Consider the following 130,512-nt stretch of genomic DNA (forward strand, 5'->3'; position numbering starts at 1 on the left):
CCAAAGGGCTTTATTCTCTGGTTCTTATTCAGCCCCAATTGTAATTGTTTTGAAAATAAATAATTAAAAAAATTTTTTCTTCCTAGAAAGTGCAAGTATGGCATCATATAAAAGGGCCCTCTATTTTAAATCTTGCATGAAGCAAACCAGACTGCTGAGAATAATGCTGGGTCATCACTTCTAACGCAGACAAGTTGGGTAGTTTCTCTTGCGCGTGTCCATTCCCAGAGTATGTTTGGTTTCCTACTTACGCTGTCTATACAATGTGAAGGACTTTGAAAGCAGCCACAGCCTGCTTTTCTCTTTCGTGTCTGCTCTGCAGCATTTCCAACAGCGGGATTTCAGGTAAACTTTCTTCCTTTCTAGTATAAGCCGGATTTTTTGTTTCCTTTGATGCTTGATCCGTCAGATTGGATGGCTTGGGTTTTGGGATGGTCTTAGCATATTCCAAAGCCTAAAACATAAAGATAAAATTTTAGTTGAAGGAAGAAGTGAGCCCGAGATTTCTTAAATCTAGTCTTTGGAAATGCTTACTTATAATATAAATGGAGATTACTGCTACAGCCACTTCCCTTAGACATAGATGGAAATAGAGATCAAATGGAAAATGCACATAAGGTAATACCACACACAGTTTAAACAAAATGAATTAGCCACAAACCAATATGCTGTGGGAAAAAAAAGTCTAATACGTACGATTGTGTCCCTGGGATGTTTTTTTCAAGTGTTTGGAAATAGATTGTCTAATGTGTTTTTCTATTTAGTTTTTGGCAGCCTTATTAAAACCAAACTTCTATTAAAGAGATAGCAAGAGATCTTTCCATCCAAAGAGCTTGCAGCCAAAGACATTGCTGTAGTTGATATAAAATTGAGCCTCCACTACATCAATTATTCTTGATCCTAGGCTCTTAGAACTCTAGAAATTAGTAGAGGTTGAAAATTACTTTTCCTTTTCTTTAGTACATCTAGAGAAACCTAGATGCTGACAAAAGGCAGTCCTTTTTTTTTTTTTTTTAATGATATCAATTCTGAAAGGCACTTCCATGGAAATGAGATGACGAAATACGATTTTGAAATCTGCCTGATGGTTTTATTATTGAATAAGAATTTCTTGATAGCCGAAATGGGAATAGACAGCATAGTTAGATCCTGGAAGGGGGAAAACCTCCACAACATAGAAAAGCCCTAGACTTCTAGTGTACGTTGGTGATTTATGTAGGAATTTCTGATTATAGATTTGTTGCCTTGAATCTTCTCATGAAAAAATTGTGGATTGGAGGAAACAAAGTGGCACTATGAAACCTCAATCAAGTGAACTGAGGTCTTCAAGGTCTGAGGAAGAAGGGCAATAAATAGAAAATATGATGGTCTATGAAAGAGCACATAAGTACAAATTCCTAAAAGTACCAAAGGATCACTTGTTCCTCATGCAAAGGGTCCCACATCCTCCCTGGGATTGGATAGATTGATTGAGGCAGAGGCTGATACTGCAAAGCTCTGTGTCTCCATAATACATATTTCATTAACATCACAACTTGTAGTCAGATGCCATCTGAGAGAACATTCTGTACTTTTCTGAAATCACTTTTCTTAGATAGAAACCAGTTGCCATCGAGTTGATCCCAACTCGCGGTGACCCCATGTGTGTCAGAGTAGAGCTATGCTCTCTAGGGGTTTCACTGGCTGATATTTTGGAAGTAGGTCACCTGGCCTTTCTTCTGAGACATCTCTGGGGGGACTTGAATCTCCAACCTTTTGGTTAGCAGCCGAGTGTGTTACCCATTTGTACTACCCAGGAATTCCTCCTCGGAAAAATGTAGGAGAATGAACTTGTAAAGAACTTTTCTTTGACATAGGAGCCAATACACAGCAAGAAGACACTGATCTCTTCAGAACTTATTTAATGGTAGAACACGAAATTGGTAGTGAATCAGGATTGCTAATTTCTTCTAAGAAATCAGTTTATTATTCAGTGTTCGTGGGTGACAAACTTACAATACTATCTTTGGAAGGAAACGTGGAGGATTAAAGACAATGAACTTCACAACAAAATGGCTACTCTTACAGTGTGTCTATGCCACTGTGACGTCAGTATCTCTGAGTGAGGAGAAACTGCAGGGATGGCAGTAGCTATAACATCTCTTCGTGTTCAAAAAAAAAAAAAAAAAAGTGGGGAATTTATTATGCCACGAGGGAACACAAGTTTCCTTTTGAGTTAATTCTGATGGAAAAGAGAAATGATCCCTTTATGGGAATTTCTTACCTTCTGCCGAGGGATGGCAGATTTATTCTCAGTTTTTGTCATTTGTGGTTTTGGCAGGATGGAGAGCGTCTTCATGTTGTGCTCCTTCACTTGTTTTGCGTATTCCTTTTGCTGTATTAATTTGTGCATCTGTTCAGAGGAGCAAAGGAGTGAGGAATCACAGGTCCTGCTAGATCTCTTTGCTCTCTATTTAAAGTGACACCGCTTGAGCCCTGTGTTGGCGTCAGCAGCACAGCAGAAGGGGGGCTGCCATGTGCAAGGTGACTGCGGCGAAATGGCAAAGTGGACGCTTCTCCTGCGAACAGTCTCTCTCTGAGGAAGGGCATCCCTGAGTAGCACACTCGGCACTCCCTCGACAGTGGCTAGACCATATCCAGCCCCTTCTTTGTTGCATTTACCCAATTTATGTTCATTTTTGGTTCCAACTTTGAACTCTACTTTCTTTTTATGCCTTGAGTGGAACTGCAGTTAAAACGTATTAAATGAAGATCTCTTTTCACTAGAGGAAAGAGGATAAAGTGATGCACTTTTCAGGGGTTGGGAAACGCTTACCCGGAGTGTCTTCTCTGTAGCCACTCTTCAAAATTATCAAGATAACTCTATCGGGAAAGACCAACCACCACATAATACTCACATCTCTTTTCACGTACATGCGTCCCACTTTTCTGCTGGGGCCTTCAAAACTAAGAGGTGGATGCATAAAATGACATTGGCCAAGTATTTTTATTTTACAGAAAAATGAGTGTCTAGCTCTCTATTACCAACGCTACTTCAGAGGTGACTCTACTCTGAGCGAGACATTTGAATCAAGACTTGGCTTGGGGGCCGTCTTTATATAGACTTGCTAAAAGGCAGATGGCTGGAGTCCAAGCCTGACAATGCAGCCTGTACATCACACTCACTTTGTCTCTGATGGACTCAGTGTCAGGTCCGAGGCCTCCAAGCTTCACATCTCTTTTCTGGTAACCTTTCAGCCTGGAACTCTGCAAAGACAATCCCAGACAGTTTCGTTTTAGTGCTTGTATGTTCTCCCAGCTCGCTGTGGCCACATCAGAAAGGGAAAAAGAAAGTGAAGAACGCGAGGACTGTGTGGGCCTGGGCTGGAGTGTGGGTGCATCTCCTGAAAATTCTTCCATTTCAACGGTCGTTATTGGTGATAGTCTCTTTGGTGATTTGTAGCTGGTTGGCTGACATGTTTCAACTTTTCTACTTCTGCAATAAAAAAAATCAACTGAACTTCTGAAAATTATCAATAAAGAATTTCGAGCTGGTGAAGTGTTGTTTTGTTATTAACGCTTGTTAATGGAACATGTACATTACCACTTGGCCGCTGCTCTATCACTACTGGAAACCCTGGTGGCGTAGTGGTTAAGAGCTTTGGCTGCTAACCAAAGGGTCGGCGGTTCAAATCCACCAGGCGCTCCTTGGAAACTCTACGGGGCAGTTCTACTCTGTCCTACAGGGTTGCTATGAGTTGGAATTGACTCGACGGCAGTGGGTGGTTTGGTGTAGTTCCGTAAACCAAGTGTTTCCTCTGCAAAAGGCAATCTACATGAAAAAGCACGTTACTTCAAAAAGAGTCAGCCTCACCTTATGCTGCCATAGAGAGTCAGCCTCACCTTATGCTGCCATAGAGAGTCAGCCTCACCTTATGCTGCCATAGAGAGTCAGCCTCACCTTATGCTGCCATAGCTTTGCCGGTTGGCGACACTATTGGATGGAAGTGAAGAAGGTAGGACCTTTTGAAATTTTGTTGTTAATAGTTGGAAAAAAAATGATAATTTAAAAAGAAAAAATAACTTTATAATCCATGTACAATTAAAAAAACAAAGTAAACACTTAACGGTCTTTAAAAACTACTGAGAAGCACATTAAATTGATAGCACTCGTTCGTGTTACACATTTCAAAGGACAAAGTAACAGCGTGGGACAATTTAATTGTTAGATTGTGGCACTTGAGCACAATTTAAAAAAAAAAAAACAAAAAAAACCCAAACCTGTTGCCTTTGAGTCGATTCCAACTCCTAGCAACCAAAAATACTAATCCTCTCCTGACCTTAGGGCAGATGAAGAAGTCCCCAAACTGCCACTTTGAACATAAAAATTGCAGTTCAGACTTGCTGCTTGCAGTAGGTCCTCTTGCGGGGAAACCAAATCCTTTTTTTTCTTTCAGTTTGTGAATTAATTTGATTTCCTTCTATGGGAAGGATAGGAATGACAATGCCAAAGAGCCAGCTTGGACGGCAGTGATTAGGTCCTGGTAGGGGAGAAAGAAAAGGCTGCTAAAGAGGCAGCTGCTGGGTGCTCGCTGTGATGATACTACTTTGTCTACATGGTAATGATGCGGTATAGTATTTTCATACATTTTGAAAGCTCCTTTTAATTACTAAGTCCTAAGATATTTTTAAGATATACAATATATCTTATATCTTTTCTAAGAATTTGGCCAAGATACTGGACAAACTTAAACAAAATGAGCATTTATCATATTAGATAAATTAATGATTATAACTCCCCGACCTTAAAAATGAATTCATGTATACGTATTGTATTAACAATTACAAGAATGGGTTCTACTCACAGTGGACTGTTTATGAGCGGCCTCCCAGAGGTCATCATCAATTAGCTTCTCCATTGCCACTTCCCACTATAGGGCTCTAAAGACAAATCCTCTTTCCCTAGACTCCCAGCACTGAGCCCTACCCCAAGAGGTGTAAGTGGGAGTTTGCTGGAAGTTCTTATTCAAGCTGATGTGACCCCCTCCCCTTCCCTCTTTCTTGCTTCAAATGTGGACGTGATGGCTGGAGCTGCAGCAGCAGTCTTGTAGCCAAGAGAAGAAAAGCATAAGATAATCACACAAATATTGGTTCTGATGTTTTGGGATGTGGAATCACCAGAGCTAGCGACCGCCTACTGAGGATTAAATGCATGTAAGAAGAAAAAACCCTATATTTTTGAAGTCATTCTAAATGGCAATTCTGTTACCTGTAGCTGAAGGCAATCTTTCCAACATCTCAGTGTTTCAGTGTCATAATGCAAAAGGTCCCAAATCATGTGACATTTAGGTAACACTTCTACACTACAAGGATTAAATGTTCTGTCAATAGACTTCGCCCAGTTAGAATGTTAAACTCTTAGAGTTAAAACGCTTTTAGTGTGTCTAATTCTAAAAAGGAGAGAAAATCCTTTTTTAAGGAAGGTCGTTATGAGTTGGAATCGACTCGACAGCAACAGGCTTTGGTTGTGGACTAAAATCGGTGAAAAAACTGATAGCCTTAAACTATACAGAAGAAATGTTGTTCACTGAAGGGTATCTCAAAATCATAAATCTTTAATAAAACCAAAATCATTAGCTAGCAAAATCACTATTAATACCTGCTTCCAGCCCTTTTATTCTCTTTGCTCAGAGTTTTACAAAATTGCTCATACACTATAAACTATTTGCCATATTTTTCATGAAGCATTTTAACATTATACTTTATTTCCCAGTCACTAAAGTTTTTTTTTTTTTAATTGTGGTTTTTGTGCATAACATTCAACCGTCTAGTTACAATTGAATTATTTAACATTTAAGATGTCCCAGGAATGACCAAGCCTTCTTTGTGGGCGACTTGAGTATTTCTTTGAGAGAAATTCACAGAAGCGGAAGTACTGAGACAAAATGATGAACGTGGGGAAGGCCATCAGTTAACACTTCCGTCAGCCATGTGTAAGAAGGAATGCTCTTTTGTCCAGACTTTGATTACACAGGGTGTTAGGACATTTTAAAACCTTTGCTAATTTTAAATAGGTGAATGAACTTGGATATCTTACCCTTTGCAATTGTAAATTTGAGCTTTCTCTCATGTATGCCATCTGTACCATTGTTTTGCAATCACTGAATCACTATTTGCCAAAGTGAAACAATAATGAAAAAGAAGGAAAAAACCCACTTGTATCCAAATCACAAATCCAATTTGTCTGAAACTGATGGGGAAGAAGAAGTCGGTGCCCAGAAATCACATCCTTAGTGTGAAGCAGCTTAACTTCTTAACTTTTAATCATTCCACTGACTCACCAAAGACACGCTGTGAAGCATGAATAATTGCTCACTGCCCTCCAGTCACAGTTCTTATTATCACTGCAAATAGATGCCTTGGCTGTCATGGAAAAAGAGAGCCCAAGGTCTGGCCTTACGTACTGGTGGGAAGGGAAACAGTGAGGCCACCTCCAGATGCTGCTGACCTCTTTACAGGATGAGCTGCTTATGGTCAAGAGACATTTCTCAAGCGATAGTGATAGCTCCTAACAGAGTTTGTACTGGCTGACTGGCAACGAACAATCCTGGGTAGACTTAAGCTTGGCTCACATGAGCTTGATTGGGTCTCAGTGCTCCAATTTTGTTTGCTCTTTCTCTTCATCAGAATTCTTCTCTTTTTTTTTTCGTGACAGCTTTTTTTGAGATATAATTCACATACCATAAAATTCACCCATTTGAAGTGTACAAAGGTTTTTAGGGTGTCCACTGAGTTGTGTCACCATCACCACAATCCAAGTTTAGGACACTTTCATCACCCCAAAAAGAAACCCTGTACCCGTTAGCAGTCACTCCCCATGTCCCCCTCCTGCCCCAGCCCTAGGCAACCACTAATCTACTTTCCGTCTCTCCCAAAGTCTTTTAGAGTAAAATAATTCCTCAAATTTACTTGGATTTACTACTCCTTGGCTGTTGTTATTACAAGACCAAATGGTAACAAACAGCTCAATGCTGAAAGAAAAAAAAAAAAAAATTTAAATCAGCAATGATAGTCCCAAACACCCTGGGAACAAACGGGGAAATTTGGTGAGGCAAGCTCTCACTAAATCCCTACCGGGATTTGCAGCTGGAGTCTTCGCGTAGGATGCACACGGGCTGACGTCAGCCGACCCTGTTACAGCCTGAGGATTGGTATCACCAGCCCTGCCCCTCAGAACTGGAGTTTATCAGTTGTTCACTTCAGCAGAGGACGGCATAGGACTTCCCTGGTGGGAGGTTTCTGCTGGTAATTAATCACAATTCCTCTCAAGCCAGAGGAGCTATTTTTAATGTAAACTGGGGACAAAGTGTGCCTGAATCGGAAATGCCATTGGCTGTTCCAAGAGGGCTTATTTCAACTCTGAGAAGTTGTACCCTGCTGTGGGGGATACTGCAGGGCTATTCTCCAGAAAATTCCTCAGATGTGTAAGTGTGAGAAAGTCACTGAAAAACAGGACAAAAAAACAATGCCTCAAATACGGGGGAACAGCAAGGGAAGGAAATTTGCTCTGCAGTTGCTAAACTTAATCCAAATAAAGGTCTTCTCAGAGGCAGTCAGGCAGCAATGCCCAGATTGCTGGTGACAACAAACACATGAGTTAATTACTTCAGCTCAGCACAAGCTGCTGTCAGAGAACTCCTTAGGTGGTTATTTTGTTGGGGGTTACAGTAGACATTTTTATACAGCCCACCAACCCTTGCACTGTGTTCATCTTTACTGTCTGACATCTGGATTTAATGGTACAGACAATGCCTTGTATTCATTATAAATCAGTCACAACACAACAGCCAGGAGAAGAGGAATGCTGCCTGAACCTATTATCTTTACAAATCCTCAAATGTTCCACGTGAGTCACTTTGATTCCCTTGGAAACCACCAGATTTGAGGTGACTAACAAATGGGCATGACCTGGATAATGATTCGCTCTGTCTGGTGCGCCGGCTACCTGCTGTCCTATACAAATAGCTCCGTTATAAATCATTTTAGCTTCTGGAATAGCTTAAAACACAAAGGGTGCTTCTGTGTGTGTCAGATGTGGGCTGAGGAGGTTGGACTGAGAAGGTGGATACATACGGATTGAAACATTCCTGAGTGAAAGCAGAAAGGGAGGGATTTTCCAAGTTAGAAAAGAGGGCTTGGGAGGCAGTAGCTGAAAGTTCTCCTTCCATTTCCATCCTCTCCCATGCTCTTAGATTCCTGGTGACACACAAGGTAACCAGAGTACTCTTTTTCTGTCCCTTTTCTCAGCAAAACATGATTTGAAAGGGTTTTTACTAACGGGGAAGATGGAAAAGGGAACTAGTACTTATTTGATGTATATTCTTTGCTTGAGACTAAACTTAGGTTTTATTATATTATTTAATTTAATTATTGCAACAAATGTACAACCTTCCCCACCCCCGCCCAACCCAAAACAGTTCTGACTGGACGTATAAGGAAACAGGGGCTTAGGTAAATTAATAAACTTGCCCACGGCACGGAGATGTTAGGTGATAAAACCCAAAACAGTTGCTATCCAGTCAGTTCTGACTCATGGTGACCCCATGTGTTTCAGTTTTCATTGGTTGTGACCTTTCGGAAGCAGATCGCCAGGTCTTTCTTCCGAGACACCTCTGGGTGGATTTGAATCTGCAACTTTTCGGTTAGCAGCCAAGCTCTCAACTGTTTGTGATTTCTCGGGACTCCTTCTTAGGTAATAGAGCTAAGAACTTGGGAATGACTGAGCCCATGACTTCCACTAAACCCTGGTGACTAAGAATTTAGTTCAAAAGCTTGCATTTCCAACAACGATCCATGGTGGGTAAGAACCCTAACCTATAAAGTTCCCTTCTGAGGTAGCGTTTGAGCTGTTTTTTAGGCCTTGGGAATCCATGAGCTCTGACATGAATGGGCTGCCCTCACCTTGAGTATGTGTCAGTTCCAAAGCTCTGAATACATTTTCTTATAGAAATATTAACATGTAAGGTGGCTGGCCTCTAGTCTAGTCCACAAAACCTCTTTTATTTATGAGGTACTTGAAAACAGTACTAATAGCACCTTAGAACCTAACAACCATATAATGATGTTTCTGTGCAAAAAGAAGTTACCTGTGAGTCCAGAAATTTCTTTCTCCTTATTTACAGGAAAAACAATAACAAGAAAACACACCAAACCTCTTGGCATTGAGTCAATTCCAACTCATAGCAACCCTATAGGATAGAGTAGAACTGCCTCACAGGGTTTCCAAGGAGCAGCTGGTGGATTCCAACTGCTGACCTTTTGGTTTAGCAGCCGAGCTCTTAACCACTGTGTCACCAGGGCTCCTTATTTAGGGTAAAACTGGGGATTCTCCCAGCTCCTAACCTAATTGTGGTTTCCATGGCCTGGGCAGGGATTAGGGACTGCAGTGGAATGAAGAACATAGGGAGTGGGGCCAGAATGAGGAGTTCCAAGAGCCCTCAGATGGGGATATGTGGAGGAGTTGGGTAAGGATTCCAGGGTTTGAGTGAGTGAATGGGGACATTCAAAATGGGGGTGCTCTGAGGAGTGGGCCGGGATGGCTTGTACCCATCAGCTTTTCAGGTCACATTACAGCCCCCAGCCAGCCTCCTTTTCTCTCTTTAACGTGACCCACTGTCTATTCTAGACTAGCTTCCCCTTTTTCTCTTTAAGACCACCCTTTTCTTTTTCTCCAAGCGCTTCACTGGCATCCTAATCCCCTAACTTCCTTGAATGTCTTACATCTGCACTGAACACTGTAGTCAGAGCAGTCTTGTGAAAATACAAACTGAATGTGTTCAAAATTCTTCTTTGGTTCTCCCTGGCATATAGCATAAAGCCCTTCTCAGAATGGTAAGCCCAGCCCTCTAAGACCTGGCCCTCACTGCCTCTTCCCCTGCAGGCCCACCACTCCCCACCTCCCAGTTTCATTACAGCAACCCTGAGATGCAAGATGCATGTAAGTCCCCAGCATGCACCATGGTGTCTCAAGCTCCAGAGCATTTGCTCATGCTGGTCACTCTGTCTGCAGAGCCCTTTCATCTTTCTACCACTAACTCTTGATCTTCTTCCAAGATTCAGGCAACTCAAATTTTATCCCCAGAAGTTTGCTTGAACCCGCAGGTTGTGTTAAGGGTTTTCCTTTGTGCTCTTCTACACTTCCCATGTATCCTCTCCTTTTTTTGTTTTGTTTTTTACTTACAACATCATACTGAAGCCATTTACCTGTCCTGTCCCCCAGTTCCATTTAGGTATAAGCTTTTCCTGGGGGAAAGATCATGGTTCATGCATCTTTGCATCCCAGCACCTACCACATTCCTAGTAGCAATTCAACAAATACATGTTGAATTGAACTAAGAGAAAAATGAGCTGCTTAATTCCCGATAGCTGCCTCATGGGGGATGCTCTTCTGGACTGGGGCATTCATTTCCCCAGCTACCGGGAGTGTTATCTGCTGATGGCTCACAGTTGAGTCCCCTTTCCCTTCCAGAACTGTCCTAAACCAGATGGAGCTGCTTTGCCCAAGCTCTCCCTGGAGGCAGCAGGTATCCAATGGCTGGTGAAGAAAAGCCCAGGTCCCTTGCCTTTGAAGGGCCATCCCAGCTTCAGAACCCCCATGGGATTGGCTGAGGCTTCAGCTGCAGCTGCATCACAGCTCAACTTCTGCCCAGTGTTTCCTACCTCATGCCCTCACAGGGGTTGTTCCTGAGCATGCTCCTTAATCACCCTCCTCCATTAAACTCTCCATTTCAGAATCTGTTCCTGGGTAACCCCGTTCATCACAGGATTCCCAACCGGGTCCTTCCCGGCAGCACTGTAAGGCAGAATGCAGCTTCCAGCTTTGTCCTCACACTTTGACACGAGAAGCAAGCAAGAGGCTTTTTTTGCTTATAACAATGGAAAAATACACAATACGTAAAAAGACTTCTTCCTATGCTCCTTTATTTCTTCCTTGAAAATCTTCTACTTCAGGCCCTCCAGTTTACTTATTTACCCACATAGGCCCTATGGGGAAAAACTGAAGTGAACATAGGTGCTAGTAATGGTGAATCTTATTGTAGACAAAGAACTCGGTGAAGATTAGCTAACATTTCAGAGGAAAATTGAGTCATTGGCTCTCCTGGTTATTTTATTGCAGAAGCTGAAGTGATATTAGGACCAAGAAGGGTTCTAGGGAGTCCCCGGGTAGGGCAAATAGTTAACACACTTAGCAGCTAACCAAAAGGTTGGAAGTTCAAGTCCACCCAGAGTCACTTAGGAAGAAAGGCCTGGAGCGCTCCTTCTGAAAAATCAGCCATTGAAAACCCTATGGGGAACAGTTCTACTCTGATACACGTGGGGTCACTGACTCAAGGCAGCTGGAAGAAAAGGGGGGAGGGACAGTGGTAGGTGGTGGGGGACATGAAGCGGCAACAGGGGCCTTCACTCACTCAACGCTACTTCCTCTTCCTTTCAGATATGAGAATCTACCGAGGGAGACTCAGCCTAGACTACGGGTTGGGACGGAGGGTGTGCAGGGCTTCTCTGAGGAAGTGATGGTTAAGTTGGGGCTGGAAAGAAGACTACTGCATATCTGCAAATGGAGACCCTCCCCTGAGATGAAGCAAAAAAGGAAGTGGGAGGAAACGGGCATCTCAGGCTGCTCCCAGAAAGAGGGGAAAAAAAAAATTTTTTTTTTTTTTTTTTAAGGGGAGGAAAATTCCAAGGAGTAGCGGGTGCTAGAGTAATGAATCTCCTCAAGACTCTAGGCCACCCAGCTGTGGAAGCAACTCAGAAATGACCATCCCTATTCTAGGGCTGTTGGAAACCCTGGTGGTGTAGTAGTTAAGTGCTATGGCTGCTAACCAAAGGGTCAGCAGTTCGAATCTGCCAGACGCTCTCTGGAAGCTCTATGGGGCAGTTCTACTCTGTCCTAAAGGGTCGCTATGGGTCAGAATCGACTCGATAGCACGGGGTTTGGTTTGGCTATGTTTTATTCCAGGGCTGTAAACAAGGGCTGTGAATATCCAAGTCCATCTGTATTATCAAAATTAAAAGGTTATTTGGTAAGAGGATTTTATCAACAAAGTGAAGAGACAACCTACAGAAGGGGAGAAAATCTGGGGACCCATATATCAGATAGGAAACCTTGGTAGCATAGTGGGTAAGAGCTACGACTGTTAACCAAAAGGTTGGCAGTTCAAATCCACCAGGCACTCCTTGGAAACCCTATGGGGCAGTTCTAATCTGTCCTATAGGGTTGCTACGAGTCAGAATCGATTTGATGGCAATGGGTTTGGTTTTTTTTTTTTTTAAGTTTTGGTTTTCATATATCAGATAAGGTTCTAATATCCAGAATATATAAAGAACACCTATAATTTAACAATAACAACAAAAAAGACAACCCAACTGTAAAATGGGCGATGGACCTAAAAGACATTTCACCAAATAGGATATACAAATGGCCAAAAAGCACATGAAAAGGTGCTCAACGTCAATAGCCATTCCAAACTAAAAAAAAAAAAAAATTTGATATGGAGTTGATTCTGACTCTTAGTGACCCTATTGGACAGAGTAGAACTGCCCCAAAGGGTTTCCAAGGAGTGGTTGGTGGATTAGAACTGCCAACCTTTTGGTTAGCACCTGAGCTTTTAACCACTGAGCCACAGGGCTCCCACTAGCCATTAAAAAAAATACAAATCAAAATCACCATGAGATACCGCTTGACTCCCACTAGCCAAGATTTAAAAATGTAAAATAACAAGTATGAGTGAGGATGTGGAGAGGACCCTCATCCACTGCTGGCAAGAATGCAAAATGGTGTAGCCACTCTGGAAAACGGTAGGGAAGTTCCTAAAAAAGTTAAATATGTACTTTCACTTAAAGCACACACACACACAAAAAGTTAAATATGAAGCTACCATAAGATCCAGCAATTTTTCTCTAGAGACTTGAAAGCAACGACACAAACAGTCACTTAAACACCAACGTTCATTGCAGCACTATTCACAATAGCCAAAAGATGGAAACAACTGAGATGCCTATCAACAAATGAATGGATAAACAAAACACGGTACATACATACATTAAAATATTACTCAGTCATAAAGAGGAATTAAGTTCTGATGCATGTCACTGTGGATGAGCCTTGAAAAGGTTATACTGAGTGAAATTAGTCAATCACAAAAGAACAAATATTGTGCGAAGTCACTAACATGAAGTATCTAGAATAGACAAAGGTATAGAGACTAGAGTTTAATAGTGGTTACCAGGGATGGGAGGGATGGGGGAAGGACAGTATCGTTGTTTCGGTAGCATTGCATCTTTGTTTACGAGGATAGAAAATTTGGCAATGGATATTGGTGATGGTTACACAACATGATTTATATAATTGATTTCATTGAATTGTACACATGAAAGATGTTGAATTGGCAAATGTGTTTTTTATATTTTTGCAACAGTAATTTTTTTTGAAGGTTACTTGGTAACAGGGTGCTTATGTTACCTTAATGCTGCTTCTTTTCTTGTGTCTCTTTCCTTTTTCCAGTTGAAACAGATAGCCTTCAGAATTGCTACGATTAATTTTCGCTTGGTTTCTTTGGCTTCTTTCTGAACTGAGTCGGGATTCACTTTCTACCCTTGACATTATGGGTGGAAATGTGATGCTGGAGAAGGCCTCCTCACTGGGCTGCACCTCTGTCAGCAGCACTAAGGCTCGCTGATGCTGACCCATTATCTCAGTGAGCCGAGTATCTGGAGAAGCTCTAACAGGTGGGCTGTCAGAGGAAGAATGGAATTTCCTTGTTGGAAAGAAAAGCACAAACTGGTTAGCAAAACCTGGATACATAAGAGATCTAAAATAAAAAGCCATTATGAACCATTAATTTGATGTATTTATCACTCCTCAAATGCAATTAATAACCTCCAGCTTAATCTTTTCATGAATGCATTAATTTCTTATCTTAAAATCCTCCTCATTTTTATTTTTTAGGCTGTTCTATTTATTCTTTAGAACTTTCAGTGAGTGCATTCAGAATAGAAGAAATATTTTGAAAAGACAAAGAACTTTCCATAACAAAATACCTAGAAATGTTGGATTAAATGATTAAACACCTAGTTGAATTTGTAAGAGAGGCAAGGAATCTCCAAAGACCAAAAGCAAAAAAGAAAGTAACACCAAAGCAGAAACTGGGTCAGCTGAAGCTGTGGCTTTCTTTGTGGGGATGTTGGGCCTCAGTAATCTAAGGGTGGGAGTTTTAACATTTAACATGGCACAGGAGATACGAGACTTTGGTCCCATGTGAGGCAGGAAATCAGAACTGAGATGACTGCATTAAGGTGGGAACCCTTGAAGGGCTACATCCTCAGGAAAAACGTGGGTTAGGTAAAAAAAAAAAAATTGCCAGCTTTGGGAAACAACAAACAAAGCCTATCTGTCCTGGTTTGGGCTCCACATAAAAACAAACAAACAACAACAACAACAACAAAAACCTCCCTGTGAATTTCTATGGAGCAATATTTAGAGCTCAATTTACCTTGTCCATATAATCATGGAAATTCAACACCAAGAAATTCATGTAACAATGGTTCTGGATTAAGGATATCTCTGTGGTTCCTGGGAGAAACAAATATAAAACTTCTCTGGTGGGATACAGTCCCAAACAAGCCTGCCTAAGTTGCCACAGATAAGGTGGTTGAGCATAATTTCACAATCTAAAAAATTCACAAAACATGTGAGGAAATAATCTACCAAGTGTGAGAATCTGCAGACACACACACACACACACACACACACACACACACACACACACACACACACCCCAGCAGCAGTAGTAGACTTCCAAGAACTTCAGATAAGAATATTAGGTATCATTTATAAAATAAGTTTTAAATGATTAAAGACAAAAAAGAAGAACCAAAACTCTGAGAAGTATATTGTGAAGATATATGTTTTGAAAAAAATATATTTTGAAAAAAGGCACAGGGAGGTTTTAATCAGAAACAAGGAGAACATCCAGATATGGAAAAATAATACCACTGGAATGTAAAACTCCACAGACATATTAAAGAGCATCTTGGACACTGCTGAAGGATGTTATTGTACTGGAAATCATGTGTGAGAAATTTTCTCAGGAAGAAGTACAGCAAGATAAAAGATGGAAAATAAGAAACAGAGTTAAAGGGACATGAAGTCTCGAATAAGAAAATCTAAATTCTATTTGGAGTTCCTGAAGAAGAAAACAGAGCAAATTTGGGAGATATACTACACAAAGGAAAATAAGTGCTTATTTCCAAGAATTTATGAAAGAGATAAATCCTCAGATTTAGAAATCACTGAAGAGTCTGAAACAGGATGAAAAATTTCATACCTAGAACAGTAAAACTGCAGAACATAGAAAAGCAAAGACCGTAAGACCAACAGAAGAAAAATGTTAAAAACAAAAAGAATGGCAACTATAGTGACAAAACACTTTTCAAAACAATGCAGAAGCCAGGAGACAGAAAAACAATGGTTTCAAAAAATTGAATTCTTTGTCAGGTTAAAGTATAATTCAAGATAGATAATAAAATAATTTTTTGATAAAAATTCAAGTCACACTTGCTGAAAGAACTTTTGAAGGATATACTTCAGGACGAACAAGAAAGATGGAAGAAAAAATGTGGGACACAGACATTAATAAATAATTGTTGTTGTTGCTGTTAGGTGCTGTCCAGCTGGTTCCGACTCATAGCTACCCTATGTACAACAGAACGAAACACTGCCTGGTCCTGTGCCATCCTCGCAATCATTGCTATATTTGAGCTCATTGTTGAAGCCATTGTGTCAATCCATTTCATTGAGGGTCTTCCTCTTTTTCACTGATTCTCTACTTTACCAAGCATAATGTCCTTCTGCAGGTACTGGTCTCTCCTGATAACATGACCAAACTGTGGGGGACGAAGTCTCGCCATCTTTGCTTCCAAGGAGCATTCTGGCTGTACTTCTTTTAAGAGAGATTTGTTCCTTCTTCTGGCAGTCCATGGTATATTTGATATTCTTCACCAACACCACAATTCAAAGATATCAACTCTTCTGAAGCTTTCCTTATTCATTGCCTAGCTTTGGCATGCATGTGAGGTGATTGAAAATATCCTGGCTTGGATCAGGTGCACCTTAGTCCTCAAAGTGATATCGTTGCTTTTTAACACTTTAAAGAGGTCTTTTTTTTTTTGCATCAGATTTGCCTAATGCAATATGCGGTTTGATTTCTTGACTGCTACTTCCATGGGCAATAATTGTGGATCCAAGTAAAATGAAATCCTTGACAACTTCAATATTTTCTCCACCCATCATGATGTTGCCTATTGGTCCAGTTGTGAGGATTTTCGTTCTCTTTATGTTGAGGTGTAATCCATACTGAAGGCTGTGGTCTTTGATCTTCATCAGTAAGCACTTCAAGTCCTCTTTACTTTCAGCAAGCAAGGTTGTGTCATCTGCCTATCACAGGTTTTTAATGAGTGTTCCTCCAATCCTGATGCCATATTCTTCTTCATATAGTGCTGCTTCTCAGATTATTTGTTTAGCATAAAAACCCAGTACACGTTTAGCATACAGATTGAATAAGTATGGTGAAAGGATACAACCCTCAGGCACACCTTTCCTGATTTTAAATCACACAGTATCCCCTTGTTCTGTTTAAACAACTGCCTCTTAGTCTATGTACAGGTTTTGTATGGGCACAATTAAGTGTTCTGGAATTCCCACTCTTCACAATTGTCATGGATTTAACTGTGTCCCCCAAAATATGTGTATCAAATTGGCTAGGCCATGATTCCTAGTATTGCATGATTGTCCACCATTTTGTCATCTGATGTGATTTTCCTATGTGTTGTAAATCCTATCTCTATGATGTTAATGAGATGGGATTAGTGGCAGTTATGTTAATAAGGCAGGACCCAGTCTACAAGATTAGATTGTTTTAAGCCAATCTCTTTTGAGATATAAAAGAGAGAAGCGAGCAGAGGGACATGGGGACATCATGCCACCAAGAAACAAGAGCCAGGAAAATAGTGTGTCCTTTGGACCCAGGGTCCCTGTTCCTGAGAAGCTCCTTAACCAGGGGAAGATTGATGACAAGGACCTTCCTCCAGAACTGACAGAGAGAGAGCCTTCCCCTGGAGCTGATGCCATGAATTTGGACTTGTAGCCTACTGAAATGTGAGAGAATAAATTTCTCTTTGTTAAAGCCATCCACTTGTGGTATTTCTGTTATAGCAGCACTAGGTAACTAAGACAACAATGTTATCTGTAATTTGTTATGATCCATACAGTTGAATGCGTTTGCACAGTCAATAAAACACAGGTAAACATCTTTCTGGTATTCTCTGCCAAGATCCATCCTACATCAGTAATGATATCCCTTTGTTCCACATCTTCTTTTGAATCTGGCTTGAATCTCTGGCAGTTCCTTGATGTACTGCTGCAACCATTTTTTAATGATCTTCAGCAAAATTTCACTTGCTTGTGAGATTAATGATATTGTTTGATAATTTCTGCACTCTGTTGGATCACCTTTCTTTGGGATGGGAATAAACATGGATCTCTTCCAGTCAGCTGGCCAGGTAGCTGTCTTCCAAATAACTTAGCACAGATGAGTGAGCACTTCCAGAGTTACATGCATTTGTTGAAATATCTCAATTGGTATTCCATCAATTTCTGGAGCCTTGTTTTTCACCAATGCCTTCAGTGCAGCTTGAACTTCTTCCTTCAATATGATTGGTTCTTGATCATATGCTACCTCCTGAAATGGTAGAATGTGGAATAGTTCTTTTTGGTACCGTGACTCTGTGTATTCCTTCCACCTTCATTCTACGCTTCCTGTGTCTTTCAATATTTTGCCCATAGAATCCTTCAATATTGCAATTCGAGGCTTGAATTTTTTCTTCTGTTCTTTCAGCCCTAGAAATGCCAAACTTGTTCTTTCCTTTTGGTTTTCTAACTCTAGGTCTTTGCACATGTCATTATAATACTTTGTCTTCTCAAGCTACCCTTTGAAATCTTCTATTCAACTCTTTTACTTCATCATTTCTTCCATTCATTTTTGCTATTCTGCATTCAAGAGCAAGTTTCAAGAATCTCTTCTGACATCCATTTTGGTTTTTTCTGTCTTTTAAATGAACTTTTGCTTTCTTCATGTATGATAAAAACAAAAACAACAACAACAACAAAAAAAACCAATGCCGTCATCCTTGATGTTATTCAATGACTTGTCTTCGGTCATTAGTGTTCAGTGTGTGAAATCTATTCTTGAGATGGTCTCTAAATTCAGGTGGGATATACTCAAGGTCATACTTGGTTCTCATGGACTTGCTTTAATTTTCTTCAGCTTCAACTTGAACTTGCATATGAACAATTGATCGTCTGTTCTGTAGTTGGCCACTGGCCTTGTTCTGGCTGATGATATTGAGCTTTTCCATCATCTATTTCCACAGATGTAGTAGATTTGATTCCTATGTATTCTATCCAGCAAGGTCCATGTGTATAGTTGCTATTTATGTCATTGAAAAAAGGTATTTGCTATGAATAAGTCATTGGTTTTGCAAAATTCCACCACAGAATGCAGCATCATTTTTATCACCAAGGCCGTATTTTCCAACTACTGATCTTTCTTTATTTCCAACTTTCCCATTCCAATCACCAGTAATTATCAGTCCATGTTGATTGCATGTTTGATCAATTTCAGACTGCAGAAGTTGGTAAAAATCTTCAATTTCTTCATCTTTAGCCTTAGTGGTTAGTGTGTAAATTTGAGTAGTATTCATATTAACTGGTCTTCTTTGTAGGCATATGGATATCATCCTATCATTGACAGTGTTGTATTTCAGAATAGAGCTTGAAATTTTCTTTTTGACGATGAATGCGACACCATTCCTCTTCAATTTGTCATTCCCAGCATAGCAGACCACATGATTGTCCAATTCATAATGGCCAATACCAGTCCATTTCAGCTCACTAATGCCTAGAATATTGATCTTTATATGTTCCATTTCATTTTTGATGACTTACAATTTTCCTAGATTCATACTTTGTTACATTCCAAGTTCTGATTATTAATGGATGTTTGCAGCTATTACTTCTCCTTTTGAGTTGTGCTACATCAGTATATGAAGGTCCCAAAAGCTTTACTCCAGCCACATTATTAAGGTTGACTCTACTTGAGGAGGCAGATCTTTTCCAGTTGTATTTTGAGTGCCTTCCAAATGGAGGAGTTCATCTTCTGGCTCTATATCAGACAACGTTCTGCTGCTATCTGTAAGGTTTTCATTGGCCAGTTTTTCCAGAAGTAGACTGCCAGGTCCTTCTTCCTAGTTTATCTTAGTCTGGAAGCTCTGCTGAAACCTGTCCACAATAGGGGACCCTGCTGGTATTTGAAATACTGGTAGCATAGCTTCTAGCATCACAGCAACACACAAGCCACCACAGTACAACAAACTGACAGATGAGTGGTGGGTAAATTGGGTAAATCAAAAACAGCGTTGACTCTATACAGTAATAATAAAGCAAACCATTGAATTGGTGTGTTTTCTGCTGTGTATATTCTCAATAACTACAACAAAAATAAAATGAATTATTTTTTAAAAAAGCGAGTGAGGGCAGAATAAAGACAATTTCAGTCATGCAAGGTCTCAGAACATTTACCTCCTATGCAATGGAGAATGTTCTACATCAAAATGAGGTGGGAAACTAAGAAAGAGGAAGTGAGGGGACTGAGAAAACAGGAGATTCAATGAAGTAAAAAACCAAAGGGAACCTCCATGATGAAATGACCACTAGTATGGGGAAATATAGTCTAGAATGGAAGTGAGGCATAAGACACAGACATGTTGAGAACTTTCCATCGTCCTACTCTCTGCCAATAGATCATGTTTTTAATGTAGAGAAAGTACTGGAAGATGTGCTCAAGCAAAATAAGGAAAACATGAGATCCTGAAATGGGAAATCAAATCAGAAGAAAGATTACAGGAATTCTCAGGAGAACAGCTGTGTTGCCGGTCTAGAAAGCACAGCAGGTTTAGAGAGAGGAAGAAAGTACAGGTCTCTAGAAAGGATGTCTCCAAGAAAGCAAAAGGAACTGATAGATTACCTGATGCATTTGTCCGTGTGGAAACTTGTGCTGAGAGGAAACTTGTATTGGAAAGTGTGGCAAGAATTAGCAGTACGTACAAAGAAATTCATGCAAAAGAAAAAATTAAGGGAATTATTGGCTTCTGGAAAAAATAAAAAAGGAAGTGTAGTTATACTCTACAATGCTAGACTATGAATAATAGGTACATTAGCATAATAATGAAAATATTGAATACCGGTTTAACCAAAAGTTGTAATGTAACTACGTTTGGAGTATGGGTGAGGGGAAACAGATGTGATGGTGATATAAAAGAGCTAAATCCTCATCTACCAAAATAGGAAGTCGATTAAAAAAAAACGTTGCTGTTGAGTAGATTCTGACTCATAGCAGCCCTGTAGGACAGAGTACAACTGCCCCATAGGGTTTCCAAGGAGCAGCTGGTGTATTCAAAGTGTCGATCTTTTGGTCAGCAGGTGAGATCTTAAACAGTGCACCACCACAGCTCCAGGAAGTCAAAAGAAATATTTAAAAATTGGTGAATACAGAATAAAGTATTATAATGAAATGGGCAAAGACCTAGAGTTACATACGCGAGTAAAATTTTGCTGAAGATCATTAAAAAGTGGTTGCAGCAGTACATCGACAAGGAACTGCCAGAGATTCAAGCCAGATTCAGAAGATGTGGAATGAGAAACATCATTACTGATGGATCTTGGCAGAGAATACCAGAAGGATGATTACCTGTGTTTTATTGACTATGCAAAGGCATTCAAGTGTCTGGATCATAACAAATTATGGATAACATTGTGAAGAATGGCAACTCCGGAACGCTTAATTGTGCTCATGTGGAACCTGTACGTAGACCAAGAGGCAGTTGTTCAAACCAAACAAGGGGACACTGCGTGGTTTAAAATCAGGAAAGGTGTGCCTCACAGTTGTATCCTTTCACCATACTTATTCAATCTGTATGCTGATGCTATACTCTGAGAAGCTGAACTATATGAAGAAGAATGTGGCATCAGAATTGGAAGAAGAGTCATTAACAACGTGCAATATGCAGATGGCACAACCCACCTTGCTGAAAGCGAAGAGGACTTGAAGCACTTACTGAGGAAGATCAGTGACTACAGCCTTCAGTATGGATTACACCTCAACATAAAGAGAACAAAAATCCTCACAACTGGACCAATAAGCAATATCATGATGAAAAAAAAAAAAACGCAGTGCCATAGATGGAAAAAATATTGAAGTTGTCAAGGATTTCATTTTACTTGGATCCACAATTAACATCCATGGAAGCAGAAGCAGCAGTCAAGAAATCAAACAACGTATTGCATAAGGTAAATCTGCTGCAAAAGATCTCTTTAAAGTGTTAAAAAGCAATGATGTCACTTAGAGGACTAAGATGTGCCTGACCCAAGCCATGGTATTTTTCAATCATCTTATATACTTTACATGCATGTGAAAGCTGGACAATGAATAAGAAAGTCTGAAGAAGAATTGATGCTTTTGAATTATAGTACTGGTGAAGAATGTTGAATATACCATGGACTGCTGGAAGAAGGAACAAATCTGTCTTGGAAGAAGTACAGCCAGAATGCTCCTTAGGAGTGACCATGGTGACACTTTGTTCCATGTACTTTGGACATGTTATCAGGAGGAACCAGGCCCTGGAGAAGACCCTCAATGAGATGGACTGACAAAGCGGCCGTGACAATGGGCTCAAATATAGAAATGATTGTGAAGATGGCACAGGACCAGGCAGTGTTTCATTCTGTTATATATGGGGTCACTATGAATCAGAATCGACAGCACCTAACAACAACAAAGTTGGTGAAGCAAAGCATAGCAGTAAATAAGTATAACTGAGACTTATACATATGTGTAAACGTCAGAGGAAAACAGGTAAGAGTCTATGGGGTTGCAGATACTCAGTATTTTCATTATTATACCAATGCAATTGTTATTCACAGCTAAGTATTGTACCGTGGACTGGGCAGAATGAGGAGGTGTAGGCAGGACATTATACTGTTACGTGCCTTTAAGTACTATTTGACTTTTTAATCCATGTGCATTCATTATCTTAATAAAAGAAAAAGTAATTAAAAAATAAGAGAAAAAACAATATTAGAACTGAAAAGAACATAACTACAGATATAGTAGAGGTTAAGTAATAAATATACTATGAAAAGTTTATGACAATATATTAAAAATCTTAGTAAACATGAACAATTTTTTTTCCTAGAAAAATATAATTTATCAAAATGACAGGAAAGGAAATAGAAAGTTTGTAAAGACACATAACCATTATAGTAACTGGATCAGTAGTTAAAAATCTACCCAGAAACAACAATAAAAACAAAACGAAAGAAAAAACATGACCCAAGGTTTTACGGGAAAATTCTATCAGACCTTCAAGTAACAGATAATTTCAATTGTATATGAAGTATTCCAAAGGCTATAAAAAGAGGTAAGAGTCCTCAACTCATTTTACAAGGCTGTATAATCTTCCTAACACATCCAGACAAGGCCATTTGTAGGTAGGACAATTATGGGCTAATCTCACTTTTGCAGTAAACTCCTAAACAAAGTGTTAACAAATCAAATCAAGCAATTTATTCAAAATACAGTATGGCAAGCAAGGTTAAGCCTAGGAATAAACAGATGTTGTGTATAATATTAGAAAATCTGTTAACATATTTTGTCACATTAAAGGACTAAAGGAGATTTTTTCAGTTGATGCAAAAAAGTATTTGATAAAATTCAATCCCCATTTATGATAAAAAACCAAAAAACCTCTTTGCCAAAAGAAATAGGAGGGAATTTCCTTTCTCCCTATCTACCAAAAACCGAGTATGATTTTTAATGGTAAAAATGTTAAGAGGCCATGTGTCTAAAATCAGGAAAAAAGACAAGGACACCTGCTATCTAGCACTATCTTTTCTAGAAGCTAACTCTAGATCTTATAAAATGTACATTCCATATCACCAAATCTAGCACTTTTGATCAATTCCTATGTGTGAAATTGCCCCCCCACCATGAAAGTAAGCTCCTTGAAGGTTCCCATGCAGCAAGCTTTTGTTTTTTCTTCTATAGCATTTTAGCACTACATTTTAGCACATTTTAGGTGTGTAATTATTTGATTGAATGACATCAATAAATGTCTCCTGAACTGATTTTTAAAACAATTTTTCTTTTTTTCTGATTAGAGTAGTAAATCTACTACGTACTACTATACTGTGTAGGAATCTTGAACAATACATAGAAAAACATAAAAAAAATAAAAAATAATACCAATTACTCTTGCCAGAGATAACCACCATTGATTTTTTGGTTACTTATCTTCCTTCGTGTGCATTTTAACATAGTAGAGGCCTTCAGTGTAATTTTTGTACTCTACTATTTTCTTTTTATAGAAGTATTTCCTCATACCATAATTTTTAATGTCTATATGATACTAAATATCATAATTTATCTAAATATTTTCCTATTGTTGGGATTTTAGATGTCTGTACTTTAGATTATTTCTATAGGATAGGCCATTATAGTGTTGGAGATAATTTGTTTCCTTTAAAAATTACTTGCAGTCTTCAAAATACACTGATCTGTTTTGACTGGGTCTTTCTGACCTCCCCTCCCTCCAACTTCTAGCTTAACTATGGTGGAAAAAAAAAAAAAAAGAGAGGATATGGAGAAGGGAAAAGGCATAAATCCAAAGGGGACTGTTTTAGGCAGGAATCAGGGCCAAGGGAGGTGTTACGTGGGTTTTTCCTCCAGACCACCCCCAAGCACTCCCCTTCCCATTCTCCTCCTGCCTTTGCCAGCGCCTACCATTTCTCCTCTAGAAAACCACTTGTGCTAGCCCACAGAGGAAGAGGAATTCTTACCATAACATTTCTAAGTTCTTATATTTGGTCTCCGCATAAATCTGTTTGGGTTGCTTCTTGTTTTCAGTTGTTCCGTTAACATTGATGCTATATACAGGCTGAGAACCTTTCTGGCTCAGGGGCACTTGTGTCTTAGAAAGTTCATTAACGTAGTTCAAGTCCATATTGGAAACAGCATTGACGTGTAGCTGCTGATATGAAAATCCTTTCTCTTCTTGGTCTTTGTGCCCCCTGTCTTTATTAATATTCATCACTGAGGGAAAGCCAGTAGAGTTTTTATATGGTACCTTGTCAAAAGCCTGTTTTGGTGGAGCCAATTTATTGGGGGTTCCTTTGGGATTCCAGCTCCTGAGTGCACTTGAGTCTTGTAAATCCTTGTTAGGGGCATTCATAATCACAACTGATTCACATTTTATTGAAGTGTCAATAGGCTTATTTTGGCTTTGCTGCTGTCTGGGTGTGGTATCCTGGTTTCCTTGACTGGCAACTAGGTCTTTAGTCATTAAAGCTTTCAGGCCATTCTGGCGTTTATGCTGCTTTCGAATCTTGTGCTTGGCTGGTCTGGAAGGTTGCTGGTTGTCTGTTGATTCAGAAGATTGACGTCTGGGCACATTGCTTGATTTTGTGTTTTCATGTTGAGACCACTGCTCCTGGTAATTCTGAAAAGATGTTTTTGATTAATGTCAAAATAAAAGATTGACACTTTTCATGAATTTTAAATGAGTGTTTCTCATACTGGGGGTTGAGACTTCTGGGACAGTGACCAGGGAACTGAAAGAAGAGTACAGAGGGTCATTTTCCGGTTTTAGGCAACAGAAAGCGATTAGCTCCTGGCAACAGAGACTATGGGCCTGGACAGAAACAGAGAGCTTAGAATGGGCTTTATCTTAAGGATAAGACGTTGACTTAGAAAGTTGTGAAGTGTTCTGTTATAGAGGCGAGGGGAGCGCTAGCTTTATCTTCAAGGAGCTGCAGGCAAAGAAAAAGGAAAGCTACCTAAGCTATGCAAGCTTATTTTAACTAAGATAAATATTTTTTCAAAAATCTTAACTTTGAAAAGAACATCAACGGTTTCCTTTCCCAACCAAGTACACGTTTAGTATGAGATACAATTCAGATGATCAGGTCTTCTTAGACCTTTAAGTCGGAAGCTAGAAATGACCTCTTCACTAAATGAAACGAATGCAATTTTATTCAGAGGACCATAAAAGGACATCTGTGAAACCACAAGGGTTGTTTTGCTTCTGTTCCTTAATATAGCCTGTGCTTAGTCAATCAAACATCTGGGGGAAATATTTCAATTTCAGAACAGTCTTTATGCTTTTCAAAGTCTTATAACAACAAAATGTACTGCGGGCATAATAGATACACTGTGTAACTATATTGTACTATATAGCCATTCAGAAATATTTCCCAAGGCATAAAGCACTCATTAATTTGTGAAAAACGAGCTGAGTGAAGAGGCCTTTGGAAAGAATGATTAAATGCTTATTGAAAACAGTAAGATGACCGTGTGCATCAGCATGTTATACAACTACAATATATTTCTCCCTTTCTGAACACACACACAAAAAATCTCCATGGTCGGTATCTATGTACCGTTCATCGAAAAACACCAGTTATCTGGATCATTTAGGAAAAAAAATTCTTGAAGCAAATAAGTCATGTTTTTACTCAAATTGTTTGTTTTTGCTCACTCTGAAGGGTGATCAGATTAACGCAATGAGTTCCGTATTTATTCAATATTTATCCAATTGCGAAGACTCGTTCTAGTCCTGGATAATATTGACAAGGATTCTATTTCAAATAAAATCTTACAATGATAAGGCTGAGATGGTTAAATTCAAATCAGTAATAGTGTACAATATTCTTATGTCAAATTTTCAAGTAAGGATAATTTCTAATTTGAAATTTGGCATATGTTCTCCTTCGAGTTTGAGCTTACTTGGTGATTGGCCAGGTTCTGATGTGCTCCTATAAATTTTTTCCCGCGGTGTTCCAAAAAATGGACAGAAACTTCTTTTTCTGTATTCTAGTTAAGAAAACGTCCTTTCCTCCATGAAGTGTATTGAGTCACATGGGGAAAAAGTGGCAAGAAAGCTCTGCAAGGACCTAGCCCCCCGGGCACCCCTCTTGCTAGCGGATCCAGAGGAAACTTGCTAGTTTTCAGTCCTTTAGTGTGTTCATGAACCACTCTTTTCATGGCTGTCATCATTGTTCATGAAGGCCAGCGAAGCCCTCCTTGGCTATATCTATTAGTATTAATTGATGCTGATAACGTTATTCTTTGTAATATTTGTTCAGCCTTTAACTGCACTAGAGTTGGTGGTGGTGCCAATGGTTAAGTACTTGATCACTCACCCAAAGGTTGGTGCTTAGAACCCACTCAGGGGCACCTCAAAAGAAAGGCTTGGTGATCTGCTTCCAAAAGGTCAAAGCCTTGAAAACCCTATGGAGCACAAGTCTATGGTGGCACACATGGGGTCACCATGAATGGGAGTTGACTTGACAGCTACTGGTTTTATTTTACTTTTTTATTGCTCAGCCTTTTATACACTTGAGAAACAAGTGACCAGGAACTCTTTTTCTGCTGCCATCTGATTGTACTTTTCCTAGTTCTAGCCTCACTCCCACCAAAATAAAAGAGAAAAACTATCAGATACTTCTTTTCTAGGGTACCAGGCCTGAAATCTTGGGTTACCACTTGATTTTAATCATGTTATTATGACAGTTCAGACCACAGTAGTTCTCTTCATAGGGTGCTTTGTCAACAAGGCCAAGGGATTCATCACTTTATGAAACTTCAATTGTCTCAAGTGTTAAATCTGCTATTCACGCAAATGGAAGTACCCAGAGATGGCATTTCAGTCCCCAGAAAGAAAGACATTTATGGGCTTGATGGGATTTCGCTCACCTTCCAAGTAGCCTACTTGAGAGCTGGGGTTTACTGAAGGTTTATTTCCCTACAATGGAGGCATCAGGTGTCACGCTTTAGGTGGCAAGACCTGAGTTCCCTGAAGTTAATATACAAAGCCATTTTTTTTTATTCTCAGGCTATTTAATCTCCATCGGCGCTGAAATCCTCTACTTCATCCTGCTCTCACTGGGGTTCTTTTGTTACCAATGCTCGCAATCAGGACTAGCTACATGCACTCAGAGTAACTGCTTAATGGCAGTCAGTCTTCATGTCACACACAGAGCAGGGGCCAGTGACTGGAGTTTAAAAAACATGGGCAATTCCTGATGCCTAACGCTGGGATGATAATTTCTTAGTAAGACCCGTCCTTAGATATTAACGCTCATTCACACTAGGAAGACTGAGGGAAGGCTGCCCATACCCCGTGAAAGGTAGTGTCTGGCTGTTTCTCTCTTACTCTTTCCTGCTCACATGGCCTAAAGGGGGGTGGGGCGCGGAGAATACGTGTTCTGATCTCAACCAGAAGTTTCATCTGCTGTAAAATCAAGGCTGCACTTACTCTTAGTTACCCTAACTTACCCCGGGAGGCCTGAGAATTGTGCCTGAGGGCCAAGGTCAGCTCTGACATGGAGAAGTTTCTGTTGTGTTTATTAACAATAAATGTAAAGTACTTTAAGCTTGGGTTAGAAATTCCATCTGGTAATGTTAAGAAAGCTTAGAATACAAATATTAACGGACTGTAATTTTCAGTGTCAGGGCTCGGTGTTCAGATGAATAAAAGAAGCACAGGAGATGCAGTGATGATGTTGGATTAATAGCTTTTTGGAAAAGTGGGAAGATGCCTCAGGATGTAACAGTCATTAAGGAAGGTCCTATATTGAGACTATCGTACCTTTTCTTGCCTGCAAAAATCAAGAATTATTTTAGAGACAAGAAAAAAAAAAATCCTGCTTTACCCTTTGAAGCCTTACTTAATTGAGGAAGTGTCTTCTTTTTTTTTTTTTTTCATTGACATGCTCCTTGCCTGGGAAGAGTCCTTTGTTCTGCTAGAGTCACTGCCCAGCAAGGACCCAGTTCTGAGATGTGGAAAACCCGTGAAGACTCACAGGAGCATGAAGTGATTCAGGACAAAAAGCCCTGTGTGGCAAGGTTAAGTGAACACGGATGACTTGACTTGGGGTAAAGATCTGAGGTACCCATAAAGGACTCTTCCATAGAACACGATGGCGGTGGCCGCCAACTCTCAGGGTTTTAGAGTGAAAGTCCCCAGGCTCCAACTGCCTCAGGCCAGTTTGGTCCTCTCAGCTGCTGAGGCACAATGTCTCAGGCACATTTTCTCTCTTTCCTTGCCCTCTATCTATTTTCTTACTCTCTCCAGCATGCAGATGTGTTTAAGCCTTTCTGATTAAAATTAAAAAAACAAGATGAAAGAAAGCCTCCCCAGGTTCCCTTCTTGGGTGACACTCTCCCTCTCAGCTCAGAGCTGGAGTGCGGACTGCACTGCTCCCATTTCCCCAGGTCCCCTCTAACCTCCACACCCCTCAGGAAGGCCTTTTTCTCACCGCCCACGGAATCTGCTCCACCAGGCCACCAGTGACCTCTCAGATGCCAATCCTATGGACCTTTTTCACTTTAACTTTTCATTTTGAAATTATTTCTAACTTTTTTTTTTTTTACAGAAAGATTGCAAAAATAGTACAGAGATCTTTCATATATCCTTACCCAGATTCACCAATTTTTACCAGTTTTTGACATTTGCTCCATCATTCGTTCATTCTCTCTCTGCCCACCTTTAAAGTCCTACCATTCTCTCAAGGGCCCTGTTCTTGATGCTCTCTTCTTCTCCCACTACCTACAACTCCTGGGTCATCTCAGCAATAATCCCTACAGCTTCATTCCACCACTGAGTGTTTATGATACAAATGCATATCACTAACTCAGATGTCTCTCCTGTGTCCTAACTCCAGATGTCCTCCTTCCCACAGGCACCTCTACACTCAATGCCAGGCCCACCCATCCTCATGCCTGCACCCCTTTCAGCCCCAGCACCAAAAACCCTCCATCAGTGGTACTGGTACCACTAATCAGACATTTAGAGATGGCTCTTTTTCACTTCCCACCCTAATCCCCATATTCACTTCCTAGCCATCTTTAGGGAGAGAATGTGGGGGCATAGGTACTGTCCTGAAGGAGTCCTGGTGGCACAATGGTTAAGCACTCAGCTGCTAACCCAAAGGTTGGCAGTTTGAACCCACCAGCTGCTCTGTGGAAGAAAAGACCTGGTGATCTGCTCCAGTAAAGATTACCAAACTCCAAAACTAAACCCGTTGCCATTGAGTCAATTCCGAGTCATACCAATTCTATAGGACAGGGTAGAACTGCCCTATAGGGTTTTCAAGACTGTAATCTTATGGAAGCAGATTGCCACATCTTTTTCTGGCAAAGCAGCTGGTGGGTTCGATCCACTTGATCTTTCAGTTAGCAGCCAAGGGCTCCTTCTGGTAAAGATTAAAAAAAAAAAAAAAGATTACAGCCTAGGAAACCCTATGAGGGAGTTCTACTATGAGTCAAAATCAACTCAATGGTACCTAACAACAACAACAGGTGCTGTGTTGACCTATAAGAAGTTTAATCCAGTTGGTGGAATAAGATATACCCACCACACAGAAAATTTAACTAAATGGTACGTGGAGGTTATGACAAACACAGAGTGAGTGCTGCCCCCTTCTCGTTCTCTTGCCACTTCTTGCAGAAACCATGGCAAAAGTCCCCTTACTAGCTGGATTGTCTCTCCGGGTGTCTTAGGCTGGGATCTCTAGAGAAGTAAAACCAGTGAAGTGTGTATTCATATATATAAAACCAAAAACCCATTGCCATAGAGTCAATTCCAACTCACAGAGACCCCATAACAACCCTATAGGACAGAGTAGAACTGCCCCATAGGGTTTCCAAGGAGCAACTGGTAGATTCAAACTGCTGGCCTTTTGGTTAGCAGCTGGGCTCTTTAACCACTGTGCCACCAGGACTCCAAATATATATGTAGAGAGATTTATTTCAAGGAAATGGCTCACACAGTTCTGAAGGCTGGCAAGTCCCAAATCCATGGGTCAGGCATCAGGTTGGGGGCTTCTCCTGACTCACATGGTTGCAGAGGCTGGCGAATCCAAAAACAGCAGGTCAGATGGTAGGCTGCTTGGCTTGTGTCCCCAGAGCCAGAGGATAGAGGATGATGAGTCAGATGCAGGATCGAGAAAGCTCGAGCTTGGCCGGAACATCCATATATATTGGATGCAGGTCACAGCCCCAAGGAAACTCCCCTCTCAACTGGTTGGCTGCTTATACCAGATCACAAAATGGAGGATGATTACATAATATCTGCCAAACCACAGAAAATCATGGCCTAGCCAAGTTGATGCATAACCTTAACCATCATGGTCCACCCCTTGTCCATTTGGCACCTGTACCCATCTCCTTAAACCATGCATAATCTCTAAGTACAGACAATTATAAAGTCATACTTGCACCTAACAAGATACAACTAACGTGCATAAAACTGAAAATGTACTAGCCCTGTTTATATCTTATATTTTATAATAAGTAATGGAGTAAGGGTAAGAAGAAAACAAAGATATTTGCTATACAGTCATGAGTCATTTAACATCCACAATGTATTCTGTGAAATAGGACATTATGTAATTTGAACGTTGTGTGAACAGTACATAATGGATGAAGATCCTTTCAAGCATTTGTTTCCAGAATAAGGAGTTTTCGTACATATTAAAAATTTGCTGACGCAAATAACTTCCCTCTACAATTAGTATATCTAAGGTTTCAACAAATTCTTCTGCTGCCTTCACATCAGCACTCACAAACTCACCATTTATTTTCACAATGCAGTAAAAAACATCGTTCGAAGCACGTAAACCACCCAGGGCTAGCGCTAAACTTAATATCGTAGCCTGGTCCTACTTTTTCTTTAAGCATCTTGAACAAGCTTCTTGGCTTGGCAGTTATCTTCAACATGCTGAGAGGGATTCACTTTTGTGTTTGGTCTTCAATCCGTGTCATTAGCAATTTCTCCATATCTGAGGTATGTCCGTCCCTCTGGTATCCTTAGCCTTGTAGCTTTCAGTGGGGCCAATCCTTTAACAGCTGGGAGCGTTTTTTTCTTTGTTCTTAAAGATTGTCGTGATTGTCTAGTGTGACATGCCTCAATCTGCTACATCCCGTTCTCCAATCGGGATTTCTGAGCTTTTTTTTTTTTTTTTAATAACCTTATGGGACCACAGATCTATATGTGGATGTATATGGCCATGTTGTGACACACATGTATATTGCTCTATTGGCTGGTGTGATTGACCCTAACTACCAAGGGGAAATCAGATTGGTGTTGTATAATGGAGGTAAAGAGGAGTATGTCTGGAATACAAGAGATCCCTTAGGACATCTCTTATTAATGTCAAGCCCTGTGATTAAAGTCAATGGAAAACTACAGCAACCCAATTCAGACGTGTCCCTTCAGGAAGGTTTGGGTCCTTCCACCAGGCATAGAACCATGACGAGCTGAGGTGCTTGCTGAGGGTGAAGGGAATACAGAATGCGTGGTGGAAGAAGGTAGTTCTAAACATGGCTTCAAACTCTTTTGCTCTGGTTCGAATCCCTGCTGAGAATTTGCATTTCCACCCCAGATATATGGAGTCAGAATCTACATTTTAGAAAGTTCCCCAGGTGATTCTTACATACAATAAATTTTGAGAACCACTGCTCTACAAATGGTTTTCAGAATTGGTCCCTAACCAGCAGCATTAGCATCACCCTGCTGAGAATTGTTTTTAGTATTTCTGCAACTGGTCACGTGGTCATAGCTGGTACTTAGAACCAGGGCTTCAAACCGGTTTGTTCTGGGTGAACCCCTGCAGAGAATTTGCATTTCTAACAACTTCACAGGGTGATGCTAATGCTGCTGGTTAGGGACCAATTCTGAAAACCATTTGTAGAGCAGTGGTTCTCAAAATTTATTGTATGTAAGAATCACCTGGGGAACTTTCTAAAATGTAGATTCTGACTCCATATATCTGGGGTGGAAATGCAAATTCTCAGCAGGGATTCGAACCAGAGCAAAAGAGTTTGAAGCCATGTTTAGAACTACCTTCTTCCACCACGCATTCTGTATTCCCTTCGCCTTCAGCAAGCGCCTCAGCTCATCATGGTTCTCTGCCTGGTGGAAGGACCCAAACCTTCCTGAAGGGTCACGTCTGAATTGGGTTGCTGTAGTTTTCCATTGACTTTAATCACAGGGCTTGACATTAATAAGAGATGTCCTAAGGGATCTCTTGTATTCCAGACATACTCCTCTTTACCTCCATTATACAACACCAATCTGATTTCCCCTTGGTAGTTAGGGTCAATCACACCAGCCAATACAGCAACTCCCTTCTTTGCCTGTTGATCCAGAGGCATGAAGAGTCCGAAGTGGCCTGGTGGCATTCTTAACTTCCAGTTCAATGGAATCAGTGATGTGTCTGACATGGGAGCATTCCTCCCTTTGGAACCAAGACCTGTATATACACAGAGCATAGGGTCACAGGGACAGGAAGCAAAACTTTTGTGAGTAGGTCACTAGGGGTAACAGTGAATGCTGACACTCTCATTTCAAATCCTTGATTCCTGGACCCATGAATCCTGGCTATGGGAGAAAAAGCATCATGTGTTGGACACTGGTTTAGAGCATATACATATGCAGGCTCCTGGAATTAATGTCAGTTCACAGCCAGTGTCCAGTAATCCCCCAAAAGTCTGATTATTTCCTTTTCCCCAATGAACAATCCCTCTCATAAAAGGCCATAGATCTCTTTGGGGAAGACTCTAAGAAAGATTAACGGTACAAATTTTTGACAATGTAGTGGGGTCCTTCCTCAAAGAGACCTGGCCTCCCCTTCATTCAAGGGGTTGTGGGTTTGTCAACTGGTTCAAATTTGGGAGTTGACTGAGGGGCTATGATTCTCTATTCTGGAAATTCAAGTTAGACTGGCGTTCACTTAACCTAGAATTCTTCCGCTTGTATAAATCAAGTAAATATTTAGTAGATTTCTCATCTATTTCACTCCTAGGGACACCATATATATATATAAAGAGATTTATTTCAAGGAAATGGTTCATGCAGCTGTGGAGGCTGGTTAAGTCCCAAATCTGCAGCTCAGGCATCAGGCTGGAGGCTTCTCCTGATTCACATGGTTGTAGGGGCCGACAAACCCCAAATCGGCAGGTCAGACGGTGGGCTGCTGGCACACGGGGCTGCAGGAGCTGGCGAATCCCAAAGTCTGCAGGTCAGATGGCAGGCTGCTGGCTCACGTCCCAAGAACCAGAGTTGGATACAGGACCCACAGAAGGTGAGCTTTGCCAGAGCATCCATATATAGTGGATGCAGGCCACACCCCCAAGGAGACTTCCCTTTCAACTGACTGGCTGCTCACATCAGATCACAAAATGGAGGATTATATAACATCTGTGAAACCAGTGAGAATCATGGCCTTGTCAAGCTGAAACATAACCTCACCCATAACACCAGTCTTATTCCCTTGGAATCTCTTCTTCAGACCCTGGGCAGAGTTATTTTTCTAATATGCAAGCCTGATTAACCTGCTCCGAATTTGCCAATGGCTTCCTATTGTCCACAGGATAAAACCAAATTCTTTTGATGGCTATACAAAGCCTTTCATGTCCTAGTTCCTACCTAGCCTGCCCAGCCCCATCCTGCCCCACTCCTCTCCTTTAGTCACCGATCTCTAAGTAACACGCAGGACACGGTGTGTTCTCTTGCACTGTTGTTACCTTTGCCCTCATTTGTCTGCTGGCATATTTTGACTTACTCTTCTACGGTCAGCTCAAATGCAGGGGGAAGCTTTTCCTACCTTTTTTAGGGCAGAATTAGGAGCTTTTTTAGTTCCGTTGCATTTTGTACCTACTCCCAAATGGTTCCACAATTATATTTATGATTATATAACTGTATTCCCACTGAAGTTTTGAGCTCTGGGGGGTTGGGACCATGTTTGTTTATCTGTTTATCTTTCCTCAGGCCTTACTATTATTTTGGCCAGGTCCTTTGCAACCAGGCACCTAATCTCCAGTGCCTAGAGTAAAATGAGTACTCAATAAATATTTCCTGTGTGAATTATTTTGATTTTACATGAAGATACTTCTTATTAGTGAGAGTTAACAGTTAACTAGGTTTACCAAGGGACAGAGCATAATCTTTCAAGAAGAAATTTTTAAATGAGTCCCGTTTTCACTTGGAGGTGTACGAAATCACCTCCAAAGGTTTCGTAAATAACTAGTTAATGATTACTGAGCATCAGCCTTGTGGAAAGCATTGTGCTGTGAGATATAACCCCTTACCGTCGTCAAGTCGATTCTGACTCATAGCCACCCTACAGGACAGGGTAGAACTGCCCCACAGGGTTCCCAAGGAGTGGCTAGTGAATTCAAACTGCCAACCTTTTGGTTAGCAGCCGATCTCTTAACCACTGTGCCACCAGCTGCTGCAAATGTATCTGCTCAGTCTGTACCTACGTATGAGTTGAATAAAGTCACTGGCCCTAACATGCGCGTTCCGGTCACTGTGAGATATAGAGAAAAAAAAAAACAACTGTCTTCATGAACTTACAGGGTAGTTGGTGCAAAAGAAACACAGGCAGCAGCTAATGACACATGACAAATGTGAGTGGTCCAGACAACAAGCATGAAAGGGGCAGAGGAGAGGGATGGAAGAGGTGGGAAAATTTTCACTTAGGAAGTGGGGCTTGAAGGGCGAACAGAAAGAATGCATCGAATTTGGGTAGTTGAAGAGGAGAAAGAAGGGCAGCCTGGAGTGCTTGTGTGCGAGTGTCCAGCCAGTGTCGAGAGTGCAGTGGGTAGTTGACAAATCCTTTCTGAATAAAGAAAGGGAAACCTCCGCTAGGCCACTCTGTGTTGCTGTCCTTTTAGGTCTCATCATCATTAGATATTTTGTTCCTCTTTGCATTCATTTAGGAATGGGCTATAAACAAATTCCAGTATACGCAGAGAAGAAAAAGCATTCTCTTAGCTTTCTTCCGATTTTCTTCCCTGCATTTTGTTTAATTGCCTCCACCTAGGGCTATGCCATGACTCAGTGCTATAATTTCACCTTAATTATTTTATTGACTGAGGAGTCTATCATTGTCCTAAGTGAAAAATTACGAAAGCCATAGGTTGTGATAATCTCACATGCATGAAATGTTTTCTGTAGTAATTTAAGTAATCAGAAATAAAGGGTCATAACATGACAGCATTTTGGAGCTGGGATGGACCTTGAAGTTCATTTAGACCAACCCTTCATTTAATAAAGAAGGAATTAAGGCCTGAGGGAATGGAGATTTGCCCGAAGTCGTGCATACATGGCAGGTCGAGGCCCAGGAGCCTACGTTTACTGACCCAGTCCATTACCCATAATGCACAACAAAGGTGCTTCCTTTGTCCTCTCCCTCCCTTGGCCAAGCTCCCTGGGCTCTTCCTTCAGGTCTGGTGGTGAAGCCTGCCCTCTGCGTTCCACTGCCACGAGGCATTTCAATCCCCAACTGCTCAACTACTGGGTTCGACTTCCCTGGCATTAGCTTCCTGGAAGCTCTGGAGAAACTGTTGTTTTTACGTCTTTATTCGTGACTTTAAATGGTGCCTGGAGATCATTGCCGAGGGAAAGAGGTGGTTTAGACTCTTCCTCTTTTCTAACTTCTCTGAAGCTGGGATGAACTTTATTATTTTTATTGTTACTTTTATCACTGTACATAGTTTAACTGATGATGCTGACAGGCTCTGTAGGCTGGGTGATTTCAAAGGGCTCATCCCTTCTAAAGCAGCGATAAAACCTACTCAAAGAGTGACTGCTCCTCATAACTCCATACACTGGTTCAACACGACATCAGCTGCTAGTGCTCTTTCTGCTTCCCCTAGACAAACAGCCAGTGGGGACGGTTCACAGCCATCTTCCCTGAAATTGCATTGTGGTTTCAAATGAGTAAACCCATGGCTAAAAAGGATGTCATCATACTAAATTCTCAGTTGGTAGGTTCCACATTCTGAAAAAGGGTTTGGTGAGGCTCGAGGGGTTCCTACCTATCTTTAGGGATACTGTCCCCCCATCACCTAGGGATTCTGTGTAATTGCCAACTCCTAAAAGAAACAGGCTCAAGAGCAGCAAAGAATTAGGTATTATTTTGGAAAGGTGATTTTTCCTGGGTTTTCCCCATGGCTTCTTTCTGTGAGGGGTTTTAACTTCGTAGGTTTAAAGAGCGATGCGATTGTTTTCCTCTAGGAAATAGTCCCTTTGGAAAAATGGGTGGATAGCTGGCTGACCAAGCAATGACCCATCTGGGCAGAAGCTAGTCTTACCCACCAGAAGGTAGATAACTATTCTCAGGCATAAGAATAAACCCTGAAGTGTAAGAAGGCAGTCACTATTACTTATATTCACCAGTATCCCCTTGAAACACACTTAAAATTCAATCTAGCAGGTAACCTTTAGCTGTTGGGCTCTTTGATGCCATTTGTCTTCAGGATCGATGGCAGCATTTTCAATTTCTTTGGCATTCTGAATAGGCGTCTTGTCAGTTACTCTGATGGGGTAGGAGATCTAAGAGGGTAAAACATATACAGCATGTTAACTGGGTTTATTTTAGTCTTAAGAGCCATGAGGTTTGAGTCTATGTACTCTGGAAGTACGCCCTGCAGGGCTAGGCTTTATTTTCAGTTAATTTCAAGGATTCAGCTCTTCGGTCCTCAGGGACCCAGACTGTTCCCAAGGAAAATGGGAATAAACAGTGTTTTCTCTTGCAGGCATGATGTGAGAGTTGGCGCTTGGAGGTTAGACTACTACTTACTTTAAATACTAAGGGGACCCAAGCTGAGAACCGTTATCTGAACTGGATGCTGTGACTAACGTTTGAGGGTGCCAACAGGAACATGATGGAACAACACTTTACTCCAGGGTTATGACAACAACAACGGCAGCAATGGCAATATTTTACATAAACTGAATGTTGATAGTGTGCCGGTAGCTGTCTTAAGCAATTAACAAATAACACATCAGTTAGTCTCCACAACAACCTTATGAGGTATGTACTATTATTGCCCCTTGTTTGCAAATAAGAAAACTGAGGAACAGAGAGGTTAAGTGACTTACCCAGGATCAACAGCTGGCAAGCAGAGCAGACATGCAGTCTGACTGCAGAGCCTGAATACTGAGCAGTTTTGCTAAGCTAACTCCCTCGTTAGAAATACTCTTATCCTTGAATTGCTGGATTTGTAGTTTTGGTGTTCAGTAAGTTTGAACTATGTAGATCAGAGGCTCTCAATTTTAATTACACATTAGAATAATCTGGGAAGATTAAAAAAAATACTAATGCCTGGCTGCCACCCCAGATACCAGTATACTTTAACAACAACAACAAAACCAAACCTGTTGCCATCGAGTCTAATTCTGACTCATAGCGACCTTTTTTTTCAGTATACTTTAGACCTCCTGTACCACAAACAAACAAACAAACACCCCAAACTCATTGTCGTCAAGTTAATTCAGCACTGAAAATCTGCAGCCAGGTTTGGGAACCGCCGACGAAGGCAGCTACGTGGGATTTAGGCTCCCAGATTATTCAAGAGCCCTCATTTCTGTGGTATGTGGAATTCTAGCCCTCAGGTTCCATTTCCGAAAGCAAACCTAAAGTTACAGAATTTTAACGTTGGAAAAGATTCAGGATGTCGTCCAGTTCAACCTCCAGCACTTCTATACCATCTCTGGTAGATGTTCATCTGCTCTCTGCCTGCATACATGCCCCTTCTCCTGGTGGAGTTACCTGTTTGTCAGTCTCAGTATGTGTTTAGAGATCTTCTATGGGTTGTGGGGGAAAAAGGATAAGGCTGTGAATATTCCCTTTCTGTGGGACACCTGGTCCTTTCAACCATCCCATGAAGTAAAATATTAGGTCTTTTAATCTCTGTTTCATGGCTGAAGATTCCCCATCACTAAAAAAAAAAAAAAAACTCTTTTTGTAAGCAACCTGAATATTAAGAAGTTCTTACAAGAGCAGAAATACAACTTCCTGCAACTTCTAGCCCTCTGGAATAACACAGAGTAAGTCCATCCCTCTTCTAGACAACGGTGCTAAGCATTTGAAGCTGACTAAGATTTCTCTCCTAAGCCTTCTCTTATTTAGAGGAACCATCTCAAATTTCTCTGATGTTCCTCCTGTGTGTGAAATGTTACTAAGGTTTGGCTCCTCTGGGCACTCTCTGGTTCATTACCGTAAATGGTGTCATGTCTAAACTGATGTAATTAACTTTTAAATTTAGATTCAAGATTTTACACTTGTTTTGCTACACGTCCTTTGGTGGGCTGTGTAGTATGAGAAGCTGCAAGTTGTAACAATGGAGAGAATGTGGGATTTAGAGTCTGTCATGTTTGTGTTCAAATTCTTTCTGCGGTTTACTTTTACTTCATACTTACATAGACTAATATTCAATACAGAAAGAGGCAAAAGTATTTTTTAAATAATAAGTGATAAGTAAATATGTGACAAGGATTTGACTTCATGTCTTTCCCTATCTCTCACTGTCATGTTTGTGATCGTATATACAGATGAGGCAAATAGATGGTGTGGAAGTTTAAAATATTTAAAGGTTGTTCTGAAAATGGGAAAGAATGAAAAGAAAACTTAAATTTTGTGCTTGAATTTTCACTGCTTATACGAGGAAGAAAATGCACTATTTGATCATGGAGTTTTTCTGATTACAAATGAAAGGAATCAACCCGGTTCGGATGATGAGTGTGCCAACAGAAAACTTCACAATACCATAAGGCCATTAAACTTGCAGTTGAACTACAAATGCTGCTGCTCCAGGGCAGGAACCAATTCCCAAGTTGCCATTTCCCAGTCCCTCACACAGTGCAGGTTCAAGAAACTAGATGACTACGGAAGTACAGCATTTATCACCGTTTTTGCAAAGGTTTCCATCTCTTATTACCATGATGTTAAAAAGAAAACAACTCTTGTGTCCCAGAGGAGAAATGCAAGGTCAAGAGAGTAGAAATCGACATAAACCTCAAAGAGGGGACGGCCCTAAGGAATTGGAGTCTAGGGAAAAGCAAAGTGGAGCTATTTCACAGGCCTGCCATTAGGATGTTGGATTCTCTGACTAGGATGTTGGATTCTCTGAGTGAAGTAAAGGGGGCTTGGTTCAGTTAATTCAGTTTTTCACTGGTGATATTAATTATTTGATTGACGATGATGGAATCCCATAAACTCTGCTAAAAAGCTTATAAATTGAAATATATGCTGTCCTTTATAAAGTAACAACAAAATGTTTACACACAGGGAGAAACGAAACAAAACTCTTTGATGGTTACCAGGGATGAGCGGGGGTGGGGGTGGGAATTACCAAAGAGATAGTAGATGTGTTAATATTGGTGAAGCGAAAGGCAGCACACAATATGGGAGAAGTCAGAACAACACAACCAAGGCAAGAGAGGACACCGAGAGGAATAAAGGACAACTATGGTTAACTACTGGAGCCCTGGTGACACAGTGGTTAAGAGCTTGGCTGCTAACCAAAAGGCTGGCAGTTTGAATACACCAGCTGTTCCTTGGAAACCCTATGGGGCAGTTCTACTCTGTCCTATAGGGCCACTATAGGGTTTCTATGAGTCAAAATTGATTCGACGGCAACAGATTTGGAAAATGGGTTTATGGTTAACTATTATTGCATACACAATCCTGCAACAACAGAATCAACAAACAATAATATCTACAGACAGACAGATAGATATGCCAAGAGGTGAGGAAGGGTGTAAGGGAACATACCCACCGGCAGATACAGGTTCAGTGGCGGAAATTTCTAAATACATGACTGTAGGTGCTCCTCATATATTAATATAGACAGGAGAGCACACAAGTGGCACAGTCAGGGAAACCTCTTAGACATAACTAAACACCTCACAGGATGAAGTTTCCAGGCTTGAAGGCAAAGGACCATAGACTCGGGACATCTACATCAATTGGTACAACATAGCTCTTAAAGACAATAGTCTACATCCTACTTTGGTGAGTAGCGTCTGGGGTCTTAAAAGCTTGTGAGTGGCCATCTAAGATACAACTATCAGTCTCTTCTAGTCCAGAGCAAAAAAAAAGAGCAAAGGAAGAGTGAAAAATACTACAGACTCAAGGGAGCAATTAGTCCAAAGGATTAATGGACCACATGAACCACAGCCTATACAATGCTGAGACCAGAAGAACTAGATGGTGCCTGGGTACCACTATCTACCACTCTAACTAGGATTACAACAGAGGGTCCCAGACAGAATGGGAGAAAGATGTAGAACAAAAGCTCAAATTCACAAAAAGACCAGAATTACTGGTCTGACAGAGACTGGAGGAACCTCTGAGACTATGGCCCCTGGACACCCTTCTAACTTGAAGAATTGAAGAATCGAACCTGCTCCTGAAGTTCGCCATATAGCCAAAGATTAGGCAGGCCTATAAAACAAACAATAACACGTGAGGAATGTGCTTCTCAGACCAATCAAGAATAGGAGATCAAATGGGCAACATCTGTTCAGAAACAAAGACAAGAAGGTGAGAAAGAAAACTGGAGGAACGGACAAGGGGAACCCAGGGGTGGAAAGTGAAAGCAAGAGAGCGCTGACACAATGCAGGACTGCAACCAGTGTCACGAAAACAATTTCTTTATAAATTTTTGAATGAGAACTACTTCGTTCTGTGAACTTTCACTTAAGGCACAATTAACAACAAAACAAAACAAAAGGTCCCTAAGTGGTGCAAAGGGTTTGGACTTGACTAACCTAAAGGTTTGCGGTTTGAACTTGCCCAGCAATGCCATAGTAGAAAGGCCTGGCGATCTGCTTCCTTAAAGATTACAGCCAAGAAAGGCCTATGGAGCACAGTTCTACTGTGTCACACATGGGGTCTCCAGGAGTCGGGGGCTGACTGGGCGGAGGCTAACAACAACAACAGGGCTTCCTTTGCCCAGAGAAGTAGGATACACAGTATTTCCATGCACAGGCTGTTTTGGTGGAACTCAGTGACTGAATCAGCCCAGCGAGAGTCTCCGAGCAAGTAAAGCATACTTCTACATTATCTCTTTGAAAGTGGAATGGGACACAACCTCTGCCAGCTATTTTTTTTTTTTTATTTTTTGTGAACCATTCTATTAATACCAATCAAATTGAGAAAATGATCAAATGAAATTGCATTTTGAGCAACATAAGCTGTGTAATGTCTATTCTGTTAAATTGGGACCTATAATTGCTTCTCTGCTGAAAAGATACAACAAAGACAGCAATCATGGCATGTCATTATCCCGGACTGGAAAACCGGCCCTTGCAGGGAGGACTTCAAAGGCTTGTGGTTCTCGAATTGCATTTGGCGGCTATTGTTGAAGCGCAGGCCATCTTGATGAGGTGTTTACACTGAGGTAAGGCGCAGAGCAGAGAGCCTGAGTGCCTGGGTCTAGAGCCATTAAAAAATTGTACATTATGTTCCTTGCTTTGAAGTGAGGGTTTGTAGGTAGGAAAGCAACTCAGATTGAGTACAGCTGAGCTAGATTGAGCTGCTGCTTTTCTCTCAAAGAAACTCATCAAGTTCTCAGAGAATCAGGCAGCGCCACACAAACAAGTTGACGTTTTACCAAAAGCTCTGTGTGAATTAGGGTAGCTACGGAGACCAACACAGTGAAACCTGTTTAAACAGCATTCTACCATGAATCCAGCAACCACAGAGGTTTTGCCCCCTTTTTTCCTTTATATTTTGTTTTTATCACTGACTTTATGTTTAGGTGTTGTGGGAAGCAACATTAATTTATTAGTTTGTTATTCTCCTTCCTTGATGACATTGACAACTGCACTTATCTGAATTAAACAAGCCCAAAACGCTGACTTTTTAATGTAGTTTTTGCTTACTATCATTCCAACACGTGGGTTGTTTTAATCCCTCTCTTCCAGGCACAATCCCTGGATTCAGTGAGCTTTTCTTTATTAACTTGACTAATGAGTGAGGACCCCTTTAAAGTGTTGAAGAGCAAAGATGTCACCTTGAAAACTAAGGTGTGCCTGACTGAAGCCATGGTATTTTCAATCGCATCATATGCATGTGAAAGCTGGACAATGAATAAGGAAGACAGAAGAAGAATTGATGCCTTTGAATTGTGGCGTTGGCGAAGAATATTAAATATACCATGGACTGCCAAAAGAATGAATAAATCTGTCTTAGAAGAAGTACAACCAGACTGCTCCTTAGAGGCAAGGATGGTGAGACTGTGTCTTACATACTTTGGACATGTTGTCAGGAGGGATCAGTCCCTGGAGAAGGACATCATGCTTGGCACAGTACAGGGTGAGCGGAGAAGAGAAAGACCCTCAACGAGGTGGATTGACACGGTGGCTGCAACAATGAGCTCAAGCATAACGACGACTGTAAGGATGGCTCAGGACCAGGCAGTGTTTCGTTCTGTTGTGCATAGGGTCGCTATGGGTCAGAACTGACTTGACAGCACATAACAACAATGAGTGAGCTGGAGTTATTTATTTTGCTGTCCTGTTTCTAATACATTTTGCCACATGCTGGTTTTTTCCTGCTGACCTCAGCACTGCTGCTGCCTGTATTTATACACGGCCAGCAAAAGAGGCTGAGATTCCACAATACAAGTAGCCCACCACTGTCAGTCTTCCGCACTGATATTGAGCACAGTCATTTCAATTATCAGGGATTTGTATTAATTATCCAGATATTTAGAGATGAAACACATGAAATATTTTGGCTCCACTCTTGGCCGCTATCTTAGTCATCTAGTGCTGCTATAGCAGAAATACCACACGTGAATGATTTTAACACAGAGAAGTTTATTTTCTCACAGTAAAGTAGGCTAAAGGTTCAAATTCAGAGTGTCAGCTCCAGGGGAAGGTTTTCTCTCTCTGCCGGCCTTCTCATCAATCTTCCCCCAGACTTGGAGCTTCTCTGCGCAGATGCCCCAGGTGAAAGGATGCACTCTGCTCCCGGCACCGCTTTCTTGGCGGTATGAGGTCCCCCAGTCTTTCTGCTCACTTTTCTCTTCTATATCTCAAGACATTGCCTCTAGACACAATCCAGTCTTGTAGGTTGAGTCCTGCCTCACTAACACAACTGCCGTCTGTCCTCCCTCATTAACATCATAGAGGCAGGATTTACAAAATGTAGGAAAATCACGATACTGGGAATCATGGCCCAGGCCAACTGATACACACATTTTGCGGGGCGACATAATTCAATCCATGACAGCCGCTTTCTCCATTCTTGTAGAATACTTCATAACGTATTTTCAGTAGAGGATCCTCGAGTTTTTAAAACCCCCAAACTAATTATGTCAGCCCCCCTACTCAAAAACGCATCAGTGCTTTTCCACTGCCCTTAATCTTTAAAGGTTTAAAAGGCCCTATAATGAGTCGATGATGGTTCAGTGGTAGAATTCTCATCTTCCATGCAGGAGACCTGGGCTCAATTCCCAGCCAGTGCAGCCACCACCGGTCTGTCAGTGGAGGCTTGCGTGTTGCCATGGTGGTACACAGGTCTCAGCAGAGCTTCCAGACTAAGATGGACTAGGCAGATAGGTCTGTCTACTTCTGAAACTCAGCCACGGAAAACCCTATGCATTACAACAGTTCGACCCCAACCCCATCGTGGGAATGACACACTACTGGGCAGCATTTCATTCTGTTGCATGTGGGGTTGCCATGAGTCGGGGGCCAACGCAGGGCAGCTAACAACAAGGCCCTGTATGCTCAGGCTCCAGTCTACTTCTTCAGCCTCAGCTTCTTGCTCTGTTGCAACTAGACTCTTTCAGTTCTGCTGATGGGCTTTGCACTCATTTATCTCCAGGTGTATAGACATATACCATTCTTTGCCTGGAAATTCTCCTTCAGCTGGCTTCATCTAACCAATTCCATTCACTGTTGCAGGCTTGGCTGAAATACACTTTCCTCTGGGAGACCTTCCTGACACCCCAAGGTTGTACAACAGAAGCACCTGAGCACTCTGCCTTCGTTCTTTACGCTTTCACTTTTGTAACAAGTATCCCCTGGCAATTGTGCTTGTTTTCCCCTCTAGACTGTAAGTCCCATGAAGACAGGAAACAGGAGGGACAATAGGTGGGGCTGCCCGGTTGTACAGCCCCAGGCGCTAGTCACAGGTGCAGTGCGAACATAGGTGACTGAGCCCACATACAGGTGTTCAGTAAATATGACCAAAATAAAAAGATCAAACCACCTCGTTCCCTGAACGTCACAGTTTCCCTGTACATCAGAATACATATCATCGACTTGTTTACCTCGTTGTATTTCTGGTTTATATCAAAGACAAGTGGCTGATTATCAACAAAATAAGGTAGAAACTAGGACCTCATCTCCTATTCCTCTCCCCCGTGCTCACCCTGCCCCTGGTTCACTAGCCCTCCAGTCCCAGGCCTTTACACCTGCTGTTCCTTCTTTCAAGAATGTTCTTTCCCCAAATATTTGTCTGGCAAGCTCTTTTATCTCCCTCATATCCTTGTCAGGGAGGCCTTACCTCATGACTTATTTAAAGTTGTAATTTCCCACCCAGCACTCTGCACCGCTCTGCGCTGCTTAATTTCTCTCTATAGCACTTACCACCTACTAATACACTATTTGGAGTCTCTGGGTGGTGCAAATGGTTAATATACTCAGTTGCTAACTGGAAGGTTGGAGGTTTGAGTTCACTTGGCGGCACCTCAGAAGAAAGGACTGGTGATCTACTTCTGAAAAATCACCATCAAAAATCCTGTGGAACACAGTCCTACTCTGACACGTATGGAGTTTTCACAGGTGGGAATCGACTGGACAGCAACTGGTAATACACTACTCAATTTACTATTTTGCCTATTGTCCATCACCTCCTAATAGAAAGTAAGCCCTAAGAGGGCTGGGATTTTTGCTGTTTTGTTCAATGATACATTTCAAGCAGGGCTTCAAACCAGTTCTGCCCAGTTCAGTCACAGCCGATGAAGCAAAACCCGAACAGACCCAAATTTTTAAAATGTGAGTGAAGTGAGCGGGAAAAATTACAGGTTGCAGCCCTGCTAGAAACTTCCTCTCCCTCTTAGAAAGGGCAGCATGCGTGTTGCATAGCAACAGATCTTTTGACCAGCAGAGTCGGAAACAGTGGTGCTCCGCTCAAAGATGGCAGCCGTCCACACCCCTTTGAATGTGTGTTGCTCTCCATAGTCCTGGCAATAATCAAATCTCCCGCATCAAGCTCCTGAAAGGGCTCACTATGCCTCTTCCGAGTCTCCCGTACCAGGGCTTTGACCCATAATTTCTCCTGTTCCACTTATCATTCCACTTCAGCCTAAACTTTAAAAATTTAGATCTGTGCCAATTTCGTGTCATCAGCCATGACTGAACCAGTTCAGAGCCCTGATTTCAAGCACCTAGGACAATGTCTGACACGTGTTGCTGTTACTGCCATCAAGTCAGCTCTGAGTGATGGCAACCTCACGTACAGAATGAAACCCTGCCTGGTCCTGTACCACACGATCATTGGCGTGTTCAAGTCCATTGCTGTGGCCACTGTGTAGTCTGAGTGCCTTCCAGCTTAGCAGGCTCACCTTCTAGCACTACATCAGACAATATTCTGTTGTGATCCATAAGGTTCTCATAGGCTAGTTTTCTGAAGTAGGCTGCCAGACCTTTCTTTCTAGTCTTAGTCTGGAGGCTCTGCTGAAACCCGTCCATCATGGGTGACCCTGATGGTATTTGAAATACCAGTGGCATAGTTTCCAGCATTATAGCAACACACAAGCCAGCACAGTATGACAAACTGACAGATCAGTGTTGGTCCTGACATACAACGTACTCTTAATAAATATATGTTGAATGAATGAAATTGGCCATTTTTCAAGAATGTGAAAGAGATTTTTACAGGAATACCTCATATGTAATATAATACCTCATAAATTTTTTTTTTTTTATGTAACCTTATACAAAGCTTATTTATCCAGCAACCTACTCTCCACCACGCAACTCAGAACATGTAGGTATTCTGACTCTGAATGTCACAGTAGAAATACAAAAATCATTCGCTGCAAAGCTCATATACTGTACTCAAATTGCTCCACTGATCAAATCCTTCAATGATTCCATAGCAGCGAAAGGAAAGCTCCAATTCTTCAGGGCAGTGGTTCTTAAACTTTACTAGGCATCAGCATCACCTGGAAGGCTGGTTAGAACACAGTTTGCTGGGCCCTATCCGGGGGTTCCTGACTCAGTAAGTCTGGAATGGGGCCCAAGAATTGGCATTTCCAACAAGCTCTAGGTGATGTCAAAGCTGCTAATCCAGGGCCACACTATGAGAATCACTGCTGTACACGACACACAAGGGCCCACATGAAAGACACCTGCTCTTCTCTAGCCTAATTACTCACAGGCCCTTCCTTGTAACTGAGTCACATCCAACACAGCAGTATCCAACTTCTGCTTAACGAAGTCACTGGTTAAGTGACACCTATCACTCCTTCTTTAAGCTATCCTAATGGCGCAGTGGTAAAATTGCTAAACAAAGGTCAGCAGTTGGAATTCACCAGCTGTTTCTTGGAAACCTTACGGGGCAGCTCTACTCTGTCCTATAGTGTCACTATGCGTTGTATGTCTCTGGTACAGCAGTTAGCCCTTGGTATTGCCTGCTCACATGTCTGTTTCCCATGCCATAAGCTCCTTACGAGCAGGTACCACAGACTCGGCAGACTGCATCATCTACCAGAGGCAAAGAGTCTTCCACATCTCCATAGGTCCTGACTTCATTACGGAAGAGTGCAGTAGCCAGTGTTCGTCAGTCTGCTCTGCGTGAGACAGCACAGAACGGTTAGGTACGCTAGGCATATTTTTGAAAGCTATCCTTAAACACGATAAGCTACGTTAAATTTCTAGTTTTCGAAAGGGCATGCTTTAGTTACATGGTGAGTTTTCTCTTCATGGATCCCTCCTTAATAATGCCGAATTAATGAAGGGTCACTCTATCACACAAATTGGCAGCTAAGTAACTAAATGGTGAATACTGCATACAAGAAAGCTGCCTTAAGAAATGCCCAGCATTGATAAAACAATAAAGTTCAATTTAAAATACACTATTATAAATAAGTGCTCTTGCAGTGGTTACACAGGGCAAAAAAAATCTATCAATCAATGAACACACAGAGTGTCTGCTGTGTAGAAGAATAATTTTTACAAGCCTAACCGGTGAGTTGAGGTAACGACTCAAAGGCACCATCAAACTGGAAGAATTCTAAAAAAAGAATTCTATGTTTCTAACTAAAGTTTGAAAAGATTATCATAATTTCAGTGAACACAAACTTTAATTTTATAGACAACAAAAAGTTTTTCTAAATTCAAAACTGTGGAAAATAAGTGCAGTATAAGACTTAGATATTAACCGTATCTGGTTCCAGTTGCCTTTGAGTTGGTTCCAACTCCTGGAGACTCCATGATGTCAGAGTAGAACTGTGCTTCAAAGGTTTTCAATTTTTGATTTTTTGGAAGTAGATTGCCAGGCCTTTCTTCTGAGGCACTTCCGGGTGAACTCAAACCTCTAAACTTTTGGTTAACGGCTGAGAATGTTAACCTTTTGCACCACCCAGGGACCAACCTTACCTGGTTAAAGAAAATTACCTGGTTAGGAGACTGTAAATTGATTCCATGTAATAGATGAGGAAGTTAAGGCTTAAAGAGTCACTTGCTCAAATATATAGTAAGTGCTACCAACTGTTGTTCTAGAGTCAGGATTTTATCCATGATCGTCTGACTCCTAAACCAGTGTTTTGTTGTGGTTTTATTTTTCTCCCACAATATCCTGTTGTTCCCAAGAATGCTGCCCCTAAAGCTGAGGCAACCGAAAGCTCTTCCTCCAGATTTTGCATAGTCTTCTGTTTCTCGTCATTCACATCTCAACTAGAATGACAGCGCCTCAGAGAGACTTTCTGCAAGCACCTGGACACCCCATTCACACCGCCATTACTTACTGAATAAAGCGTTCAGTCTCCTTCACAGTGTTTATCAGTACCTGAAACTATTTTGTCATGTGTTTCTTATCTCCACCACATGATGAGTGGAATGGAAGATACGGACTCTGCATGTTTGTTTTCTGTTATGTCCTTAGCATTGAGAAGAGTATAATTCGTGCTCAATAAATAGCTGTTGGCCAACTGACCTGCTGTCTCAGCAACGACAATCCATTGACCCTCAGAATGGATAAAAAAAAAAAAAAAAAAACCCGACCTATTGCTGTTGAAACGATTCAGACTCACAACGACCCCACAGGGCAGAGCAGAACTGCCCCGTGGGGTTTCCTACCTTGGAATCGACTCGATGCCAACGGGTAATTTTTATGGAAGCAGACTGCCACATCTCTCTCCTGAAGAGTGGCTGGTGGGTTCCGACTATGGGCCCTTCTGTTATCAGCTGAGCGCTTAACCACTGCACCACAAGGGCTCCTTTCAGAATGGATAACGGATTCTATTGAAGGCTTTATATTGTTTTGATGACTGTAGGTAATTGAATAACCTTTCTATATTCACGTTTGTAAGATTTCTTTCTACGAAATTACAAAGAAAGAGTAGAATAACATGTATAAAGCACGTATAGCTCTCTTCTCAACCCGTACTAAATTCCAACTTCATCAGTCTTCAAAATCATACTAGAAGCAAGATATAAAGGTAGCTCATTTTTCAAGACACGTTTTTCTTTAATGGTAGACCACGAATGGACTCAAACTCTAATGAGTTTCAGACACACAGATCCTTTTGACTACTGAACAAATCATGAATGAAGGAAGCACTGAATATTTACCAGAGAAGTTATTTGTTGACTGTGATACTTAGGTGCCCTCTAGTGTGTGTTGGTTTTCACATCGGTTTCTTGCTTCACACATCATAGGATTAAGATGGTATGTACTCACAAATTGCTTTTCTAGTGTATTTTAACGTAAAATCAACGGATCTATGAAAAATGGCAAAAAGATTGTGGCGCAGTTGAATATAAAATTCCTCGTAATTCATGGTTCTACTCTGAACCATGATTTATAAGCAAAAAATGCAAAATTTTTTTGAGCAACCTGGATGGGGGGGATGTGAGGATGGGAGGATGAAGAGGTACAGTAGGGTAGGAAGTTGGAAGAGCTAACGCAAAATGTTGTGTGTTGTAAATGTTTTGCCCCTATTTTTTCATTGCTATTTTTCAATTTGATTTTTGTTTAAAAGGTAGTAAACAGGAATGGTTGAAAAATAAAAGACGTGGAGAGGGATAACATGAAAACTTGTGCTCCTATTCCTGTGTCCCTCCAACTCCCACAATTAACCACCTCTGTATCCTGCAACAGTTTTTTTATGCAAACCAAGCAAAGAGAAATATATGCTTTTATCCCCCCTGCCCCACACACTTTTTTACATTGTAAACACTGTTCTACAACTTGGATGTTTCTTCTAACAGTAAATCTTGATAAGCTGTCCATGCGGCATTTAATGTCCTCATTTACTTTTTAACAGCTGCGGTGTACTCTACTGCGTGGATGCGCCATACTTATTTAATTACTCCCTAAATGATTGACATTGGGGTGGTTTCCAATCTTTACTGTCACAAATAAGGCTGAAACAAATATGCATGTATAAACAAGGCTGAAATGAAAAAGCTTATACAGAGGTTATTTCCAAACTGTACACATATAATGAGGACAAATTCCTAGGAGTGGAATGTGTGGGGGCAAATAAAAACAATAATTGCTAACACTTATATAGTGCTCGCTGTGTGCCAGGCATGGATCTAAACTTTCTACATATACTAGCCCATTTATGTAATCTTCTTAATTATCCTAATGAGGAAGGTGCTATGATTATCCCCATTTCACAAATGCGGAAACCAGGGCACAAGGAGGTTAAGTAACTTGCCCAAGACTAGAAGGCTAGCAGGTGGCCGTGCCAATATTCAAACCCAACCAACCTGAATCCAGAGTCTATGCTGCTGACCATTATGTTTTTCTTTCTCAGGGAGTGCACAGCTATTAAGAGATTGTCCCCACAGGGGTTATACCCATTTATTCTCTCACCAGCTTGACTGTACTTTTTCCTCACAGGTTTATCAAACTTTTGGCTCTTAATAGCCTAAGTATAGGTCAAAAATGGAATGCCAATATAGTATTAGCTTGCATTTCTCTTTTGACTGAGAGTGGGTATCTCTTCATATGTTTAAGAGTCATATGTATTAACTTCTGTGATTTGCCTATTCATATCTTTTGTGAATTTTCCTATTAGGTTTTTAAAAATAGATTTCTAGGAACTGTTTATATATTAAAGATAATAGTGTTTTGTTTGTGATATGAATTATTTTTCCTAGTTCTTTATATCTGGGCTTTGCTTATGTTTTTTCCTGCAGAAGTTTTCTCGATAGCTATGCAGTCTAATTTATCAGTCTTCTGTAGATTCTGAAAGGGTATAACACAATTTTCCTATTTTTACAGTATTTTTTACAGGTTAGTTTTTAAAAAGTAATATTTTTTTAGAACAAAGAATGCAGCCACATTTATTTTTAGAGATCCCTCCCACTGTAAGCAAAAGAAAAGGCGAAAGGCACAGAAATTATGTATTTCAATAAGGATCAGGTAAGTCATTCCTAGACCATAATAAATCACCTTCCCATACGCAAGCCATATATAATTTCTTAACATAAGATGATTTAAGTGAATCTGCAGCCAGGGCTGGCAAATCACTGCTACAGCCTTCCTTGTATCTTAAAATAATGCACACAAAAAAGTTAATTGCTTTTTTTCTTAGAAATTTAACCAATTATGTAAAATTTAGAAGTAGAGTCAAAAGGGATAAAATTAAAGTATTAATAGTATAAACACCTAGACAGGCACGGTTAACATTTCGCAGCTGTCCCTTGATTTCTCTTCTATGCTGCTTTCTATGTTTGTATGTATTTCTTGTACAGAGTAGAATTATATTTTATGTTCTGTTTGGAAACCAGCCTTTTCACTTTACAATACATCATTAACATGTTTCTACGATGTTAACCATTGGGCAGTATTTAATGGTGACACAGTATGTATGGGTTTCCTATGATTTTTTAAAATTTTATTGTGTTTCAGGTGAAAGTTTACAGTGCAAATTAGTTTCTCATTCAAAAACTTACACAAATTGTTTTGTGACCCTGGTTGCAATCCCCACAATGTGTCAGCACTCTCCCCTGTTCCCTTTGCACTCCGGGTTCCTCGTGTCCATTCATCCAAGTTTCCTGTCCCTTCCTGCCTTCTTGTCGTTGCTTTTGGGGAGGTGTTAGCCGTTTGGTGTCATACGCTTGATTGAACTAAGACTCATGATCCTCACATGTGTTACTGTTTACTTTATAGGCCTGTCTAATCTTTCACTGAAAGGTAGGCTTCAGGAGTGGCTTCAGTTCTGAGTCAGCAGGGTGTCCAGGAGCCATAGTCTTGGGGGTTCCTCTAGTCTCTGTCAGTGAGTTTGATCTTTTTTATGAATTTGAATTTTGTTCTATATTTTTCTCCTGCTCTGACTGGGACCCTGTATTGTGATCTCTGTCACAGCAGTTGGTAGTGGTAGCCAGGCACCATCTAGTTTTTCTGGGCTCGGGCTGCTCTAGGCTGTGGTTCCTGTGGTCCATTAGTCCTCCGGACTAATATTTTCCTTGTGTCTGGTATTCTTCATTCTCTTCTGCTCTGAATGTGCTAGGACCAATAGTTGTGTCTTAGACGGCCACTCACAACCTTTTAAGACCCCAGATTATACTCACCAAAGTAGGATGTAGAACCATTTTATGAACTATTTTATGCCAATTGACCTAGATGTCCCCCAAGACCATAGTCCCCAGCCCTCAGCCCCAGTAACTTGGTCCCTTAAGGTGTTTACATGTGTCTAGGAAGCTTCTATGACTTTGCCTTTGTCAAGCTGTGCTGCCTTCCCCTATACTGTGTGTTGTCTTTCCCTTCACCAAAGTTAACTTGTCTACTATTTAGTTAGTGATTTCCTAGATCTTAAAAGAGCATAATGCTCACAGCAGGCATTTTATTTTTTACTGTGCCTGATGTGAAAGCTAATAATTCAAGTCAGTTTCTCATAGAAAAACTTATATAAACATTGTTATGTGATCCTAGTTGCTCTCCCTACAATGTGACAGCGCACTCCTCCTCTCTACCATGTATTTCCTATGTCCATTCAACCAGCTCCTGTCCCCTTCTGCCTTCTCATCTTGCCTCCAGACAGGAGCTGCCCATTTAGTTTCATGTGTCTACTTGAGCCAAGAAGCATACTCTTCACCAGTATCGTTTTATGTCTTATAGTCCAGACTAATCTTTGTTTGAAGAGTTGGCTTCAGGAATGGTTTTAGTTTTGGGCTAACAGAAAGTCTGAGGCCATGTCTTCTGGCATCCCTCCAGTCTCAATCAGTCCATCAAGTCTGGTCTTTTTACTAGAATTTGAGTTCTGCACCCCACTTTTCTCCCACTCCATCAGGGACTCTCTGTTGTGTTCTCTGTCAGGGGGGTCACTGGTGGTAGCTGGGGACCATCTAGTTCTTCTGGTCTCAGGGTGATGGAGTCTCTGGTTTATGTGGCCCTTTCTGTCTCTTGGGCTCATGTTTTTCTTGTGTCTTTGGTGTTCTCCATTCTCCTCTGCTCCAGCTGGGCTGGGACCAATTGAAGCATCTTAGATGGCTGCTTGCTAGCTTTCAAGACCCCAGAAGCCTCTCACCAAAGTGGGATGTAGAACATTTTCTTAATAAACCTTGTTATGCCAATCAACCTAGATGTCCCCTGAAGCCATGGTCCCCAAGCCCCCACACCTGCTACTCTCTCCCTCGAAGTGTTTGGTTGTATTCGGCAAGCTTCTTAGCTTTTGGTTTAGTCCAGCTGTCACAGCAGGAATTTTTTTTTTTTTTTACTAGTTAAGCTAAACTATTGTTTGGTTTTAAGAAGACTTCAGGGGATATTTTTCGTTTAAGGTTTAAAGATTATTTTAAGGCTAGTTTCAGGGGTTCGTCCAGACTCCATAGCTCCAGAAATTCTGAAGTCCATGAAAATTTGAGATTTTGTTCTACATTTTCCCCTTTTACATCAGGGTTCTTCTATAGATTTCTTTGATCAAAGTGTTCAGTAATGGTAGCTGGGTACCATCTAGTTCTGGTCTCATGGCAAAGGATGCAGTTGTTCATGAAGGCAATTAACCACACATTCCATTTCCTCCTCTATTTCTGATTCTCCTTTTTTCTCTGTTTCTCCAGGTAAATAGAGACAAATTGTTGTAACTTGGATGGCCGCTTGCAAGTTTTTAAAATCCCAGGCACATGTAGTAATATTGGTGGTGAAGGGAAAGGCAATACACTACATGGGAGACATCAGCACAGCATGACAAAGGCAAAGACACTGAAAGGAACACAGAAACAAGGGGCAACTATGGCAATTACTATAACATAGACAATCCTGCAACAACAGTATTAACAAACAATAATTTACAAAAGAACACATAGGTAGATAGGTATGCTCAAGAGGCATGGGAGGGTGTAAGGGAGCATACCCACCTGCAGATGTAGGTTAGGTAGGTGGTAACCTCTACATACATATTTGTAGATGTTGCACGTATACTAATATAGACAACAGAACACACAAGGGGCACAATCATGGAAACTTCTTATGCACAATCAAACACCTCCTAGGACAAAGATACCAGACTTGAAGGCTAGGGACCATAGACTCGGGGGACTTCTACATCAACTGGCATAACTTTAGTGCATAAAAACAATATTCTACATCCTATTTTGGTGAGTAGCATCTAGGCTCTTAAAAACTTACAAGTGGCCATCTAAGATACAACTAGTGGTCTCTTCCCATTCAGAGTAAAGGAGAATGAAGAAAACCAAAGGCTCAAGGGAATAATCAGTCCAAAAGACTAATGGACCACATGTACCACAGCCTACATGACCCCAAGACCAGAACTAGATGGTGCCTGGCTATCACTATTGACCTCTCTGGCTGGAATCACAACAGAGGGTCTTGAAGAGAGTGGGAGAAAAATGTAGAACAAAAAATCAAATTCATAAAAATAAGACCAGCTTACTGGCCTAAAAGAGACTGTAGTAACCCCCAAGACTGTGGCCCTAAGACACACCTCTGACTTGGAACTGCAGCCATTCCCAGAAACCACCTTCCAGTCAAGCAATAGATGAAGCAAACAAACAAAAAAACCAAACCCATTGCCATCAAGTTGATTCTGACTCATAGCAACCCTATAGGACAGAGCAGAACTGCCCATAGAGTTTCCAAGGAGCACCTGGTGGACTCAAACTGCTGACCTTTTGGTCGCTATGAGTTGGAATGGACTTCATGGCAACGGGTTAAGCATTAGACGGGCCTATAAAATAAACAGTAACACATGAAAAGAACGTGCTCTGTAGAACAAACAATTACATGAGACCAAGAGGTAAACATTTACCCAAAAGTAAAGATAAGAAGGTAGGAAGGGATAGGAAAACCAGATGAAAGGAAACAGGGAGCCCAGGGTGGAAATTGGGAGAGTGCTGCCCAGTGTGAGGATTGCAACCAATGTCATGGAACACTTTGTGTACAATTTGTTGAATGAGAAACTAATTTGCTCTGTAAACTTTCACCTAAAACAAAATAAAATATTAAAAAAAAAAAAAGACCCTAGGCATTATGCAATGAAAAGGAGGTAGAACAGAAGTACTAAACACGATATTAAGCCAATTAACTGGGATGTCCCATCTCTCATTACTCTTCGTTTCCAGAGCTTGTTTTATTATTGTTGCCTATTTTCATATGAACTTGAATAATCAGCTTCTTAATTAAAAAAAGAAAAAACAAACTTGTTGACGGTTTTATTGAGATGTTGTAAACTTCTTAGATTTATTTTCAGATCTTCCAAAATATAACACACTACTTAAGACCCTGTCTGATTCAGCTTGGCACCGATGTTTGGAGCAAAATGCTGCATTAAAAAGATGGGTTTCCCTGGCTTTGTAATGCAGTTGACATTTATTTATTCACTCAACAATATTTCCCTAGTTATAAGACATATATCACCTCTTTCAAAGAAATTACGAAGGAAAAACAGATACTTCAAATATCTAAATCTTCCAGAGGGATGCTGCTCAATCCAAAACAGTAGCCTCCACTTGGGGTCTTGGTTTTGTGGGACATTCTAGTCAACTGGCCTAGTGTTGATTTTGGCACTTCTGTTCTGCCTCCTACTTCACTGTGTAATGCCTGGAGTCTTGGGACCTTTCGAACAGCCATCCAAGGTACAACATCGGTGTCTATTCACTGGGAGCACCAGAGGAAGAAGGAAGGTCAGGAATCAGTGGAGGAAATGGAATAATATATGTTCAGTTGCCCACATGAAGAACTGCCTTCTTTGCTGTGAGGCCAGGGGAACTGGATGGTGCCCAGCTACCAATACTGAATATTTGGATCAAGGATTCTGTGGAAGAATTCTGATCAAAAGGGGGAAAATGCAGAACAGAACTTTGAGTTCTCATGGAATCCAGACTTTCTGGAGCCATTGAGGCCAGATGACCCCCTGAATCTGTTACCCTGAGGAAATATTTAAACCTTGAATGGAAACTATCCCTGGAAGTCATCTTTGAACCAAATAATAGTTTAGGCTAATTAGAAAAGAACATCTACATTAAGCATTATTACACTGTCATGGACTGAAGTATGTTCCCCCAAAAATGTGTATATCAACTTGGTTAGGCCATGTGTGGCTGTCTTCCACTTTGTGATTGTAATTTTATATTGAAAGGATTAGGGTGGGATTGTAACACCACCTTTACTCAGGTTACCTCCTTGATCCAAGGTGAATGGAGTTTCTGTGGGATGTGACCCATACCACCTTTTATCTCTCAAGAAATATAAGGAAAGGGAAGCAAGCAGAGAGATGGGGACCTCATATCACTAAGAATGCAGCACTGGGAGCAGAGCATGTCCTTTGGGCCTGAGGTCCCTGCGCCTGAGATGCTCCCAGACCAACGGAAGACTGATGACAAGGACCTTCCTCCAGAGCCGACAGAGAGAGAAAGCCTTCCCCTGGAGCCAGCACCCTGAATTTGGACTTGTAGCCTACTTGACTATGAGGGAGTAAATTTCTGTTTGTTAAAGCCATCCACTTGTGGTATTGCTGTTATGGCAGCACTAGGTGACTAAGACATATACTCTTTTGAAGAATTATCTACATGTGATCAGGGTGAAAGCAGCAATGAGAAAGGATGGGGGAGAAGCTTGGGTAGGGTCAGTGAGTTTGTACTGATGATGAAATAGTTTGGAGAAGGTTGTTGAGAAGGGTGGCACAACTTGAAGAATGTGGCCAATGTTACTGAGTTGTACATGTGGAAATTGTTGAAGTATATGTTTTGTTGTATATATTTTCACACACACACACACACAAATTAGTACTGACTTTCAAGTAACTGGAAATGTTTCCATGAAACTTTGGAAGAGGTTCTAAGAGCTAAATACCTGACATTTAATTTAGATAAGAATTAGAAGACTACATACCAGGAATTAAAAAAAAAAAAAATCAATCCAAACGACTAACAGACCACAACTACCACAGCCTCCACCAGGCTGAGTCCAGCACAACTAGATGGTGCCCGGCTACCACCACTGACTGCTCTGGCGGGGATCACAATAGAGGGTCCTGGACAGAGCTGGAGAAAAATGTAGAACAAAATTCTAACTCACAAAAAGACCAGACTTACTGGCCTGACAGAGACTGGAGAAACCCTGAGAACATGGCCTCCGGACACCCTTTTAGCTCAGTAATGAAGTAACTCGTGAAGTTTATTCTTCAGCCAAAGGTTAGACAGGCCCATAAACCTAAATGAGACTAAAGGGGCACACCAGCCCAGAGGGAAGGACTAGAAGGCAGGAGGAGACAAGAAAGCTGGCAATAGGGAACCCAAGGTCAAGACAGGGAGAGTGCTGACATGTCATGGGGCTGGTAGCCAATGTCACAAAACAATATGTACACTAATTGTTTAACGAGAAGCTAATTCTGTAAACCTTCATCGAAAGTACAATTAAAAAAAAAAATCAAGGTCCAAAACAATAGCTTCCCAACCTGTCACCCCACCTTCTCACCTTCTACGCCCAAACCAAAAGAATAATCCTATCAGCCACTGAAAACATCAATTCTGTATGGGTATTGGGTTATATAGCTTTGGCTTTCAGGTTCTGATAAAACCCTTTATGTTTTTTACTCTAGTCCCTTGCTACTCAAAGTGTGGTCCGTGGACCAGCACCACTGGCATCACCTGGGAGATTTTTAGAATTCCAGACTCTTGAGTCTCACCACAAATTTACTGAACCAGAATCTGTATTTTAACAAGATCTTGAGGTAGTTCGTAAGCACTTAAAGTCGAGAACCAAAAGATCAGTGGTGGACCCGAGAGCAGCAGAAGTATCACCTGGAACCTTGCAGAAAATTCACATCCTCGGGGCTCCCCCTATACCTACGAATCAGGAATTCTTGAGGTTAGGTTCAGAAATCTGTTTTAACAAGCCATTCTGATGATTCTGGTGTATACTATGTTTGAAAACCACTGCTCTAGATCAGTGATGGTCAATCTTGGCTAAACATTAGAATCACCTGAGAGCTCTGAAAATGCCCTGTGCTTGGACTATAACTTAAATCAGAATTTCAGGGGCCAAGGAATCAGTATTTTTTAAATTCTCTGTGTGATTCCAATTTGAAGCTAAGGCTGAGAATCATTGCTCTGGTCTAGAACAATGGTTCTCAAACCTGAAGAGCTAAAAAAAAAAAAATACTGATGGTCAGGACCTCTCTTAGTTAATTAGTGCTGCTACAACAGAAATACCACAAGCGGATGGCTTTAACAAAGAAAAATGTATTCTCTCACAGTCTAGTAGGCCAGAAGTCCAAATGCAGGGTGCCAGCTCCAGGGGAAGGCTTTCTTTATCTGTTGGCTCTGGAGGAAGGTCCTTGATCTAGGAGTTTCCCAGCATAGGGACCCTGGGTCCAAAGGACACACCCTGCTCCTGGCACTATTTTCTTGGTGGTGGAAGGTCCCCATGCTTCTCTGCTAGCTTCTCTCCTTTATATCTCAAAAGAGATTGGCTTAAAACACAACCCAATCTTGTAGATTGTGTCCTGCCTCATTAACATAACTGCCTTTAATCTCACTTTATTACATCACAGAGGTAGGATTTACAACACATGGGAAAATCACATCAGATGACAAAATGGTGGGCAATCACACAAAACTAGGAACCATGGCCTAGCCAAGCTGACACACATTTTTGGGGAACACAATTCAAGCCATAACAGGACCTCACCCAAAGATTTAATTGGTCTGGGTGGAGTTCAGGAATCACTTTTCATTATTAGCTTCTTAGGTGACTCTAATATCCAGCCAGGATTGTGAAGTGCTGCTCTGGAAATGTCATTTCCCCTACATAAACTTCAAGTCATACAAAAGAGAATAAAGTTTGGAGGTGTCATGGATTAAATTATGTCCCCCCAAAAATGTGTGTATCAACTTGGTTAGGCCATGATTCCCAGTATTCTGTGGTTGTACTCCATTTTGTGATTGTAATTTTACGTTAAAGAGGATTAGGGTGGGATTGTAACACCCTTACCAGGTCATATCCCTGATTCAAGGTAAAAGGCGCTTCCCTGGGGTGTGGCCTGCACCAACTTTTATCTCTCAAGAGATAAAAGGAAAGGGAAGCAAGCAGAGAGTTGGGGACCTCATACCACCAAGAAAGCAGCACCAGGAGCAGAGCGCATCCTTTGGACCTGAGGTTCCCGTGCTGAGGTGCTCCCAGACCAAGGGAAGACCGATGACAAGGACCATCCTTCAGAGCCAACAGAGACAGCCTTCCCCTGGAGCTGGCACCCTGTATTTGGACTTCTAGCCTACTGGACTGTGAGAGAATAAACTTTGTTAAAGCCACCCACTTCTGGTATTTCTGTTATAGCAGCACTATATGACTACAACAGGAGGTAATAGAAAAGATTTATTTTTCACTTCCGTTATGTTTATTGAGCTCTTGCAGTATATTAGACTAGTTACTGTGAAGATTAATAACAAGTACAAACCATAGTTCCTGCTCATAGGGAACATGTTATCTATATTGGCAGAAAAGACCTGCACGTGTTTCATATATAGATGATACAAAAACAACGTTTATCAGTCTATGCTACTGACATATCATTATGTCACTGATAAGTCAAACTAACTCCTAAAAGAATAGAAGAGGAAGGAAATGTATGTTGGAAGAAACAATTTTAAATACAATTAGCAATCAGCCCTGAGGCATCTGAATGTGGAGGGAGTGGTAGGAAAGTTCAGTGGCCATTTCCAAGAATAATTCAAGAGCTTAAAGACTGAGCAAACCTAGAATTTTTAAAAATTTCCTCTGTGGCATAATTAAAATTTTGCTATGGAGTCACTGACAATCTACTCATTTCAATATTGTTTAATAAATCAAGCTATAACTATCAAGAAATATTAGCAGCAATTAAGAAAATCCATAAAAAATTATAATAAATTTTCAAAAATTTTTCCCCTTTTATTATTGGACATAAACTATTTTTTTTTTGGATCTCACTATTTGCCCCTCCTCTTAGATTGGCTTCTTTTAAGAACACATGTAAAATGTAATGAAAAATATGAGAGAAACTACTAGCTATAAACATTTTCTACAGATGCTGGATTGTTGGATTTATTCATATTTTTAAATGAGCAATCAAGCAAAATTCAAAACATCACAAGTTTTATGGAACAAAAAAGTATATTAACATCTGAATTGGGCCAATAACCTTGAAAACTCTGAATTCAGCTATGTTTCTGTTTTGGTAATTCAACTAAATATACCACACCCATTCCTTTGTTTTGTTGTTAGTTACGCAGGCAAAGATGCGACATAATCCTTTAACACTATAAAGGGATTTTCTGAATCAAGGAGAATCATGAATGTTCAGCCACCTCATCCTTCTCCTTCCATCAGAAGACACTTAGAGGTTAGAGCACTTTAAAAGACACCAAGCTGGATTTGGAATAGGTCTGTGAGCATTCATATTTACTACAACAACCTCTCTTTCGTATCTGAAGATGACCCCACATTAGTGGGTGATGAACTTCAAGCTGCTTCCCAGTAGGGTGATGGATTGTACTAACACAGCCACACTCTTTGCTTGTGTCCATGGACTGGTATGATCTTTATTTAAGTCCATGAAATAGAGCGAAGTTTACTGGCTCCAAAAGATTTTGGATCCATCATCTCGGATAGAAGTTACCCTCAAAACGATTGGATAAAGAGGAGAAGGCATTAGTATACAGAGAAATACTAAGGTTTAGTCATACAACATCATTTGCATCAGACAATAAAGGAAAAACAAAACCCCCTGCTGTCGAGTCCATTCCAACTCATAGCGACCCGATAGGACAGAGTAGAACTGCCCCCTAGAGTTTCCAAGGAGCGCCTGGTGGATTTGAACTGCTGACCTTTTGCTTAGCAACTGTAGCACCTAACCACTATACCACTAGGGTTTCCACAATAAAGGATAGGTAGTGATTATTAATGGGTATTGGGAGGGTAATAGAATTGCCTGGAGAACTTTAAAAAAGACACCATATTATACCCTACCCCTCCCACTCCCAACAGAATTCTGAGGTTCTCATCTCACAACAGGAGTTGAGAATCACTTCTGTGTGTGAGTTGCTATTATTGATATGAGTGTCATGTCACCTCCAATGTGTTGAAAAACCCACTGCCGTCGAGTTGATTCCGACTCATAGTGACCCTATAGGACAGACTAGAACTGCCCCATAGAGTTTCCAAGGAGCACCCGGAAGATTCGAACTGCCAACCTCTTGGTTAACAGCTGTAGCACTTAACCACTACGCCACCAGGGTTTTCCCCATGTGTTGGGGCATTAAAAAAGGTTGAGAACCAGCACTATGTTGGAAACAAAGGCAATAAACACAGAGAATCAAAGGCTCAATCCTGTATTTTCTGTATTGGAATACATAGTTTTAAAAAATTCTATACTTCCTTGAATGGAGGAATTTTGGATATAATAGCTGAATTACAATAATTACAGCATTTATGCCACTGATGGCTTTTCTTTTGCTCTTAAGAATTCATGGAATAATTCCACTTACTCTACAAAGAGGACAACGTGTAGTGTATCTCATGGAGGCATTTGTTTTACTCAGCCAGGTGGTTATGATGACATCATCCTCCCAAGGGAAGTGATACCCAATCATTTCAGACAAACACAAATTCCACTTTAGGGGTTCAGAAGAGATCTTTAAGTAGCAGCTACATACCTGTTCTAGGTGAGTTTCCCCCCTTTTTTTGTTATGAAGTTGAAGATAAGAGTCCGTTTTAGGAGTAGGTAATCCTAAAGTCAGCTTATTTTTTTCCACAAAATATTGTTTGGGCTTCCTTCGCCGAGGGCCACGTGATGCCGGCAGGAAAACCTCATTATGTGAACTTGAACTCTTCAAGTACTGAGAAAGGCTGCTCGACTTCTCCTCCTGGTCACTATCGCTCGGCTCGGAAAACGATTGGCCTAGAAGGGCATGACGTTCATAGTTTGAGCTTAAAAATTCACTACCAAGTAAGGAGGCTTCGCTCTGTGGGCTCGTCTTGTGTTCATCGTTTCCACCTGAGGGCTCCACTGAGGTCTCCTTGGAAGGGTAGAGTGGATCCAAAGTCAAATTTTCTGAAGAGCTGGTTAGAGACTCCGGCAATGCTTCCATGGTCAACAACTGCCCTTCCTCTTTCTTATTTTTCCAGTTTGGATCATATCGGAGGTCGGAATATTTATCCTCTACTGGTTGTTGGCTGCCCAAAGCAGAAAAGAAATGGTAAGCCCTTAATTAGAATAAATTCATTCATTATATTCAGTTTGATCATTTTATTTGAAATCAATCTCAATCTTTATCCTATAATTTTCCTTTTATTATCTGTGTGCTAGGAGTTCCTGGGTAATGCAAAGGTTAATATGCCTGGCTGCTAACCGATTCAGGTTCACCAGAGGTGCCCTGAAAGAAAGGCCTGGCAATATACTTCTGAAAAATCAGCCACTGAAAACTGTGTGAAGCACAGTTTTACTCTTACACATATGGGGTCTCCATGAACTGGGTCGACTTAAGGGCAACTGGCTGGTTTATCTCTGTGTCAAAGACATATCCTAGGCTTAAATTAAGCCTACATACTACACATGAGTGCAAAGAAGTTTTACTTATCCAAGTTCCTTAAAATATGGAATAAAAATGGGGGAAAGTTAATTTCTAACTGCCAGAAGACAACTGAAAGACAAACTTCTATAATGTTAAACCAGGGAATCACTGTGGTTTGAGGAATGCCATTAGTTATGCACACCAACAACGGTTAAGTATTTCAGCTGGAGAAGATTAAATTGGATCCCCCCCACCCCCCAACCTGGTAATATACACACTTTGGCTACTTATATTGGAAGGGAAATACAGGCAGGTGAGATTATCACCTAGACAACATTTGCCTCCATTTGCTCCTTTTGGGAGGAAAGCAAGATCTTATCCCAACTGAATACCTACATAGGTTCATCCTTTTCTAAGATTTTACTTCCCACTACCTCTGTCTTTGGAAACTCTAGTGGCATAGTGGTTAAGTGCTACGGCTGCAAACCAAAAGGTTGGCAGTTCGAATCTACCAGGCACTCCTTGGAAACTCTATGGGGCAGTTCTACTCCATCCTATAGGGTAGCTATGAGTCGGAATCGACTCCACAGCAATGCGTTTGGTGTTTTGGTTGGTCTTTGTAGATTTATCAAATGTACTGCAGAAATATCCCCGAGGCTTAGAATCAGACCCTGGCTCACTGAAAGCCTCTTGGTTCCTATTCTCTTGCTTGTCACATTTATGCACACAAGCTCAGGAGACAAGTTAGCAGGCAGCTTATGCTCTGGGACAGCCCAATCTGAACAAATGGCTAAGTATATGGTCTTGCCCGAGGGAAGCGAACTAGTACATGATCTATGTATGACTCCAAATAAAGTCTTCCCTTTTCCCCAAGACAATCTCAATTTGTAAAGTACCCCCTAGCCTTAACCAAAAAGAAAAAAAAGCTGGTAATATGGCATATTTAATGGCCTCTTTGATCTTCAAAAGCTAAATGGGAGAGATTTTCCTTCCTTGAGTACAGTAGATGCAATCCTCTAATCAAAAAGAAAATGTAAATCACCTAGGCTTTTTATGCTATTTGATATTCCCGTTTACAGAGGATATAATTTTATGCTGGGTAAACAAACTAATGGTCCCCCTGATGCTAATTTATTCTTCTTCCTGTGGACCTAGGCTTCTTTGATTTGATGGAAAGCAAAAAGTAGAGCAAAAAGCCAGAACTCCCGTGTCTTGCTAAATTGTCATTTTGAGTTTGTTAGTTCCCATATTAAGATGGAAAACTTCTTGAAATAGGCTGCTCTTCCTTTTCTACCAAGAGAATAAAATGATATTCTCCTCCAGCGAACTGCCTGGATGGTGACGGTCCACATTCGTCAGGATATCTCACCTCCCCCTAAACCCTGTAGAGCTGGCCCTGCCTCTGGGCAATGGCCCATCATATGAACTCAGTATTTCTTAATTTCGAAGATTACCTGTGTTCAGGCAAATGTCTTCAGCAGAACCTAAAAAAATACTCGGGTTTTGAAACTTGTTTCACTTGGCTCTAAAGAGTCATTGGTCCTTGCACATGGGCACAACCTGGACTTGAAACTGGACAGATCCGGACTCAAGTTCTGTGTCCATCACTACCTGCCCTTGCATCAGTTGGCCAATCGTTTCATCTCTGAGCCAGTTTCTGTCATCTGTAAATGGGAATAAATTATATTTGTTTTGTTTATTTCTCAGGACTGCTTACGGATTCAAATGTGACCAGGTATCTTAAAGTGTTCTGCATTTATGCCTATTTGACTTTTCACTATGGTAATCTTGTCTCCTCATCTAGACTCTCAGGCCCTGGGCAGCAGGGACTGCGGGTTATCCTTCCTTCCCCATCCCTGGCCTAGCACTGTGGACTGTGCTCTGGACATAAAGATAATAAATGCTTCTTGAATAAATAACTGAGCCTTTAAAAATACTTTAGTCAACACAAATGTAGCATTAGATGTCTATTTTAAAACACCAGTGGTAGTCAATTAGAACATAAACATGCAGAAGCTTCACGCATCGGACCAAATTAGCGAATGAGTTTAGCTTATCTTGTTCTGAGTTAAACATAAGGTTCAACAGTGGTTGTTTAGGTGGGGGAAGAAAAGATTAAGGGGTATCTCAATGATTATGTTCAAGTAAATAAAGATTTTTGAAAGAAGATTCAGTTTTCCTATATCCACGATATACTGAAAAGAAAAAAATGAATTTAACTTTCCTCATCCATTTGTTCACTTCTGTTTTGACAAAATTTAACTTTCCTCATTCATCTGCTGACTCATTGATTCAATGGATATTTATTGAGCACTTACTAAGCGGGGCGGGGGTGTAGTGATGAACAACTCGGAGGCTGACTCAGCCTCATGGAGGATACAGACAAGGAAATAAGCAATTCATGATACAAAGTGATGAGTGCCTTGATGAAGGGCACCGTGCCTTCGGGACTCAAAGGAGTGACATCTAACCCCGTCATGGGAGGCTGGGGAAAGCTTTCTGGAGGAAGTGATGGCTTAGTTGAGACCTTTGGCGAAGAAGGGCAGGCGTGTGAGCCAGGCAGGGGAAGAGCATGTAAAAAGGACGTGAAAGAGAACGTAACACTTTCAAAGAACAAATTCGGATAGCTGGTTGGAGGAGGAAAGATGGAAGAATACAGCTCAGGATTAAGCAGAGGTGACATCTTGAAGGGCTTTGCAAACTATACGAAGGAGTGTGGGCTTAACTAAACTTGAGGGTTTGGACATTTTGCAAAAAATAGACAGCAAAGATTTTAGTAAGACATAAATACTTCTAGATAGCCAAAGTGATGGCGTTTTGGAAAGGACTACCTTCAGAAGGCTCTAAAGTCTTTTTTGGAAAGCTTTAGAACAGGTAGTCCTCTACTTTAGAGCATTGTTTAGAGCAGAGGCTGGCAACCTTTCACAGGTGACATAGCACATTGGTGATTACTCTTCTACTACATAGTCGGGGGAGGGATGTGCAGTGGTGACTTTGGGGACAGTACATATTATTGTATGCTGATCTAGGGGATGCTAATAGTGACTCCCTAGTTTTTTCCTGAGAACAGTCTGTAAGAGAGGTACTATTATTACCCTCACTTAACAGATGAGGAACCTAAAGCTAAAGAACTTATGTAACTTGCCCGAGGTCACAGAGTTAAGAAGTGGTGGAGTCAGGCTATGGACCGTGGAAGTTGAGCTCTGGGTCCTGGCTCTGTCCGTCAGGTTGCACTGCATCTTGCAACTATTCCTATAGGTGGTAGTGAAACAAGCATTTTTGCAATGTCTGCCTTATATGAGTAAGTCGGTCCAGCCTGCCAGCTCGTCACCAAATCTTGCCTGTGTTCAGGCAGAATACCAGGCATATGAAGATGTGTCGTCGTTAGTTGCTATCAAGTCCGGCCCCCTGACTCATGTCAACCCCAAGCATAAAAGAGCTGCCTGGTCCTACACCATCCCCAGGATTACAGATCAAACTGTAGTGAGCCACAGGCTTTTCACTGGCTGATTTTCAGAAGCAGGTCTCCAGGCCTTTCTTTCCAATCCATCTTAGTCTAGTAGCTCTGCTGAAACCTGTTTGGCACTATAGCAACACACAAACTTCCACTGATATAGAGGCGATGGCTGCATATGACATACATTGGCCAGGTATCAAACCTGGGTCTCCTGAGTGGAAGGCGACAATTCTGCCACCGAACCACCAATGCCCCACTAAATATACAGTGGTATACAAGACAGAAGCAGCCTCTGTCCTGATGGGACTTACCTTCTAGTGAGGAAGACAGGCTTTACGCATCAACTGTAAGTAATTAAGTAAACAGTTAGTGTATATAAAGTGTTGCAAAGAAAACAGGCTTACGTGAAAAAAAAAAAAAGGCTGTTATGGGCATTTAAAATAGGAAGACATAACCCAGTTTATCTCTGAAAATGTTACCCAGTTATTTCCAGATTCAACTGCTAGGTGATATCTCACAGTCAATTCCAACTCTACTGTTCTATGATCCTGTGATAAACTCACAAAAGAATAAAAGAGTAACACCCACTATTTTTTTTTTTTTTTTAGGTAGTCTTTAATGATTAAAGGATATGGATCCCCTGGTTTTCATCTCTGATGGACTCCCTGGCTTCCATCACTGAAGTTATACTAAGATTCAGCGGAAAGCTGGTGGCACTCAGATGGTCCTCGTCTTTGACCAGCACCAGCTTATAATGACATAAAGCCCACAGTGGTGACTATAGGCCTTCCTCAGTCCTATGTCATATCTGGGGTGTTTTGCTTCTCTGAATGATGATAGGGAATATTTTTGGTTTGTGGTATAGCAGTGTGTCTCAGGACAAAGGCCCTAGAATCAGACTGCCTGCACGCAATTCCCAGTGCCCTAGTTACCATGTAAGTGTGGGCAAGTTATTTACTTTGTCTGTGCCTCAGCTTCCTCATCAGGAAAATGGGGATAATAATTGTGCCTACCTCATAAGTTGTTGAGAGGACTAAGTGAACTAACATGTAAAGTGTCCATGTTGGCTGTAAAAACCTGTACCAGTGAGCTCAGTCCCTGCTCGAGGCTTGCTGTGTGTTACACTCAGTAGCCATGGCATAAAACTGTTGTTGCAAATTTGTCCTTTCTGCTGTTGGATCTCAAGAGGTTCGTCTCTCCCCGGGGCTTAAGTTATTTTCAGGGCACGAAGTTGTCTTGTGATGTACTAAGTGGTACCCTGGTGGCCTGAAAGAATTAATACCCAACTTTAAAAATCCAGTTTCTTATCACGAAGAGACTTAGGCACTGTGGAGAATCTATTTAAAATGTAATTTAGGAAATGGGATTAAGAAATGCCAGGGTTTTCACATGATGAAATATTTTAACAACTGCTGAAAGATGATAAGGAAGGTAAAACTGAGAGAATTAAATTATTATAGGACTTTGGAAAAAGCTGCAATCTCTAGCCTTAACAAATTTCCTTTCTTAAATGGAGGTAAAAGCAGTATCGCTCACTGCAGAAAAAGACTGGTGTTTTCAGCAGAACCTACAAAATACTCGGGTTTTGAAACAAATCAACACAATAAATGGTTTTGGCTGAGAAAACTGTTTTTGAGCCAATTCTTTGAAGAGAAATTCTAAGAGTATACATATACCGGATCAGAATCCAAAAGTGTGGTTCCTACGAGAACTTTAATCACACTGCATCATTTATTCCTGCTGAGTTGCATAAACTACCTTAAAACACTCCCTTCCTCCCCTTTCTGGATGGAAAGCATCTGTTGAAACAAATAGTGGTGAGGTTTTGCAATATCACAAGCATGGAAAGCTGTAATACTTCACAGAAACAAATCTAATGGTTGAAACAGAACATGATACTAAAGAAACCCATTGTACCGGGCTTGTGTGCAAAGAAGCTCAATTGTGTTTTGTGGTCCAGGTCACCACATTGGAACAAAATGAGTGTGAAGTGGCCCTTCATCAGCCATCATCTGCACACAAAGCATGCACCTCTTTTCCTCCCCATTTGATGGAGAGGTTACACAGACAATGAGTACACAACTCTTTTGTTACTGTTCAGACAACAGATGCCGACTGGCCTCTTCAGATGCCTTGGTCAGAAATGGAGGCCGAGAGGAAGGGGGAGGAGGGCAGTCTCGCGTGCATACACCAGGATATTTGCTGGCTTTAATGGACCGTATTTGAGTACTTACTCTGCTAACTTCAAACAAAATAAAATCAAATCTCCATTTAATGAAGAGCTTCATAGTCAGCACAGCATTCAATCAAAAAATTACTAAGATTAGAGCGTGTTTCTAGTACAATTAACATGCTTTGCAGTGACAATAAAATATTCAATAACTGGCCATTTTGCCTGTTGAGGGGGTGAATAAAAGCATTGCTGTTAATTATTTAGCTGTTATTTATTTGCCGCTTTATTTTAAGTAGGCAGTTAAATTGAAACTGCACATGTTATTATTGATTTAGGTTTAATTTAATCCTGTTTAACAGACAATTATTCCCAATTTGTATGCCATTAAATCTTTTATGCATATGAACAGCAAATTCAATTTTTCTTTAAGTGTAAAGTTTTTCATGCTTCCTCAAGGAACTATAAAATTGACAATTGTTTCCAAGGATTTCTGAAGCCTATGCTCGTTTTAATCCTCTTATCGATGGCTTTTAAGTAAATAAAATGAAATAAATCCAAAAGATTAAAAAAATCACTTTGGCAAGAATGAAATAAAATGGTCCCACAAATACACTGAAATTGCCTCCTGGAGGTTATTTGCAGTCCAGAAAATGTCATGTACTGCACTTTATTTTTCTAAAAAAACAAAATAAACATTTTAATAGGAAAAGGTGGTTTAACAAACTCAAGGCCAAAGACTGTCTACAGACGCACAGTAAAGTGAAGGGCTGGATTGTTTTCTAGTGAATTTTATTGACAGCAATTATATAATGTAGACAATTCTAACCAAAGTCCCTTCTTTCACTCCAACAAAAGATCTGTGGATGAAAAATAACCAGATATTTGCCTTGAGTTCTTACTAGTCCCAGTCTTGATCCAAGGACAATCTGTGACTTAAATGAATACAAATTACCTAAGGAGGGAATGTTAGTAATTGCAACATAAAATTCTAATACCTCGCTTCTATTAAGGTTACGTTACATGAAACAAAGGCTGCATCTTCACAGGGAAATGCTGTGTGGTGCAATATTTACAAAAACAACTCCTCTTATTCAGTGAGACCTTACAAGGCTAATGACCGACTTTTTTCACAGAAGGCTAGGATGTTCTGTTCATTCTCCATAAATACTGCCTAGAGGAAGAGACTGCTCTGTTGTAATTTATAATGCTTGCATTAACAGCATTCGAATTGCAAGGTAGCTGTGATGTCATCAAAAAAGCAATGGACAGGTCTTGAGATTTTGCCATTGACCAACTGTGTGAATTTGTGCCAGTCTCTTAATGGGTCTAGGGCTTGCGATTTCCCCTTTGTACACTAAGGGGAATAGGCTGACCCCTTCAGAAACCTAACACTAAGAGATCTCTAACAATCCATTCTTTTTCTAGTTGAACTGAGTATATTGTGCAAAACTCAGTAATGTATATAAATGTTGGGAAAATAATTTATTTTAAATTCACTACATTAAAAAACTATAGTCACCAAAAGTTTTCTATACTTACAGACTTGTCAGGGAGTGGAAATAAATAGACACAGTAAAGGTCATGTATTAAGCTATACTCCTTTAGTAACTTGGTTACAATCTTCTTAATTCTCTTGATAAACTCACAGTATTGTAGGTGATATATATTTAAATTATACTTTGTAAGGCTTCAAACCCATTGTTTATTTACTTATTTTAATACGCTAATGCATTCCAGTTTTGAAATTAGCTGGAAAGGAACTAGTGGTCATCTCTAGCCAATACAAGCCAGAAGTCACTGTCACTTTAGCATTTCTGGCGGGGACTCTGCCTTTAATAGGCACGATTCATGCCCCCACACACTTTGTACTGTTCTGATGGCACCATGCCTGCTCCCAAGAGTACCTCAGGGTGAAAGCAAAGCACAGGGTGTGAGTAAATGAATGAACAGAAAACAAATGACTAATACTGACACAAAAAGTCACTTCTTTCATATAACTATTTCTGGGTGATCAGAAATAAATAACTAAATCGCTAGCAGCTATCCCTAAAACACTGTATGAAACCTGGAGAACAAGGTATGTAATATAATATGTCTGAGGAGATTGGCCAACCAATCACCTTAAATGGAACATCTGTCTAATAAACACAATGGAAATCAACGTGGATGAATGTTACTAGAAACTGTTGTCGTCGTTAGGTGCCATCGAGTCGGTTCCAACTCGTAGTGACCCTATGCACAACAGAACAAAACACTGCCCAGTCCTGCGCCAGCCTCACAATCATTGTTATGCTTGAGCTTACTGTTGCAGCCACTGGGTTAATCCACTTCTTTTAGGGTCTTCCTCTTTTCTGCTGACCCTGTACTTTGCCAAGCATGACATCCTTCTCCAGAGACGGATCCCTCCTGACAACACATCCAAAGTATGCAGTCTCGCCATCCTTCCTTCCAAGGAGCATTCTGGGTGTACTTCTTCCAAGACAGATTTGTTGGTTCTGTCAGTTTGCCGTACTGTGGGGGCTTGCATGTTGCTGTGATGCTGAAAGCTATGCCACCAATATTCAGATACCAGCAGGGTCACCCATTGAGGGCAGGTTTCAGCTGAGCTTCCAGACTAACACAGACTAGGAAGAAGGACCCAGCAGTTTACTTCTGAGAGCAATAGCCAGTGAAAACCTTACTAGAAACTAGAAGGAATGAAAGTCAACTGCTGGAAGCTCCCAGAATGTTAATAATTCTATTAGAACTAGCCTCAAATGTCTTCTTTACTCTCCTGAGGACACAGTATCCTTTGAAAAATGTTTATTACTTTACTACAGTTTATAATTTTACATAACTATTTACTCTGGCTCAGTTCAGTCCATCTTGAAATTGTTATATCTTTACTTCAACTAGATAGTAAAATTAAATCCCTTATCGGATTAGTCCTTGGTCACATACTTAGAATCTGCAGTGCAGGCTTTGGAGTTGGGAGAGAATTCAGCTCCATCCTTGTTCCGTCACTTAGTAACTAACCGTATGCCCTGACACAAGTCTCAGAGCCTCTGTTCCTTATCTGCAAAATGGGGATAATGATGCTCAACTAGGAGACTCTTGGAAGGATGAATGAGATCCTATACAGAAAGCAAATAGTTCTACAAATGGTAGCTAATTATATTTAAGTATTCTGGTAAACAAGACCTTATTAAACACATACACTATGTACTGTAGTACTGCTTTCTGATTTTTAAATTTAATGTACAGGGTTTCAGCAGACTCCTGGACTGAAGAGGTTATTTCTAATGCTCTAGGAATTACATTGATCTCTTTCTTCGTGAGTGCCGAGTGTCGTAAGGGTAGTTCTGGAGTGGGTTTAAGGATTATCACATGAAGATTCTCTCTCCACTCTGAATTCATTCACTACAGTCAATGCTGCTCCAATTTCCATTAAGTAAAAGGTTTTCTCTAATCCATATACATTGAACTGTGGTTTGACTATGGTGAGATACAAGGGAGTAATTGCTTTGAGAAGGTTCTAGTGACATCAAAACACAAGAGTAGGGCTCAAGTGATTTGTCAGGCAGCTTTTAAAATTGTTGCTTATAAAAGCAAGAAGAAAGAGGTTTTCCTTTGCTTTAAGGCAAGGCTTTGACTAATTTTTTTGAACTACAATTCCCAGAATGCCGTTTACGTTACAGAAGTGAAAACCTACTCTAATGCCATATTGAGAGTCTGAGATCAATTTTTTTTTTTTTTTGAGTGGAAATTATAGTCTATCATTCAAATTTCAAAGGGAAATAAATCTAAGTAGAGGGAAAACAGCATCGTTTTAGGACCTCTAAATCAGGATTCTAACCATAATGTTGATTTTTGTAAACATTATTCTTTACTTTGAAATATATTGAGCGGTTTTTAAATTGTCCCTGGCTAAAGAGCAAGGGTTAAAGTCAGATCCCTGAGCACCCGACTCAAAGAGAGAAACTTAACATTGGTGAAAATGAGGTCATTTAATGGATCCTTGTTTTTTTGCCTTGGTTTTTCATCTTGAAAGTACAGACAAGAATGCCTATCCATCGCAAAAGGTCTTTTCTTTCCAGTGCCTCCATTTCTGTAAATAAAACTACTAGCATTTATTACCTAGGAGACTATGAATCTTTCAGATTAGAGCTAGAATGAAAACGTGGGTTAGAGCATGAAGCCAGACTGCCTGTATCTTCGGCTCCACCTCTCACTGTGTGCAATAGGTATAATATTCACACACAGACTTATAACATCTCTAAGATACATAATGTCTCTCAGTCTCATTTTGCCACCTTTAAAACAGGATCATTATCATATCTACCTATCAGGGTTGCCATGAGGATTAAATGAGATAATACATGCGCAGTGGTTAGCACAGTGACGGGCTCACAATAAGCACTCTATACATTTTGCTAGTGTTATTAAACCCACTGCCATCGAGTGGATCCCAATTTATAGTGACCCTATGGGATGCAGTAGAATTGTCACATAGGGTTTCTAAGGAGTGGCTGGTGGATTCAAACTGCCGACCTTTTGGTTAGCAGCCAAGCTCTTAACCACTACATCACCAGGGCTCACCTAAATACACATACCTAAACATATATATGGAAACCCTGGTGGCATAGTGGTTAAGTGCTATGGCTGCTAACCAAAGGGCTGGCAGTTCGAATCCGCCAGATGCTCCTTGGAAACTCTATGGGGCAGTTCTACTCTGTCCTATAGGGTCGCTATGAGTCAGAATTGACTCGACGGCACTGGGTTTGGTTTGAACCCTGGTGGCATAGTGGTTAAGTGCTACGGCTGCTAACCAAAACGTTAGCAGTTCAAATCCACCAGGTGCTCCCTGGAAACCCTATGGGGCAGTTCTACTCAGTCCTATAGGGTCAGTATGAGTTGCAATCGACTCGATGGCAAAGGGTTTTTTTTTTTTTTTTTTTAACATTTATATATATATACCTGGAAACCCCGGTGGCATAGTAGTTAAGTGCTACAACTGCTAACCAAGAGGTTACAAAAACTAGTTTTTTTTTTTTTAGAGGTTAGCAGTTCAAATTCTCCAGGTGCTTCTTGGAAACTCTATAGGGCAGTTCTACTCTGTCCCATAGGGTCGCTAGGAGTCTATATATATATATAGATCTATATATAGATATTTGTTTTCAATTAGAGCATTGTAAAATATTAGACACATCCCAAATGCCCAACAGGTGACTGGATAAATACATTATGGTACCTCTATATATGGAATACTAGAATACTGCGTAGCGTGAATTATATCTATAAACACAAATATATAAAGATAACCAACATACTCAAGATATTTTGTTAAACAAAAACAACGAGTTGCCAATCCTCAGTTCAGGTGGATGGAGGGTCATCACTAGCGTCAAGCTGCCAAGAGGAGCCGGTATGGGGGAAGCCAGTGACTTCCGGTTTGAACAGGATCCTTATTTATCTGTGGGGCATCTAGTGGATACTGGACAGGAAGTTATAGGCACACTCAGGAGGTTTGGATATGGACTGTTGTCTCTGGGTTCCAGTTTTCTAATTTATTAAATGATGATGATATTATCTAACTCATAATGTTGTTACCTGGATTGGATGTGATAAAATATAAAGCGGTTCACAGAGTGTTAAAAAGGGGCAAATGTTGTTCTCACGTGCTACAGTCTAATTATTATTGTTAATGATGCATTTCCTTTACTTACTCAGCTTTTCAACCAAGAGCCTGATATGTTTAAAAAGATTATTACAGCTAAAAAACCAAACAAACCTAGTTGCCAAAGAGTATCACCCTAGGGAGCAGTTCTACTCTGTAACACACGGGGCCGCCATGAGTTGGAATCAAGTCAATGGCACCTAACAACAACGAATGTCTAAATTGATCTTTCACTAACAAACATAAAAAGATAAACTCCCAAGTAATCAGGGAAAGGTAATGAAAATTTATAAAAAGATAGCATTTCATAATCTGTCAGAATGGCTGAAGTTAAAGAGACCATGTGATTATGAAGACTGGGGAGTCTCAGGCATCTCTGGGTGAAGCTGAAGACATTCATTCTGGTATGAGCCAGCAATGCCACTCCTGGGCACATATACCCGCTAAAGGAACTCTTGTACACGTACCCAGGGGCAGATATAGAGATGTGTACACAGCATAGTTGGAAATAATGACAAATGGAAACAACCTAAATGCTCATCAACAGGAAGATGGATAAATTGTATGTTCATATAACTGAACTTAGTAGATAAAAATAATGATCTAATACCACGTCTTAAATAAAAAATATGTCAAAATTTCAATAATGTAATGCTGAATGAACAAAAGAGGGCAGAGTAGAACAGATACAGAAATATATATTTATACACTAGTTTTAGACGAACTATGAAGTAAATAAATGAAAACATGGATTAGAAGGATACACACCCATGTAAGAGTATGTATTGGTTACCTCTGAGGACAAAGATAGGAGAATGGGTTTGAGAAAGGGTACAAGGAAACTTTAGCTACAGCTTTAATACATTATTTCTTCAAAATATAGATTTGAACTAAATATGCCAATAAGGTTTATTTTGTATTTTCCTTTGGACTTCTCTGTAGGTTAGAATTTTTTTTATGATTTAAAAAGCCAACATCAATAACAAAACAACAAACATCCCTCTTAGCACTGTGACCTTGGACCAGTTATTTCACCTCTCTTAGCTTCATTTTTCTTATCTGTAAAATGGGAATAGCAGCACATTCCCTGCAGGATGATGAAGAAATTACATGAAATTGCAGGTAGGCCTTTAAAAAGTGATATTATTGCTATTCTTCTTGTAATTATTTCCATCCAGTTCATCTCTTTGAACATTATGTGTTTACCTTCTAATTCAAAATGCACCACCTTGCAGAATAATCTTCCTTAACACTGCTGTCGCTACATCCCTGTCACTGTCCTCTCCAAGAACCTTTTTTCTCTCCTTGTGGCCTACCCAGTCCAGTCTAATCAAGTGTGACTGACTCTCTGAAGCCTTCCTAAGACCCTCTTCTGCCCCCTACCCAGCACCATAGCTGTTCCTCGGGCACAGCACTGACCACTTTTCCTGGACTTCGAGATCCCCTTAGGATTGTATATGCACTTGATTCAACTCAATATTCCCAGTGAAAGAAAGAAGGATGGAAAGCAGAAAGGATCAAAAAGACTCAGCACTCCACTCGAGGTCTGGGCTCGGATTCTGGATCCCACATGAGGCCTTGCTGTGACTGTACCTTTGGGACAAGTCATTTGAGTCCTGTGGGACTGTAATGTGGGGTGGTTGGACTCAGTGACCTGTAACTTCATCATTCCATCCTAACTTCATCATCCCACCCTAACGGCCCCCATAATCAGGCCCTGCTCAATGCACTTTCCCTCCACTCATAACAAGTTCTCTGTGACCAAGCTGGGTTCCCTAACATGCCACATACATGTCACTCTAATTATACTCTTTTATCCACCTCTTTATCTTCAAAACCTTGCTCAAATTCTAGGCCTTTCAATAAGCCTTCTTTAATATACTTGACCCCCCAAATAAAAAAAAAAATTAAAGATTTGTTGGCAGGAAACTTCCCTGATATCATGAAGATGAGACCACATCTATCCAAGATGTTCATCGAACCCCACACAAAGGTAGATCCCAAAAGAAAGTCACCAAGACATACTATAATCTAACTTGCCAAAACCAAAGCTAAAGAGAGAATTTTAGGGGTAAACAAAAAGTCATCTACAAACGAGAGTCAATAAGACTAAACTCGGACTACTCAGCAGAAAACATCTAGGCGAGAAGGCAATGGGATGACATATTTAAAGTCTTGAAGGAAAAAAATTGCCAGCCAAGAATTATATAGCCAGCAACACTGTCTCTCAAATATGATGGTGAAATTAGGCCATTTCCAGATAAACAGAAGTTTAGGGAATTTGCAAAAACCAAACCAAAATTGCAAGCAATACTAAAGGGATTCCCCTGGTTAGAAAATCAATAACATCAGATAGCAACCCAAGACTAGAATACAGGACAGAGTAACCCAATATCAACCCAGATAGGGAAGTCGCAAAAATAAATCAAAGCTAAAACACTGAAAATAGGGAAATAGAGATGTCAGTATGTAAAATATGACAACATTAAAACAAACAAAAAAATCTAATACATATATAACAATTAGTCACTGTTCTTAGCAGTATATATATATTGAGGTACTTTAGTCTCAAAATAACGCTGTAACTATTATTATTTTCACCATTTTAATGGAGGAGGAAACTGAGGCACAGAGAGGTTAAGTGGAATTGTCCAAGGTTACATGGCTAGTAAATGGCAGAATCAGTATTTGAACCCAGTTAGTCTACTTCAAAGGAGCCCTGGTGGCACAGTGGTTAAGGGCTTGCCTGCTAACTGAAAGGTCAGCAGTTCGAATTCACCAGCCACTCCACAGGAGAAAGATGTGGCAGTCTGCTTTCATAAAGATTACAGCCTTGAAAACCTATGGGGCACTTTTATTGTGTCCTGTAGGGTCACTATGAGTCAACATCAACTGGATGGCAACATGTTTGATTTTCTTGGTTTGTTCTGCTCCAGACCCTATGCCTTAACTACCACACTAAAACCTCTTTCTAATCAATAGCTTTTAACTTCTGTACTCTATCATCGAGGTCCCTGGGTGATTCAAAGGTCTGCGCTTGACTAGACTGAAGGTCTGTGGAACAGTTCTCCTCTGTAACACACGGGGTCATCGTGAGTCAATCTACTTGATGGCATAGGCTTTGGTTTTTGGTTTTATACTCCATCATATCATTTAGTGCTCTATTAAAGCTGAGTAATATTGCATTATTTTATATTCTCTTGTATTTTTCCTGTAGCTCATAAAGTTAATGCCCCATAAATACTGTTTATCTGACCTGTATTAATTAATCAGAGTCCCTGGGTGGTGCAAATGGCTAATGTGCCTGGCTGCTCTCCTAAAGATTTCAGCCTGGGAAACCCTATAGAGCAGTTCTACTCTGCCCTGTAGGGTGGCTATGAGTCGGAACTGACTCGACGGCACACAACAACAATAGATATTTGATATTACTGGGATCATACACTATTTGTCCTTTTGTGACAGACTGATTTCACTCAGCATAATGTTTTCCAGATTCATCCATGTTGTAGTGTGTATCAGGACTTCATTTTTCTTTACGGCTGAGTAATATGCTTGCACTACATTTTGTTTGCCTATTCATCTGTTTTTCCATAAAAGAAAGTACTACGGCAAAAAGGATGGCACCAAGCTGTCCTTCGCTGCTTGGAGACCTGTCCCATACCCATTACCAGGTCCTCATTGTCAAGCCTGTCCTTGTTCTCATTTAGAATATTACTAAATGAGGGTAAGGACAGGCTAAATGTTACAGTAATTATCTAACAATCTACTTCAGAAGTCTTTATTTCCTTACACAAGCCAATTCCTTACCTGTGACTGTTGCCATTGGCCTGGGAATGGTGGTTTTCCTCTCTGGCCATCTGAGCTACTTTTCTGCTCGCCTCCTCTTCTGTCTCACTCAGGCTCTCCTCTTGAGGGCTTTCTTCCTCTAAGCTATCGGGTTCCATATTGTTGTCCTGGATTCGGCCCTCAAGTTCAGACTGGGACTTGATCTCTTGAGGGACACCTTCTGAATCAGATTCCAAAGAGTCTTTTGAAATCAGATGTAAATCTTCTTTCTTAGAAGACTGGACTGTGGACCGGGCTTTTAATTTGGTGTGATGGACGGGAGACCGAATAGAGAGTTTAGGGATTACCTTACTACGGCTCATGTTGAAAACTTCAAAAATTAACAAGGGATCCTCTTATTGACGGGAGGAGTTGACTGAATATATAAAGCTGTGGCTCACAAAACATTACCTACAAAAAAAAATCACATTTATATAACTCTGTGACTAATAAAGGAAACCCTGGTGGTACAGCGGTTAAGAGCTACAGCTGCTAGCCAAAAGGTCGGCAGTTCAAATCCACCGGGTGCTCCTTGGAAACCCTATGAGGCAGTTCTACTCTGTTCTGTAGGGTCACTATGAGTCAGAATCGACTCGATAGCAACAGGTATTTTGATTTGGTGACTAATAAGGAGCCCCTGGGTGCTGGTTTGAACCCACCCAGAGGCACTTCGGAAGACAAGACTGGTGATCTACTTCCACAAAGGTCACAGCCTTGAAAACCCTATGGAGCAGTTCTACACTGCAGTGCATCAGAATTGACTCTAGGGCAACTGTGTGTGTGTGTGTGTGTGTGAGAGAGAGAGAGAGAGAGAGACACTAAAAGAAATCTCTGAATGCAAATGTTAATCAAAAATTTAAATGAATAAGGGAACCTTGTTATATTGTCTGTAGGCTTTTGTGTGCAGCCTTTTGTGTGTGTGAGGAAGGCCCATTTGAAAAACAGTTGTATTTTTCTCTATAGAAACTCATCGTGAGCAGTTCATAAACAATCAGAGTAATTGAATGTAGTTTTACTGAGGGATCAAATGGCTGCTTGGAAGCAGATTCCTATTTCTGGCTTCTAAGGTCCTACTACAGACAAGCCTGGGCAAAGCCAAATGGTTACTCATGGACAGTATTTCAATGGCCTCTTTCACATACCTGAGGCAGGCAACCTCAGAGCCCAACCCTTCTAAGAGACACCTGCTCTGGCTTATCCTCCTACACTGAGCAGAATAGGCCACACATTGTTCTGAAATTGTCCTTGACAAGGTAACTACAGAATGGGCCATAGATGGCCTCAACCAGTTTTAGGTTTTCTAGATGGCCTCAACTGGTTTTAGCAGGTTTTCAATGCCACCTTGGCATTTTAAGTGATTTTTTTTTTTTTTAATAGCTCTTCAAGTGAAAATATATATAAGCTCTCTGCCTCTGGGGGAGACTTAACATGCTAATGAAGGAAAAGCAACCTCTTACTCCATCTAAAGAAAATGCCTCATCATCCCAAGCTCTGACCACCTCTGTGAAGGTCAGTCCTGAATATTCACGATGAATTTGCATTTTCTTGTCTGCTCTCTGTAAAAGCTCACCTCCCCAAGCTGCCTGTGAGCAGTTCTGGAAGCACAGCCCTGATAGCTCCTTTGCTTGCGCAAAGAAATAAAGGTGCCTTTCTTCTCTCCCACCTCGGCCTCTTGTTTATTTATGGTAACAAGTCACACCAAGCAGAACCTGGGGTTTCCACTCGGCAACATACTCAGGGAAACAATACAAATATGCCAGGTACCGCGGTATTCAGGGATACAGTAAAACAGGTTCAGGGCCTGCCTCTTGAGAGAGGAGAACAGTGTGGTTTCCTCAGCTGGAATAGTTAACAGAGAAGCTGTTTTGTTCCTAGACCTACTTTGGCTGGCTGCATGGTTTCGAAAAGACTTTTTGATAACCAGCTTGCTTGCTTCTGGGTAGGAAAATATAATTTAGGTGGATATTACATGGGGATCAACCTTGTTATTGTTAGCTGCCATCAAGTCAAGTCAGCCCCTGACGCATGGCAACTGCTCACTCATGGTGAACCCTGTACAACAAGATTGGACAGCTGTGATCCACAGGCTTTTCCTTGGCTGAGTTCTCTGATTTTTGGAAGTAGATTGCCAGGCTTTTCTTCCAAGTTAGTCGAAACTCCCACTGAAACCTGTTCAGTATCTGAGCAACATGCAAACCTCCACTGACAGACAGGTGATAACTGCATTGGTGGCTGTACTTGAAGTACATTGACCGGGAATTGAACCTGGATCTTCTGCATGGAAGGCAAGAATTCTACACAACTGGCTCCGTCCTCTCCCATATAGCTCAGTATAACAGAGAACATAGTAATTATAAAAACATCCAGCAACTATTTGGTGGCTGTGTAAGTTCTGCCACTGAGACATTTAAGCAGAGGCTGAATGTCCACCCACTGAAAAGGATGCTGTCCTGGGGGGTGGGGGTGGGAGAGTGGCCTGAATAACAGCGAGGGGCTCTTACAACTTGCTTAAGAGTATGATTCCAAGTGAACCCTCAGCGTCTCAAAAGGCTGTTATGAAGACTGATGAGACGGTTTATGGAAAGGCAGCTTTGAGCTCATAGAGAATTGAAAGGAATGTGTTTTTGGATTGTGCTTCCTTTCATCTCTGTCTAGCATTTCTCTTTTGGTCTGTCTTCTATCTCAAGGCCTTTATACCATTTTTTCTATAGGTCAGATAACAGAAACCTTTACCATCAGAGATTACTGTAAAATTTGTTTTAATAGCTGACTGTTGTTCTTTTGGCAAATCCTAACTTTAATTAAATCACATACCTTATTCCTACTCCTAGGATTACTTAGGAGGTTTAACGTTAACCTCGTTGCCAATGCTTCTAAGGCGTATCCTCAACTCCTTAGAGGAAAGGCCTTCACAAACACAACAGTCAAAACGTAACATTCATATTTAAAGACACATGAAGTGACTTTTCTTTTTAATTCAAAGTTCACCCTGTTGTTAGACTGACATTATTACTGTCTAATTTCACAGACCAGTTGTATTAAGTGCTTGTTTTAAAAAATACATATTACATCTTACAGTATCATTTTAATCCTGATAAGCTGATTAACTGTTGCTTTTTAGGGTGTTTTTGAAAAGCAACAACAAATCCATCAACTACTAACTAACACATTTTAACTAAAAAGGTTTGTATAAACACCTGCTGTATTGAAGAGTTAAGGGCACTGTATTTGGGATCTTAAAGCACAAGTTAAAATAAACATCATAGTTCAATTTAGAATTGCTCCTTCATAAAATAATTCAGTCCAGAAAATGAGCATTTTACGTTTAACTAATGTGCTCCATAGTACAGCCCAGTGGACAACTGTGGTGCCACTGAAATGTCTAACAGGGAAAGGCTGTCAACTCTCTAAGTAAACAGGGACAGACAAGGATATATATCCCGACCAGCTCCACAGGGATCCGTTTGTGGCCTTGGGTCTTGTCCACTAGTATTGGAAAAAAACCCAAACCGAACCCGTCGCCATCCAGTCGATGTCGACTCACATCCAGCCAGTAGGCCAGAAGAGAGCTGCCCCAGAGAGTCTCTAAGGAGCAGCTGGTGGACTCGAACTGCCAACCTTTTGGTTAGCAGCCAAGCTCTTAACCACTGTGTCACCAGGGCCCCACTAGTACTGGGGGAAACGAATTTCCTTATGTAGGTGAAAAGGGATTCTGCTTGATTATCGCCAAGATGAAGGATACAGAAAAAAGTTGCTCTGTTTTGGAACATACCGGAAGCTGCCCATAAAGAGCAGTCGGTTGTTTTCTCCTTGTCTTTTTCTGAGGGTCAAGACCCGGCAGCACAGGGCGACTTTAAGGCCCAGGAAGTGACGACGGGGCTGGCGGGTCTGCTGTGCTGCACCGCTCTGCATTAACGGAGAAACAGGGCAGCTCTAGTGGTCGGCCTGCCAAAGCCACCGGCCCGGGACCCTTCTGTCCCTGCGGCGGCCACCGCCTGTCCTCCCCGCCCCGTCCCAAATGCGCTCTCGCGCAGGCTCCGTCAAGTCCTCCCGGTCCTGATCTTTTCCGCCGTGGCTTCGGTCCCTGCCCCCAGTCCCGGCCCTTCCCGTCTCCCTCCCGGGCGCACCGCCCACCCCCGTTCCGGGAGGCAACCGCCCGTCACCTGCCGGCGCTCCTGGCGGCCGCGACCGTCGCCCGCATCCTTCTGCGCCGCGGCCGCCCCGGCTCCCGCGTCGCCCCGCTGCCCTGGCGACCGCGGGCAACAGAGCGGCTTGGCGGCGACTCGGGCCTGGCCGGCGGGCGGGGCGGCGCGCGGGTCGGGGGGGCAGAGAGGCCAGTCCTCGCCAAGGTGGCCGGCGAGGGTTGAGGCCACCGCGTCCCGAATGGCGCCCCTGCCCTGGAAGAAAGGGTGGAAACAGTTGTGACAATGGCGTCGGGACCAGAACCCCAGAGGACCCAGAGAGCTCTTGGGGAGGCTGCTGTCGGGCGACCTGGACTTACCGAAGTAAACCAATACAAAGCAAAGGAAAGACAGGCCGCCGAGTGGGAGAAGGCATCTGCAACGAATAAAACTGATTGGATGTCTTGATTTCTACAGACCGAGAAGAAGAAGAATTCAATTAAAGAATAGGTAAATGATTTGAGTCCCTGGGTGGTTCAAACGGTTAACACCTTAGGCTGCTAACCCTTAGGCTGCTAACCATTAGGCTGCTAACGAGTTTGAGCTCACCCAGAGGCACCTCAGAAGAAAGGCCTGGCGATCTACTTCTGAAAAATGAGCCACTGTAATCTCTATGGAGCACAGCTCTACGCTGACACACATGGGGTCACCATGAATCAGAGATGACCCCACGACAACTTGTAAATGATTTGAACAGATTTTCACAAAGGAAAAAATTCAAATGGCCAGTAAACATTTGCTGTTGATTGAAAAGATGCTTAATTATTAGTAATAAGAAGACAAATTAAAATCTCAGTGAATACCAACCTACATTCACCAGATGGGCATAAACTTAAAAATCTGACAGTGCCAAGTGTTGGGGAAGGTGCAGAACAAAAAGCCCTCTTGTATAGTATGTGGAAGTGTAAACAGGTGCAACCACTATGGGAAATAGTTTGACATTACCTAGTAATGTCTGATGATCCCACAATTTTCAGTGCTAGGTATGAACCCTAAAGAAGTGTGTACTTATGTGCCTCCAAACTGGCAATAACCAAAATGTCTATCAATAATAATAATAAAAAAACAACCAAACCCAATGCTGTTGAGTCTCACTAAATGGCAACCCCATGTGGTATAGAGTAGAACTGAGCTCCATAATGTTTTCTTGGCTGTAATCGTTATGAAAGCAGATTGCTAGGCCATTCTTCTGAGGTACAACTGGGTGGGCTCAAATCGACAACCTGATTGATAACCAAGTGCAAACAATTTGTGCCCCCCGGGGACCTTCATCAAAAATAGTTAATTAAGTTGCAGTATTCCACACATTAACAAGCTGTATAATAGTGAAAAGGAGTGAAATACAGCTACATGTAACAACATGGAGATACCTTAAAAACACTGTTGAGGGGGAAAAAGCCAGCCTGAGAGAGGGGGGATAAAAAAACAAAACAGACTATGAGTTTGTATATAAAAACTAAAAACAGCAAAATTAAACTATACTGTGTTAACAGATATGGAAACTCTGGTGGCGTAGTGGTTAAGAGCTACGGCTGCTAACCAAAAGGTTGGCAGTTCAAATCCACCAGGTGCTCCTTGGAAACTCTTTGGGACACTTCTACTCAGTCCTATAGGGTCACTATGGGTTGGAATGTTAAGGGATGCATACTCAGTGGAGAAATCTATAGAAAAAAAACAAAATCAAAATATCCATAAAGGTTAGGATCCTGGTCAGCTCTAGCAGGCAGAGTGGGGAGAGTACTTTTCAGATTATATTTCCTGGCCTTAGTTGTGGCTATATAGATATGTACTTTGTAACAATTTCTTAAACTGTGCATTTATATATGTGTAGTATATTTTCTGTAAAGTAGTTTTCAAACAAGAGTGAAGAAAGGAAGAACTGGGAATTATGTTAACATTAAAATATCGTTAAAACCACCAGTAGATTTGATTCATTAAAGAGGAAAAAATGTTTTAATACCAGTTGGATCATTAATGATAGGGAACATAGAGAATTGGAAAATGCCCTTGTGTAAGGGAATTTTAAAATTTGAAGTAACTGAGAAAATCTGAAATGGCTGGCTTGAGGTTTGAGTATGACTACTCTGCGGCTTCTTCTGTTTCCAACCTAGCCACAGCCATTTTCCGTGCAGACATAATCATGAAACTGAGAAATGTCTGGCAATGATGATGTAAATACCCTGCGATTTCTACTACGTCCCTTCACAAGGTCACATACTCTTATGATTACCACCTTGTAACCAATCTAAGAAAGACACATAAATCCAATTGCCTTACTAACTTCCAGTACAGGAAGTCCTGCTTTAAAATGATCTGCTACCAATCGAGTAATGTCTTTTGATGATCTAAGCCTGTAATTACCAATCAAGTAATATCTTTCAGTGATCTAAGTTTGTAAATACTCACCTAGTACTGCACTTCGTGTTCTTTGTTTCCCCCTTATAAACACCACTGCTGAGTTGCTATATTGGATTACTGTATTTCCAGTGGGTGGAGTTCAGTCTATCTCCAGTTTAAGCTGTCCTTTTACTTTCAATAAACTCTCAATTTTATATTAATCAGAGTACAGAGTTACTCTATGACATTCAATGGTGTAGTTGCAAGGATTCAGAAGGAATATTTATCTAGGTGTTCCCAAGAAGTTGTGGAGCCAGCTTGCCCTGGTATCAGCAAGGGGCATTTATGTCCAGAACTGTCTCCTCGAATTCTCGGAGCTCGCTGGAGTTAAGTCTCTCAGACAGGAGCCTCTGCTTATTGTGAAGATGGCTCTATGAGAGGTTTATTGTGTATCTTTTCTCTATTCCTTCATTTTCTGCTAACTGGATTCGTTATTGAACTCTCTTTCTTTCTGGTGCACCACAAGTTTTTTTTGCAAGCATTTAGGTCTTTGATACTTGTAAGTTTCTCAGTAATATTGGGAATGCCATGTCCAAGATTAGGGCAGCACCCCCAATAGAACTCCTGCAGCTCCTTCTGTCCCCAGCTCCGTCTTGTTTTTAGGCTAGTAGCATGCACTTGGCTGAGGGAAATTTGAAGACCAGTGGCTATTGTAGGGGTGGTTTAATTTAACTAAATTAATCTGTGCAGTAGCTAAAAAAAACCAAAAGGTTAGCTAAGGGCTCCTGTATCAAACAAAACTAACGAGGGGCATTTTTTTTTAAGTACTTGGAAACTTCCAAAAGAAATCAAAATTTTCAATTTGCCTCCTTACAGGAGACCATTTTGAAACAAGTTAAACAAATTAAAAGGTAACCTCACCAGCTCTCTATTGAGCAATAGTTTCTATACCCTCTCTTTATCAAAATGGCGGAGTCCCTGCCACCTATAATCCACCTCTAGCCTAGCCTTAGATGCCTGGCTTCATTCCCCTCCCCCTGCCCCTCTGGCAGCCACCCCTTTTTACCAACATTTGCCATCCTAAAAAAAAAAACTACCACCCCTAAATACTTTCTCCAAACTCCCATACTACCCTAAAGAATCTTTAGAAGAGGAAAAATCTGTTTTGGAAATGCCTTTTAAAATTAAATGTCCAAAAGAGGCTGAGAAACCTTCTCATGTCGCATATACCCCATGGTCTAAAGGGGAACTTCATGCCATAGGAAAGAAGTTTCCCAATTAAACTAAGGAGCATGCCCGGAGAAAACATGCCCTAGCAACTCATATGTGCTCCAGGTGGAAAGTGCTGCCATGAGCGATGACTTTCTACAGGCAGAAGGGAAGGAGGCAGTAGGAAGGCTGTTCACTGACTGCTTCTCTCTTCCCCCCTGCCTTGGCTGTAGAGGGGTTCTATAGGTAAGTTAAGTGTGATGGCACAGACCTCAGTGGTGGCAGTGGCACCAGTGGTGGTAAGCAGCCACAGCCCCAATAAAACTGTTTGCAGGTTGGCTGTGCCTGAGCCTGGCATCTGTGTGCTGGCTCAGAGGCTGTGGATACTGCAGCAGCATCCACTCACCTGTTCCCTGTATGTAAACAAAGCAAGAGGCCCAGGCAGGTTGGAAGCAGCCACAGATGGCCTGGATAAAAAACAAAAAAAAATCCACCAGATATGGGGCCCAGGCCAGGGTAGGGATCAGGGCAGAGTCATGGTATCCTGCTCTTCCCACACTTGGCCAAGCTATTGTGCCAAGTGGCATGGCAAGAGGGCAGTCAGTTTTCCCTGAAACCCCCAGGTGCCCGGCTCTATCCCATGGTGCCTTTTGTTGCCCAGCATGGGCTGAGAACAGCTTCTCTTCCCACCTCCTGGGCTGGATCATAAGCACCTGGGAGCCCTGCATTGTTCTTGGGTCCCCAGCAGTAATAGCAGATACTTGGCCCTTTCAGAGTCTGCTCCTAATTGCAGAACACAAGGAACTTTAAGGCTGGTGCATGGTGAAAGACGCTCATCTAACACTGAGGCCTGGGAGTTAAAGGAGTAGACCCAAACCACTATCCCAGACAGCCTTTACAACTTGAGCAACAAAATGAAAAACTGATCCCTCTTTTTGTCTAATTAAATCTCTGAACATACAAAGGGTCTACATTACTGCAATAACTTAATCATTTCCTAGGCTGTTCTAACTCTCAACAATTATGTCCTACCAATAGTGTCCTGTTGTTACCACATTTGGACAGAGAGGGTCACAAGACCTCCAAAGAAAAATTACAGTTAGCCCAATCTTCTGCAGGGTACCTGAGACATTTAATAATCTCAACAAAGGGAATCACTGTGAACTCCAAAAGAAAAAAGGAACCATCTAAGATTATCCTGTCCCTACTACAAAAAATATTTAAAAGAATTTTTAGAACTCTGCGGTTACTACAGAACTTGGATATCAATTTTTTTCTCCCGCTGGCTCAACCTTTTTACCATTATCTTAACAGTTCAAAGCCTGATCCCTTTCAACTATCCTAGTATGGCCAAAAGACCCTCACTCAGTTAACACTGAGTGAAGCATCAGTTAACACCCTGCAATAGGTTTTCCTAATAATAATTCAGACTCTTCATGTTTCGTCCACCAAACCAAAAAACCAAACCTGTTGCTCCTGAGTTGATTCTGACTCATAGCAACCCCATAGGACAGAGTAGAGCTGCCCTATTTGGTTTCCAAGGAGCGTTCAAACTGCTGGTGAGTTCAAACTGCTGACATTTTGGTTAGCTGCCGTAGCTCTTAACCACTTACTATGCCACCAGGGTATCCTTTGTCCACAGGACTTCTAAAATACTCAAGGAGTCTTCATTCAAAAACACGAAGGACAACAGAAACTTATTGGTTATTATAGTATCCAGCTGAAATCCAGAGAAAGGGGCTACCCTTCTTGCCCTACAGCAGTTGCTACAACTGCTAGACTAATTAATACCACAGCAGATATAGTTTTCAGTAATTTTACTAATGTTTATGCTCCTCAGATGGTGTCAGCCATTCTAGATTCAACATTAACTCAACACTTTCCAGCCAGCAGGCTGACTTATGAAGTTCTCCTTTTGGCAGCTTCTAATATTTGGTCACATACTGTAACCTCTCTGACTCCAGTTACGTGGTTACCTTTACTTAATGATAATAACCACCCACCTCATGATTGTTTAAATCTTACTAAAACAGATTTTGTGTCCTAGGCATTTATTTACAAGAAATCCCATTATCAAATACTGATTTAATCCTTTTTGTTGGTGGGTCATGTTTAAAGCCTTAACCTATAAGCTCTCATTACCAAGGAGGATATACTGTGGCCACTTCCACTGAGGTGTTCAAAAGTGACAGTCTTTCTGATGTCACTTCAGCTCAGCAAACTGAACTTACCACACCCACGAGAGCTTGAAAACTGGCTTCTGGATGGTCAGTAACTATTTATACACATTCAAGGTATATATATATATATATATGTATGTATGTATGTATGTATGTATGTATGTATATATGTATATATATACCAAATCCCCCACATGTCTGTCAGTTTGTTGTACTGTGGGGGCTTGCATGTTGCTGCGATGCTGGAAGCTATGCCACCGGTATTCAGATACCAGCAGGGTCACCCATAGGGGACAGGTTTCAGCTGAGCTTCCAGACTAAGACAGACTAGGAAGAAGGACCCAGCAGTCTACTTCTGAAAAGCATTAGCCAGTGAAAACCTTATGAATAGCAGCAGAACATTGATACAGTGCTGGAAGGTGAGCCCCCCAGGTTGGAAGGCACTCAAAAGATGACTGGGGAAGAGCTGCCTCCTCAAAGTAGAGTCGACCTTAATGACGTAGATGGAGTAGAGTTTTCGGGACCTTCCTTTGCTGATGTGGCACAACTCAAAATGAGAAGAAACAGTTGCAAACATCCATTAATAATCGGAACCTGGAATGTAAGAAGTATGAATCTTGGAAAATTAGAAATCATCAAAAATGAAATGGAACACATAAACATCGATATCCTAGGCATTAGTGAGCTGAAATGGACTGGTATTGGCCATTTTGAATCAGACAATCATATAGTCTATTATGCTGGGAATGACAACTTGAAGAGGAATGGTGTTGCATTCATCATCAAAAAGAACATTTCAAGATCTATCCTGAAGTACAATGCTGTCAGTGATAGGATAATGTCCATACGCATATAAGGAAGACCAGTTAATATGACTATTATTCAGATTTATGCACCAACCACCAGGGCCAAAGATGAAGAAATAGAAGATTTTTATCAGCTGCTTCAGTCTGAAATTGATAGAACATGCAATCAAGATGCATTGATAATTACTGCCGATTGGAATGTGAAAGCTAGAAACAAAGAAGAAGGATCAGTAGTTGGAAAATATGGCTTTGGTGATAGAAACAATGCTGGAGATCGAATGATAGAATTTTGCAAGACCAACTAAATCTTCATTGCAAATACCTTCTTTCACCAACATAAACGGCGACTATACACATGGACCTCGCCAGATGGAACACACAGAAATCAAATGGACTACATCTGTGGAAAGAGAGGATGGAAAAGCTTGATATCATCAGTAAGAACAAGGCCAGGGGCTGACTGTGGAACAGAGTGTCAATTGCTCATATGCAAGTTCAAGCTGAAACTGAAGAAAATCAGATCAAGTCCATGAGAGCCAAAATATGACCTTGAGTATATCCCACCTGAATTTAGAGACCACCTGAAGAATAGATTCGACACACTGAACACTAGTGACTGAAGACCAGATGAGTTGTGGAACGACATCAAGGACATCATACATGAAGAAAGCAAGGGGTCATTGAAAAGACAGGAAAGAAAGAAAAGACCAAGATGGATGTCAGAGAAGACTCTGAAACTTGCTCTCCAATGTCGAGCAGCTAAAGCAAAAGGAAGAATTGATGAAGTAAAAGAACTGAACAGAAGATTTCAAAGGGCGTCTTGAGAACACAAAGTAAAGTATTATAATGACATGTGCAAAGAGCTGGAGATGGAAAACCAAAAGGGAAGAACATGCTTGGCGTTTCTCAAGCTGAAAGAACTGAAGAAAAAATTCAAGCCTCGAGTTGCAATAGTGAAGGATTCTATGGGGAAAATATTAAACGACACAGGAAGCATCAAAAGATGGAAGGAATACACAGAGTCATTATACCAAAAAGAATTAGTTGATGTTCAACCATTTCAAAAGGTGGCTTATGATCAGGAACTGATGGTACTGAAGGAAGAAGTCCAAGCTGCTCTGAAGGCATTGGCAAAAAAACAAGGCTCCAGGAATTGATGGAATATCAATTGAGATGTTTCAACAAACAGATGCAGCGCTGGAGGTGCTCACTCGTCTATGCCAAGAAATATGGAAGACAGTTTCGTGGCCAACTGACTGGAAGAGATCCATATTTATGCCTATTCCCAAGAAAGGTGATCCAACCAAATGTGGAAATTATAGAACAATATCATTAATATCACACGCAAGCAAAACTTTCCTGAAGATTGTTCAAAAATGGCTGCAGCAGTATATCGACAGCGAACTGCCAGAAATTCAGGTCATTTTCAGAAGAGGAGATGGAACCAGGGATATCATTGCTGATGTCAGATGGATCCTAGCTGAAAGCAGAGAATACCAGAAGGATGTTTTACCTGTGTTTTATTGACTATGCAAATGCCTTCAACTGTGTGGATCATAACGAACTATGGATAACATTGCGAAGAATGGGAATTCCAGAACACTTAATTGTGATCATAGGGAACCTTTACATAGATCGAGAGGCAGTTGTCTGGACAGAACAAGGGGATACTGATTGGCTTAAAGTCAGGGAAGGTGTGCTTCGGGATTGTATTCTTTCACCATACCTATTGAATGTGTATGCTGAGCAAATAATCTGAGCAGCTAGACTATCTGAGGAAGAATGGGGCATCGGGTTTGGAGGAAGACTCATTAACAACCTGCGTTATGCAGATGACGCAACCTGGCTTGCTGAAAGTGAAGAGGATTTGAAGCACTTGATAATGAAGATCAAAGACTGCAGCCTTCAGTGTGGATTGCGCCTCAACATAAAGAAAGCAAAAATCCTCATAACTGGACCAATGAGCAACATCATGATAAATGGAGAAAAGATTGAAGTTGTCAAGGATTTCATTTTACTTGGATCCACAATCAACAGCCACAGAAGCAGCAGTCAAGAAATAAAAAGACGCATTGCATTGGGTAAATCTGCTGCAAAGGACCTCTTTAAAGTGTTGAAGAACAAAGATGTCACCTTGAAGACTAAGGTGCGCTTGACCGAAGCCATGTATTTTCAATCGCATCATATGCGTGTGACAGCTGGACAATGAATAAGGAAGACCGAAGAACTGACACCTTTGAATTGTGGTGTTGGCGAAGAATAATGAATATACCATGGACTGCCAAAAGAACGAACAAATCAGTCTTAGAAGTACAACTAGTATGCTCCTTAGAAGCAAGGATGGTGAGACTGCATCTTACATACTTTGGACATGTCAGGAGGATTCAGTCCCTGGAGAAGGACATCATGCTTGGCAAAGTACAGCGTCAGTGGAGAAGAGGAAGATCCTCAACGAGATCGACTGACACAGTGGCTTCAACAATGAGCTCAAGCATAACAACAACTGTAAGGATGGCTCAGGACCAGGCAGTGTTTCCTTCTGTTGTGCATAGGGTCGCTATGAGTCGGAACTGACTCGACAGCAGCTAACAACAACAATATATACTATATATATATATATAAAATACATATATATATATATGGAAACCCTGGTGACGTAGTGGTTAGGTGCTATGGCTGCTAACCAAGAGGTTGGCAGTTCGAGTCCACCAGGCGTGCCTTGGAAACTCTATAGGGCAGTTCTACTCTGTCCTACAGGGTTGCTATGAGTCGGAATTGACTTGACGGCAGTGGTGTATATATATATATGTATATATATTTTTTATTGTATTTTAGATGAAAGTTTACAGAACAAACTAGTTTCTCATTCAACAGTTAATATACATATTGTCTTATGACATTGGTTAACAACCCCACGACATGTCAACAACCCCACAACATGTCAACACTCCCTCCTCAACCTTGGGTTCCCTATTATTAGCTTTCTTGTCCCCTCCTGTGTTCTAGTCCTTGCCCCTGGGCTGGTATGCCCCTTTAGTCTCATTTTGAAGGGTGAACCTTGGGAGTGACTTCATTACTGAGCTGAAAGGGTGTCCAGGGGCCGTACTCTCAGGGTTTCTCCAATCTCTGTCAGGCTAGCAAGTCTGGTCTTTCTTTCTGAGTTAGAATTTTGTTCTACATTTTTCTCCAGCTCTGTCCAGAACCCTCTATTGTGATCCCTGTCAGAGCAGTCAATGGTGGTAGCGGGGTGCCATCTAGTTGTGCTGGTCTTAGTTTGGTGGAGGCCGTGGTAGATGTGGTCTGTTAGTTCTTTGGACTAATCCTTCCCTGTATCTTTAGTTTTCTTCAATCTTCCTTGCTCCCGAAGGGGCGAGACCAGTGGAGTATCCTAGATGGCCACTCACAGGCTTTTAAGAACCCAGATGATACTCACCAAAGTAGAATGTAGAACGTTTTCTTTAGAAATTATGCTATGCCAATTGAGCTAGATGTTCCCTGAGACCAAGGTCCCCACAGCCCTCGGCCCAGCATTTTGGTCCCTCAGGGAGTCTGGGTGTGTCTATGAAGCTGGCATGACCTTGCCTTGAACACGTTGTGCTGGCTTCTGCAGTATTGCGTACTGTCTTACCCTTCACTGAAGGTTTTTTTTTTTGTTTTTAAGAAAATTACTCGTAAGTTTGGCATGATATGGAAACACTGGGTTACTGGGTTATGGAAACAAAGGAGGTTCTTAACTTCTTCTAGGACCCAAATTAAGAATAGCCCTTTAGTAGCAGACCTTCTGGAAGCCCTTTTGCTACTCCCTGAGATTGCTATAATTAAAATCCAGGCCCATTAATCCAAAGGCGTTCCATGAGCAGAGGAAATTAAAGGAAAATATTTAGCTGAGAGAGCAACTAAACAAGACGCTTCCCAATCACCCTTTAAAGACACTGCCCTCGTTCATGACCGAGATAATTCCACTCCTGACTGTGATGAAAAGGAGGGAATGTGTAATAATAGAACTGTTAGGATGCCTGTAAATATGGCACCTGTAAAGTGTTGCCCACCAAAATTTGACCTGAAAGAAATTTCAGAATCACTTTTAAACATTGACAATTAACCCTTACAGATAAAATTAGAGAATAAAAACAGACCTATTCATTGTACACATATACCCCTTTGGGGAGAAATAAGAGAAATTTAAAAAAATATATTGTTGGGGACATTTTTTATGAGGCCACTGAACAATGTTCAATTTGCTCTCAATTTAATTTAGGTAAACCTTATAAAGCTCCACCTGGGAGATTTCCCCTGCCATTGGGACCAATGCCTGAATGGCAGATTGATTTCATCCAACCCCTCCTCTCAAGTGGTTACAAGTTTTATTAATAATAACTTGTAGATTTTCTCAAGTCTTCAAGTCACTGCCACTTTTGTGGCTAAGAAAATTCTTCAGAACATTATCCCCACTTGGGGAGTCCCGAGTGCCCTTTGTAGTGACAGAGACACTCATTTTATTGGGCAAATAAGAGAATATGTAAAATCTTCCTCATTTTTCAAAGACCTCATTGTCCCTATCCTCAATGGTCTGGTCTAGTTGAAAGAACTAATGGTATAATGAAAACTCAACTAGCCAAACTTTCCAAGTCTTTACAATTGCCTTGGAATAAGGTGGTGCCTCTGGACATTTTAAATATGAGAACTACTCCATTTGGACTTTAAAAACTGTCTCCTTAGGAGATTATTACTCAACAGCCTATGGCCCTCCCCTGTTGGGCAACTTGCCCTGATTCAAATTTGATTCAATCTGATTTGTTTCAATATTGTAAATCTTCAATTCAATATTCTAAGCTTTGGATAATCAAAGCAAGAAATGTCTGAATTACCTAATATTCAGCCTAGAGATTATGTTTACTGGGAAAAGATACCAATTAAAAGATTTTCTTGTACCTTGATTGAAGTGACCTTATTTCATTCTTCTCACTGATCCTTGTGCCTATAAGCTATAAGGAGTTAAGACTTGGATTCATTTATCCCAGTTGAAGAAAGCTCCAACTCCCAAATGAATTGTTAATCCTCATAAAAAGGCAAAAAAAAAATTCGAACATCACCAAAAAAAAAAAAAAAGATGAAGAGGAAGCAGATGACAGCTGGGTAGACCGCTTTCCTAAGATCTCTGGACTGGACCTGAAACTGCCTATGCAACCTGCAGTACAATTTGGACTGTTAGCTTTTTTTTTTTTAATTGTTTTTAGTTCCTTAGTATTGTTAACTGTTATGCAGGATTGCGGAATTATATCCTGGTAGTTTTGGTGATTATGCAAATTTTTACTTTTGAAATAATTGTTAATCTGAGGGCTTTAACTTTTTTTGAATTTTTCTTTGTCACTGGGGTTATAATTTTTAGTTGTAGGCATTTTGATGGGTTTTCTTTTTTTTTTTTATTGTGCTTTAAGTGAAAGTTTACAAACCAAGTCAGTCTCTCACACAAAAACTTATATACAGCTTGCTACATACTTGCAGTTGCTCTCCGCCTCATGAGACAGCCGCTCCCTCCCTCCGCTCTCTCTTTTCGTGTCCATTTTGCCAGCTTCTAACCCCCTTTACCCTCTCATCTCCCCTCCAGGCAGGAGATGCCAACATAGTCTCAAGTGTCCACCTGATCTAAGAAGCTCTTCCTCACCAGCATCCCTCTCCAACCCATTGTCCAGTCCAATCCATGTCTGAAGAGTTGGCTTTGGGAATGTTTCCTGTCCTGGGCCAACAGAAGGTCTGGAGGCCATGACCACCGGGGTCCTTCTAGTCTTAGTCAGACCATTAAGTCTGGTCTTTTTATGAGGATTTGTGTTCTGCATCCCACTGCTCTCCTGCTCCCTCAGGGGTTCTCTGTTGTGTTCCCTGTCAGGGCAGTCGTCGCTCGTAGCCGGGCACCATCTAGTTCTTCTGGTCTCAGGATGAAGTAGTCTCTGGTTTATGTGGCCCTTTCTGTCTCTTGGGGTCGTATTTGCCTTGTGTCCTTCGTGTTCTTCATTATCCTTTGATCCAGGTGGGTTGAGACCAATTGATGCATCTTAGATGGCCACTTGCTAGTGTTTAAGACCCCAGACGCCTCTCTCCAAGGTGGGATGCAGAATGTTTTCTTAATAGATTTTATTATGCCAGTTGACTTAGATGTCCCCCGAAGCCATGGTCCCCAAACCCCTGCCCCTGCTATGCTTGCCTTCGAAACATTCAGTTTATTCAGGAAACTTGTTTGCTTTTGGTTTAGTCCAATTGTGCAGACCTCGCCTGTATTGTGTGTTGTCTTTCCCGTTACTTAAAGTACTTCATATGTACTATCTAATTAGTAAATACCCCTCTCCCACCCTCCCTCCCTCCCCCCCTCATTACCATCAAAGAATATTTTTTTCTCTGTTTAAACAATTTCTTGAATTCTTGTAATAGTGGCCTTAGACAATATTTGTCCTTTTGCAACTGACTAATTATACTCAGCATAATGTCTTCCAGATTCCTCCAGGTTATAAAATGTTTCACCGATTCATCACTGTTCTTTATCGATGCATAGTATTCCATTGTGTGAATATACCATAATTTATTTATCCATTCATCCGTTGATGGGCACCTTGATGACTTCCATCTTTTTGCTATTGTAAACAGTGCTGCAATAAACATGGGTGTGCATATATCTGTTCGTGTAAAGGCTCTTATTTCTCTAGGATATGTTCCAAGGTGTGGGATTGCTGGATCGTATGGTAGTTCTATTTCTAGCTTTTTAAGGAAGTTCCAAATCAATGTCCAAAGTGGTTGTACCATTTGACATTTCCACCAGCAGTGTGTAAGTGTTCCAATCTCTCCGCAGCCTCACCAACATTTATCATTTTGTGTTTTTTGGATTAATGCCAGCTTTGTTGGAGTGAGATGAAATCTCATTGTAGTTTTGATTTGCATTTCTCTAATGGCTAACGATCGTGAGCATTTCCTCATGTATCTGTTAGCTACCTTAATGTCTTCTTTAGTGAAGTGTCTGTTCATATCTTTTGCCCATTTTTTAATTGGGTTATTTGTCTTTTTGCAGTTGAGTTTTTGCAGTATCACGTACATCTGAGAGATCAGATGCTGATCGGAAATATCATAGCTAAAAACTTTCCCAGTCTGTAGGTAATCTTTTTACTCTTTTGGTGAAGTCTTTGGATGAGCATAGGTGTTTGATTTTTAGGAGCTCTCAGTTACCTAGTTTTTCTTCTGCATTGTTTGTAATGTTTTGTATACTGTTTACGCCATGTATTAGGTCTCCTAACATTGTCCCTATTTTTTCTTCCATGATCTTTATCATTTTAGATTTTATATTTAGGTCTTTGATCCATTTTCAGCTCACGTTTGGGCATGGAGTGAGGTATGGGTCTTGTTTCATTTTTTTGCAGATGAATATCCAATTATGCCAGCACCATTTGTTAAAAAGACTGTCTTTTCCCCATTTAACTGTTTTGGGGCCTTTGTCAAATATCAACTGCTTATGTGTGGATGGATTTATGTCTGGATTCTCAATTCTGTTCCATTGATCTATGTATCTGTTGTTGTACCAGTATCAGGCTGTTTTGACTACTGTGGTGGTATAATCAGTTCTAAAACCAGGTAAAGTGAGGTCTTCCACTTTGTTCTTCTTTTTCAGTAATGCCTTATTTATCCAGGGCCTCTTTCCCCTCCACATGAAGTTGGTGATTTGTTTCTCCATCTTGTTAAAAAAAGTCGTTGGAATTTAGATCGGAATTGCATTAAATGTATAGATCGCTTTTGGTAGAATAGACGTTTTTATAATGGGAAGTCTTCCTATCTATGAGCAAGGTATGTTTTTCCACTTATGTAGGTCTCTTTTGGTTTCTTGCAGAAGTGTATTGTAGTTTTCTTTGTATAAGTCTTTTACATCTCTGGTAAGATTTATTCCTAAGTATTTTATCTTCTTGGGGGCTACTGTAAAAGGTGATTTCCTATTCGATGTTCTTTTAGTTGGTGTAGAGGAATCCAACTGATTTTTGTATGTTTATCTTGTATCCCGATACTCTGCTGAACTCTTCTATTAGTTTCAGTAGTCTTCTTGAGGATTTTTTAGGGTTTTCTGTGTATAAGATCATGTCATGTGCAAATAGAGATAATTTTACTTCTTCCTTGCCAGTCTGGGTGCCCTTTATTTCTTTATCTAGCCTAATTGCTCTGGCTAGGGCCTCCAGCACAATGTTGAATAAGAGTGGTGATAAAGGGCATCCTTGTCTGGTTCCTGATCCCAAGGGGAATGCTTTCAGGCTCTCTCCATTTAGGATGATGTTGGCTGTTGGCTTTGTATAAATGCCCTTTATTAATGCTGAGGAATTTTCCTTCTATTCCTATTATGCTGAGAGTTTTTATCATGAATTGGTGTTGAACTTTGTCAAATGCCTTTTCTGCATCAGTTGATAAAATCATGTGATTCTTGTCTTTTGTTTTATTTATGTGATGGATTATATTAACTTTCTAATGTTGAACCATCCCTGCATACCTGGTATGAATCCCACTTGGTCATGGTGAATTATTTTTTTGATATGTTGTTGAATTCTATTATCTAGAATTTTGTTGAGGATTTTTGCATCTAAGTTCATGAGGGATATAGGTCTGTAATTTTCTTTTTTTGTGGTGTCTTTACCTGGTTTTGGTATCAGGGATATGGTGGCTTCATAGAATGTGTGTGGTAGTATTCCGTCCTTTTCTATGCTCTGCAATACCTTTAGTAGTAGTGGTGTTAACTCTTCTCTGAAAGTTTGGTAGAAGTCTGCAGTGAAGCCATTCGGGCCAGGGATTTTTTGTTGTTGTTGTTGGGAGTTTTTTGATTACCTTTTCAATCTTTTCTTTTGTTATGGGTCTGTTTAGTTGTTCTACCTCTGTTTGTGTTAGTTTAGGTAGGTAGTGTGTTTCTAGGAATTCATCCATTTCTTCTAGGTTTTCAAATTTGTTAGAGTACAATTTTTCCAAGTAATCTGATATGATTGTTTTAATTTCAGTTGGGTCTGTTGTAATATCACCCATCTCAATTCTTATTTGGGTTATTTGCTTCCTCTCCTGTTTTTCTTTCGTCAGTTTGGCCAATGGTTTATCAATTTTGTTGATTTTTTCAAAGAACCATCTTTTGGTCTTGTTAATTCTTTCAATTGTTTTTCTGTTTTCTATTTCATTTAGTTCTGCTCTAATTTTTATTATTTGTTTTCTTCTGGTGCCTGAGGGTTTCTTTTGTTGCTCTCTTTTTATTTGTTCAAGTTGTAGGGATAATTCTTTGATTTTGGCCCTTTCTTCTTTTTTGGATGTGTGCATTTATTGATATAAATCGACCTGTGAGCACTGCTTTCTCTGTGTCCCCGAAGGTTCTGATAGGAAGTGTTTTCATTCTCCTTGGATTCTATGAATTTCTTTATTCCATCCTTAATATCTTCTATAATCCAGTCTTTTTTGAGCAGGGTATTGTTCACTTGCCAAGTGTTTGACTTCTTTTCCCTGTTTTTTCTGTTATTGATTTCCACTTTTATGGCCTATGATCAGAGAAGATGTTTTGTAATATTTCAGTGTTTTGGGTTCTGCTAAGGCTTGCTTTACGGCCTAATCTGTGATCTATTCTAGAGAATGTTCCATGTGCATTGGAAAAGAAAGTATACTTGGTTGCTGTTGGGTGGAGTGTTCTGTATATGTCTATGAGGTCAAGTTGGTTGATTGCAGCATTTAGATCTTCGGTGTCTTTATCGAGCTTCTTTCTGGATTTCCTGTCCTTCACCGAAAGTGGTGTGTTGAAGTCTCCTACTATTATTGTGGAGCTTTCTATCTCACTTTTCAATGCTGATACAGTTCATTTTATGTGTCTTGCAGCCCTGTCATTGGGTGCATAAACATTTAATAGGATTATATCTTCTTGGTATATTGTCCCTTTAATCATTCTATAGTGTCCTTCCTTATTCTTTATGATGGATTTAACTTTAAAGCCTATTTTGTCAGAAATTAATATTGCCACTGCTGCTCTTTTTTGATTGTTGTTTGCTTGATGTATTTTTTTCTGTCCTTTGAATTTTAGTTTGTTCGTGTCTCCAAGTCTAAGGTGTGTCTCTTGTAGGCAGCATATAGATGGATCGTGTTTTTTAATCCGTTCTGCCACTCCCTGTCTCTTTATTGGTGCATTTAGTCAATTTGCATTCAGCATAACTATGGATAGGTATGAATTTAGTGCTATCATTTTGACGCCTTTTTTTGTGTTTTGTTGACAGTTTCTTTTTCCCACTTAATTTTATGTGCTGAGTAGATTATTTTTATATATTGTCCTTTCCTCATATTCATTGTTGTTGATTTTGTTTCTGCTGTGTCTATTTTTTTCTTGTATTTCATTTTGATGAGTAGGATAGTTTGTCTCCTCTGTGGTTACCTTATTATTCACCCCTATTTTTCTAAATTTCAACCTAACTCTTATTTCTTTGTATCACCGTATCTTCCTCTCCACATGGAACATCTATGATTACAGTTCTTAGTCCCTCTTTATTGTTTTGATGTTGTTTTCTTTTATATAATAACGTCGCTGTTACCCTGTTTTCAGCTTTTTTTTTTTTAATCTTGCTTTGTTTTTTTGATTTCCCTGTCTGGGTTGACTTCTGATTGCTCTGCCCAGTGTTCTAGCCTTGGGTCGATACCTGATATTATTGATTTTCTAACCATAGAACTCCCGTTAATATTGTAGTTTTGGTTTGACTTCTATGAATTCCCTAAACTTCTGTCTGTCTGGAATTGTCCTAATTTCACCTTCATATTTAAGAGTCAGTTTTGCTGGATATATGATTCTTGGCTGGCAATTTTTTTTCCTTCAATTTTTTGAATAAGCCATCCCATTGCCTTCTTGCCTGCATGATTTCTGCGGAGTAGTCTGAGCTTATTCTTATTGGCTCTCCTTTGTAGGTGACTTTTCGTTTATCCCTAGCTGCTCTTAAAATTCTCTCTTTATATTCGGTTTTGGCAAGTTTGATTATAATATGTCTTGGTGACTTTCTTTTAACATCTACCTTATGTGGAGTTCAATGAGCATCTTGGATAGATATCTTCCCATCTTTCACGATATCAGGGAAGTTTTCTGCCAACAAATTCTTCAACAATTCTCTCTGTATTTTCTGTTATCCCTCCCTGTTCTGGTACTCCAGTCACTCGTATGTTATTTCTCTTGATAGAGTCCCACATGATTCTTAAGGTTTCTTCATTTTTTTAAATTCTTTTATCTGATTTTTCTTCAAATATATTAGTGCCAAGTGATTTCTCTTCAGGTTCAGAAATTCTGGCTTCTACTTGCCCAATTCTCCTCCTCTAACTTTCTATTGAGTTGTCTAATGCTGTAATTTTATTGTTAATCTTCTGAATTTCTGATTGCTGTCTGTCTATGGATTTTTCCAGCTTATTAAAGTTTTCATTATATTCCTGAATAATCTTTCTAATTTTTTCAATTCCTTTATCTGTGTGTTCCTTGGCTTGTCTGCATATTGTCTCATTTCCTTCCTGATGTCTTGAAGGGTTCTGTATATTAATCTTTTGTAGTCTGGCTCTGGTAATTCCAGGAAGGCACTTTCATCTAGAAGATCCCTGGATTCTTTGTTTTGAGAGCTTGTTGAGGTGATCATGGTCTGTCTTCCTTATGTGACTTGACATTGACTGTTGTCTCTGAGCCATCTATAAGTTATTGTATTATTTTATGCTTGCTTACTGTGTCATAGCTTCTTGCTTTGTTTTGATGTGCCTAAATGGGTTGCTTGAGCGAGCTAGCTTGATTATTTTTGCCTTTGGAGCTCTGACATCCTGTCCCCAGCTGGCTGGAGCTGTTATGAGGTATATCAGTCTCGGAGTCCATTCACTTTTCTTGTATGAATTCAGCTCAGGTGTCCAGGTAGCTGATCATCAAGTGTGTGGTACAGGCTCTGTCCGACAGTCCTAGAGGGGCAGGGGTAATTGGTATATGTACCAGTATCTGATAGAAGCAGGGAGCCACACTCTGAACAAAGCAGGGGGCTGAGAACTGACCTCTGAGTGTCTCTGAGGAAAGCACGTCCCTGTTCCCTAAAGCGTGCAGGTGGGTGGGTTCTGCAGACAGACCGTGGGCACCCAATGTTTTTGGTTGTAAGGACTGGGAGGTACCAGTTATCCTTGGACCCCTGTCGTGGGTGGCTGGGTGACCTGAGTGGAGCTACTAGTCCTGAGGCCCCTGATGTGGGTCGGTAAGGACCCCGTTAATAGGCAAAGCAATGTCAAACATCAAACACCCACCTCTCCACCTCACAGCTGAAACGGTTGAAGTCTGACAACAAGGGGCTATTCTCCTGAAATAGGCCCACATAGGTCCATGCACAGGGGAAAGATGCTCAAAGTCCATGACCATTTATGCCTGGACAGGAGCTGCTTCTGTCCTGAGCTCCGCTGGTTAGTAGAGCTGGCAAATTATCTTTTCCCCCAATTGCAAATTTTTTCCTTTTCCAAGGCCGGGAGGATGGCTCTAGGCACTCAACAGGGCCTATCTCAGGCCCAGGGATTCAGCCGCTGAAGACAGCTTGGGGATGGGAGGACACAGTAAAGTATACACAAGTACTTAGCTTTTGCTGAGAGCACTGTTCTTCTCTGGTTCTGGAGGTGTGAGTAGGCTGTGAGGCTGGCCGCTTCTCCCTGAGGAAACTGAGGCCAAATGCTAGTACCAGCCCACTGCCACTGCTCCTGGAATGGTGCCTGAGGGCTCCCCGTGGTTCAGGTCTGGTAACTCCTCCCCGCTTTTGAACCGTCTCTTCCTCCCCCTGCCCGTCTGTTTCCTAAGCTTGCCTTTGATGCTCAGGACTCCTAGCTTGTCATAAATCTACTCATTTCACTTGTTTGTTTGGGCCTTTGTTGTAAACAGGACTCGCAGGAAGCGTCTGTCTGTTCTACCATCTTGGCTCCGCCAGTGGTATTTTTTTTTTAGTTCAATCTGATTTTACTGAAAAATTTGCAAAGCTGAAGGCGTACATGATCTTTTGTTAGAAGAAAGCGATTTTCACAGTAAGTATTTAGCCACTTTAGTTTTGTGTTGAATAACAACAGAAGAAGACATTTCGGTTCAAGATCCTGACTCCAGCATAGTCAGCTAGGTGCTTGGGATCTTGTGACAAGTAATAACATTTCCTGAACTGTTTATCAAAGATGATAAATAGTAAATGCACCCTCTCATTCCAAGTAGAGCACCAGCTCTTCCCCAGGCACGTACAGAAGATCTTATCCTCACAGCTCTACTTAGGGCCCTAAGAATCTTTTATTTTAAAGTTGAGAAAAATGTGAAAGGATCCATTAACTCGGTACCTTCAACAAATCCAGCCATCTATTAACTCTTGACAATTGCAAGTATAAAATACTTGAAATTTAGAAGATGTTCCAGATTTAATGGAGCAATTCAAATGTTAAAAAATTAGGTCAAATGACATATTTTAATGTTTAAAAGTGTTAGTTAATACAACTTCATGAGTCAAGATGTGCAGCACTTCGTTATACATGATATTAGAGACTGCTACTGACGGCTGTACTTGATGGCCAGAAAACAAAAAAAGAGAAAAAACCATACATATTAGTACATAATGATGCCTGCAGGGAATGTTATATCTGAACTTTGTTACTAAAGTTAAACCAGAAAAAAAAAGTCTATGAAACCTACAGTCATGTTATTTTAAATGATGAGGTGGATTTTTTCTCTATGCAATAAGGTGAAGATAACAACAACAAAAAAAAGCAAACAGTTTTCAAATCCTCTTTTTAAAAAATGGTCAGGGTATAGTTACTTTCACACCAGATATGAACTATGAGGTGGAGAAGTCGTACTCAGGCAAGTTCTGTGTTTGATGTGTTGTTACTTGCAAATTCAACAGTTAGGCTTAGATCAATTTTCTCCAAAAAATGGTGATCCTCTTATCCTGTGTCACAGGATACTCCACCACCTCAGTTCCATTTTTGTTGTGATAAATAAAATAAAAATTTCCAGGTTCTTTCATGGCAGGTAAAGATGAAAGGATTTCTTTATCAGCTTGCTGGGTCCCTGGATTGTGGCTTAATATTTTTCCTTCCTTGTAATCAGAGACATCAGGAGAGTAATCAGATGTTAGTTTCAAAAGCTTAAATGCAATTTTTTCCTCCAACATGAGGCGCAGCTGCTAACAGTGGTAGCATTAGACTGTAGTTCTTCTTGTGTATCTCTATTGGATTCTGAATAATTGTAGATGAGTTTGTAGTCATTTCATTTAATTGCTGCTTCTTCTTATCTTCATTGTTTCTATTTCAAACACAGAGAATGGTTTGCCCTCATCCTCAACTTCTCTGCATGCTCTGACCCCAGCCCCTTTCCAAGAAAGAAGGTCCTCTACTCTACCTCCTCCTCTTCCCAAATTGGTGGGGAGAAGCAAGTTGGGAGTAGGACCAGGAGCCTGTCTGCAGCCATTTGCATCAGAATGCTTCCATCCAGTAGCACTTGGAGTCGTCTATGATGATGAACCTGGCCCTGGAAAACCTCTTCCTGCTAAGATGCCCAGTGTCTTTAAGAAACCTGCAGGACACTCCAGCGGTCTCTGTGACATAGTGCTCTGGTCATCTGACTCTGAGCTGGAGCCTTGCTCTTGATGGGGATAAAATTGTAGCTCATTTTTGTAACCAGCTTGTTTGTAGTTGTGTATTTCACAGAGGGTCCTTCCTTTGATAACCCAGTTGATATTTTCTCTGAGGACTTTCTGACCTCCAAAACAACATTGCTAAGGCCATCGCTGGTTGATTCCTGAGAAGACTCAGACTCTGAGGAGGAACTGGGACTATCCTTTCCACAAATGCCTACCCCACCTTTCTCTTTGGTTTTAACAAGGCTGTTTCTACCAGGTGAACCTTTTGGAAGGCTACAGTTCTGGATGGTTCTATTCTTTCACTGTCTGTGCCTTAGGAGGCTTGGGATTCTTTATCTGTCTTTTACATTCACCTTTCTCCTTTTTCTTCGGTGATTCCCTCTTGATTTTTCCCTCATGCTCTGATCTATGACAGCTTTTGGTTCCAGATCCAGGGTCTTTTCATTATTGTCGTTGTTCTCTTGCTTTTTCCAATGCTTATTGTATTGTAAATATTTGTAACCTACTTCATCTTCTTCATCCTTCTCCAACTTATATGCCTGCTTCTTTGCTTTTCTTTGTAATAAAGTAGTACTGTCACTGTTGCTGACTACTGCAGAACTCTCAGTAACTCCATTCTCTTCTAATTTAACTCCAAGACAATCATTGTCTCATACCAGGCATGTGCTGTTGCTGAGGGGTAGGAGCCCCTCTTCCAGGTAGAGGCCTAAAAGACCTCAGAACTGAAGCCAAAGTGCTGATGGACAAGACTAATGAGAGCTGTGACAACTCAGCATCTGCTCAAGTTTACAAGAAGCCAGAAGACAGTGCAGTCCTGGGTGGCTATATTTTAATGGTGCTGCTTTCTGACCATTATTGTCATTTTTGCATAATTTGAATTTGTAACTTGCCATTACTTTTGAAATAGCTTTTTATTTTGTAAACTCAAACTTCTAGTAGGGTAAAAAAAAAAAAAAAAAAGAACTATAGAGGTTCTAGGAATTTTTCTGATTACCCTAATCCTTTTTATTATCATTGGACTCCAACTGTGGGGTATTATTCCTTGTTTAATATGTTTTTCTTCCCCCAAGAACCCAGACCTCTTTTTATAAACACCACCAATAGTTAACATTTCTTGTGACTTCTCTGAGACTGGAACCCATATTAGTTCTTTTGTTTTAAATCCCAATCTCATTTTTTATAATTGTTACCACCATTTATATGTTATTAACCCCTTGCTATTAAATGCCCGTCACAGATTAATTTAGTAAGACACATGAATATTGAAATAACATTGTATCTTTTTATCATTAGCATTCTAATTATATTTGTCCTTTGTTGTTGGTAGCCTTTTTATGCTCCTTTATGCCTTTCACTGCTGAAGTTTATTTTGTCATCACTCTTATTTGTATGCTAGTAAAAAAAAAAAAAAGTAGCCCTTGTTTATTCCTTTTGGGTTGTGTGTCTCCATTATGAAGCCCTTCTTAAACTTCCTGTCCATACTGCTTCTCATCGCAGCTCCTGTTCATCTTGGCGCGAGGATGCCTTTGTTAAGTTCACTCAGGCAGTTTTATGATTCACAAATCTGACTGAATGCTGGATCTGTCATCCTTTCCCAAAATTGTACATGAGAATTCAGGTCCATCAGCTGCTTCCATACTAAATTATAGCTTAGTTCTTCCTGCTACTGTCAATTTTAACATCATCTCTAGGCGAGCCATACATTTGAGGCTGTGGCTTCCTCCTGAGATACTGGCTCAACTCCAGGTCCCATGTTTCAATCTGACTCAAATCAGAGAGTGTTCCAAAATACCCTTGATCTCCTCTTCAGATTATAAAAATGGGCCCTTATTTTCATATAACGCCCCTCCTAGATATTGGAACTTGGCTTTTTCAGGAAATTTAACAGCATATCTAGAAGGAAAAGGGTCTTCTTGTGTCTAAATGTGTAATTGGCTAAGGTAGGACGACTGTCTCTTTCCAACAACTCCTTGACAGAGAATTGGCTTGAATAGATGAATCAAGCCATCCTTCTCCCAGGTAAAGACATAAGAATCAGTATACTATGTGCCCCATATGGATATGTATTTTTATGCGGAAGATCAAGATACCCCACATTTGCTAACTCAAATACAAATAATGAGCCCTACACCTGGGCTTTATACTGTTTAGGTGGTTGGAATATAATAGGCCAATATACCTTAGGCCATATGGGAATCCCATTACACAACCATTCTTAAAGTGGAAGTTTACATTGGGCTGACCCCCTGAAACTATTAGAAAGGAGCAGAAGAAATGGTCAAGAGATGAGCAAGGGAGAAATAGAAGGAACTCCTTTTTTTTTTTTTTCCTTAAAGTAGTTTCCTGGATAAAGTTGTAGTTTTTTTGAAGGTATTTTTTTCTTGGTATGGAGTAGGAGGTTTAGGACATGTGCCCGTAACATCTCCAGAACCATGGAAAGAATAGCAGATGATGTTGCCAGTGCTATGACTGCTCAAGAAAAATCACTGAACTCACTCACCAAAGTAGTTTTGGATTATTGAATTATCCTAAATTTCCTGTTAGCCCAGCAAGGAGGCGTCTGTGCTGTAGTTAACCCACTTGCTGCAGCTAGATAAACACCTCAGGAGAGGTAGAACAAGATTCTCCAGAAGGCTACTTAGCTCCATATACCTTCACCCTCAAACTCGACTTTTCTAGATATTTTCTGCTGGCTAACCTCAGGCATTCAATCAAACATTAAGTTTACATTGTCAACCAGATTAATAATACTCATTGTCATTGTAATAATTGTAGGGAATACTAAATGTTGTCTGAAACTTTTGACAAATGCCATTACCCAAAAGACTTATAATGCCCATGAAAAGAATACTGTACATTGATAGTACTTACGTTTCAGGTGGACTCAAGCCCACTCTTTGAGTAAGCCATCAGATGTCAGGCTATTCTTCTAACATGGACTGCCTTGCACTAGCCATCAAATAATAAAATCACAGGAATAAGAGGCTATAGGTATGGCATGATGATGACATCAAAAAGTGCCCAGCTACCTTTTCACAATGTTCTGCTGCTATTCATAGTTTGATTTCATTTTTCTTCCATTCACAGTCTGTGCCCCTGGAAGCAGAAGTCAGGAGATTGAATGACCTACTGTATTTGGTTGGGTTTGCTGCAAAGGACCTTAAGATGTTGAAATGCAGAGATGTCACACTGAAGACTAATGTGTGCTGGCCCAAGCCATGGTATTTTCAACCACCCCACGTGTATGCTAAAGTTGGACAATGAATACGGGAGATCAAGAAAGAATTGATGCCTTTGTATTAGGGTGTTGGAGAAGAATTTTGAGTATACCATGGACTGCTAGGAGAACAAACAAATTTGTCTTGGAAGAAGTGCAGCCAGAATGCTCCTTAGAAGGGAGGACAGTGCAGGATCAGGCAGAGTTTTGCCCTGATGTGAGTGGAGTTGATATGAGTCAGAGCCAATTCGATGGCGCCTAATGACAATAACAACCCTTTCACATGCATGGCATAGAGGTCTTAAACGCTTATTAAATGAACAACTATCCCGAACAAGACATACGTTCAAAATTCATGCAGAAGGAAGACTTCTTTCAGAATAGTGGTCAGTGAACTGATCAAATAATTTCTTTTGAAATCCTTGATCAAAAGGAAGAACTGTGTAAGAGAATTTTAAATTTGAGGTACCTGAGAAGATCTGAAGTGGCCCACTTGAGGTATGAGTATGACTCCTCTGGTAGTTCTGTTTCCACCCTAGCAGCAACCATTTTCCATGCAGACATAATAATGCAGCTAAGAAGTGTCCAGCAATGGTGAGGTAACTACAGTGTGACTCCCCAGAGAGAGAAATGCTCAGTAATGATGATATAACTACTCTGCAATCCCCTGCCTGTCACATACCCTTATGATTACCACATTGTAGCCAATCTACGAAAGAAAAATATATCCTTTTAAGCCAATTGCCTTACAAGTTTCTGCTATAGGAAGTCATGCCTTATGAGTTTCTGCCACAGGAAGTCGCACCTTAAAATGACCTACTACCAATTGAGTAATATCTTTTGATGATCTAAGCCTGTAATTACCAATCAAGTAATGTCTTTCAATAATCTAAGTTTGTAAATGCCAATCAAGTACTGTACTTCATGTCCTTTGTTTCCCCCTTATAAAATGTCACGGCTGACTTGCCTTATTGGATTTCAGGATTATAGCACATGGAGTTCAGTCTATCTCCAGCTCAAGCTATCACTTTAATTTTAATAAATCTCTCTATTTTACATTAATCAGAGTATGAATAGTTAATCTGTGACACCCTTATGAGGATGGCAAGACTTACTTAGGACACGTCATCAGGAACAATCAATCACTAGAAAAGAGCATCATGTTTGGTAAAGTAGAGGTTCGGTGAAAACAAGGGAAATTCTCAATGAAATGGATTGACACAATAGCCACAAAAATGCTTTCAAACATATCGATAATCATGGAGATGGTTCAGGACAGGGCAAAGTTTCGTTCTGTTATATGTTAGCTTACCATGAGTCAGAGCCAATTTGACAGCAACTAACAACACTCAGTGTTACCATTTTTTATTCTGCTTTATATTATTTACATATCCCTGTCTCCCATTATATATTTTTTTCTTTTTAATAGCAGGGACCTTGTCTTATGAGGGCATAATAGGACTCAATGCTTGTTTGGTACCAAAAGCACTGGTATTCTGTCCAGCCTATTACATAAATTTAACATTAGAACAACTATGAACATGCCAACAAACCCCAAGTACAAGGATTTACCGCTAGCAGCTTCCAGAGTATGTTATGGAATCAGTGCTTAGTTATCCATACGTGTCCACCTTCTCATCTACTAAAAAAAAAAAAAACCAAACCCAATGCCGTCGAGTCGATTCCGACTCATAGCAACCCTATAGGACAGAGTAGAACTGCCCCATAAAGTTTCCAAGGAGCATCTGGCGGATTTGAACTGCCAACCCTTTGGTAGCAGCCTTAGCACTTAACCACTATTCTACCAGGTTTTCCATCTACTAGCTTGTGGAAATTGTACTTTTTGTGCTTTCTGCATTGTCCACAAAAGATTTTATCTTCCTTTTCTGAAAATTAGTGGTCCACGTATTATTCAGGAGTCTATCAATCCAGGAGTTACTTGCAGAGACTAGTCACACACAGAGCATGGAATGCCCAAGTTTGATTTTCCTCCTTTCTCCTTCCTGATTATTTTTATTTGAGGGGACTAAAGACTGGAATAATGACTAAAATGGGTGGTAGTCAGGGTCCTGTCGGGAAATAGAAATCAGGTAAGTTATTTTAACAGAAATAGCTTAGCATGAAGACTTATTAACTGAAGAGTTGAAAAGGGGATACAGATATATCATGGCAGTAGTAACTGCAGGAAGCAACTACCACTCCTAAGACAGGGAGAACACAGAGAATAACTTGAAATTATTAATACGTAGGGGTTTGGAGGAGGGGCCCACAAAGCTTTTATTCAGGCCTCTGAGAAGGAAATCCCTGCTGGCCACTGCTGGTGTCTTTGAAAAGGTGTGATGAAGCTGATTCTGGGAGTAATAGGAAAACACTGCATCAATTGCTGCTACTAAAAAAACGGATTCTGTTGGGGTGGAGAAGCACTCTCGGAGAGATGCCGAGAGGAATAGGAAGCAAACAACAAAGGGCAGTTCCTTTTCCCATTTCCAGCTTTGCCACCTCCCTCTAGTGCCCCCATTGGCAGATCCTAACAAAAAGACAGCTGGCAAAGGAGAAATGAGGTTTACAAGGTTGTCCCAACATCACAAAGCAGCATATATGGTGTGTTTGAGGCTGAGAGAAGGGTTTATTAAACAGCACAGTAATATGCTGTTCTTCAGTATTCTTAAGTATTATGGAGTCTGTACAAACAAAAAGCCGTAAAGTGCATTGCTTCTATCTCCTGTTATGGTAATAATAACGATAATTTACATGTGAATAACACTTCACAGAGTTTCCTTTTGCATATGTTATCTATTCAGAATTCAGCTGTCAACTTGACCTTCAACAAACCAAAACACAAAGAAGAATGACAATAGCAATCAAAATGCATGTGTTAGTAATGCCCAGCTGATTTTACTCCTTCCCCAGCCCCAGTTCAGCCATCCCATCAACTTCCTCCTCCTTCTTTCACTCTCCTGTGCTGTTATTCATGTTCTGCTTGCAAAGCCCTTTTCTCTACCCCATTTACCCTCATGGTGTGACTAACTCCTACTTAGTCTCTAAGACCTAGCTCAGCAGCATCTCTTCCAAAAAGAATTTTGGGATCATCCCCAAAGGCTGTCCTGGCTTTGGGACTAGGGTGGTTCTCAAACTGGGGCAATTTTGTCCCGCAGAAGACACTTGGCAATGTATGGAGACATGAAACATGTTTTGTTGTCACAACGTGGAGGAGTACTACTGGTATCTCATAAGCAGTGGGCAGGGATGCTGCTAAACAGCCTGAAGTGCGCAAGACAGCCCCCTACTACAACAACAAAAATGTGTCTGGTCCAAAATATCAATAGTGCTGAGGCTGAGAAACCTGTGCTAAGCTCATGGCCCTTGCTCTGTGGTCCCAATGTACCCAAGTGCATACTTGTATCTTTTTATGTATGCATATGCAAGATTGCATTGTAATTACATGCTTATATTTCTGTCTTTTAGACAGCAAGGACTAGCATTGTGTATGGCACTTAATAGATGCTCAATAAAGTTACAATACTCTTATTATAGTTTAGCACTTTGCTGATAAGAGTAGCCCCTCAGACCCTTCAATAGAAATGTAATCTTATTAGGCACGTGACTAGGATGATCAGATAATTTATTAATGAAGTCCAGGAAACACTGAATAATATTAAAAAAGATGGTATTTGTGCTAGGCTGGGTTCTCCAGAAAAGCGAAACCAGTAAAGCCTATATATATGAAGAGAGATTCATATCAAGGAAATGGCTCACAGGTTTTTAGAGGATGTTAAGTCCCAAGTCCGTAAGGTAGGAAAGAGAATTCTCCTGATTCACGTAGCCACAGGGGCTAGTGAAGCCAAAATCGGTAGGCTGGAGAGCATTGCTGCCACAGGCTGTGAAGATTCATGATTGGCAGGCAAGACTGCTGGCAAGCTGCTAGCCCAAGTCCCAAGAACCAGAGGTCAGCCTAATGAATGGGAGCCAGCTGCAGGATCTGAAACAAGCAAAAGCCCCGGCAAGGAGAGCAGGAAGGAAGGAGGCAGGGGAGAGTAAGGAAATGAAGGCTTAGGGGGCAATGAGCCACCACAGGCCCCGCTCCTGCCAATACCACTCGGCAGATTCCATCAGGGGTGATCACATATCAAACTTCAACAGGGAAGTGATCATAACATTATACAACTGCCAAAACACTGAAAATCATGGCCCAGCCAAGTTGACACACAATCTTAACCATCACACTGTTAATAATTACACCAGAAAAATGGGTATAAACTGAAATTATCCTGGGTAGCCAGAAAGTGTCTTCATCCTATATATAACTCTAAGAAGTTTAGTTGTATTTTTCCTTTCTTAAGTTAGAAGCAGAAAACTAGAAATGGACAGGGGAAGGCACTCTGAGGGCAGAGGGGTGGGACAGCACCATCAAATGAAGGGAAAGAAATATCACAAAAGAGAACAGTCATTTGGTGTCGGGGACAACCAACCTTATAGTTGAGTACCTCCTTGACAGTCATAGTATTACAGCCAATACAGAGATTTTTTTAAAACCAGAGCCATCAAGTATAGAGATCAGTTTAATACTAACTAGAAAGGTAAAAAACATGATATATTTTACAAAGATTTTCATCTAAAATATTTAAAACATTAGGAAATTGTATTATAAAGGATACACCTTCAAGTCCAAAAATTATATTGTCATAGAGTAACCATCCACACTCTGATTAAGGTAAAACTGAGAGATTCATTGAAAGTAAAGGGAACCCAGTACTCCAATATGGCAACTTAGCAGTGATGTTTTATAAGGTGAACACAAAGGACATGGAGTGTAGTGCTTGATTGGTTATCCGCAAACTTAGATCATTGAAAGGCACTACTTGGTTGGTAATTACATGTTTAGATCACCTAAGACTTGACTGGTAGTAGATCATTTTAAGGCAGGACTTCTTGTAGTAGAAGCTCATAAGGCAATGAGCTTAAAAGGATATACATGTCTTTCTTAGATTGGTTACAAAGTGGTGATCATAAGGTATGTGACGGGGGTGTGTGTGCAGGATAGTTACATCATCATTGCTGAACAGTTCTAAGTTGCATGATTATGTCTGCATGGAAAAATGACTATTACTTGGGTGGAAATGGAATTAGCCACAGAGGAGTTGTACTCAGACCTCAAGTGGGCCACTTCATATCTTCTCGGGTACCCTAAATTTTAAAACTCCCTTACACAGTTCTTCCTTTTGATCAAGGATTTCAAAAGAAATTATTTGATCCGTTCACTGACCACTGTTCTGAAAGAAGGCTTTTTTCTGCATGAATTTGGAGCATATGTGTCTTAGTCACCCAGTGCTGCCATATCAGAAATACCACAAGTGGATGGCTTTTCCAAAGAAATTTATTTCCTCACAGTAAAGTAGGCTAAAGTCTAAATTCAAGGCACCAGCTCCAGGGGGAAGCATTCTCTCTGTTGGCTCTGGGGGAAGTTTCTTGTCCTCCATCTCTCCATGGTCGAAGAGCTTCTCAGGCGCAGGGACCTCAGGTCCAAAGGACACGCTCCACTCCTGGTGCTTCGCTTTTGGTGGTATGAGGTCTCCAACTCTCTGCTTGCTTCCCTTTCCCTTTATCTCTTGAGAGATGAGACCTGGGTAAGGGTGGTGTTTCAATCCTCCCCTAATCCTCTTTAACATAAAATTACAATCACAAAATGGAGGACAGCTACAGAATTCTGGGGAACGCACATTTTTTGGGGGGCACAGTTCAATCTATGACAATATGTTTCATTTCGGATGGCTGTTCATTTAATAAGTCTTTAAGACCTCAGAAACTATGCAAGTGAAAAGGTCGTTATTGTTGTTAGGTGCAGTCAAGTCAGCTCCTACTCATAGCAACTTCTTGCGTAACAGAAAAAAAGTCTACCTGATACTGCACCATCTTCCCTTCTAAGGAGCATTCTGGTTGTACTTCTTCCAAGACAAACTTGTTCATTCTCCTGGCAGTCCATGGTATACTGAATAATCTCCTCCAACACCCTAATACAAAGGCATGAATTCTTCCTCCATCTCCCTTATTCATTGTCCAACTTTAGCATGTATATGGGGTGGTTGAAAATACCATAACTTGAGTCAAGTGCACCTTAGTCCTCAGTGTGACATCTCTGCATTTCAACATCTTAAGAAGGTCCTTTGCAGCAGACACCTCCAAAAGCAATGTCATTTGATTTCCTGACTGCTGCTCCCAGGGGCACAGACTGTGGATGGAAGAAAAATGAAATCAAACTGGGAATAGCAATAGAATATTGAGAAAAGGTAGCCAGGCACTATCTGATGTCTTCACCATGCCTCTTGCTTCTGTGGTTTTATTATTTGACAGTAAGTGCAGGGCAGGCCACGTTAGAGGAATAACCTGACATCTGATGGCTTACCCTAGGAGTGGGCTTGAGTCCATCTGAAATGTAAGTACTATCAATGTACATTATTCTTTTCATGGGGATTATATGAGTTTTTTGGGTAATGGCATCTGTCAAAAGTTTCAGACAACATTTAGTAATCCCTACAGTTATTACAATTATGATGAGTATTATTTATTCTGTTGACAATATAGACAATCCATGATCCAACTCCTGAGGGTAGTTAGCTGAAAATATCTATTGAAGAGGAGTTGTAGGGTAAAGATATGTGGAGCTAGGTAGCCTTCTGGTGAATTAGTTTAATATCTTGTTCCAGCTGTCCTGAGGTGTTAATCCAGGTGCAATCCCAACAAAGGCATTCTCATGCCAAGAGTGAACGGGAGCTGCGATGAGAAGTAGGATGGGCAGAAAGTTTAAGAAGGGCTTCACAATGGAGAAAAACAGCTCAAAAGAAATAAACAAGGGCTGTTAGCATACGAATAAGAGTGATGACAAAATAAACTTTAGCAGTGAAAGATGTAAAGGGGAATAAAAAGGCTACTAACAATAAAGGACAAATATAATTAGAATGCTAATGATAAAAAGATACAATGTTATTTCAATATTCTTGTGTTTTACTAAATCACTCTGCGTCTGGCATTAAGAGTGAGAGGTTAATAAAATATAAATCTTGGTAACAATTATAAAAAATGCAACTAGAATTTAAAACAAAAGAAATAATATGTGTTCCAATCCCAGGCAGGTCGTAAGAAATGTAACTATTCTTTAAAAGTGCAGTTTATAAAAAGGAGTCTGAGTTCTCAGGGGAAGAACAATATATTAAAATAAGGAATAATACTCCACAGTTAGAGTTCAATGATAATAAAAAGGATTAGGATTATGAGAAAACAAATTCCTGAACCTCTACAGCTACCTTTTCTTTCTTTTTTTTTTTTTTTTTTAACATACTAAAAGCTTGAGTTTATGAAAGAAAACGCTATTTCAAAGCAATGGCAAGTTATAAATTTGACTTAAGAAAAAAATGACTATCCTTGTTAGAAGGCCACACCAGAGATGAGTTAGATCATTAAATCATCAACATACCTACAACTAAAAATTATGATCCTGATGACTTAGAAAAATCCGAAAAGAGTTAAAGCCCTTTCAAAGAACGTATTTCAAAAGGTAACAATTGACATAATATAACCACAAAAACTACCAGGATATAATTCTGCAATCATGCATAACAGCTGAAAATACTAAGATACCAAAAATGATAAAGAAAAAGGCAAACAGTCCAAATTTTACTGCAGGCTGCATAGGTAGTTTCACGTCTGGTCAGGATATCAGCGTGCCTAGCTGTCATCTGCTTCTTTTTTTTTTTTTTTCGTGATGTTTGAATTTTAATTTCAGTCTTTCATGTGACTCAACGGTTCATTCAGGAGTTGGGGCTTTATTCAGTTGGGATAAATGAATCCAAGCCTTAACTGCCTCTGGTTTATTGATATAAGGATTAGTGGGAAGGACCAGGTAAGGTTCCTTCTAATGAGGTTTGAGAGAATCTTTATTTAGTATCTTTTCTAGTAAAAATAATCTCTAGGTTGAATATTATGTAATTTAGACATTTCTTGCTTTGATTATTCAAAGCTTAGAATATTGAATTAAAGATTTGTAATTTTGAAACAAATCAGTTTGAATCAAATATGAATCAGGGCAAGTTGCCCAACAGGGGAGGGCCATGGGCTGTCCAATAATAATCTCATGAGGAGATATTTTGTGAAGTGCAAATAGAGTAGTTTTTATATTTAAAATGCCCAGAGGCACCACCTTATTCCAAGGCAATTGTAAGGACTTGGAAAATTTGGCTAGTTGAGTTTTCATTATACCATTAGTTCTTTCATCTAGAACAGACAATTGAGGGTAGGGAAAATGAGGTCTTTGAAAAATGAGGAAGATTTGGCATATTCTTGTAATTATTTGCCCAGTAAAATGAGTGTCTCCGTCACTACAAAGGGCACTTGGGACTCCCCAAGTGGGGATAATGTTCTGAAGAATTTTCTTAGCCACAAAAGTAGCAGTGACTTGAAGACTTGAGAAAATCTACAAGTCATCACTAATAAAACTTGTAACCACTCAAGAGGGGGAGTTGGATAAAATCAATCTGCCATTCAGGCATTGGTCCCAGTGGCGTTTACGTAAATTAAATTGACAGCAAATTGAACATTGGGAAGCCACTTGTTCAGTGGCTTCATAAAAATGTCCTCATCAATATTTTAAAAAATGTTCTGTGATCTTATTTCTTCCCAAATGAAATGGGTATTCGTGTGCAATGAATAGGTCTGTTTTTATTCTATAATTTTATCTGTAGGGGTTAATTGTTGATGTTTAAAAAGTGGTTCTGAAATTTCTTTCAGGTCAAATTTTAGTAGGCAACATTTTACAGGTGCCATATTTACAGGCATTCTAACTGCTATATTTTCATTACCCATTCCCTCCTTTTCATCATGACCACAAAGTGGAATTTTCATAGTCATGAATGAGGGCAGCATCTTTAAAGAATGATTGGGAAGTGTCTTGTTTAGGTGCTTTAACTAAGTCATTTCCTTTAATTTCTTCTGAAGCCCTAGTGGTGCAGTGGTTAAGAGCTCAGGCTGCTAAACAAAAGGTTGGTAGCTCTAATCCACCAGCCACTCCTTGGAAACCATATGGGGTATTCTACTCTGTCCTATAGGGTCAGTATGAGTCAGCATCGACTGGATGGCAACAGATTTGGTTTTGGTTTTTATGGAACCCCTTTGTGTTGGTGGGCCTGGATTTTAATTATAGCAGAAGTGCTTCCAGGAAGTCTGCTACTAAAGGGTTATTTTTAGTTTGGGACGTAGAAGAAGTTAGGAACCCCCTTTGTTTCCACGCCATGCCAAATTCATGAGTAATTTTCGTAAAAAGAAAACGTACCTCAATCTGTGTAAATATTTACTGACCATTGAGAAGCCAGTTTGCAAGCTCTCGTCAATGCGATCAGTTCAGCTTCCTGAGCTGAAGTGATATCAGAAAGGGTGCCAGTTTCAAGAACCTTGGTGGTTGTGGCCACAATATATCTTCCCTGGTAATGAGAGCTTGCAGCTTTATCCTTTAAGTATCACCCATCATCGAATAAGATTAAATCAGGATTTGATAACAGGGTTACTTGTAAATCTTGCCTAGGTGACAAAAGTTGTTTAGTAAGATTGAAGCAATCATGGGGTGGACAGTTATTATCATTAAGTAAAGGTAACCATGTAGCTTTATTCATAGAGGTTACAGTATGTAACCAAATATTAGGAGCTGCCAAAAGGAGAACTTCATATGAAGTCAGCCTCCTGGCCCGAAAGATGTAGAGTTAACATTGAATTTAGAATGGCTGACACCATCCGAGGAACATAAATGTTAATAAAATTACTCAAAACTATATCTGCTGTGGTTTTAATTAGTCTAGCAGTTGTAGTGACTGCTCTAGGGCAAGAAGGGTAGCCCCCTGCTACAGGGTTCACCAGAGTACCGTAATAACAAATATGTTTCTGTTGTCTTCTGTGTTTTTGAATGAGGACTCCTAGAGTATTTTAGAAGTCCTGTGGACAAAAAGTGAAAAATCTCAATTATAATTTAGAAACCCTAGAGTAAAAACTCACTCAAAAAAGAAGTAGGAGTGTTAACTGATGCTTCTTTGAGTTGAGTGATGGCCTTTTGGCCATCCTCGAATAGTTGAAAGGTGTCAGCCTTTGAATTCTTAAGATAATGGTAAAGAAGTTGAGCCAGTAAAAGAAAACTTCCATAGTAACCACAGAGTTCTAAAAATCCTTTTAATTGTTTTTTGTAGTAGGGACAAGATTATCTAAGATAGTCTCTGTTTTGAGATTTACAGTGATTCCTCATGGCATAGTGGCTAAGAGCTATGGTACTAACTAAAAGTTTGGCAGTTTTAATCCACCATCTGCTCCTTGGAAACCTTATGGGGCAGTTCTACTTTGTCCTATAGGGTTGCTATAAGTTGGAATCAACTGGACAGCAATGGGGTTGTTTTTATGTGTCTGTATGTGTTTATATAGACAGCTCACTTCAGCAGAAAAATAATTTTTATTAAAAAAAGATATTTTACTTTTATTTCAAGAGGCTTTTTTCATTCATGAATCTGAAATTTGTTGACTCAAAAGTAACCCTGCTTGCACCTTAGCTGGCCTGCTTATTTTTTTTTTTTTTACCAAAGTTTGCTAATCAACTTGATTATCTTGTGATTTAATGAAGAAGGCTTACTTACTTAATTTAAATTTCAAAAGGTCTCAGTAAAAAGGGGATGGCAGAGTTCAATCAATCATGTTAATATTAGCCAATGGTTTTCCCTTAAAGTTCACTTTATAATTGTCCTATTTATAAGTTCCATTGTAACTAGCCCACCTTTAGCCATTTCTTTTTCTTTTTAGAATCAGAATTGTCTCCCTATATATTTAGATAATAACTGTTCAGGATAAACCTTATATGTCAATTTGATTTTTTTTTTTTTGAGCACAATAACCCTAACACCATTCCAGAACAAGCCAAGAACGAGCTGAAAAAGCCCAGAAGAAGAGAGGGACATTATGCTTGGCTGGGATGAGAAAGGCTTTTGGAAAGAGATGATCCTGAAGCTGGTATCTTAAGGATACAAATTAACAATGGTAGCATTTTTTTCTTTTTTGTTTCCTTGGTTTTCTTCCATAAAAATAATAAAAACAGTTTATAATAGAAATTAAATGCATACTATAGAAGAGAGAATAACATAATGGACTCTTACATACATTTGAGTGTTTTCCTCAAATTTTGGGTTATTATGCATGATGTTCCAGGCTTATTTTGCACATTTTATGCACCAACCTGAAATTAGCCATTTCTCCAAGGAGCATTGGGGTCCTTTTAGTGGTAATAATATTTAGAGATAGCAATCTGGGCACTAAGCATGCTGATTGCTACTGGCTTGATTATTGTCTCCTGGTCTTTTCAGAGGAAAAAGTTCAGAAATGCTTTTTTTGTTTCTCTTCTCCAGAGAAAGTACATCAGGAGTGCATATTTTATTTCCAATTCAAATTTGAAAATACGAGTTTTTACTTAATTACTTTGATTTTATATTTGTATCTCCGTCCTTCGAGGCTGAAAATCCTGGTTTCGCTGGTATTAACATAATTACTTACATACTTTATCCTTCACGATACATATCATACTTTCAAAATATCTATACCCATATCATGAATGACAAAATGAATAGTGAAAACAGTTTAAGACTTTTTGTCTTTAGGATATATTCTACTGGCTATACAGTCAAACATCTGTGTTTTAAAGTAGCTTAAAGTAATCTTCTCAGTGTTGCTTATTTTGGGGGAGAACTGATTTTTTTTAATTCAATTTTTGTACATTCAGAGAAGTTTAATGTCTTCTATCACTATCCCCTCTACTAAGTTCCCTCTCAGCTCACACAGGCAATAATTTTTTATTAGTTTTGGTTTTGTCTTCAATTAAATTAATAATTCAATATGTATATATTTAAATCCCCCTTTTCTCAGATTAAAGAATATATATTATTGTTAAAAATAATCAAAACTCGAAGCAATTGAAACAAAGTTTATTCTGAGCAGTTTTTCCATATGCATACAGACAGATCATTCTGATTCCAAAAAAAAAAAAAATGACTTGAAGTAGGCTAGTTATAACGAGGCTTATTAAAGAAAAGAGGAGGGAGAAGAATAGAAGATGAACCATTGACTAATCTTAACATGGTTGATTAAGCCTTACCCTCCTTCTTTTACTGAAATCAACTGATATCAAGTCACACAGTGGTCTCTGGCCCGCCACCATGTTCAGCCAAGATATCTTCTGAAATTTAAATTAAGCAAGCCTCGGTGTGAACAGGAAAGAAAAAATTAGCAACTTTGGGGGAAAACAGTTGCTGGCAGGATTTGGTCAGGAATTTTTACAGTTAAATATTTGGTTTTGTGAGTAAGAAAAACCCTAAAATCAAAGTAAGATGTCTCTTACTAATTTTTCTCTTTGGTACTATACAATCTCTTCTGCACCTTGTTTTTTTTCCCCTCAACAATATACCCTGGAGGTCCGTCTACACACATATGAAATTCCTCATCATTCCTTTTCATAGCTGTATGATGTTCTACCATGTGGCCAACCAGTCCTCTATTAAAAATATTTGACTTGTACTGTTAAAAATGAAACAGAGTTTCTGTAAAACAAGAGTTTTATTCAGATTCAAAGATTTGCAAATTGGGAAGCACCAAAATGAAAGTTCAAAATGGCATTCCTCTGTCACTGTGGAGTGTGATGAGGGCATCCCATGACGGTATGATATTTTCTAGGACCTTCTTAGCAACAAAGGTGGCAGTCACTTGGTAAGTAGAACAAGCATCAACCCAATAAGAAAAAGCAAAAACCAAACCCACTGCCGTGAAGTTGATTGTGACTCATAGCGGCCCTATAGGACTGAGGAGAACTTCCCCGTAGGGTTTTCAAGGCTGTGATCTTTGCAGAAGCAGACTGCCACATATTTCTCCTGTGGGGAGGCTGGTGGGTTCAAACTGCTGACCTTTTGGTTAACAGCTGAGTGCTTTAACCACTGTGTCACCGGGGTTCCTTACCCAATGAGAGGACATACAAATCATTACTAAGACTAATTTATGTCCCACAGAGGGAGAATGTTGAATGAAATCTATCTGATATTCCAACATTGGACTCAGAGGTAGAAAGAATTAATTCTCTTGGTTATGCCTTCAAGGGCTTCCCTGGCTTGTGCCTTTGACATGTTTGACATTGCACATATACTTTTTTGGCTATATAGTGAAAATTCCCACGCCAATGTTTTTTCGTAATTTAGTCCATTTTATCAACTACATAGTGGTCTAGAGAATGAGTTGTGTGCAGCATAGGCACCTTTAGTCTTTTACTGGTAATGTAGGTTTTTGATTTGGCCCCATCCATAACTTCAGATTTTTGTCTTATTTGCATCATTGTGATTTCCATTCATTTCATTCCTCATTATGTGCTTGTGGTTGTTTAGTGACCAATGCATAGGGTGGAACTCACATGTTAGGGGCAGCGACTTAATTCAACTCATACGTAGGTACAGCCTGAGCAGTTACATTTGCAGCAGCTCTAGCAGCATGATTTGCAAAAGCGTTTTCTTTAACCTCAGGAGAACTACCTTTAATATGTGCTTCCATCTTGATACAGAAATTTCTTTGGTAAGAGTACAGCATTTAACAACTGGCATATTTAGGGTCCGTTTTTTATGTTATTGTCATTAGATTTTAAAACACTGCCTGCTTCCTTAACATTCCAAAGTCATGCTAGCCATGAAAATATTGACTGTTTCATGTTTAGCTAGATGACAAACTTGAGTTATGACTACTATTAAGTTAAGGCTTTTATTTAGTTCTCCACCTGTTCAGTGGAGTGTACTTTGGAAAGTGGGGAGCTTTCTAATGTATTAGTATAAGTAGTTACACATATCCATCTCAGTAAGAACAATTAAAAACAAAAAACCATACAAAAACTCATTGCCGCCGAGTCGATCCTGACTCATAGCAACCCTATAGGACAGAGTAGAACTGCCCCATAGGGCTTCCAAGGGCCAGCTGGTGGGTTCGAACTGCCAACCTTTTGGTTAGCAGCTGAGCTCTTAGAAGTCTTTAAATAAGACCCATAAATAAATAAAACAAGATCTGGATTATGTAAAAGAACATCTTTAAGATCAGTCCTAGGGACTAACAGTTGCTCAGTCAAATCTAGGCAACCGTGGTCAACAGTTTTGTCATCAGGCAAAGGTAAGTGAGTAGCAGGATTAAGCAGTCTGCTGTGATGTGGATGAATACCTGGAGGGGATAAAAGAAGAATTTCATAAGCAGTGAGTCAGCTAACATAGACATACTGAGAAAAAGCTGATTTTAATAAGGATTCTCTCAAATGTTAAGTGAGCACATCTAAATCATTTCCCGTAACAAAGTTGGCAGTGGCTTCAACCAGTTTGGCAGTAGCTGCAACTGCTCACAAGCTAGGTGGATAGGTTCTGACTACAGGATCTAATTTGAGACTATAATATCCAATAGGCCTCTGCTGATTTGCATGTGATTGAGTGATGACTCCTAAGGCATTTCCATTTTTTTTCATGAACAAGTAATGAAAAAGATTTGTCATAGCTAGGTAAGCCTAAAGCCAGGGGATTGGTTAGAGTCCTCTTAAGTTCATGGAAACATTCTATTTGTTCAGAAGTCCATTGCAAAGGCTCTGGACACTGTTTTAAGCAAAGCATAGAGTGGTTGAGCAATCAAAGAAGAGGTTGGAATCCAGTTGCAACAGTAGCCACAAAGGCCCCAAAATGTCTAAGGTATTTGTTGTTGTTTTTTAAATTATCAAGGGATGGCTACAAATGGTTTGAAGTCTTTGTGCATATAATTGGATCCCATGTGAAGTTAAAATATGGCCTAATATTTAACTTGGGTTTTAACAAAATAAAGTTTATCTTTACAGGCTTTGGGACTTCTGGCAGCCAAGCAATTAAGCAGATACATAGAATCTTCTTTACAGTCTGAGGAATTCTTAAAACAAAGTAGCAACTAATCAACATATTTAATGAGGAGAGAGTTATTTGGAAACATTAGGTTCTCTAAGCCATCTTTTAAGACTTGGGAGAAATAGCTGTGAGATTCAGTAAAGCTCTGAGACATGATGGTCCAGGCATATTGGCATCAGCTACAATTTTTTTTTACAAGTGAAGACAAATCAACATTTACTATCAGGGTGGCCTGGGGTACCATAGGTCCACTACAGTAAAGACTTTAGCCTCAGGAGGTATTTGAGACAACAAAAGATGAGGATTTGGAACTACTGAAAATCAAGGAATTGTCAGACAATTGATGGCTCTAAAGTCTTGAACAAATCTCCAGCCCTTTCCGTTAGGTTTCTTAACTGGAAGAATTGGTGTATTACATGGGTTACTGCAAGGTATTATTAGCCCTGGGAAGTGGTTTCATTGGTCGATTTGAACTTTAATTGGCTGTGCACTATGTATTCTTCCCACATCTGTGGAGGAGGAAGCCCATAAGATTGGGGACACGGAGGATAACAATAGGTGCTCTTTCTCTGCAGTTATCCTTATCCATTGTCAAAGCCTCTAAGTCACATAAGAATTCTATTTGGGGTTTCTCTGGAAATTGTGGGGTTATTCCCCCTTTGTAGCAAAGATTATAGAGCAGTCCCACTCAATTAAGTCATAACTGAAAAGATTGACAGGTATAGTATCACATAAAAGGAAGGAGTGGCTTTCCAGTAAGGGTCCTAAGGACCCTGACACTGACATAAAAAAAAAAAAAAATAGATCAGGGTATATGTTGAATGCATGACAGTGATTTTCCAGTGTCCAGGTATCTTACAAGAATGACACACTCCAGAAGTGGTTGGCCTAGGATTATCGCCTCTAAAAGAAGTTTGCAGCTGTTGGAGCTGCAGTCATAGTACAGTTTGATTTCTTAGATTTATCTGTTTGAAGTGTGTGGGCCATCTTTTCAGCTATGTTAGTAAGTTCAGTTATGGGAACAGTATCCCAGTCCAGTCAATGGCACATTATGAAGGTTGCCAGTTCTGGTTTGAGACCATTGATAGAGAATTGAAAGCTATTCTGGCATTTGCAAGCTCTAGACTGGAGTGCCCAGAGAAAGCCTTGGTAAGTCTTTCTTTAAAGCTATACACAGATTCATCAGGTTCTTGCTTGCATTCCTTAATTCTTCCCCAATCAATTTTATAGGGGAAAGCCTTCAGAATTGCATCTAGTAGTTTTTTTTTTTTTAGCAATAGCCCTTGATTCATTATAGTAGGTTGCTGAACTGATACAATTTTTTTCTTTTACTTTTTTTTTTTTGTACTTTAGATGAAGGTTTATAGAGCAAATTAATTTCTTATTAAACAATTAATACATATTGTTTTGTGACACTGGTTGCCAACCCCACGACATATCAACAGTCACCCCATCTCAACCTTAGGTTCCCCCTTACCAGCTTTCCTGTCCCCTCCAGCCTTCTTGTCCTTGCCCCTGGGTTGGTGTGCCCATTCAGTCTCGTTTTGTTTTATAGGCCTGCCTAATCTTTGGCTGAAGGGTTAACCTCGGGAGTGACTTAAGTACTGAGTTAAAAGGGTATCCAGGGGCCATACTTTCAGGGTTTCTCCAGTCTCTGTCAGACCAGTAAGTCTAGTCTTTTTTTTGTGATTTAGAATTTTGTTCTACGTTTTTCTCCAGCTGCCTCTGGGACCCTCTATTGTGATCCCTGTCAGAGCAGTTGTGGTGGTAGCCAGGGACCATCTAGTTGTGCAAGTGAATTGATGTGATTTTTTAAATCAATTGATTTATTGACTTCTTTCCAATTGGTGAGACTAATCCAATTTTGTGCCTTTCCTGATCCAACTAGTGTATGGATTAAGTGTTACAGATCAGCCAGACTAGGTTGGTAAGCTTGAATTAAAATATGAAATTCCTTTTTAAATTTTTGAGGGCCCTCGATACATTTTGGAAACTCCTTAGCTATTGCTTGAAAGATCAGGGAGAGAAAGTAATTCAGATGGTTTGTTCTCTCACTTTTCAACTAGTTTGATCTTAAAGGGCATATGAGACACCAGAGGATGTTTAGGAGCAAGAGACAGATCATCATTTGCATTTCAGACAGGCTAGGATCCTTTCCAGGATATGAAGGGAGAAAAGGGTACAAAGATAGAAAGGAGCAGAGGGGTCAAAAGGAACGGACCCATCTGTGCTTCCTTCTTAAGAGACTTATTAATCTTGGTTAATTTGGGTACTGTGCCTTGTGCAGAAGTCAGTTTTGAATCATTGACACATTTTTAGAAGCTTCTAAATACCAATATATATAATACCAAGGAAGATGAGTTAACACGACTATTATTTAACTTTATGCACCAACCACTAAGGCTAAAGATGAAGAAACTGAAGATTTTTTATCACCTTCTGCAGTCTGAAATTGATTGAACATGCAATCACGATGCATTGATAATTACTGGTTATTGGAATGCAAAAGTTGGAAACAAAGAAGACAGATCAGTAGTTGGAATGTATGCCAGAGACTGAATGATAGAATTTTGCAAGGCCAATGACTGCTTCGTTGCAAATACTTTTTTTCAACAACATAACAGCGACTCTACGCATGGACCTCACCAGATGGAATACACAGGAATCGAATCAACTACATCTGTGGAATGAGACAATGGAAAAGCTCAATATCATCAGTCAGAACAGGGCCAGGGGCTGACTGTGGAACAGACCATCAATTGCTCGTATGCAAGTTCAAGCTGAAACTGTAGAAAATCAAAGCAAGTCCACGAAAGCCAAAATACGACCTTGAGTATATCCCACCTGAATTTAGAGACCATCTCAAGAATAGATTTGAGGCGTTGAACACTAATGATCAAAGACCAGATGAGTTGTGGAATGATACCAAGAACATCATACGTGAAGAAAGCAAGAGTCATTGAAAAGACAGGGAAGAAAGAAAAGACAGAGATGGATGTCAGAGAAGACTCTGAAACTTGGTCTCGAACATTGATCAGCTGAAGCAAAAGGAAGAATTGATGAAGTAAAAGAACTGAACAGAAGATTTCAAAGGGTGGTTTGAGAAGACTAAGTATGGTGTTATAATGACATGTGCAAAGAGCTGGAGATAGAAAACCAAAAGGGAAGAATACTCTCAGCATTTCTCAAGCTGAAAGAACTGAAGGAAAAATTGAAGCCTTGAGTTGCAATAGTGAAGGATTCTATGGGGAAAATATTGAACAATGTAGGAAGCACCAAAAGAAGATGGAAGGAATACACAGAGTCATTACACCAAAAAGAATTAGTCGATGTTCAACCGTTTCAAGAGGTAGCATGTGATCAGTAACTGATGGTACTGAAGGCAGAAGTCCAAGCTTCACTGAAGTCATTGATGGAAAACAAGGCTCCAGAAATTGAGGGAATATCAATTGAGATGTTTCAACAAACAGATGCAGCATGGAGGTGCTCACCTGTCTATGCCAAGAAATATGGAAGACAGCTTCCTGGCCAACTGACTGGAAGAGATCCATATTTATGCCTATTCCCAAGAAAAGTGATCCAACCGAATGTGGAAATTATAGAACAATATCATTAGTATCACACGCAAGCAAAATTTTCCTGAAGATCATTCAAAAGTGGCTGCAGCAGTATATCGACAGGGAACTGCCAGAAATTCAGGCCCAATTCAGAAGAGGACATGGAACCAGGGATATCATTGCTGATGTCAGATGGATCCTGGCTGAAAGCAGAGAATACTAGAAGGATGTTTACCTGTGTTTTATTGACTATGAAAAGGTATTCAACTGTGTAGATCATAACAAATTATGTTTGACATTGTGAATAATGGGAATTCCAGAACACTTAATTGTGTTCATTAGGAACCTGTACATAGACCAAGAGGCAGTTGTTCAGACAGAACAAGAGGATATTGAATGGTTTAAAGTCAGGAAAGTTGTGTGTCAAGGTTTTATCATTTCACCATACTTATTCAATCTGTACGCTGAGGAAATAATCCAAGAAGCTGGACTATATGAAGAAGAATGGGCATCAGGATTGGTAGAAGACCCATTACCAACCTGCGTCATGCAGATGACACAACCTTGCTTGCTGAAACTGAAGAGGACTTGAAGCACTTACTGATGAAGATTAAAGACCACAGCCTTCAGTATGGATTACACCTCAACATAAAGAAAACAAAAATCCTCACAACTGGATCAATAAGCCACACCATGATAAACAGAGAAAAGATTGAAGTTTTCAAGGATTTCATTTTACTTGTATGCACAATTAACATCCACAGAAGCAGCAGTGAAGAAATCGAAAGACGCATTGCGTTGGGCAAATCTGCTGCAAAGGACCTGTAGTGGCATAGTGGTTAAGATCTATGGCTGCTAACCAAAAGATTGGCAGTTTGAATCCACCAGGAGCTCCTTGGAAACCCTATGGGGCAGTTCTGCTCTGTTCTATAGGGTTGCTAAGAGTCGGAATTGGCTTGACAGCAATGGGTTTGGTTTTTGGTTTTATCCAGTTATTCAAAAACTTTGTGGTAAAAAGTTGATCTTTTCCCACTGATTTTAGATGTCATCTTTATAATATACAAAATTGTTATTTCAGAGTGTTATATTAAAACACATTCCTAGAATTGTAACTAAGATTATTATTAAAAAAAGGTAATGAAGTTCATCAAAGTTTCAATCCCACAGAATGTTAGAGTGACATCTTCAACAGCAGTCACTTCCATACCCTGTTAGCTTCAGAGTTAAAATTCTGCATATTCAGGTATCAGGGTGTTCTCAGGAAATAAATCGAGGCACAGTGGTCACCATGCCACTGTCTAAAAATAGCATAGGAAGAAAATAGTCAACCTAATGTGGAGGAGAAAAGCACTAAAATTTGTTATAAACATATTACATACATTTTCTTACCTTAATTAATTTTCACACTTACTCTGCATGGTAAGTATTCTTATCCCCAGTTTACAGACAAGGAAACTGAGGATAGAAGAGGTTACTCTACGAATAAAACCAGCTGGCCAGGATTCAGAATAAGCCATTAGGGGGAAGCAAGACAGAGCGTACCCTCATTTTAAAGAGTACATTTATTAATTTATTGATTTGTTTTATGTTTGAGTTATCCTGCAAAAAGGGATAGCTCAATCTGAGAATTTGGTCTGGATAAGTGAGGCTTACCAGCTCCCTCAAAAAGACTTTAATATTTTTCTTAAGTGACCCGCTTTTTGTTTTGCAATCAGGACCTAATTCCAAGAGGTGTCATGTCTTGTTTAAAAATTGTGTCACAGTGTTTCATGGAGTTGCATAGCCCTGGCAAAATTATTATCTCCTCTCAAATGTCAATATAGAGTTGTCTTAAGGTGGGTGCTCTAGAGAAGCAAAACCAGTAAAGTGTATAAATGTCCATATAGAAGGATTTATATCAAGAAAATGGCTCATGCAGTTGTAGAGGCTGGAACGACTTAAGTCCGTGGATCAGGATAGAGGCTTCTCCAGATTCACGTAACCACAGAGGCTGGCAAGCCCAAGATCAGCAGGGCTCTTGCTCACAGGCTGTGAAGATCAATGAATCCCAAGATCAGCAGGCAAGACTGCAGGTAAGCTGCTAGCTGAAGTCCCAAAAGCTGGAGGTCGGAAGAACAGGAGCCAGCTGCAAAATCTAGAGTGAGCAAAAGCCCATGAGCCTTGCCAGAATGTCCACTTGTATTCGATGCAGGACACACTGTCAAGGAAACTCCCTTTCAACTGATTGGCTACTCACAGCAGATTCTGTCATGGAGGCAATCACATTATATTAAAATCTCATCATGGAAGTGATCACAGCATCATACAACTACCAAACCACTGAGAATCAGGGCCCAGACAAGCTGATGCACAACCTTAACTATCACAAGGGTGCACCCACAAAGTTAGGCTTCCGAGAATGAGACAAGTCATCCTTTTTTAATAAATAGTGAGGCACTTGGTGGGAATATAAGATGCTTCTGCTGCTTCAGTTTTGGTTTGCTTCTACCTGAAAGCAGGAGGTAGAGCAGAAAAGATAGGAAAAAATGAGCGTATGTCCACAGGTCTAGAGCAATGAGCAATGAAGACAAACTTGCACATGAATGCAGTACAGGAAGGAAGAGGGCTTCTCTCTGAGAAGGTACACATTGTAAAAATAGAACTACATTTCATCTTGATCAAAACCCCATTATAAATAAAGCAAACTGCCATGACTTCAACCAGGGGAGGTAATAGGAGATTCTGTTGTTCGGTTAAATTAATGGACTCGTTAACGGTCTGCAGTTCAAACCATCTTCTTCATGTGGTCCACATGATGCAATGAGCCTCACTTTGTGATGGCTGTTCAGTCTGTGGGGTGCTATAACTTTTCTGTTATTTTCACCTAATGATAGATGGTACAGTTGATACTTAAAAACCAAAACCGATTGCTATGGATTCCAACTCATAGTGACCCCAGAGGACAGAGTAGAACTGCCTCATAGGGTTTCCAAGGATTTGAACTGCTGACCTTTTGGTTAGCAGCTGACCTCTTAACCACTGCGCTATCAGGGCTCCACCCAACTTCTCAGTTCATCTCAAATGTCTCCTGGAGACATGTTAATACAGCACCAGGAACACAACATTGAAGCCAGAGCCAGGCCCGAATATGGGCTGTACCTTTAACTGGTTTTGTAGTCTCCTTTAAGCCATTTTGTAGTGTTTAAAACATCGCCTATGTGTCAAATGTGCATTATAACACCTACCTTGCAAGAATGTTATGGTAATTAAGTTAGATTATGCCTGAACAGAGTCTGACTCATAGTAGGTGTTCTACAAATGTTATTTTTTATTTTTCTTGTCTTCCCTCTGCTATTTTCCAAATAAATATTGAGAAACTATTATGGATCAGGCACGGCACACTGTGCAAATTGTATGTCCTTTGTCCACAGATTGTTTTTGGACTGCGTATAGCTGTATACTGGATAGGACTAGACAACACATGAGGTCTTTCTGCTTCTAGGAGACTGTGACCTCATTTAGTATTATTGGACTAAAAGTAAAAACAAACTAAAGGATGTAAAGAGATCTCCTGATGGAAGATTTCTAGGTCCTAAACAAGTTTCGGAGGATAGGAAATCCTCCTTAGGGATTAAATATAAGGACAAATATTCAAATACAAATGCTGTTGTTAGTTGCTGTCAAGTTAGCTCCAACTCATAGGGACCCCATGTACAACAGGACAAAACGTTGCCCAGTCCTGCACCAACTCCTAGATCATTCTTATGCCTGAGTCAATTGTTGAGGCCACTGTGTATTTTGAGTGCCTTCCAACCTAGGGGGCTCATCTTCCAGCACTCTATCAGACAATATTCCGTTGTTATCCACAGTGTTTCCATTGGCTAATTTTTAAAGTAGGTCACCAGACCTTCCTTCTAATCTATCTTGGTCTGGAAGCTCCGCTGAAGCCAGTCTGCCATGGGGACCCTGCTGGTTTTCGAAATACCAGTGGCCTAGCTTCCAGCATCACAGCAACACACGAGTTACCACAGTATGACAAACTGACAGACGGGTAGTGGATTTATCTATGTAAGATGATTTAAATGCTATTTCACAGCACTGAAGATATATCCCTGGATTACTATTATTATTTTTAACCTTAAAAACATAATATTGAACAAAAGAAGCCAGACACAAGGGAGTACATACTGTATGATTCCAATCATTTCAAGTTCAAAAACAAGCAAAGCTAATCTATGCTCTTAGAACTCAGGAGAGCGGAAGGAGACGTCAGGGTAGGGCTTCTGGAGAGCTGCTTGATCTGGGAGCTGGTTAAAGGAATGTGTTTAGTTTGTGAAAATCCGCTGACCTGTACAATTACGTATGTAAAAAAAAAGTTAATAAAAAATATATAAATAAAAACAGGGCAGTCTGAATATGAAGCTGGACAGGTGAGTGTACAACCTGCTAGTCTAGGGTGAAGTGGACGGTTGTTGCTCAAGCAACGCATTAAAGAACCACAGAGTAAGGGGGTGGTTTATAGTTTTTTAGTCGTATGAAAAAAGAACAGCGTATGTTCTGTGTTTTAGGCAGTACACTGAGCTCTTCCTTTTTTTCTTTTCTTATTCTGTTTTAGGTAAAATTTACAGAACAAATTAGTCTCCCTGAAAGAAAATACTTCTAATTCAGTTCTGCTTTGGAAACTTTTGGTTTGTGCTACATCAAGATTCCCCAAAGGGTTGGAATTGCCCAGGGAGCTTTTAAAAAATGTAAATTCCAAAGCTCCACCTCAGGTCTCCTGAAAGCACTATCAGAGGACAAACCTGGGATACCTGTCTTATGAAATTCTGTCAGGCAATTGTGACGATTGGCTGTTTGCTTCCCTCTGCTTTGCATGGTACTCTAATGCTGACACATTATTTTGACTCCTTGAGTCCCATTGAACATCCTTTGGAAGGATTAACTTGCAAATATAGACTCAAAGTAACAAGGTTTAATCATCCATGACAAGCAACATCTCTGAAGTGAAAATGTTCTCTCTGAATTGTTTTCAGACTGTTAATGGCTTGGTGAATGATTTCTGTCTGAGGGCTGCTACAAAACTAACAAAACTATAATTGACATGCCTAATCTTGATGTTTTCACACTTTAAAACTCTCTTAGAAATCAGGACCCCTGTCTCCTTTCCTTTCACCTATTCCTTCCCTCTCATTTCTTCCTAAACAGTTCAGTCCTAAAGTCATTAGGTGGGGTACAGCAATGTAAGCCTCTGCAGCGGGGCTGGAGGGAAGCTCTGGGTGTCCTTTGACAGGCGCCTCGCCCCAGCCTGCTAAGAAGGCAATACCTCTCAGAGCGTGCTCAGCATGCAGTGTCTGACCCTGAATGGGTGAGGGGGATTTCCCTGCAGTAGTGTGTGTGTGTGTGTGTGTGTGTGTGTGTGTGTGTGTGTGTGTGTCTCAACCTAGTATGAGTGTCAGAGCCCAGGTTTGGTGAGGAGAGCAGCCACAGGGTAGGGAGGAGTGCGGAATGAGAAGTCAGAGTCTGAGCAGAAAGAGGAGGGCATCGTCTTTTTTGGTGTATAGGAATCCAACTGATTTTTGTATGTTTATCTTGTATCCTGCTGCTATTTTGCTGAATCTCTGTTTTTCCAGGAGTTTTCTTGCAGAGTTCTTTGGGTTCTGAGAATGGGAACAAGACAAGGATGCCCTTTATCACCACTCCTATTTAGCATTGTGCTGAAAGTCCTAGCTAGAGCAATAAGGCAAGAAAAAGAAATAAAAGGCATCCAAATTGGTAAGGAAGAAGTAAAACTATTCCTATTTGCAGATGATATGATCTGCAAATAGGAATAGTTTTACTTGCAGATGATATGATCTGCAAATAGGAATAGTTTTACTTGTAGATGATATGATCTGCAAATAGGAATAGTTTTACTTGCAGATGATATGATCTGCAAATAGGAATAGTTTTACTTGCAGATGATATGATCTGCAAATAGGAATAGTTTTACTTGCAGATGATATGATCTGCAAATAGGAATAGTTTTACTTGCAGATGATATGATCTGCAAATAGGAATAGTTTTACTTGCAGATGATATGATCTGCAAATAGGAATAGTTTTACTTGCAGATGATATGATCTGCAAATAGGAATAGTTTTACTT

At 40.4% G+C, this 130,512-nt stretch overlaps 1 protein-coding gene and 1 pseudogene across 4 annotated transcripts; both read right to left on the reverse strand.

Annotated features, from left to right (window-relative positions):
- Positions 1–256: 256 nt before the first annotated feature.
- Positions 257–77,723, reverse strand: JHY (junctional cadherin complex regulator). Of its 4 annotated transcripts, XM_003418201.3 has the most exons (8): positions 77,299–77,723; positions 61,348–61,867; positions 36,439–36,552; positions 23,990–24,648; positions 13,502–13,796; positions 3,166–3,246; positions 2,264–2,392; positions 257–454 (listed from the first exon to the last, which is right to left on the reverse strand). In XM_003418201.3, the coding sequence occupies exons 1-8, from the start codon at positions 77,637–77,639 to the stop codon at positions 257–259; spliced, it is 2,337 nt and encodes a 778-aa protein (XP_003418249.2). In that variant the 5' UTR covers positions 77,640–77,723. The 4 variants fall into 4 exon arrangements, with proteins under 4 accessions (XP_003418249.2, XP_064124438.1, XP_064124437.1 ...); XM_064268368.1 differs by lacking the exon at positions 36,439–36,552; XM_064268367.1 differs by lacking the exon at positions 3,166–3,246.
- A 24,061-nt stretch (positions 77,724–101,784) lies between these two features.
- Positions 101,785–104,160, reverse strand: LOC100662974 (coilin-like; annotated as a pseudogene).
- Positions 104,161–130,512: the final 26,352 nt, after the last annotated feature.

The sequence above is a fragment of the Loxodonta africana genome, chromosome 15 (assembly GCF_030014295.1).
Source record: "Loxodonta africana isolate mLoxAfr1 chromosome 15, mLoxAfr1.hap2, whole genome shotgun sequence".
Lineage (NCBI taxonomy): Eukaryota > Metazoa > Chordata > Mammalia > Proboscidea > Elephantidae > Loxodonta > Loxodonta africana.

Excerpts from the sequence above, each read along its gene's own strand:
- JHY (XM_003418201.3), bottom strand. The coding sequence starts at position 77,639 with ATGAGCCGTAGTAAGGTAATCCCTAAACTCTCTATTCGGTCTCCCGTC. Across the intron at positions 61,868-77,298 it reads GCCAATGGCAACAGTCACAG|CCAACAACCAGTAGAGGATA; the intron begins GTAAGGAATTGG and ends TGCTTTGGGCAG. Across the intron at positions 13,797-23,989 it reads AAGAACTTAGAAATGTTATG|GAAATTCCATTCTTCCTCTG; the intron begins GTAAGAATTCCT and ends CTTTCCAACAAG.